Below are 144,179 nucleotides of genomic sequence, written 5' to 3'. Positions count from 1 at the left end.
CATTTACTGACTGGGGAAGCCTAAAATATTTACACCTTCTTGTGAATTAGCATTTCCTTGTTCTGTAATGGATTAAAGATATAAAAAAAAAAGTTAATTTGAACAGTATGTAGCCATACTTGTCTATTAGAATCATTTGTTTATTACTATGTAAACCCACTGCTAGGCTGATTGTTTTACTGTGTAGGTAAAAGACCCACCCACTGCATGAGTATGCTACAGTGCTAATACAGTACTGTTAGCATGTAAACATCCTGTGGATGTTAGCCCAAAAATCTATTTGTATATAATTTCCATTCCTAATATAGCTACTCACAGATTCAAAACATCTCAAGCTTAGACAGGGTTAGGTGTCGTGAAAGTGCAGCAGAATTGCTGGATAAATCTCAATAAACAACCTCAGGTTGAACAGGAACAGATATATAGCTGTGTAGTAAAGTGAATTAGTAACAAACAACTTGGCCAGCAGTGAAGGTTTATATATACCTTATGCTGAAAGTCAAAACAGGCATTGAAAATCAGATGCCAGAGTCAGAATTCAGCTAATAAGACAAACTAGGTTATGATGGCAGCAGATGGCAGGATATTGGCTATTAACTTAGAGGGCCCTTGTCCCATTAGTTCCTTCTTCCTCTATATAGTGCCTCAGGATCAGCCTTGGGACCTACTTTTTTGGAATTTTTTGGTAACTGATGCTGGATATACATATATACATACAGATTTTGCATGTGGCCCAGCCATGCAAAATTTATGTAAAGCATTATTGATCATATGGATTTTGTGTAATATTGAAATCTGGAATCCTTTACAAAGTGCAGGGCAGGGTGCCAAGTGCAAAAAATGTGTAAAAACCACTACCTTTTGCATACATGCACCCTTCTTTGTGTATTTTTTTAGTTGTTCATATGGAGAGCAGAGACCTGCGTGTTCCCCATAAATACAGTACTAATCTCCTATGGCAGGGGGAAAGGCAAGCCTGCCTTGCGCCCACCAGTGCTACACTCTGGACCTAGCACCGGATTTCCAATGCGGTGCTAGGTGTAGATAACAGATAGACACTGGATGCAAGTGCTTTTTGAATGAGCACTAAGGGGTATGTATGTAAATGTATATCTTTATTTATAAAGAGGTACTTATGTACGCAGTGCTGTACAGTAGAACAATACATTAATACAACAGGGGGTATTAAAATAATAGATAAATACAAAGGATAACAGTAAATACAAATAAATACAAGGTACAGTTGCAATAAGCTAGGAATCAAAGATACAAGAGGATGGAGGTCCCTGTCCCATAGAGCTTACAATCTAAAAGGGGTGTGCATTTTCACTCCATAGTGTTGTAGAACTTGTGTGTCAATCTGAACAGCTGCCAAAAATTCATGCCCCTTAATTACTTCTGTAAATTAAAGTTGTGCTCTATGCAGCCTTGCAACTAGATTGGAGGCTTCCCTCTTCTGGCCTTCAAAGTGGTAGACAGGAGAAGGTATTCATGTTTGATTTACTAGAGTGGAAATCTTATAGGCCAGTACTTTTTTTTATACTAAAGGGGCCTTTTATTAAACATCAGATTTTTTTCAATTTTCGATTTTTAGCACTAAAAAAATTCACAATTTTTTAAAGATTTACTATGCGACCAAACAGCTGCCGAGATCATGTTGAAGTCCCTTCTCTTTTCTGAAAGATTCTACTTTTGCCTCAAATCTTTTTGATGCTGGTTTTTGTGCGACAATTTTGAAAAATGGGAATTTTCGGCAGGGCAATTAGAAAAAGTAGCAGTAGCAAGAACTTTTCGGTTTGGATTTTTTTGTAAATGTGAGCGTTTTAGTAAATCTGTCCCTATTGAAGAAGTCAGACCTATCTTTTCAGTATTAATTCTTATTAATAGATTTGTAGCATTGCTTGAATATTTTATAATGTATCTCAGTACTGTTTCCTCAATAAATAATTCACTGTTAATAAAATACCTGAACCAGCTCTAGAATAGTAAGTTGAAAAACGTAATACGAAGGAGCTATTTTTCTACAGGGGATTTTATAACCATTTCAGTTATAGACTTACAACAAACTTTGTTAATGTACAACTCTTTCCGTGCCTTTTTTTGGTTTCATCTCCCTTCATGCATTGGTTATTATAATGCTGCATTTATGGAAATACCAGAGACAGTTTACCGTTAATGAGTAAACAGGGAAATGTATAAATTACACCAGGGATATGAAATCCATTCCTAGTTAAAAACCCTTTTTTAAAGAAAATAAAAAATGTTCATCAGAGAGCACAGACATCCACCTAGTGTGAGCTATAATTCCCAGCATATATATATAACTCCCTTATAAGAATTGTTTAAGCCCTCTCTTACTGAGAAAGAAAGAAAATGTGAATATTGTTTCCAAGAATTATATTAAATGGCAGGAAAGTCCTAATTGTTGTCCCCAAGCCCACTTTCCCTAAAGTCTTATTTGCCCATCGCTGTGTTTGTAATGAAATGTTTGGGGGTGCCCATCACTGTTAGTGTCATGCAGGGCACACAGGCCCAGATTTGTGGTGAGACCAAAAAGGCCTGGGCCAAGGGCGGCAGAAATTTAGGGACGGCATGCCACCCAGCCTCGCTGGAATTTTCTCCAGCATATGGAGCAATGGGGAGAGAATGTGCAGAAACTTTAGCGCATCCTCTCTCCACTGCTCCGTATGAGTTAAGTGGCACGCGGCCTTGGGGCACCCTATTCAGAAATCCGGCCCTGGGGGCACAGTAATTCTGTTGTTGCCATGTAACATGCAGCGTCAATTCTGTGCCCTCATTACAACCCCTCACCCTTCTGCTTACCTCCTTTCGCTCCTCCCAAAAACACTCACCCAACAACTCTTTGGATAGAAAAGCCCGCAGCCCATTTATTTGAAAACAGTATCAAATTAATTTAACAATAGCATATTAATGTCATTAAATAACATAACTTACCAAATAACATAACAATAAGCCGCTGAAGGCTGCTTTGTGGGAGCTGTATCTGCCCCCACTGTAAACCGTTCCCTGAGGTTAGAGACCCCCTCTCTAGCCAACACAGCCCCATTTACCACCTCCCCATGGCTGTAATCCCTATCCTCAGGCCTAACCTTCCGCCCGGATCACCTTTATTTTTGTGTACCCCCGCTGCGACTATGTTAATAAGGGAGGGAGGGTGGGAGCTGCTAGCATCAAAATGGTTTCTCCCTTCTGCGCTCCTCCCCTTTTCCTCCATTCATTCTTCCTCTTCCCCCACTCCTTCTGGACTACTTTTCCCATAATGCCTCAAACCTAAAACTCTTACCCCCGGGCCTATTCCTAACCTTATCATGGCCTCGTGCTCTAACTCCTGCCTCGTTCTATTACGGGGGCCCTTTATGTGAAAAGACATGCCAGTAAGACTGTTGTGGAAAATGGACAATAATTACATTAACCACAGACTTGACAGTAAGATCACAACAGCAAAAGGATAAATGACAACATTACCTCACCCACATTTGTACAAACAAAATTTTGTCCTTTCCCAGTCCTCTAATGCTACTTTTTCCGAATAGCTGAAATTCTTTAAAAAAAATTAAAGATGACCATGCATTCCACAGTGGAATACATGACCATCATAATTATTTTTCATCACCCTCTAAAGAAATCTTTTGTCAGGCAGTGGGCAGCAGGTGGGCAGCAGGACTCAGCAGGCAGTTTGCAGGGCCCTGCACAACAGCAGGCAGGGAAAATGGGATTTTTCCCAGTATACCAGGAAACCAAAAAATTACTGTGGGTGCTTATATGCTAGGCACCCTCCAATGAATCTAATCTAAAAGTTTTTTTCCCAGACAGTGCTCCTTTTAAGAAGAAATGCACCAACCTGGAGAGAAACTACAACAGCACCACCATTTTATTTACAGTACCTTTCCCATTCGTCATTGGCACGGACTCTCACATGCGCAGTGTATTAATATCCACAAATGTGCATGTGTGATTGCATATCTAAAGCAGGACACCTGGGAAAGGTAAGTAAGATGATGCTGTGGCGTTGCATTGGATTTTTTCCTGGGCTGGAGCCAATTTATTGTAAACAGAACCAGAAAAAAGAACTGCAGAGTGTCAGAGTTTCTGGCTATGGGATTTGCAATGAATGGGCTCTGACTTAAAAGAGAAAGAATTAAGAGGACATCTAAAGGACAGAGCAACTTTCAAGCTCAGTTAAATAGATCTTGAATTGAAAAGTTTTTAGAAGAGGAGTTTTCTGTGTTTTAAAATTGGTGTATTTAAAACACTGTTTAATTACTGTTTGGAGATATATTCTTTACTACAGTGATTGCTGCAGTAGTTATTTCCTAAAAAGACAATTTGTTGCTAGGTGCCAGTTTTCTAACAACTAATTTGAGAGCTTTCCAATAATTTTGTGTGGCCAGCTGTGATGCCCTATGTGTTCTGCTTGTTGCATTGTGCTCTGCTTGTTGCACTACTGCTAATACAAGCTGTGTTAAAGCACACTGCAGTGGATACAGACATACTGCAGAGGACAGCAAATGCAGAATACAGGCTGAACCTCTCTATCCCTGTGCTATCTCTAACTATTAGGTCTTGCTCCTCCATTTATACTATTCAATCCTACATTGACAATCCTATAAAATGAACAGCCTCTCTGGATTTTTTTGCTTTCTGTGGCAATAAATTTGGCTTCTGTATTTTCCCAGATCCCATCACAGAGTGGAATACACAGCCATCTTTAATCTTTTTATGGGAGTTTCAAGAGAGCAGACGGGGTAATAAGAGACAAGCAGCATTGGAGAGCAGGGAGAGAACTTGTTTATGGTATTCTGCTTGTGCAAGTGTAGGTGAGATAATGCTTTCTATCTATTGTCTGAAGGTATATTACTGGTATGGCTGGGGAAGGGCAGGAACTAGGGTTAGGCAGCAGAGATAGTTGGTATGTCCACAATCCATTTCTGCAGGCAGTGATCTTAATGGCATGCCGGGGCAATGGAATGCTCACTGTCAATTTTCTGTACTGATCATAATGGCATATCTGAATCATTAAGGCCTAAAGGAGTGCCAAAGTCTATGGGGCACATTCATGAAAACATGAGTTTGAATCCCGAATGGGATAAATTCAGATTGGATACAATAATCTCTTAAGATCGCAAATATCACAAATATGCTTACGAAAAAATCGTATTAGTCACGATAATATCATATTGGCGATCCGAAAGTCAAAAAATTTTCGTATCCGAACGATCGTAAAATGCAGGAAAACCTTTCCGACTTTGATCCTTCTGTGCATGATTTTGGAAGCCTCCCATAGGAATCAATGGCACTCTGCAGCTCCAACCTGGCCCAAGGAAAGTCACGATACCGAAGCTTGAATGAATCCGAAACGTTCATACTCGGCGCGACAATACAATTTTGTTGCACAAATTTTGTCACAAAGTACGAAAAACTCTTTGGAGGCATAATAGCCTACTTGCATTTTAGAAACAATTAAAACCTATTTCTAGTCAGCTGCAAGTAGCAGTTACATAGTAATATGGTTCCAGTGGAACTGTGACATACAGTAATAAGTTTGAGAGGCTATGCTGTCACTATAAATAATCTAATGTTCTCCTACTAACCCTGACAGTTAGGGTTAACAGTGTCATAATAACACAGACCAGTGGTCACAGTAGGCAGCAGGAATGCTGTATTTACAAGCCATGAGTAATGAGGCAGGTGGTCAGTAAAGTTGGCTCACAAATAGGCAAATCTTGTAGTCATACCAGAGGGTGGGGTAGGCTGCAGACCAATAGACAGTCTTGTAATCAGGCCTTATTGTGGGATCAGAGTTTTTATTGTATAAGATAATCAAACTTGAACTTTGAATATGCTATTTTTCATATTTCTTTGTCACAAATAAAATGTATATGCTGGGTGCATCACTGCTGTCAGTCCAGTACACTGCACTATTGTACTGAAAGCTAACAGTTGGGTTACCTTGGAAAATATAGTACAGTAGTCAACTGTCCACCTGCACAGAAATTATTACTAGATTCCAGGCTGGCAGGAATATTTTGTTCCTCTTCTATCCATCACAAATATTTTTAGATGATTACTTAGGAATATTCAGTGGGGCTTGGGTATATATTTCAGTCTGGTCCAGTGCCTAGGGCACATTGGCCGAAATACAGCCCTGCTCATCGTAATAAAGTAACATAGTAAACTAGAAAGGAATTTTGAGAACAAACTTCATGCTGGTTTGAAAGTCACTGAAGGAAATTTGATTGGCTGTTGCTGGTTCCACCCAGTTTTTCTAACCTTGAACCACAGTTTTATATTAACAACCACTGTGCAAATTTTAGGGACCCTGGTTTTAATAGTGTCTGAATGGCAGCAATTTAAATTTCCCCACTAAAAGTCAATGAGTGACATCTGATTGGCAGTTGGTGGCTCTGTCCACTTTTTCTAACATGGAATTGCAGTTACCCAGTGACTAACTAAGTTTTTGGACCCTAGGATTAATAGTTACAGAACGGCAGCAGTTTAAATTAAACCAATAAAAGTCAATAGGTGAATTGTAATTGGGGGTTGGTGGGTGTGCCTCCTTTTTCCAACCTCAAAGTCAAAGTCCCCCAATTAACAACTCTGCAAAGTTTGGGGACTCAGGCGTAAAAATTGCGGGACTGACAGCGTTTTACATTTCACTATTAAAAGCAAATAGGTGAAATGTGATTGGCTGTTGGTGGCTTCGTCCATTTTTTTCTAACTTTGAACCCTGGAATTAATACTTAAATAATGGCATCAGTTTAAAAATGTGATTGGCTGTTGGTGGCTCCACTCACTTTTTCTAACCTTGAATATGTAGCCACCCAGTGACTAAACTGAGTTTAGGAACCCTGGCATAAATAGTGTGAGAAAGGCAGCAGTATTAATATAAAGCAATGAAATTCAATTGGTGAAACCTGATTGGCCGTTGGTGGCTCTACTAAATTTTTCTAACCTTTAACCTTAGTCCCCAGTGGCCAACTGTGAAAAGTTTGGGGACACTGGTGTTAATGTGTGAGAATGGCAGCACTTCAAATTTCCACTGAGTAAATTCATGCAATAAATCTGATTGGCTGTCTGTGGCTCTACACACTTTTTTCAGACCTTGAATTGTCGTCATCCATTGACTAACTGTACAAAGTTAGGGGACCCTGGCGTAAATAATATAAGAATGGCAGTATTTTAAATTTAAACCAAAAAAAATTCAATAGATGAAATCTGATTGGCTGCTGTCCCCTAGTGACCAGTGCCTAGTTTGGGCATCCTGGTATAAATACTGTGTGAATTTCCCCATTGAAATTCAAAAGATAAAATCTGATTGGCTGTTGGTGGCTCCACCCGCTTTTTCTAACCTTAAACCGCAGTTACCTGGTGACTAACTCTGCAAAGTTTGGGGACCTTAGGATTAATATTTAAAGAATGGCAGCAGTTTAAATTTAAACCAATGAAAGTCTATAGGTGAAATCCAATTTACTGTTGTTGGCTCCGCCCCCTTTTTCAGATTTAAAACTGCAGTCCCCTAGTGAAGAGTTTGGGTACCCTGGTGTTAATATTGTGAGAATGGCAGCAGGTTGATTGGCTGTTGGTGGCTTCACACAATTTTTCAAACCTTGAACTGCAGTTACCTGGGGACCCTGGTATTATTACTGTAAGAATGGCAGCAGGTTGAATTTCCTCCACTGAAAAGTCAAAAGGTAAAATCTGTTAGGCTGTTAGTAGCTCCGCCCACTTTTGGGCATCCAACAAATATCATATTTTCTTTTAGGCTGCCCCCATGACTGTGTGATTCAGCCTCAAAGCTGTAAGATTGGCAGCAGTTTCAATTTCCCCATTAAAGTCAATGGTGAAATTTGATTGGCTGTTGTTGGCTCCTCAAACTTTAGGTCATCCAACAAATATTGCTGTTTCATTTGTGGTGATCCCATGATTATGTTATTCAAGTTTGGGGGGTGTAGCTTCAAAGCTGTAAGAGCGGCAGCAGTTTGAAAATCTTCCCTGTCAAACTCAATGGAAAAATTGGGGTGTTCAGAGCAGTGCCACAAAAAGACGGGGGCCGGATCACTTAGAAAAGCACAAGCAACCTGCTCCGTTATACGACAAAGAAGTGTGGAGAGTATGGGTGTTGTACCCCTAAAACTGTAGGAGGAGTAGTGTTTAGAAAATGAAGAATAAGAAGAAGCAAAAGAATAAGCTGAAGTCGAAGAACAGTATGTTGGGATTTTCAAACCAACAAAATGAGGTTAGAAGAAGACACACATCCATCAACTTCATTTGTACTCTGTACAAATACAGTGATTACTCTGTACAAGTACATACATTAGAGCGAAGTATAAACAGATAGGGGTGTGTCCTTTTTTCCCATAAAAATGATCAGCTTCCACCCCTTTAGATTAGCAGAACAGAGTTTCAATTTGAAGCAGTGTAGATGGTTTTTCACGGTGAGGGCAGTGAGGTTGTGAATTGCCCTTCCTAGTGATGTGGTAATGGCAGATTCTGTTAATGCCTTTAAGAAGGGCCTGGATGAGTTCTGGAACAAGCATAGTATCCAAGGCTATTGTGATACTAAAATCTACAGTTGGTATTGATGTTTGTATATATGGTTTATGTATGTGAGTATGTAGACTGTGGTCATTTTTCAACCCTATGTACTGTAATTATGTAACTATGTGACCATGCCTAACTTTTGCTACAGTCATTAAGTTTGAGAGGCTATGCTGGCACTGTAAATAATCTAACCTTCTCCAACTAACCCTGACAGTTAGGGTTAACAGTGTCATAATGACACAGACCAGTGGTCACAGTAGGCAGCAGGAATGCTGTATTTACAAGCCATGAGTAATGAGGCAGGTGGTCAGTAAAGTTGGCTCACAAATAGGCAAATCTTGTAGTCATACCAGAGGGTGGGGTAGGCTGCAGACCAATAGACAGTCTTGTGATCAGGCCTTATTGTGGGATCAGAGTTTTTATAGTATACTGTAAGACTTTCGAACTTTGAATATGCTATTTATCATATTTCTTTGTCACAAATAAAATGTATATACTGGGTGCATCACTGCTGTCAGTCCAGTACACTGCACTATTGTACTGAAAGCTAACAGCTGGGCTGCCTTGAAAAATATAGTACATGTACAGTAGTCAACTGTCCATCTGCACAGAAACTATTACTAGATTCCAGGCTGGCAGGAATATTTTGTTCCTTTTCTATCCATCACAAATATTTTTAGATGATCACTTTGGAATATTCAGTAGGGCTTGGGTATATATTTCTGTTTGTCCTACTCAAAACAAATAAAAAGAACTACTCCAACCCTCTAGGAAATAAAGCTAATGAAACGAGACGTCTTGTGTCCCAGAGTGCAATAACTCATCCTTAAATTACCTAATTCATTGCTATATTTATCCTAAACCAAAGTAGTGTGGTGACTGCTAAGCAGGAAGTAAACAAACAGCTAAGTATTTCAGAAACTGGAAATGCATTCAGTGTACAGAGAAATAGCATCAAATAGATTAATTTACAACTTATGACAATTATTTAGCTTATTAGTCAGGGCCAAATTTATATATTTGTATTTGTGGGCCCCCTAGGGCAGCAGCCCACATATAAATAAGTATCTCTGAAAAAAATCCCCATCACAACTGCCAGACATTACAGATAAATCTGGTACCAAAGCTGAAGGATGGGGGGTCCTTTTTCTCACAGTATGCTCATGCACCATACCCCACATGTCCTAGAAGCCAAAGGGGAAATCTGGTCCAGTGCCTAAGGCACATTGGCCGAAATACAGCTCTGCTCATAGTAATAAAGTAACATTGTAAATGAGGTTAGAAGACACACATCCATCAACTTCAACCTCTTTCTATAAGTGAGTGCACTCTGTACAAATACAATGATTACTCTCTATATATACATTAGAGGGGATTATAGGCAGATAGGGGATGTTCTTTTTCCCATAAAAATGATCAGTGCACCAGAGGCCACCCCTTTAGATTAGAGGAATGGAACTTTTGAAGTAGAGTAGTTGGTTTTTCACGTTAAGGCCAGTGAGGTTGTGGAATGCCCTTCCTAGGGATGTTGTAATGGCAGATTCTGTTAATGCCTTTAAAAGGGGTCTGGATGAGTTCTTGAACAAGCATTGTATCCAAGGCTATTGTGATACTAATATCTACAGTTAGCATTAATGTTGGTATATGATTTATGTATGTGAGTATATAGATAGGTCAGTATAGATTTGTGTGTGCTGGGTTTACTTGAAAGGGTTGAACTTCAACCTTATGTAACCATGTAACTATGTGGAACATCAGGGCCGCTGCTGGCTAAATGGGTGCCCTAAGCTGAAATTGACTTTTGTGCCCCCTCCCCCAAGTAAAAATAAAATAATAAAAAAAAAAACACCTACTATAGGGGCCCCACACACAGTGCCCCTAATTGCCCCCATAGTAAGTGCCCTCAACAGCCCCCATAGATTGATTGAACTATCCGGGACAGTGGGATGCGCTATAAAAACCGGTGGGACAGTGTTGGGGGGTATGTTATAATATAGAACAAAAAAAATTTTGGGAGCAGCTGGGATGGTGCCCCCCTGGGAGTTGGTGCCCTATGCAGACTGAGTACTCTGCTTATAGGGAGCGGCGGCCCTGTGGAACATGCCTAACTTTTGCTACTATGTATACACACACACACACAGGCCCATGTTTGTTTGAAGGCTACAAAGACCCAGGCCTAGGCATTAATAAAGGAGATCTTCCATACCCTTTATCAGCTTCTTTGGACTTTATTAATTTCATTAATATCACTTTTAAGCACTGGAAATCAAAACTGCACTGAATATTGCAGATGGGGCCTTACCAGTACTTTGTAAAGCGAATGAAAGACACTCTGCTGTGAATCTAAACCATTTTAAATACAGGAAGATACCTTACCAGCCTTTTGTGCTGTTACACCAAGGTTATTAGTAGCAATTTTGCCTTGCAGTGCTAAGGTCCACAGTTCAATTTCAGTCAACAATGGAAGCAGTGTTGGAGTTTGTATGTTTTTCCCGTGTCTGTGTGGGTATCCTCCAGGTACTCCATTTTTCTTCCTTTCTAAAAACACGAATGCAGGTTGATTGGCTGCTGATAAAGTTGTTCCTAGTGTTGTGTGTATGTGTATGTTATAGGGATCATAGATTGTAAGCTCCACTGGGACAGGGAATGATGTGAATGATGAATAATCTCTCTAGTGTAGTGTAAATGTGTTGATTCTATATGAATAATAGATCATATTAACAAACATGTCTTCATCTTTTTTTCATCAACTCCATTTCTGGCCTCTTCCATTGGCTTCTTGGTTACCAGTATATCCTCCCAGAACTTTTTAGTCATTCTAATTGATTTAAACTACCTCCTTAGATACTAAAATTCAGATTCCAAAAGGAAAAACCTGTTGCTTATTTCCATGTACAAACGCAATAGCTTGTATATAAACTTTTGGAATGCTTTTTTTGTCTTTAAAGGAGAAGGAAAGGCTAATAAAGAGTTAATCTCAAGCTGCAGGCATACCTTCAGTTATCTCAATAGTGCCCTTAAGTCTCCCAATACTTCACCTGTTCAGAAGATCAGAAGCCAAACAGGAAAAAAAAAACGATGAGCAGTGAAGAGAACATTCCCATAATGCATCTCTCCTTCCAGACTTGGCGACTTGTTACTGCAGGCGGCGCATGCGCACACAGCAGGAGCGTCCGGTTGCCATGTCGACGCAGCGTTGGAGAACTCTGTGACATGCAGGTGGGGGGAGCGGGTATGTAGAGATTAGGATAATAAAGAGTTTGACTGAGGAGAGGAGGAGTTGTGAGAGTGGGCCCATGGTCCAGGGTTTTCTGGTGGGCCCCTGCAGTCTCAGTCCGACACTGGCTAATTGAGTAATCTAGGAATTCCAGGAAGATATTTTGCTTTGTGAGTAAAAAACTGCCGGTTGTGCCAATTTTTTGCACTCTATAAATGCCTCTTTTAAGTCTCAGTCTATAATATTTGTTATAGATTTATATTTATGCCACCAAATGAATTTCCCAATTAAAATGTTAAAGACATGAGGGTTAATCATTGCCTGGTAACAATAATGCAGTTAATCCAGCAACTGACAATGCCCTGGTAGTTTGTGACTCATAAGGTACATTCATCTCAGTTTTTGCCAGTTATGTTATAAATAACTGATTTTTTCCAGACAGTAAATATTTACTGTGGAATCATGTGAGAATGCACTCTAATGTGTCAATTGGAAATCTTTTATCTAAACATTACTCTCTTATTTTTGGCAAATGTTTCACGAACCCACGTTCTTGTAAAACTTTTTGTTCATTCACTGTGCATAGACAACAAAGCATGTATTGAAATCCAATTCAAATGTCGCTTTATCAAGATACTCAATTACCTTTTATCTACTATTTATCTTTTATGGTGTAACAGCCTAATGTGGAATGCATTCTAACCACACTACTTATCAAATAATTAAGTTTGAATTTATCTCTCACCTCCTAAAGCTGATTACCACTTCATAAGGTTGGTCTGGGTGCCTTGCCCAAGACCTTTACTTAAAGGAGATGGAAAGGCTAAGTCACTTTGGGGTGCCAAAATGTTAGGCACGCCCAAGTGACTTTAATCGCTTAATCGTTGCGAGCGTGGTCTCCAATCCTTCTTTCTTCTTCGCAAGCTTGTGCATGTGCAGTAGATTGAAAAGCCAAACTTTAACAAAAGCATGCGCCGGCCCAGGGATTTTGACGACAGAAGGAAGAAGGAACTTTAGCTAAGTTTAAAAAAACATTTTATTTTGCACTCAGCATGCATTTGTAAACGAATTTAAAAAAAACACTCTAGAGTATGAGCCCTAAGGGCCTGGGCATACGGAGGGTTTGGTTCAGTTCTCTCAGGCTGTGTTTTTTCAGTGGAGAAGCAGATTTGCTTCCTTACGTAACTCTGTGTACCTTCACTGAAAAGTACAGCTTCCACTTGAGTACAAGTACACAGAGCGGAGTGGTAGTTGGCCTGAAGAATGCAAAAGCAGCCAATTTCTGGCTGACCTACTCTATGATTTACTAATCCACGAATTCGAATCGGAATGGGAAAAATTCGGATTGGAAATGAACATTTTGTGACTTTTTAGTATTTTTTGCGATTTTTTTCGTCGCCGTTACGACTTTATCGTAAATTGCCGCAACTTTTTCGTAGCTGTTACGACTTGCGCGAAAAGTCGCGACTTTTTCGTAGCCGTTACGATTTGCTCGTACATTGTCACGACTTTTTCGTGACAAGTCGTAGTGCTACGAAAAAGTCGCGACATTTTGCGAAACAGTCGTAATGGCTACGAAAAAGTCGCAACAATTTACGAAAAAATCGCTAAATACCGATCATTACGAAAAAAACCCTTCGGACAGTTCGTGGATTAGTAAATCAGCCCCTTAGTGTACCAGCAAAATCTGTACTTTTCAGTGCAGTTAAACAGAGCTGTATAAGGGGAAGAATCTGCTTCAGGAGAAGCAGACCAAACGCTCCATGTGCCCAGGCTCTTAGAGCTAAACTTACATACAGAAAGAACGCTCTCCAGAAAAACGTCATTGAAACAAGTCAACACATTAGGCTGTAGTCATAAGCCAGCTTTTCCACCCCAACTTACATCCTCAGATAGCAGACACAAGGGCTAACACAGGTACCACACAGGTAACACAAGGCTAACACAGCTGCAAGTGTAGTTATGCGAATGTGAACATTTGCATGTATTGACCCTATTCATTATTTCTACCAAGCACCATTGCAAATGAAGATCTTTAATATGAACTGAATTTGTGGTTGTAAATAAGCCCTACAATGGTAACATAGGTATACCTTGCATTCTTCACTGATAAGCAAGACTGAGAGAGAGGCCTTGGAAACAAAGCCCAAAATGAAATATTCAGACTCTGCCTGGGTGTCATACTGAGAGCTGTTATGTCTGATTATGCTCTTTATGTGACTGATCCCTTACATTAAAGTGCTGGTCTCTTCTAAATATGTAATCTCCATAAAGAAAGACACAGCCACTGAGTGTGTATACTGTATATTGTATTGTTATTGGCTGTTAGGGCGAAAAATTTCTTTTATTATTATTTATGTATCAGTTATCACACTATAGGCCCGATTCACTAAAGTGCGTTAAAACGTGCGCTATTTATAGCATGCGGTAAAATTTTTAGCGCGTCTAATTTTTCTCGACTTAACGCATGATTCACTGAAAGCATACTTGCGTTAATTTTACGTGCGATACTGCATGCGTTATTTTAGTAGCAAAGACTATTTTCGTGCCGTATTTGATGGTACATGTGCTAATCAACGCCCACGTATAGTCGCCGCGTATAAATAGTCGACGCATATAAATAGTAGCTGCATATAAATAGTAGCATATAAATAGTCGCCGCATATAAATAGACGTGCGAATAAACGCACGCCATGTTAGTCATACATGCCAATACTTGCGGAAAATTACTGTACTGAAAATGACCATTTCCCTGCAAACTGGAGGCTGCATCACTCTAGGGCCAACACAGACTTGAATAAATCACACTGCAAAGTCCATATTGTGTTGCCAAAAGCTCATTAACTGTACTTTTCTATAATAACCACCTGGCCCAAGTAGGTGTTAATTTTCGCATAGACTAATGCGATATTTAGCGCGTCTAAGTGTTTGTGAATCATGCGTTAGTGTTATTTCGGCACGGAAATTAATGCATGCGTTTGCGCGCAAATTAACGCATGTGATGTGAGACAACGCACACGGTAATACTGTAGTGAATTGCACGTTAATTTTCGTGTCTATTTTAACGCAAAAAAACGTGCGATAAAAATTAACGCACTTTAGTGAATCAGCCCTTATGTTGCCAAATGCATCTACACAAAATTATATTAAAAATATGTCACTGGTTGTTGTGGCCATTGTTTTAGTGTATAGTCATTTATATCAGTGCTGTCCAACTTCTGTTGTACCGAGGGCCAGAATTTTTCCGACCTACGTGGTGGAGGGCCGATAATGGAAGCCAGTTTTGACCACTCCCCTTTTTGAAACTGCACCCACTTGAAACCACATCCATGTTATCACATGACCATACCCATATTAATGGTTTTAGTACAGCAAAAACCTGCCATACTCACTCTGCCTGCCCTACCCTGCCTGTGTGCCATACTCTGCCTGCCCTACCCTGCCTGTGTGCCCTACCCTGCCTTTGTGTGTGCCATACTCTGCCTTCCCTACACTGCCTGTGTGTGCCATACTCTGCCTGCCCTACCCTGCCTGCGTGCCATACTTTCACTGTGTGTGCCATTCTTGGCTGGTTTGTGCCATACTTGGCCTGTATGTGCCATACTATGCCTGCCCTACCCTGCCTGTGTGTGCCATACTCTGCCTTCCCTACCCTGCCTGCGTGTGCCATACTTTCACTGTGTGTGCCATTCTTGGCTGGTTTGTGCCAAACTTGGCCTGTGTGTGCCATACTCTGCTTGCCCTACTCTGCCTGTGTGTGCTATACTCTGCCTTCCCTACCCTGCCTGTGTGTGCCATACTTTGCCTTCCCTACCCTGCCTGTGTGTGCCATACTTTCACTGTGTGTGCCATTCTTGGCTGGTTTGTGCCAAACTTGGCCTGTGTGTACCATACTCTGCCTGCCCTACCCTGCCTGTGTGTGCCATACTCTGCCCTTCCCTACCCTGCCTGTGTGTGCCATACTCTGCTTGCCCTATGATGCCTGTGTGTATGGCACACACAGGCAGCCTACAGTGACACAATGCTGGCACTGCTCCTACAGTCTGCACAATAACTATATATTAAAAAACTTTTTAATTGCAGTACCACCTCAGTATATGTTCTTTTTGTAGTATGCAGGGATTATTTGTGGGTTTCTACTGCTCCTGAGGTGTGAACAGGGGAACAATGGGGGTGATTACAGCCTGAGCCTGAGGTGTGAACACTGCAGGGGGTGAACAATGCAGAGATTAAAAGGTGTGAACAGTACAGGGGATTATATATTTAAACAATACAGCCTGATTACAGCCTGAATCTGAGGTGAGAACCATGCAGGGGGGGCAGTTAATCTCAGTACTGATAGCATTTAAAGCTTACACAAGAGTAAGCCATCAAAGCAGCCAGACAGGTGGGGGGCCACACAGAGGGGGGTCGCGGGCCGCATGCGGCCCGCGGGCCGCCAGTTGGACAGCACTGATTTATATAATTCTTTATAAACAGGCCCCAAAAAGAAGGACAACTGACTCCCTACTTGAGCAGGCTCAGTATGGAGGACAGGGTGCTTAAAAGCAGGATGCTTGGCTATAGCTCATTTCTAGATGACTCCAAATTATCTTTCTCTATTAGTTTTATTGATTAAATTAGGTAATTTTTGGGAATATGAAAGGGAAAACAAGCAAACCTAAGTATAACCTTGTCTGTCTTTGGCAGCAGGATGGCAATTTCATGGCCTTGAGCTATGCCAGCAAATAAATAAATTCTGGCATATTCAACATGCAGAAGCATGTCCCTTAGTGCTTATTCACATCCAGCTTTAACAGTGGTACTGAACACAGGCAGAGACACAGGCAGAGCTGTATTTATTGGGATTCCTCAGGTCAAATCACACACGGAAGTCAGGGTGCAAAGAGCAAAAAAATTGTGGATTGCTCTATATTTGCACATTGTACCCTGCTTTCACATTGTAAATTACTCATTTGGTGTGAGACATTTTTACCAAGCAGTGCTTATAGAAACCCTTGGTAAGAGGCTTTGGTGAGAAAATTTTAAAAACTTTAGAAAACAGTAAAAGAGATTGAACTTCTGGGAATCTTAATCTTCTTAATTTGATCTTTCATACATCTGCCCCTAATTCTCTAAAAGCCAAAATAAAGCTTACACTTATGTTTTTTTTTGTAACTATCATATTACAGTCCTCTACATGTACAACCATACAATAACCTTATAATTTTCAAAAAGCAAGCTAAAAACCACAGGATATGTGATTTTACACAGATGTCCATCAAAATATACTGCTTAAACTGGCCATTTTTTAAAACCGCATCCTAGTGCATGGCTTGTACTTCCTTAAATGCTCATTATAAAATATGCCAATCACAGTTATTTCTATAAGGATAAAAATATTTACTCTGGTTTTTGTGTGTACACTCAGGCTTGATTCACTGTAAGAGGCCCAGCTACTTTCAGGGGATTTTTTTTTTTAAATTGCATGCTAGCTTTTGCTTCAGTTATTTCTTTAGGGACAAAAATATTTACTCTGGTTTTCATGTGTCCACACTCAGGCTAGGTTCACTCAAGGGTTCATGAAAAAAAAAAAAATTAAATCCGCTGTGTTTTGTTTTGGTTTTTTTTTTCAAATAGTTTATCGGAAAACTCACACACTCCTACACAAAATGGAAAAAAAATGTGGTTTTATACAGTATTTTATATAGTATTGCAAATTTAGTTTAGATATCATTGGTAAGATTAATATTGCGTGGCCTGCCATCTACTCCCTGTCTACATTAACCTGCTATTATATACTGTGTTTTCTCCACCTGTGGATACAGATATGGCCTTCCTTGAACAATATAGCTAGTGGCCTAACTATTCTGCGCCAGCCCCCCTCCTACCTAAGAGTCAGTAGGGAGCGGGAATTGAAATGCAATAATAAAGGAAGAAGACCCCTTGGCTTGGACCCTGTGACCACGGGTCTACTTCCTCAGTTGTAACACCACTGTATATGGCCTTGAATCTGTCCAATTCTTATCACTGCCTAATTTTTCAACCACAATTTTTTGAAGTGACAGCCCAAAATTGTTCTTACACTTTGGGCCTAGGCTTTTCCCACTACTAATTTGTATGGTGATTGCCTTTGGTACAGCCAATGTCCTCTTTGATATTCTATATGCTGTGTCTGCAAAAACAACTTCTTTTGTGTTTCCCTTTTAAAAACTGTGGCCAACCAGGTGAATGGTCCAAATGAGCATTAAATTATGTGTGTGTGGATTGGTGTTTCTATATTAGGAACTGAGCTGTAGTTCCCCTAAATGTAGTGTCTTACTCAGTCACTACACTGAGCCATTTATTAATTTACTAATGTGCTCATATCTCCCACATTAAAAGTGTAACATGGTTCTACCTGATAACTTTCAAAAGAGAGGATTCATCAATGCGCATTCCAGTCCCCTACTTTACTGGTGATTTAGTATCTGTGTATGTCCATATGTTTTAAAAAAAAGTTTTTACAAAGCTAAGTTTACAGTGTTGCCAAACCACCATACTATATCACATCAAGGTAAACCCCATATGAAGCCTATGAAAAATCGGGGAGGAGGTCAGCATCTACTTTTGGTTAACAAACTATCTAACAAATTAGATTCCAGCATTCCATAGGGTACAGTTAAAAGCACAAAGCATGTATCAAGTGTTTACAAAGGTGCTCAGTTTCAAGATTCCATGAATCTTCCCCTAGGCCTTCACATCTGTGCCATTCCACAGTATTTGTGCCATTTTTGTGCCATCTGCACCATTCCACAAATTTTCTTAGCAGAGACACCCTTCAAACTGGCAGTAATATCAGGGTTTCCACAATGGCAGCAGACTTGCACAGGCGTTATTTTAAAGCTGATGCTGGAAATCATGACCTCCCAATGTATAAAGAAAACATGGTGAATTGTGCCCAAAATTGCACTTTGCATACTGCATTTGGGTAAGTAAATGATTGTTATGTTCTCCATTTTGAGCAAAGGACGTCTATAAGCGGAAGCAAGGAATATCATTGGCACAAAGTGCAAAAAGGCACACTTTGTACCTGTGTTTTTTATATTTCCAATTGCCGTGTCATCTAAAATAAGCACCAAAGTCCCTCCTATTCAGTAAACAGGTCATGAATATTTTCAGTTCAGAATTGTTTTTAACATTAAAGTAACATATATCAGAATCTCCCACTATAATTGCTGTTAATTGACAAAACTGTACCACGCATTGCACCTGTTACAACAGTGCTTAATGGGACCATTTGGTGTTAATTGTGTTAAATTCCACATTAAAAACATAGGTTCCTGTATAATTACACTAGCTTTTCTTATGAAGCTAAGAAGTAAATGTACTCAGTGATCCCTGTTTGCAGAAATATGCACACTTTATTGATATTTTCAGCAAGCATAAACTTGTCACCTTTGTCTTCCAGGTCAAACCAAGGTAAGCATAGTGGGGAAATGATGCTAGATTTGGTGGCCAAGGCTGAACCATCTGATCTTGGCTGAAGGACAGAAGTACCACATGTTTTGACAAGTGACCTGTAAGACCTGTAATTATAGACACCATGCAGAATATGTACTGTACTACAGCAGGAAGTCATGCAGACGTCTGCTCGGCGATGAAAACAAATCATGTATTTAGAAATACATGGACCAAATTTAAAAATAAATGTAATGTAAAAATGGCAGCCTGTTGTAATCTATAAACTACTTAGATACATTCGAAAATGTATAGAATGTACATTTCTTAATTAAAATCATTATCATCCTCATATAATGGAAGCAGTACCATTATACAAAAAGGCTGTTGTGCAGCCAACATTGTTTTAGGAAAGTTTAACCTATGACCTATGGGTCAAGATCCATAATTGGTTTCTGATAATGTTTCTGATGGCATCGATGACAGGGAAAGCTACCAGTCATCTGTAGACCAGGTACCATGCCTTCACTCCAAAATCCAAAACAATGGTCACTGGATGCATAGTTATCTTATTTATCAACTGTTATTTACTAAGCACCAAAACATTTACTCGCGACAACCTAAGGTTCTTATTTAATTTACATGCAGTAGGGTAAAGTTTATCAGAAGCCAATTAACCTGTATCTTTATAGATTGTAAGAGGAAACCTACACATACAGCGAAGATGGACTCTGATGTGTTTGAGAAACATGCCTCAGACAGCAGAACCCCTGAAGTTACCATGGGAGGGGATAGAGCAACTCCTGGTAACTTTAAGAGCCTAAATTCTGATTTTTTTTGTCTCTTCTAGTGCAGAGAGCACTAGAGACTTGGTCCCCAACCTAAGCAAGGAGGGGAGAGGGCATTGCCTAGGTCGCCTCAGGGCAGAGCTGAGGGAAGAACATTCAAACACCTTGCAAGCATAAAAACTTAGAACCCCATCACTACAAGCTTTATTCATTGGGCCACCTTTTTGCCCACCTTCCTTTGCACACCCTGCTTATATCCTGGAAAGTGAGTCTATATAAAGCTTTGCTGTCCCCATCCGTACCTAGTATAAAACCCCCCAACAGACAGTCTGGGTCCCCATCTCAAAGAATAGTGATAATAGTGAAGTAAATTTATGAAAACAATGGAATGCTGGTTTTATCTATATTCCATTACATGTATGTTTCAAGGTTCTCATCATGCCTCATGGCAGAAGCGCAATCTTGGACTGGCCCACCCGGATACCAGGAAAACTCCCGGTGGGCCCAGGTGTCTTGGTCACCCAACCATTTGCCTTGTATGCCTATACCATGGCCATTATTCAATGTTATATGAGAAGAAACAGACAAAATGGAGGAAAGGATAGATAATAGTATGTAAAAAGAAGTAATTAAGTGATAAAAGAAAGAAGTAAACATAGAAAAGGGGAGAGTGAGCCAAAGGTCTAAGTTTTTCTGTTGGGCCCTTGGCACCCCAGTACAACACTGCAGAAGCATCTTGTAGCATAAGTATTAGGGGTGCAGACCCCCAGAACTGCAGCAGGAACCAGGAAATGGGTCCCAGCAAAGCTGATGGTTTTTGAGCTGGACCATCTGGCCCCACTTGAACAAATGGTGTAGAAAGGGATCACAGTTTTTTTTGTCCTGAAGACCTAAGTTCAGGAAATTATGCTCATGCATAGATGCACACAGTGGATCCATCTGTAGCAGGATAAAATGAATTCCATATTACTTATTATTTTTATTTTTTCCACCTGATTATTTGGTATTAACTTTGGTTACACATTCAAAATATTAATTTTGAAGCTCAATTTAAAATGTACACAGTAAATCCTGTACACAGAAACATGCATATTTTTTTCCAGCCTGCTTGCCATTCCTGCATGAAAGATCTAGTTAAACATTGGCGTTTGGAAGATTAATCTTAAAAGCAATTCTACCACAGATTTTAGATAGTTTAGAAAAAGCGAGCAGGCAGGCAAGGACCATGCATAAATAATCAAGTAAAAGGGAATGAGTTAAAAGCACCATTAAAAAAAACAAAAAAAAAAAACAAGTGGCACAGAGCCATGCAAAAGAGGAGTTTTGCAGTGTAGGATCCTTATTGTAAATAGACCAAAGGAATTCTGGGAACAAATTCCTTAAGGCTCCTTAAAAAATCCCATTTACATGGGCTTATTATTATTTAGGGGGTTTATTATTTTTTAGGGGGGCCCCTGGGGGGGGATAGGGGACACGGCTGGCTGGGGAACCTGCAGGGCCCCTGGGGTGGGAGCCCTGCACCCCCCAGTTCGACCCTGATGTTGGATTATGACACCCTCTTGAAGCAGAACTAACCTATGTCCAATTTAAACAGAAGAGGTCAGATTGAAGAAAAAGGAGGGACATATATGTACATTTTAATGAACATGTCACTATCCCTAATTTCATGGCAACACCAAAAATCACCACCCACTGCTGCCTATGGCAGTTATGTAAAAATGTTAGCATGGGCTATTTTTAAAAGATTATCAGCCAAAGATGTGAACAAACTAGTTTTTAGGCAAGAACTGTGTGTAAATTCCTTTCTCTAGTTTTGACATGTTTTCCATATGCAGCAGTAGTGGCACAATTGAAGGACATTTCTACATTTTGATACTGGATTTAGTGTGGGAAAAACATGGCAGGCAAAACAACCAGCTTCTACATGGGCTATGGGTCTAATGAGTTATAACAATAATAACCTTTAGCAGTGCTACCCAATTTCTGTGGTACCGGGGGCCAGAATTTTTTCTGGCGTACATGGTGGAGGGCCAGTAATGGAAGCCAGTTTTGACCACTCCCCTCTGTTAAACTGAACCCACTTCAAACCACACCCATGTTATCATAAGAGCTTTTAAGACCATACCCACATTAATGGTGATAGAGCAGCAAACACCCAAATGGTTGCTGCTGGTTGGGATATCACCCTTCATTTATATGTGAAAGAAGTTTATTGTGTCATATTAATACATAACCTTAAATCCCTATGCCGCCTCCTCCCCTGTGGATAGCACAGCAACCCCCAGCATATAATTACGCGCCTTTTTCCAAATACTAACAAACTCCCAGCACAAACCCCTGCCAGGTTTACCTCCAGCAGTCAGCATATGGCAGGCAGAGTATGGCACACAGAGGCAGCATAGGGCTGGCAGAGTATGGCACACACAGGCAGCAGAGGGCCTATGCTGCCTGCCCTATGCTGCCTGTGTGTGCCATACTCTCCCTGTCCTACCCTGCCTATGTGTGCCATGCTCTGTCTGCCCTATCCTGCCTGCGTGTGCCATACTCTGCCTGCCCTACCCTACCCTGTCTGTGTGTGCCATACTCTCCCTGTCCTACCCTGCCTATGTGTGCCATGCTCTGTCTGCCCTATCCTGCCTGCGTGTGCCATACTCTGCCTGCCCTCCCCTCCCCGTGTGTGCCATACTTTGCCTGCCCTACCCTGCCTGTGTGTGCCATACACACAGGCAGCATAGGGCAGGCAGTACATTCAGTAACACAATGCTGGCACTGCTCCTACAGTCTAGGTTGTGAACAGGTGAACAATGCAGGGACTAAAAGGTGTGAACAATACAGGGGTTTACAGCCTGAATTTAAGGTGTGAACAACACAGGGGGCCAGATAATCTCAGTACTGATACCATTTGAATCTTACACAAAGGTAAGCAGCCAGACAGGTAGAGGCCACACAGAGAGGGCCACAGGTTGGATGCAGCCCGCGGGCCACCAGTCAGACAGCACTGACCTATAGCATTAAAACCATGACCTTTTCAGGAGAGAGTCCTGGAAAAAAAGCCAAGAAATGAGAATGTAAGGAATGGCAGCATGCCTAACCCTACCCTAAACCTACCACTGTTATGGTCCTCCAATCTCACCCCAACAGTGAGCAATTTAAAACAGCCTACTACCTTTTCAAAAGACTAATGGTTTTAGGTCATACAGCTGCTCATAAATAAATAAAAGCTGTTCTTAGCTCAGAAATTTGCATCTGCATGTTCTGCCAAGATATATTTTTAAACAGCTAACATCTAATTAAATTGTTGGCTTCCCCCTATAAACGTTCCCATAAAACTACATCCCTTATATGTACATCTACATCCTGTCACAGTGCATTTATTCATTCTGTAAACAACTTTTCCTCAAAAGTTCTTATTAAGGGTCCCTTTGCTCACTGCCTGGAAAAAAATAGATGGATGTTTGCCAGAACTGGTTTATGCAAAAGCAATAATTATCCATGTGTTCATTTTAGTAAGTGACTGAGATTCCAATACTGTGGTGGCAGCTTTATTTTTTACAAATTAACACAGGAAGCACAGTCAGCATTCACAGTGAGGATTTTCAAAATGATTTTCCGGAAGTTTGTTAACCTTTTTCATTCTTGCAAAAATCCTGTCACTCATTGTTTTGAGTTAATCCATTTATTGCACCAGATTGGTGAGACACATTTTCACAAGTAGTCGATGTAATAATGCATTACCTTTATTTTTTTAAATGACATACAACCCAATATTTGAGATATAGATATACATTATGTATGAATAGAGTCATGCACATTTAGGTCTCATTAATAATGGTAGCTGATACAAATATTGTGTACTATAGGAGATAAGTAAGAGAAGAAAAAAATTCTACAGGGGCATGTGAATGGCGGCAAATGCTGTACCCATTACAATTATGGAACACATTCATTCATTAAATAACAGTCTTTTATGTTTGTTTTGTGTGTTAAAGGGAAGAACACACTATTCCTGATTATAGAAAAAAGGATACCAACATTTTAAGAGAAATTCTATTTTAAACATCAGTTATTTTGTCTGCATTAGCAATGAGCAAACTACCCTGTTCTGCTTTGCTGAAAAATTTGTAAAATGGTGACATTTAGCCAAAACTTTTCCATATACATTGAAGTCAGTGGGCCTTTTTTGCCACATTTTTCTCACACAAAATACATTTGAGTTAATAGGCATTTTTTTCCTGCACCAAAAGCACTAGAGTTAATGGGCATTTTTCCATGATTTTTTTCTTGTGCCAAATACATGAATGTCAATGGGCTCTTTCTTGTGCCCAATGCATTGGAGTCAAATGGCAATTTTTTTCATGCCAAAACAAACCAGAAATTCTAGTTCAAATTTGTGTAAATTTTGATGCAAATTGGTAAAATTTGCACTTCCCTATATGAGCTGAAAAAATATCTGTTTTAAAGAAAAATATAGATGGTGAAATAGAATAGCAGCAACATTTACACATCATGTGCTTTATTGCAATAAAAAAATCTTATGTTAGGCTATAGCATGTATTGGAAGTTATGGCACTGCTTTGTACTTAAGGTCCCATCAGTCTGTATTTTAGCTGGCAGCAAGATAGTTTTGCTTAGGAAGTAATGACACCTTATACCTTATGTGCTGAATAACTTAAGCCCATTTGATTTTGTGTGTTCTATTAATATAGAATTTATACCCTGTTTGCCCTCAAAGTTTGCAGTTTGCTCCAAGTTGTGGGGCTAATTTACAACAGTGGTCAAGGTTAAGAACCAGACACAAAGCTGTTTGTGTTTTGCACTTTACACCCTTCCTCTCTGTATTAGTGACCAGCATCTACAGGCTTAAATCTGTACTCACAGAATGAAACTTAAACAGTTGCATCTCTCTCAGTTTGCATTGCCTGCATCCTGCAGAGCAGCATACCAGTTGAGTCCCTGAAACTCCCCTACCAGGAACACAGAGTGATTTAAAACTTAAGAAAGCAGAGCTGTACCAAGGAGCTTTGGCACCCAAAGCAAATCTCGCTACCTCTTCCCCCTCCCCACAGGCCAACCACACTACTAATCCTGTCTGGAAGAGTTCATGGTAAACACATACCAGGTGCCACAAGAAGGGTGAGGAGGGACAAGGGGCTGGTCTAATGATGAGCTGTTCAAATAGCATACAACTGTAGACACCCTAATGAACTTACACCACCAACCCTTTCCAAAAATAAACTCAGCTGCCTACTTGCACATCTGCTAATAGTTAATGAGCCTTTATTGCTATCAGAAGAAAGTAAAAACAGCCCTCCTGTCTTAAATGAAACAAGATGTAATGTTATTATATTATGTACTTAAAATAACATCACAGCTTGAGCCTCATTTTTCCTGAAGAGGATGGTTGGTTCTGGGTAGGTTATACATTTGTTTCAGTGCCCAGTGGTTCTGGGCATGTTATACATTTGTCTCAAGTGTCATCTTGGCCATTTCTCCACCTGCATTGCAATTGTACTCAACTTGTGACGTTATATGAAGCCAACATTTTTTTTAAATTCGCCCCAATTCTAGTTATGAGGCTAAATATACCCCAATAATTTAATTTCAGTAATTCCTGGGTGTAGTGAAATATTTGTTCTAAAAAAATAAATATGCTCACTATGAGTTATTACTTTTTCACAGCTGGTCCTTTGTTAACTGTTTTCCTGTTTATTATATTTTAAAAAAGTGTTTTATTCTACTGACTTTAAAACTTCACCTTGAAAACAATATAAGCCTTGATGAAGTCTTTACATACTCAGGTTTTATTATGCTGTGTCTGAATCAGTTCTGCTTTATGTTTATTCCGTTTCAGAAAGCAACTAGAACTTTGACTAGACATTTTCCATTTATCCTAAGAATGAATAATACCTTTCCAGGGTGGTACTGCTGTAGGCGGCTGTACCCAGTTAATGAAAAATCTATCATGAGTCGTGTTAAATTCCATGATGATGATGTGTCTAAATATAGATGGCATGAGTGAATTAGTAACTTGGTAACTGGAAAAGATTCATGGTTTTTGCCTTTATTGCAAAACCAATATGAAAATAATGTTGCATTTAATTAAATAACAATAGCCTTACAACTAAGCAATAAATACAATGAACTATTGTGAGTGCTGCCATGGGAGTTTTGTTAAAAAACAGGTGTGCACACACAATAGCCAGGGGCACTGAAACTTAAACACCCAGGCAACAGTTTAAGCTTTTAAGCTTTTTTTTTTTTGTCCAAGGAAAGGTACTATTGTTTTTCTTGAATACTTGAATATTTATACAGGTATGGGATCTGTTATCCGGAAACCCGTTATCCAGAAAGCTTCCAATTATGGAAAGCCCGTCTCTCATAGACTCCATTTTGATTAAATAATGATTTTTATGAAAAGAATGCCCTTGGTCCTGAACATTCTGGATAATGGTTCCTATACCTGTAGATACAGTATACCGGTGGTTTGTCCCTGAGGAAGAGTACAGTTAGTACTCGAAACGTTGGATTTTTTACAATAAATTTTTTCACTATTTACTTAGTCCTTGTGTGTGGGCTCTCTGTCCTTATATTTCCTAAATTTTTGCCAGCACCCAGGGCATTTAAACCCTAATATGATGTGCTCCACTCTTCCTTATATATATATACTGTATATATATATATATATATATAAACTTTTTCAAAACTGATTTTTCATCCTTCACCTCCTTGTAGCAGCTCAGTGGGTCAGGTTGTAAACTCTAATATTGGGTACAGGTCACTGTGATTATACTGACCTTCAAATAACTTGACTACCACAGACGTTAAATTTACTGGCCTATAACTGCCAGGCTGAGATCGAAATCCCCTTTTGAACATAGGAATTACATCAGCTTTCCTTCAATCCATAGGTATCATACCAGGTGAAAGCCAAAAACTGAACTAAGCTATCTCAGTAGTGTATATGAGTGTATATTCCATGTGGCCCTGGTGCCTTGTTCACATTCATTTTGAGTAAACCTTTAAGTACAAATCTGGGCCTGGAAACTCTGACTCCTCTATTTTATACACTGAAAAAAATAACTGATTTAGAGCATTTGCTTTTTCTCTATCCATTATAACCACATTCCTGCCATTATTTAAGTGGGCCAAATTCTCAACCTCAACATCTTCTTAATATTAATAGCAAGCTCACTGCGCTGACTGTGCCGAAGGGCACACTCAGGGAGCATGTGCAATTTCTGAATAAAATCAGTTCCGCATGAGCCTCGCTAGTCATGTGCAGGCCAGCCCAGGACCAGCGGGGTCAGGGGGTTTGGCCCGACCTCAGCAAAACATTTGTCGATCAAGGGCGGGTTTGGGTTCAGCACTTCCACCTGCTCTCCCCACCTGCGACCTTACACTGCCACCTTCCAGGTTCTGGCTCTCTGATTTAAAGGTGTGCGGGTCTATAAACAGAAGGGACAGGCTGTGTTGGGTAGGGTTCGGGCTAGGAGTAGGGTTAGGGTCCACCCGTACATCACTACTCCTTGTCCAAGGCTGGTGTGAAGGAAAAATAGGAGAATGTTTTGCTGATGTAGCCATAATGTAAAGGAGCTAGTCGTAATGAATCACTGATTGGAAAGAATGGATACAAGCTGGTGGGGCATAGTATGTGTTTTAGAAGCATTGCAAAGAGACTTTTAATATGAGAAGTTTGTACTTTACCTTTATTTTTCAAGTACAAGTCTCCTTGCACCTGTTGGACTGTGCTTTGCGGCAATGAAAATATATGTTTTCTTACTATATCATTTTACATTAGGCCATTTCCAGTCTTCATGCTTTCTCCTTTTTTTCTAGTTTTTTTTTCTATAAGAGGACAAATTAAGCTTCCTGTGTTATCATAGCATATGTCTGAATCTAGCCAAGGCATGTATAAGATCTTTACCTAGAAATTCTAACAAGCAGCAGTTGAGAACCCTGCTCTGGTGGCAGATTCAGTGCTTTGCTCACAGTATCTGCTTATCAGAAGTTCTAGGCATCAGGCTCAGCCTTCCAGATGGGAGTGAGTAAAATTATTTTAGGCTCCATCCACCTTTCCCTAATCACCTTTCCCTAATCTGCAGCTGCCAACATTTTATATTTATGAAGAGTTCACAGGGGGTCACGCTGAGTGTTAATTATTTGATTATTGAAACTTAGCAGGAGCTGCTGCATTTCCCACCCTAGGCTTATACTCGAGTCAATAAGTTTTTCCAGTTTTCTTAGGTAAAATTAGGTACCTCGGCTTATATTCGGATCGGCTTATCCTCGAGTATATATGGTATATCACATTATTTGTGGTTTCTGTTGGGCTCCTGGCACTGATCATTTCAGTTCGTAGCATGCATATAAATTAACTGCCTATTAGCCATGCAGCATGCTGATTCAATATGTAGCTGGTATTTAAAGGGTCAGGTGGCAAACCTATTTCCAAATGGTATAAGAATGAACAGTAATATGCAGTTGAATGTTCCTTCCTGATTCCAAACCTGTTATATACAGTTAAGTGCTGTATAGATATTTTATAATAGTAATCTTTGGTTGTTATTCATAGGTTACAAATGTTTGTGTGCGCATAACATTATTGGAAGAGGGGTTGTAGTGGCATCAGCAAAGTGACACATTTGTTCTGTCTTTCTATAAAAAAAACTGCAGTGTTTATACTTGTAATACAATTTATAGATACAGCTTACATCATTCAACAGGCCACTAAACCTTTTATTTTTTTGTCTAAAATAAATATTCACAGGTGAATATTCAATTCATTTGCTTTTTTCATCTAGGTTTTATAAAAATGTTATAGAACTCTGTCATGTTATAATTCCTCTGCATAATTTCATGTTATATGTAATTCTGTTGTGTTGTAATTCCTCTGCAATACAGCATAACCTGATTACTGAAAGTATTACTTGTCATGGCATACTGTATATTTCAAGCAACACTGATTGCATGTACAGTAGCTTGTCATAGAATTGTGCCTGCAAAATTAGGTATATATTAATATTTAGTAGAATCATTTGCTCTTGATATTGCTATGAGTAAGGTTAACATACTAAATGATTCGCTTATGTTAACATGCCTCCTTTATTGGGAGTCTAATTTGTGAATGTTACTATTAACCTGGATTGCTCTTCCAAATCCATAAACATTGCATAAACACTGAATGACTGCCTTCTTCACAATAATGTAATCTTGACAGACAGAGCAATAAAATTACTGTTACGACATCCTGCATATTTCTAAACAGAACAAGTAGAAATGAACAGAGTAATTGTGCAGAAAATCATCAGTAATTCTGTAATGCTAGTCTAGAGCTTTCCTTCTGTTGACAGACATACCACAAAACCAAAGGGAAGTGTGGGAGAATGTGGTCAGTTCAGGTGGCCACTGAAACCTCATGATGTCACTCCCTGGTCTCATGCTGATTGGGCGGAGATTTCTGGGGATACAGTTTAAATTCTCCAAGACCTGAGCCATGAGCAGAATACGAAAAGCTTCCAGTGAAACAGCAATCTGCTCTGGAAATCTGGGATCAGGCTTACACTGATTTTTTAACTCTGCATTAACCATGGTAAGATCCTTTCACTGAGAGAGTTTATGGTTTTTATTTACCAATCTGAAAGTACATATTTGTGTTTGTGGTGCTAAGTATACTTCATTTTATTTCAGGTATTTACTCAAAAAATGAAGACAGTGTTGCTCTTTGTTTGTCTTTTTGGCCTTGCCTTTGCATACACAGTAAGTCTCTTTTATATACTGCATGTTAAAATGTTTCAGGGACACACAATAAATGCTGTAGCGAAAATATAAGCATTAGACAATGCATGGGTCATCCAAATCTATATGTACGCAAATAATACTTATAAAAATGCTACATTTTTAATGTCTAATACATAATTTCCATTAAGAAACTCTATTTAGAGAACATTGATATCTGTATTGATTTCAGCTGGGGTATATAAAATGGTGCACCCACTAAATTAAATGAAGTTATAGAGATTATTTTTAACGATATTTTGCCAATTTAAAATAACATTTGTATATGTTGAAATCTTGCTTCATACAAAGCTAGTTATAGTATTTATGTGTGCAAAATATTCAAAAATGATTAAAAAACATGGTGTAGAGATTATGGACACCTCAATCAATAGTAGGCACTGGTCATCTCTGAGTTCTACAAATGTATTTGTGATTATATAGTTGACAACCACAACCTTAAAAGTAATTTAGAAACTTTTTACATAATTTATAATTTCAAGTAAGTGGTGTATTATCTCATACAATACAGGGGTGGTAGATGTGAAAAATGTGAACAATATCAGTAATATGGCAATGTGTGTAATCTTTAAGTAATACATTTTATATAGAACATAGAGTTGTAAAATTACTTCATACATCAAAGATGTTTACTAGCTGTAGTTATACTACACCTCTACACTCCCACAGAAACCTTCATCAAATAATGCTGCAAAATGTGGTTGATGAGTTCAGCTATAGCTAGAGTGCTATGGACTATATATAAATAGGGAAAAATATACATGAATTGCAATTGACTGCTAGTAACTAGTTCAGAAACATCTGGCACAGGCTTAGTAACCCTGTTATATACTCTTATTCATTAAATAAATTATGTAAATTATGTTTTATCATATGTAAGAATTATCATAGCTATATCACTCTGCTGTTATAATCGTAACATGTACAATTATCAGTTAGTTGATAATTACACTATTATTATAAAGTATACATTAAAGAATATGAGCTACAGTATTACATTGTGGTTAGAGATACAGATGCCAAAATGATTTCATTAGTGTTAAAAAAATGTATACTTCTGTTATCTGGACTTTGCTGTTATCTGAATACCAGACTGTAGAAATATTCTGCATTAGAAATTGTAAGCCATGACAAAAGACAGCTTTACAGCATCTTAGATTAATAAAATAGTTTTCCAGATTGTGATTAGGTTAGAGAGCAAGGGGTTACCTTACAAACAAATTTACACAAATAGACAAATAGGCCTTTTGTCTTTTGCAGCTCACAGGCATTTTGTGACGCATACACACTGGATATAGATATTTTTCTTTATTTTAATTTACTTTGTAATGCCCCAAATACATTTCAGGTAAGTTATAAACATTATGCCCAGTGTGTACACCTCTGAATACTTCTGTGAATAGAAAAAGTTTGCTGTGAATGTGGCTTTACAGACTCAGTGACTGCAACCCTACATATGCTGACTTGCAACAGAATCCCAGGTTTGGTTACACAAAATAGCTGGAATTAACTGTCAAATTTATATCATATGACATTTTATCCCAGGATAGCAATATAACTACATCTATAAGAACAAATTCCCAGTGATAACAGTATTCCTTTATGACCAATAAAACCAGGCATTACCTACATCAGCAAATGCTATTAAAAAGAGACCCAGCTGGAGCTGTTAAATCTAGACAATAATAGAACTAACTACAACAGCAAAAGTTAACCTCCTGGTGATCTGCTCATATAGCTGATTGCTAAATGACAAATTTTAGCCTTTGTTGTCCAAACTGGTCACAAATCCTGTTGTCTAAATAGACTAAATGAACAGATTTTGCAAACTGTATCCAGCATTATGCTTTACTATTTATTTCACAATGATTTAAGAAAGGCTATTGGTCTATGTTGCAGACTCAAGGAGTCTATCAGTTGAATCCTGAAGAATTAACAATTATATATGGCCATCTACTGTTCATATAAATATATACATATTTATGTTTTATATTTGTGTTTTTAGAATTCGTCATCCTCATCAAGTGAAAGCAGTGAGAGCAGTAAGTCTGACTCTTCTGATTCATCTTCTGAAGAGAGTCATACTACAGGACCTGCTGTGACAGCAACTGCTAAACGACTTACCTTTCCCAGAGGAGACAATTTTAGAGCAAGACGGGACCTTGTTTTGAATCTGCTCAAGCGTGATTTGAAAGGAAAAAAGGTAAAATTTAAACCATGTCAGGCTGTCTAGTGAGAGACAGATATGAGTCTGCATTGTATTAAAAGTCCTTCTGGTTGCAGCAAATTTGCTTGCTTGAGGTTTTCTTTTTTCAGCTTCATAAAAATTAGTACAGTACTAACATTTGTCTGCCATTTCTGGGCGATGCTGTGTTCAGTATTTATTTGTTTTCATACATCAATTAGTATAACAAGTGTGTAATAAGCCCTGGGGCTCTTTTACTGCAGCACTACCAAAAAAAAATTGTCTGGCTGCCAGAACTAGCATATATCTATGCATGTATAAGTTAACCAGATGAAAGAGTTTTCCAGACAACTGATTTTTTTTAACATATTAATGGCAAAACAATGCAATTTTGGTTAGAAACAACAATCATTTTCACTCTTCCTTGGTTATAATCTTCAAACACTTAGTAAATTTAATGGGATATGACCAATATGAAAGCCAAAAACAACTTTCTCAAGGTCACAGAGAAACTTCACCACAGAACAGTTCACCTAAGGGAAACAACCAGCTCTCAGTTTACGTGTATATGTTTTTTAATATTATATTTCTGAAAGGGTGAAAACAGAGCACCTAAAGCTCCTGTTCAAGTGAACAGAGAGCAGTGGGATCACAGCTCTATGAACTTCTATTTTTACTGTGATAAACACGCAGAAAACACATTGCTATATAACACCAATGGGCATATTAATTAAAAAGCAAAACAAAGCTCCCAACAGTCCACCAGAGTAATATATTTTGCTTCTATCTATTAATTTCTGAATTTCACTCTGGTGGACTTTGGTACCATTCTGATAAATATGTTTGACAGTAAAGATTATAGAAGTTAGATATGTTTAAAGCTTTACTTAATTTTAAATTTAAATTATGGGTAAGCAATCATTGCAGAGCTTTATGTTTTTGCCCTACCTTTGCCATGCAGCAATTTGGCATAGAGCCTTAACAATGGAAATGCACAAAAAATGGAGCAGTTAAAAAAGTAATATGTTGCTTTTAACCTGCCCAATGTCAGGAACTTGTTAGTATATCTTTTACTAAATAAAAACTACTAATTTATGTATATAAAAAATATTCAAGCCCCTTCCACTTGGCTTGTAAAAATGTTTTTTTTCGGCAGTTCCAAACCTTTAATACAATTACCCAGCCTTCCTATAAAAAGAAAACAAAAATGAATGTTTCATCTTTGCAATAGAAGTGTGAGTTCCTTTTTAGCACTCAGTAGGAAAAGATATTTTAGGAAGCAAAACAGGTAATTTTGTTGTCAGTTGGCAATGCCCCTACCAATGTAACAAATTGGCTCTGACTTAAATGTATTAATGCTGATATACGTTAATGTTATATTCTGTGCAGTTATCAATGGCTTTATGTCTGGCTCTTATGTTAAGTTAGAATAAATGGATGAGAATACCAAATAACATGTAGCATAGTAGATATATTTTACATTTTCTATTGAGATAATGTCTCCTATAATGACTCCAAAGTTAATGCTATGGTCTATTGAGATAATGTCTCCTATAATGACTCCAAAGTTAATGCTATGATTAGTCACTAGACCAAAAAGAGTGGACTCTGTAGCTCCATTTGCTACAAAATTCCCATTATATTTTACCTTGATCATCAATACTTATATTAAAGGTAGATGGGTATTCTAACATAACAATGAGGTAGCTCAGTCTTGTGAATGAGATTCACAAGTGTGGAATCCTAACAGTAGTGATCATTCAAACAATCAAAATTGAATGAAAAGAGTGTATGAAACAAACATGGTTTAACCATCATTCATTTATTTTGCAACTACACAGAGAGGATCTAGCAGTGAATCTGATGACAGCACAACACATTCAGAGGATCGCAGCTCAACCACAAAGAGCACCAGTACCCACTCCCATTCCTCAGAAAGTTCTGAAGAACACACAAATCCCACTCTGCAGAAAGTTGTTTTTACACCTGAGCCTAACACATCTGAGGAAAGCTCTGAAGAGAGAACAACCAAGATTCCTGTTGTTTAGTATGAAAAATTGGCATATCTCAGCACATTTATTGTTTTGTTAACTTGTTTAGTCTTCTGCTCTTATATGTGTATGAATGTATACGTGTTCTGTATTAATGACATTTCCACTATTATTGCCACAGTACTCTAGCTGCAGGTCTGCAGGTCTGTAGGAACACATATCACATAGGAGCATGTCTATGTCTAACCCTTTTGTGCTGCTATTAAACCTGCAATTCAAGAGGATTCTTGATTTTCTGAATTATATGGCAAACCCCCAAGTCCATAGAAATTATGATTAGTTACCTACCTTTATTATATTAATCAGGTTAAAATGTTTTTTCCAGTATAAGTAATAAAATAGATTTGATTGCATTACATTTAAAGCAATGACACCAGTTACATATTTTACCTACTTGCTTATCCTTATCGAATCAAAACACTACACCTTGAGACCAGATCACAAGCTTTCAAATAGCTTGTACCTTGTGGCTATTTAAGTCAATATTTCTGTATCCTCTGTGAAGGATTTAGCCTAACACTGAACCCAATGGGAACCCTAATTTGCATATTGAAATTTGAAGTGACTGCACCATTTTAAAAAAAAGTCACGTAAAACTAGTGTTTGGGTCGGGTTTTGCATGCAACTCAGCCAAAGCTGAATTATACAAAAAGTGCTGGGAATCTGTCAAACAGAATGCTGGATCTGGTGTATACCTAATTTAAAGGTCCATGCTTTTAAATATGTACAGGTTTCTGGTCTCTGATCAAAAGTGTCTCCAGAAATCGTAATTACATACCAAAGGTGTGATACTTTTGTGGTTATTGTAAAATGCAAAGACATTCTATGATGGGGTTCATATTTTTGAGGTCCTGCCTGTTCCAGAACTATCCATTCTGAGTTGTAGGTCTACAAGAGCTTGAGATTATGCTATCTCCTCTTTTTTCTTTTATGTATTGTACCATTATTCAGAAGATGTGTTTTTCAAGGGTGTATGTGTGGAATAAATATAAAATAATTTAATTCCTGCTGCTAAAAGTTAGTTATCAATACACTGAAAGCCTGCTACTTTAACAACATAGACACGTATACAAACTTTGATGTGTAGATGTGGAGACAAGCAAGTGTTTTTCTTCTGCATGCATTAATACTTGATTCTAACTTGTAAGTAACTGTATACATGAACAAATCTAAAGTTATTTCATTATCTTTTATGACATTTTCCAAATAAGATTCTTTCTGGAACATGTTACTGTTTTCACTTTGAAGTCTAATAAAAACCTAACTATATCAATATATAGTTCTTCTTTGTCTGATGATCTAAATAGTATTTTCTTAAAACAGAAACAATAAAATTATAATAAACTATTGTAACACCATTTAGCAGATGGCCTACTCTTTGGTAACTATTGCTTTTCTTGTACTTACCCAACTTGGCCTCTTCCAGTTGCAAATCCCTGTAACTCCCAGTAGAGCATAAGACTCTCTCTCTCAGGTGGTCTCTGTACTAGCATAGGAAGGGTTAACCACACTGGACCTTACATCACTTTTCAGATTATTATTAGTATTAAATGACATCATAGATACTTCAGACAATGTTATTATCATGTTACACGGGCATAGTGTTCAGGACAGCCCAGTGATTTTACACATAGGTAAACTAGTTCTCAGCACTTGTGGATGCTCACAGGGGTGCCTTACTCAAGGAATTTCCTATTCCTGAGCCTAACCATTTGAACTCCTATTCTAGCAGGTGACACAGTGGGCTGACAGTACACAGAAAGAATTGCTATTTTGGTAAGGTTGCCAAATGAGTTGATTTTTCCCTGATATGATCATTCGGCCCTTGGGCCAAACACTGGATTACATTGCTGGGATAAAGGCCTCTTGGGAAAGGGACCACATCAACGCACCGATGCGCTCCTCGTCCCAACAGGATTTTTAAACGTGCCCAATCAACATTTGGCCAATATTCAGCAAGGCAGGCCCATCTGAGGGCCCAATACACAGGTCAATAAGCTGCTGACAGACCATTGGCAGCTTTTATCAGCCTGGGTATGACCACCTTAGCCCTTCTGGTCTTTTTGTTGGAGTCTCTGACTGCTTTTCTAACCAGGGGCGCTGCTGCCATGAGGCAAGTTGAGAAAAAAAGCCACTCCTGGTAACTTAAAGAGATGAAATTCCGATTTTTAAAGTGCACCCCCTCTGACGTGAAACAGGCAAGCGCGGGGGGAGCAAGGGAGGCAGCATTAACTTGGCCACCTCAGGAGGGACTGCTTCTAACTACCCTAGTTCTATTTCTCACTCCGAGAGTGAGCTACTACAAATCTTTCCTAACACTGTCTAATTCTACTTAGCCTACATCCATTTCAGGCCCTGCAAGCATCAACCAACATCTTCAGCAAGAGTGGCACATGATGATCCCTTTGAAGAGTAGGAAAATCTGACACCCCTGGGCAACTATAGAATTGCCAAGGAAACACTTTGACCTGGATAAGGAAACAGCTCTCACTCCCAATTTAGTGTAAACCAGTTCTAGTTACATAAATCCTAGACTTAAGGTGGACTCTCATAAAGCAACATCAAGTACCAGAACCCATTAAAAAAAACTTTTTTTTAATTAGCATGACAGTCACAAATTTTTTAGCAGCCTATATACATTACTCTCAAGTTGTCTCTTCCCTTCTTCACTCATCATCACATGCTTTCCTCTTAATTGTTTCTTCTTCTACATTATCACTCTTCTCTTTTCATTCCTATCACATTTTGTAATTCTTTGGTTAGAACAACATATTGTTTAGCACCATCCCTTATATTAAATGTGGGACTCTAGGTTGAGACACCTTTTCTGGAAAAAAAATACCAGCCTTCTTATTTTTATGTATTTTCCATATTAGCATTTTTTACGGCCAGGTGGCAACTCTGGGTCTGAGTTTACCTGCCTTTGTTGAATGTGTCACCTCTCTCAAATTTTTCATGGGTTACTAGGTTTCACTAACTCCCAGTCACCTACTTTCTATTGTTTGCATGCCATATAACACCTATAAACCCTCCTAAATCTACATGAGGTAGCACTGGGTATAGCTGGCAATGTGATATGAGGTGGGCAGGCAGTGCCGGATTTCTTATCTGGGTGCCCCGAGGCTGCCCCCATTCCACACACTCCCCCCCTCTCTGCACATGCGCATTCGCGAACAACCCCTCCGATCATATGCACATTTAAACTCACATACAGAGCAGTGGGGAGAGGCCTCCATTGCTCCGTATGGGAGTAAAATTACGGTGCGCCAGGGCGCCATGCCGTTCATAAATTTGTGCCACCCTAGGCACGGGCCTTTGTGGCCTCGCCACAAATTCAGGCCTGTGGGTAGGAACATAACAGGCATGGCCAAAAGGCATCTAAAATGTTTTGGGGGATTGATGTCTATGAACAGAGCACTCAACCCCCCTCCCCCATTTTCCTAGGAGTTAACTTATTTGGTGGCTCTTGCCTGGTCTCCAGTCCCCCAGGAGGGTTCTCACAATTCTTTTGAAGTCTCCCAAAGTCCTGCAGTGAATTCCATGTGCACATGAGCAGTAAGTGCTCAGTGACATCATTTGATGCATTTGCACATGGGTACCTAGGTCTTTAGGTTTAGCTTTGTATGAAGTGGAGAAAAATACTTGTCAACCCCCCTGGATTTCCAATTACTTGGTTTTGGACCACCTCTCTGACTCCATCACTCTGGCATTCACCTGATTTTTTTATATGATAGATGTCTGTATGCACAATGTGAATTTAATTATGTGGAAGGGCCAGTGCACAGGTACAGTGAGCATTTAGCAATAAAAAGGCCCTGTGGGTGTATGTAGTGACATACAAAACAACACACTGCGGATTCTCTGCAGTTGTAATTGGACATCTCTGTGTTGGTGATCTACACCATGCAATAACATCAATGAACAGGTTTATCAAAGGATGGACAATTCACCACAATGATTGCCAAAATACACAGCTCTCCTTGCTAGTATAGGACTTTTGATTTCTGGCTAACTTTGTGGTAAATTGTTCAATTTTTGATAAATTTGTAATACAAAGCAAATAAGTGGCATTTTTAACCTCACCCCGCTTGACAACTTCAAGTTCTGAGGCCAAAGCTATAAAATATTGTGTAACAAATACATGCCCAACACTTTTTTTGATCTTTTTGTTGCCTTGGGACCTACTACACAATGAAAGCAAAAGAGCTATACCTATACAATGCAAAATAATCTCTGCATTGCTGCCATACAAAAGCCTCATATCTACAAAAAATAAATAAATAAAATGCCATTGGCAGGTAACAAATTGGTTTATCTGTTCTTAAAAGTATCGTGAGAGTCAAATATTGAAATATGTCCTACGCACACTGGCGTAGGTTTTACTATTTTTTTTTTTTTACACGGTATTTTAAGTCAGTTAAGAGACATTTCTTTCAGGAACGCGTTGCCAAGGTAATGACTACCCTGCTGGCCGCTACGGGAGGTAGCCATTGCCAATTTCCACGCCTGAACTATTCGCCCAAAATATTTCCTGAAAGACAGGCAAGATCACGTGGCAGTTGCCTAGCGACGAGCTGTAAGCAAAACTATTGTAGTTCCATTGTCAATATGGAGCGTGTTTTACAATGGCTTATCGTTTTCCAAGGGAAAGGGGGGGGGGGGGAATGTAACCTGTACATAATAAGAGTCGAAATATACTGATCCGTGGAATTCAAGTGAACATTTTGGTGGCGGTGTTTTAAAATCTCGGGAACTTTGTGTCAATTGTTTAAATCTACTTATATATATATAATTACAAAGAAGCTTGGTTAGTTTTCCGCTTTAGTTCAGCTGCTCCTATTGTTCATTGCCTAATACATAGTTAAATTAATTAAAAACGTATCGATCTGTGACTGTGGGAATGATGTATTAGTTTATTACAAGGGAGGGGTGGCTTCTACACGGTGGAACCTTTCCCTGGCCCTCTAGGATAACGGGCCTCTATGGGAGGAAGGGGCGGGATTAATGGGAAGGGAGAAAGCGACCCTTGGAAAAAAGTAAAGTTTTCAGTAAAATGGCTGCTGGCGCAGCAGAAACTCTCTGTTTGTATTCACCGAGGCCCGTTCGCCCCGTTTCCCAGTCATGATTCCCAGCAGAATAAAACCTCAAGTCCAGGCGGAGCAGGAGGCAGAGGAGAGGAGAAGGAGAAAGAAGAGGGAGCAGGAGAAGAAAGCAGCCCCGGGGGCTCCGTCCCTGCAGCCTCAGGACATGGTGGAGTTGGAAACTATCACTAGGCAGGAGCCACCGGCACCTCCAGGCGGAGCGACTCCCTCCCCACTCTCCTCCTGTTCTAGGCAGGCCTGGAGTAGGGACAACCCTGGCTTTGATGCGGAGGAAGACGGAATGGAGGAGGAGGAAGATGGCGAGGAGGGCATGGTGGTGGAGATGGACGTAGAGTGGCATCCATCTGCAGGGCCTGGCAGAAGATCCTCATCCTTGGTGTCCTCCAGCAGCGGGGGGAGCACCGGCTTAGGGGGTTATCATCATCACGGTCAGAGGGGTCGAAAGAGGAGGGGGGACCCTGGCATGGGAGCTGGCCGCAATGGGCACAGCACAGAGCAGCCCCAGGAATTAGAGGGGGCAGGAAAGTTACTGCACAGAGTGAGAGGTGAGATATTGCTGCTGTGCCCATGTTTCCATTGTGCACTTGAAAATTTAGGAGGATATTAAAGGGGACGTGTGTGAAAAACAACATTGTGCAAATAAATTGTTCTCTTCAATATATAGAAGTAATGTAAAAAGTGGTATTTCCTGCTGATTTATTTATATCCCACTAGTCCTGTCCATTTGTTCCACTTTCTGCTGCCTCCTTTCCCAGGCTGTGCAGGGGCAGTAGCACTTTGCACTGTAGGATAGGAACCAATCAGCAGCTAGGCTGACCTGATAGGGAACTAAAGCTTGTCTTTGCTTGGGGGACTGCAGGGCTATGATTGGCTATCCCCCTCCTACTGTGCTTCTGGCAGGGGCCCTTAGGACACACCAACCTCTCATTTGAAACAGGACCAGGACCCTAGAGGATCTATAGGGAGCTCCAATAAAGGTGTCATTTTAACAGATAGTATTAATTTTTAGACCAGAGTGAAACCAGCACCATATAATATTCATAATTGCCAACAAGATTAGAGGTTTTTTAATTTATCCAATATATCTTCTTTAAGGGCAGTGGGACACGGGGAGATTAGTCGCCTGCGATAAACCTTCACTTGCGTGGGCGACTAACCTCCTGGACATGCCATCCCACCGCCAAGATTGTAAATCGCTAGTGGGATGGCATATGCATCGTTTTGGTCTCCCGAAATTGCCTCACAAGGAAACTTCAGGCGACGCATATGCCATCCTACCGGTGATTTACATTCTTGCTGGTGGGATGGCATATAGGGGAGATTAGTCGCCCGGGGTAGAGAAGATTTATCATGGGCAACTAATCTTCCCATGTGCCACTGCCCTAAAGGTGGCCATACAAGGGCCAATTCTAGCTGGCAGAATCGGTCCCTTACACCGATTTGGCAACTTAACGGCTGTGTATGGGCACTAGTGACGGGCCTGCCCAACCGACATCTGACCTGAAAGCGGCCAGATCTCTATCGGTCAGGTTTGAAAATTAGTCGGATCGGGGACCACGTCGGGTTGTTGATGCGCTCCCCAAACAGACAGCCTATACCCGTCATTCTAATTCGATCGTTTGGCCCAGGGCCAAACGACTGAATTAGCCCAATATCGCTCACCCATAGGTGGGGATATCGGGAGAAGATCCGCTCTCTTGGCGACCTCGCCAAGCTATCAGATCTTAGCATGTATGGCCACCTTAACTCACAACCTTTATGACCTTTGTGACGGGAATATCATAGTAGTGATCAAGTTGATATCACTACCCTTAAAACACTAACTCATGTTGGCAGTCCTGTAGGTTAAGACGTAGTGTACCTAAATGCATCAGCTAATTTCATTATATTCTGTCCGGTTGTACTCATAGGCATTCAAAGTTGTGTTTTATTCCATTCACTTTACATAATTTTTTTGCACTTGATGTTGGTTCAAAAAAAAAAGAGGGCTGTGTGTGGGACTGACAAAAACACACTTAAGTGCATTTAAAAAGGGCATACAGCACAGTATATGCATTTTTATGTTTAGCATACCTTTATAAATGCATAGAAAATGGTATAAGAACCCTAACGGCATGGTATGTATCCATATGTTCCATGCTTATAGGTGTCGGGGTCAGACTGGTCCGCAGGTAAGCCGGGAAGAATCCCAGTGGGCCCCCCTCCCACTAATCCCACCTGCTAGTCCCATCGGCTACCTGCTGCTGCACCACTAAAAGTATGTGGTCAGCAATACAAGCTAAGGGTAAGGAAGATTGTGCAGTATTTCAGGAACTGCAGGATTTGTGGCAGGGAAAGGGACCCTAGAGGTTGGGTTTCTGGTGGGCCCAAGGTTGGGTCTGTCTTTGAATGAGGGTCGGTGCTGTGGTAATCCCACTAAAACTGAAAAAATTAAAGTGACACCTTAAAAAATGCATTTTTAATGTTCCATATATTAAATGGAACATTAAAATATGTGCACATGGTACTTTATTATAATTAAGGGTACTGTTTCATAGTATTTATTTTTTGGTGCAAAAATAAGTAAAAAAAAGTAAGAATAAAATTGTAGCCACACAGAGCAATAGTTTTTTGACTGCCAGGGTCAGTGACCCCCATCTGAAAGTTAGAGAAGAAGGCAAATAATTAAAAAAATATAGAAAATAAATAATGAAAACCATTTGAAAAGTTACTTAGAATTCCCATTTTATGACTATTTACTGAAAGTTAATTTAAAGGAGAAGGAAAGGCTAAATCACTTGGGGGTGCCAAAATGTTAGGCACCCCCAAGTGACTTTAATCGCTTACCTTTTACCCTGGGCTGGTGCCCCTGTTAGGAGAAAACAGCACCAGCCCGGGGCACCTGCAGTGAGCGCTTCCTTCTTCCTTGTTCTTTCTGTCGGCAAAATCCCTGGTTCGGCTTTTTACTCTACTGTGCATGCGCAAGCACGCGAAGCAGGAAGAAGAGACACTCGCAGCTACCTAATAGCAGTTTTCTCCTAACAGGGCACCAGCCCGGGGTAAAAGGTAAGCGATTAAAGTCACTTGGGGGTGCCTAAAATTTTGGCACCCCCAAGTGACTTAGCCTTTCCTTCTCCTTTAAAGGCGAGCCACACCTTTTAGGGCTTTAACCATGATGGATATACTAATCCAGAATTTGGTTTAGGATTTAGCTAAACTCCCAGAATTTGTTTGCATGACTTATATTTGATTAAATCCTTAGTGTTAAACTGGACCAAATTCAACCCATACATTCATATCACAATGTTAACTTGAGCTCTAAATATGATAAATGTTTGGTAACTGATAATGCAAAATTTTCATTTTGATATGATTTGAATGTGAAAGTAAGGATTTGGTTTGGGCTTGCCTAAATTTAATAGCTTATACGGTTGATTTCAGTACTAAAGCCTGTGTGTCTAGCTACTTTTTAGCAGCTTTTTGTGAATAAGAAAATCACAACATTGCAATGAATGTGTTTATTGAAGTAAACATATTTAGCAAAATTAAGTTAAAGTAGACTTTGGATTTATATATTTCATTTCTTTGCAGGACTTTGGGGTACACGATACACAGAGGAACGAATAACTACTAGAGAGAAATATTTGAAAATCGTTTTCCGAGAATTAATTACCTACATTGTGTTTCTTGTCATTGTTTGTGTTTGTAAGTATACCTTTTCCTATGTTACTGAACACATTTCATAAATAACAGTAACATTAAAATTATTAAGTTACAAATCCAGTCCATCTCCCAACAATATTTGTACCCTGCAAAATGGTAATTTTTTTTAGTGCTTTATGAAATAGAAATAGGATCATAAAAGTCCTCTTCCTGCTGTTTCAAAAAAAAAAAAAAAAAAAAATAGGGCAGATGAACTTTGCCAGGCCCTACAGGTGCGCTCCGCATTACTTACTCAAACCAAAAGTACAGATATTGTTGGAGGGGAGGTAGAATGGATTTTTAACTTAATAATTTTAAGTGGTATTGTTCCTTTAAGTGTCTTATCTAAGAGTGATGTCCTATGGGGAGATTAGTCAGCCTACTTTGGGCAACTAATCTCCCTGAAATGCCTTTTTAATGGCAATAAAGTGAAGCATATCACTTGGGTTTTTCGAAGCAGGAAACTTCATACAACTTTGGGAAAAAATGAAGCCCCGCCTACGCCTTTTCACCAGTGATTTAGTGTATTGCCAGTGGAAAGGCATTTAAGGGAAATTAGTTGCCCGCAGTAGCAGAGATTTAACCACGAACTAAGCTCCCCATGGGACATCAGCTGAATTGTTGCTACCAGACTGAATTAGCAAACATTGCCCGAACGCATCAGGACTACAATCGTCTTTACTGTTGTGTTTGAGAAAACTAAACCAGACTATACACAGATCTTCTTAATTTCTTCGGTCACCAGATGTGCAAAATCACTGTCCCACTGGGCCACGAAAGTAGGGGACCAAAGCCATTGCTTTGATTTTAAACTTGCCTCAGCTGTAACTGTAGGAACCTTGTCTTTCCCACATAGAAAGTATTTGCCCCCCCCTCCCCCCGAGTGAAATTGTGAGTTTTTATGGTGTGCTGTGCTTTAAATTTACTGTAACTATATGGTTAATATCACAGATGCAAATTTATGCCACATGCTGCCTATACCGCCATATTTTCTGCCAAAATCGCATTTTCAGGCCAAGATTTTGATTCCTAGTGTTCTATTAAATGAGAACTAAACTCTCAGCTCCCCTCCAATGGATGTCCATTGGTCCAGGAAGACATTTTACAACATTTTCCAGAATAAAATATTCCTAAATTAAGGCAACATTCTGGTTATTTTTTTTTTTTTAATTTAATTTTTATGTTTTTTTGCCTTTTTGAATTTTGAGATGATCCTCAAATCCAGCAGTAATATAGGGACTTAAGACAATGGTAAATCCAGCAGTAAATAAAAAGAATTTAATCCATGATTTTGAAATGTAATGAATGTATACAGAAAACACTCAATTTTATCTCCTTTGCAGTAACTTACAGTATGGTGACCTCCAACATGTTCTACTATACAAAGGGCATGTCTCAGCTCTTCCTTGATGGTCCAGTTTCAAAAGATGAAAGGACCAACTTCAAAACTTTGTTAACAATGGATGATTTCTGGAAGGTGAAGTTTTTTTCTATGTGTTTGTGTTAATGCCTGAAATGTTTGAAAATTATACCATATTAATATGCGTGTATTGTTCTCACTGTATTAAATAAAAGTTTAGATCAGGTTTGCAGTTGCAGTATAACCTATCTTAGAACCCTTGCAAACATCTATGTATATGGCCTCTACTTTGCAACAGTGCACGACTGGCTAATTTTTAGAGACTATGGAATGGTACATTCTCATGAACCAGATTGAAAGCTCAGCAAGTTTGAAACACCCTAGGTATATGTTTTGTCCTTTTCCAAAGTTCCCTAGAGAGTAGTTTTCCATTACTGTTGAGTGGTGTAATCTGATTAGTTAGGTGAGAGGCATGTGGTTCTTGGGGTAACCCAATGGCAGATAGGAGCTCTGCACTTTTGTGTTTTAGCACAACTTTCTTCTGTGTAGATCTACAATACTGTACAAGACTGATTGGTCTGCTGGGAGGTGTGGGACTTTGGGTGCAAACTGATGGCAAATTGATTTTCAATTAGCCTCATATGCTTTTTAGAAACAATAACTTTTTGGAGGGGTGAATTATTTTTGTTGAGTATTAGTCACCTGCGTATGTATACAAAAGTCTTCATCTGTAAGAAGCAACGTAGCAGTTACTTGGCATATGTTCTTTGTATTCTTGTTTGAGAAGTTAAAAGGATACTGCCATGGGAAAACAGGTTTTTTTTTTCAAAACACATCAGTTATTAGAGCTTCTCCAGCAAAATCCTGCAACAGATTTTTATATATTTAAATTTAAAATCTCACTTGGGGCTAGATAAGATATTCATTTCCCAAAAGTACACCACAAAAATCATGACAGACTCCCTTTTAAAGGAAAACTATACCCCAAGAAAGAATACTTAAACAACAGATAGTTATATTATATTAAGTGACCTTTTAAAGAATCTCACCAAATTGTAATATATATATATCAGTAAATATTGCCCTTTTATATCCTTTCCCTGGATCCACCATTTAGTGATGGGCTGTGTGCTCCCTCAAGGATCACATGACCAGAAATAATGCAGCTCTAACTGTAACAGGAAGTAGTGTGGAAGCAAAAGACAAAACTCTGTCCATTCATTGGCTGATTCTTAAAATGGCAATTTTCTATTTAGGAGTACCCAATAGCACACACTACTAAAAAATATATTTTTATGAAAATATTTTATTTACAAATGATCTTGTTTATGCAATATATTTTTATAGAGACCTACATTGTTTGGGGGTGTAGTTTTCCTTTAAAGGAACAGTAACCTAATTTTTTTAAGTAAAAAAATCTATTATACCCTGCTCCAATAATTGCCCTATCCTGCACCGAGTCTATTATTTTGAATGCTTCATTAAAAAATACCTTGTAAAACTCCGGTCTTTTCAAATACGGCTATACAGCGATATTCCCTCTGCACAATCCACCATGCGACGTTCCACATCTCCTCCTAACCCGACTCCAAAACTAGAAGTCAATTGTTCCCCTGTACAGAAGAATTTTTAGCCTGCCTTTTAACAGTTCTCTGTCTTTGCCTAAAATCCTAAGCTTAGGTTGTGAGAGAGGGGCGTGTGGGCAGTGTTAGTTCTTCTGTGTGATTTAAGCACGCACTTCACAGATTGCAGCTATTATAGAAATTACACCGAAGAACTAACTCTAAAGTAACAACACTGTCCACATGGCCCCTCTCCCCCAGCCTAAGTTGAAAGAATTTAGACGAAGATGGAGAACATTAAAAGGCAGGCTAAAACATCTTCGTATAGCAGCAACAATTGTCTTCCGTTTTTTGTCAGTAAGCAGAAGGCTAGGAGGAGATGTGGAGCGTCGCATGGTGGATTGTGTAGAGGGAATATTGCCGTTTTGAAAAGACCTGAAGCAGAGTTTTAGAAGGTATTTTTTAATAAAGCATTAAAAATAATAAACTGTGCACAGGATAGGGCAATTATTGGAGCAGGGTAGAATAGATTGTTTACTTAAAAAAATTGTTACTGTTCCTTTAAGCAGACTTTTCCTGGTGAACTAAAATTACTGGAATAAATACTGTAAGTCCATGAAGTCCAGAGCAGTTTTGTTTTTATTTATTTTTTTATTTAGAAAATGTCCCTCTAATTTTATTTTAAATATCAGATTTTTAGGTAAATGGAAACACATAAATATTATTAACTATTTAATTTTTTTAAAACCTTTTTGCTCACTCTGGTTATTTTTGGCTTGCACTACAGTTCACAGAAGGCCCATTGATGGATGGTTTGTACTGGGACATGTGGTACAATAACCGGACAATGGCAGAAAATCATAGTTTCATATATTATGAGAACCTACTGTTAGGGGTGCCGCGCCTTCGCCAACTCAGAGTTAAGAATGGATCATGTTCTGTGCCTGAGGATCTGAAGGATGAGATCAAAGATTGCTATGACAGCTATTCCGTAAGAAACGAAGATACAACACCTTTTGGACTCCGCAATGGAACAGCGTATGTACCATGACGAAAACTGTTTTTTTTATTGTAAAAGAAAATGTAGTTCTAAGCATCTTTCCAGTGTACATTATGTACAGCTGTTCAATGCAATTTGGTGTGTTGCACCTACATGCAGCGGTTCTATGTGCCTCAGCAAGTATATCCTTTGTTGGAAAGAATAGGCTCTGTTAAGTCTGTTTCTTTGTGGTGGAACTCAAAAAAAAAAAAAAAACACTGTAGGGGTTTGCATGACAAAATGCTTGTTTGTAAAAGGCTATTGGCGCCAGGGCCGGAACTAGGGGTAGGCAGAAGAGGCAGCTGCCTAGGGCACAATGATTGGGGGGCGCCAGGCAGGTACCTCTCCTGCCTACCCCTAGTGCTACTTTGTCATTGCCTCCGCCGCTTGTCATTAGCGGTGGAGGCAATGACCGATCTAATCGCACCGCCCCCTCCCCCCCTGCACCTCCTCCTGTGCTTTGGCGTGCATGCGGGGGGCGGAGTTGGCTGGGGCACCCGGTCGGCTTGGCCCGCCCCTGCTTGGCGCACAGGCTATTGGTGCACAGGTAGTTTTCTCTGCTGGCGAGTATAATTCCTTTAGACTGCTAGACTCTTTTGTTGTCCGTGAAAAGGGCACATTGATAGCAGAAGAAAATTGCAGAAGAAAAAGAGAGAAAGAATTGGAGTGGAGGTTTTGTACTAAACATACCCAGATGTTTTAGCGTTGCATATTTACATTTTAGGTCACTTGTTTCCATTGCTGTGGTAATCTACTATTAATCCTGTTATAGCCTTAGAATTCTGTACTGATTAAAATAGTAATAATGGCTTACAGATAAAATATTTGACCATTGTGATAAGAAAGCTTTCTTTCTGAAAATACCTATAATGTGTGCTTTTTATGCAGATGAAACGTTCTGTTTAATAAAAATGTCTCTTCCCGCATTGCACATGGAACCTTCTCTGTTGCACAGTGTCTGTATTGATTTTCCTGTAAATTTGATGAATGTAATTTTGATCAGTCTTCCTGCATTATGTGCACAATAAATTAAGCCACTAAAATGTTTATGTATGCTGTTTTATGTTTTTTATAGATGGACATACACTAAGGAAAAGGATCTGAATGGAAGTAGTCAGTGGGGTGTCATCTCTGTGTACAGTGGGGCTGGTTATTACATAGACCTGTCAAGGAACCGAGAAGAGAGTGCTGCCCAGATTGCAATGCTGAAAAATAACCTGTGGTTGGACAGAGGCACCAGAGCAGTGTTTATTGACTTCTCTGTGTACAACGCAAATCTAAATCTTTTTTGTGTTGTGAGGTACATATTATATTCCTGAGATTATATATTTAAGGATATTAGAAATAGCAATGGTGCTTACAAAATTCTTCTTTATTTGACACTGTATTTCTAGGTGCTAGTATCATTCTATGTATTTTTCTATTTGCATGAGATTTGGTTAAGGGATACTATGTTGTGCAGTGTAAGGAGTTTTCCTTTGCCTTAAATAAAAAAAATTGGCTAGATTTTAAATGCCAGTCTTTTTCGAGTATCTATAAGTCCCCAAGAATATAACAGAATTTGATTCTGTGAAACGTGTACCAAATGTAACATAAGTCCAAGTAATTGGAGTTGTATACAAAGCAAGAAATCAACAGTATCAGAATTCTGATTTGTATAGATGCGTTTGCATTCCACCTAAATCTTCATATCCCTGCTAGGTGATAGCAGTAAATACTAGTTGCAGGGCCCCCAATCCCATTTTTTATTCTGCAAAACTTGTTTGTGAAATTGTTTATTATTATTAATAATTGTATATTATTTAATATAAAACTCTGAATACCTTGTCGTTATATTAATAAATTATGATTATGATGAGTTAGCGAGAGTAGAGTTTTGGAGTAGACAGCATTGCAACAAAACCAGTTGACATGAAGCTGATTGTTCACCTGCTGTTTCTCAGGTTATTGGTTGAATTCCCAGCAACTGGAGGTCTAATCACATCCTGGCAGTTTCAGACTGTGAAGTTGATCCATTATATTTCCTCATTCGAATTCTTTTTGGCAGCTTGTGAAATCATCTTCTGCATTTTTATCCTGTATTACATAATAGAGGAATTCCTTGAAATACATGTTCATCACCTACATTATTTCCGAAGTCTGTGGAACTGGCTGGATATTGTCATTATTGGGGTAAGATGTAATCATTTTACGTTGGACACACATTTCTGATGCAGATACATTTTATTCTAATATACAGGTTGAGGGCATATTCTTTGCCATCAGTAGCTAATTAACCTAAAAATTAACTATATGGTATATCCCCAAAAAAGTCATTTGCGGAAGCCAGTTTTCCTTCATTATGAATAGTCTCACTGTTCTATCATATATATATTTGTATATAAAGGACATTTGTACCATCACAAGTCTTAATAACTGAGCTTATTACAGGGGAATGAATGTGATAGTCTGAGTTTATTGTATTTGGACAGACTATAAGAAAATTTCTGCACTGTCATGAAAATCTTCTGTTTCTGCAAGCCCGTTCTGTTGTGCTCTTATTGGATCTTTCTTCTTGTGGATTCTCCAATCAGAGCACAGCTTTCTTGACAGACAGTAAAATTGACCAATCAAAGCACAGATGCAGTCAGGGCTCGGGAGATATTACAGACTGAAGGCAGTGCAGAAATGAAGACTGAAAAGAAGAATCTGCAGACTGTAAACTTTACCTGAGAACCAACTCTCAACTTTTGCTGCAGATTTCATCCCACTCCCACTATACAGTACTAAGGTACTATACAGTTCTAAAGGCTGAATCACTAGCTGACATTAAATTGTTTTTTGCCTGACCTGACAATAATGTGCTGGTTTTGTAAACACAGACTGCATCTCACTGTATATAATGTGCCTGGGGTGTCAGTACCCATTGCCTTTCTTGCTATAAAACGTAAACACATCTAAAGGGGTGGTTCACTTTTAAGTTAACTTTTAGTATGTTATAAAATGGCCTATTCCTAGCAACTTTGCAATTGGTCTTTCTAATTAATTTTGAATAATTTGCCTTTCTCTTCTGCCTATTCCAGATTTCAAATGGGGGCCAAAAATTATTGTTTTATTATCATTTTTTATTAATTATTTTTCCATGTAGGCCCCTTAACTATTCATATTCCCATCACTTGTTTAAACCACTACCTGGTTGCTAGGGTAAATAAGACCCTAGCAACCAGATAGCTGCTAAATTACCAAATGGAGAGCTGCTGAACAAAAAGCTAAACTAAAAAACCATTAAAAATAAAAGAGGACCAATTGTAAATTGTCTCAGAATATCAGTCTACATTATATTAAAAGTGAATTTAAAGGTGAACTACCCCTTTAAGCTAACTGATCCCAAACACAAATGTTTGCAGATCCCCTCACAGAAGTGCATGTATGAATACCTTTACATCCTAAGCATTTTAGGGTAAAAAAAAAAAGCACCCCCACCCGCACTTTTGTACAAAATCCTTGGAAGTCAGTGGGAATGGCAAGAGGTAGTTGGGAGGTTAATTTTTTACACCAGCAGCGAATCCACTAAGTCTCACATTAGCTTTAGGTCAGTCTATATATGGCCCATCTTTAGCCTCCCCAAACAAAAAAGTCACCCTCCACCTATGCGTTATCCAGAAGGCAATTTCCCATAGACTCTGTTTTAATCAAATTATTCTACTTGTTAAGTATTATTTCCTTTTTCTCTATAATAATAAAACAGTACCTCCTACTTGATCCCAAGTAAGATATACAATTAATCCTTATTGGAGGCAAAACCATCCTGTTGGGTTTAATTAGCATTGAAATAATTTTTAGTTGACTTCAGGTATGGAAATCCAAATTATGGAAAGAGCACTTATCTGGAATACACCAGGTCCATAGCATTCTGGATAACAGGTCCCATACCTGTACCAAGCTGTGGAATATGTTGACTGCTTATAAATTACCTATAGTAATTGAAAGAAAACCACCTGCATTAATTAGAAGTATATAAAAATAAATTAAATTGTCTTTTTAAGGATGAAAAATTCTCTTACTGTTTCACTGTAACTAACAACAAACTGTTATTTCTGTTACACTTTGTTAAACTTTCAGGGCATTGGTTCAGCCTTCATATTTGGTTGTTAGGAGTATAGCAGTTTAGCCACTGTGTTGCTATATTCCATTCTTAAAGTTTGGCAAAAGCAAGTTTCCCATAAATGGTTTGCCCATTTTTTATTCTTTGACTAAAGCGTTAAATTGGCCCACATTGAATATTCTCTATTTTAAACAACATTTTTTCTTTTTATAATCTCATTTTATTTTAGCTCTCCTTACCAGCTATTGGAATCCATCTGTACAAGATGTCTTCAGTGGAAGGCCCATTGAACAAGCAATTGTCTGACCTGAATGTTTTCCCAAACCTTGAGTCTCTGGCATACTGGCAGATACAATTTAACAGTGTTGCTGCAGTTATTGTGTTCTTTGCTTGGGTTAAGGTAACTTGCTCGTAAAGTAAGATATTTAAAATATTTCAACCACAGAACCAGCTGTGTGCCATAGTTTTACAACACTACATTAGAAACATTTCTAATAAGTTTATACATTTTAAAAGGCCAGTACAAGCTTATATATGCTTTTACTACATATTTTTTTAAAAAACTGTTTTTGCACATCAATATTTTTTACTGAATGATAACTGAGTGTTTGCTAAATATTAGTGATTTTTACCGAATGGTAATGAAACAAGACAGACAAGACTAACAAAGTCATAGATTTTCTTAAAAAACAAAGCAATCTACATTCACTGGAAGGTGGTGATTTGATCAAAAAGATGCTACAACCGGTGGGGGCAGCCTCCAGTGAACTAGAATTTTCTTATCCTTTAATTAAAACCATAATTACAAAAAGTATGTTGAGCATATGAACACTACTCATTAAACTATTTAACAAAGGGATATATTACCTTTTTAATCTTTCATGTGCAGTAATAACTTCTATCACAAAGGTGTTCACCACAAAGCTGGTGGCTCTTTTTTTATGTCATAATGCAGGAAAAGGAAAATTGGGGAAAAATGTATCATTGGAAATCTGGAAAGTATTGCACAAAATAATATTGTTTGTGCCTTTTCTGTATCTCATTTAGTAAGAGGATAAAGAATTAAATTCTGTGAATAACAAACTTTCTTTCTAAAGTCAAAATAATTCTGACTCTAAATAACCTCCAGAAACCATTTTCATTCACCTATTACATGTATAATTTTTAAAAATGGCCTTATGCTTTGTATTTTCCTCTACAGCTCTTCAAATTTGCCAACTTCAATAGAACAATGACTCAGTTATCTACAACCATGTCTCGCTGTGCCAAGGATATTCTTGGCTTTGCAATTATGTTTTTCATTATATTTTTGGCATATGCCCAATTTGCATACCTTGTGTTTGGCACCCAGATTGATGACTTCAGTACGTTCCAGCACTGTATGTAAGTAGTCCACCCTTGCTCTTGATATTGTTGCCATTTAATCATGTAATCATTATTAGCCTTGTTTGTCCTCATAATTAAGAGTGTATGGATGTTCTGCAATAGCGAATCTAGTGGGGACAAGCCCACTTTTGTGAAGGCTATGAACTCTGTCTTAAAATATTGTCAATAATGAATTTTTAATGTTTTTCATATTCACCTTATACCTTCTAATTACTTAAAGACATTTCCTCTATAAGCTCTATAAGATTTAAAAATTTGGCAGTCTCCGTGGGCGAGTCCAGGTACATTAAGAATTATTCCCCCTATAAACAGCTAAATTTGTTCTGTTACTTAAAATCACCCAAAAAAGCAGAATATGTATTTGTGCCTTGTGAGCACAAAAAGAGCTATTATCTAAAATGGGGCCATATTCAGGTTTTTTTTTTTAATCATGAAATTTCCAATAAAATCTATTGAGAAATCTGAAAACTGAATTTGGAAAAACATTTTGGTCCACAAACTGAATCTTGGCCAATATCTAAATTTCTTAAAAAAAGAAAAAAAAATCTTGCTATAGCACATGATATTTTCCTAATGGAAAATTCTACTGATAAATTATTTTGGCATTTTGAAAAAAAATTTGGGTTGTTTCTTGCAAAGTAAATGTGGCCATACACTACAGGGGAGGCCCTTCCTTGGTGCCCATACACGGGCAACTACCGAATCTGTCTAAAGGACTGATTATTGGCAGCTGAAATCAGACTGAATGGCGACCTTAAGGGGCACATTTACTAATCCACGAATCCGAATGAGAAAAATTCGGATTGGAAAACGAACATTTTGCGACTTTTTCGTATTTTTCGCGATTTTTTCATCACCGTTGCGACTTTTTCGTAACCATTACGACTTGCGCGAATTGTCGCAACTTTTTCGTAGCCGTTACGATTTGCTCGTATATTATCGCGACTTTTTCGTATTGAGCGCTCGTAAACGGCAGGTAAACCTTTCAGACTTTGCATGATTTTGGAAGCCTCCCGTAGGACTCAATGGCACTCTGCAGCTCCAACCTGGGAAATGAAGCTTGAATGAATCCGAAACTTTCATACTCGGCACGACGGCTAAGAAAAAGTCGCGAAAATTTGCGAAAATCGTAATGGCTACGAAAAAATCGCAAAATACCGATCATTACGAAAAAAACGCATTCGGATGCCTTCAGAGCGTTCGTGGATTAGTTAATGTGCCCCTAAGAGTACTTAGATGAGTGTTAAAACTGTGCCAAGATTCTGCCATTTTGGCCCCAAAGATAAATGATATTACTAACTGGAATTGCTGGTTTAATCAATGTATCATTTCTTTACTTTGTGTTTTAATAAGAGAGATCAATTCCGTTAAATTCTTGCTTTTTTCCATTTTAGCTTCACCCAATTCCGTATTATTTTGGGAGATTTTGACTTCACAGAGGTTGAGGAAGCGAACCGTATTTTGGGGCCTATTTACTTTACCACTTTTGTGTTTTTTATGTTCTTCATTCTTTTGGTATGTGAATTGCACAATATTTGTTTAATCCTTTTTTACATTTGTAAAATTTTAATACTGATTTATCTCTCTTGAATTCCACTTTGTACTTTTAGTTTAAACAAAAATAATATTATGTTTCTTAGGAGAGTACACTGAATCCATGGTTGAGTTTGGGTTTAAAGTATTCAAACTGAAACCAAAGCCTCATGTTAGTGATTTTACAGCTCTAGAAAACTGGGTGACTTTTTAGTTTAAAGTGATGTCATTGTACAATTATTATCAAATTTGATTATGCAACTTGAGTTTCATTTCCATTTTGGTGTTTGGGCACTTACATGTTGCATTTGTTTGTATATAGATGTACTAGTGAAACAGAGAGCTTGAAATGCTCTAAGTCACTTGATCATTTTACTGTCTTTAAAATGATATCGTTATGTAAACAACAGAATGTTACAAGAAAATAAATAAGCTGAAAACAGAACTCCCCACTAATTTTTTTTTGTATCTGCTTTTAAAGTAGATTCACTTGTATTTTGTTTGATATGTGGCATCAGCTACTGAATGTGCAGACAATCATTCAAAATGAAAAGTATTTCAAGGGAGCAGACCTTCACAGGTCTGCACTGGGATTCAAAATAGGCCCTGGTATCTCAAGTACACAGAGCCCAAAATATTCCATTTTTATGGAATATACCCACTAGGTTTCAAAACACAGAACAGTTGCAGATCCCAACTACAATTCAATTTTGCCTTTACCAGACAATGTCTACTAACACTTTAAATGCTTAAAATCTCAACAGAACATGTTTTTGGCCATCATCAATGACACTTATTCGGAGGTCAAGACAGATATGGCTCAGCAAAAAAGCGAGATGGAGCTAATCGACCTTATTAAAAAGGTAAGGCATTTTCATTTCTTGGTATGTTTTGTTATGGTTTTTGTATGGTTTTGAAAAAAAACCCACTGTTTTAGTTTTTAAGCTGGTGAACTAGTGATGTGCGGGGTTGACCTGCGACCCATAGGTTTACCCTTAAATTAGGGGGGTTGGGGGTAAATTTGGGTGACCATTGCGGGTTTAGGTTGAGTGTGGGTCAGACTGGAGAAGTACACTTTTCCTCTGCTTCTGACATTTCTCTTTCTTTTAACCTAAGATGAGCACAGGGGTAGAATAAAGAGCAAAAACAATGCGGTAACAGGTTGGGAGCGGGTAATATGTTTAATATGTATATTATATTTAATATTTTCCAGGGTTGCAGTAAAGCCATGGTCAAACTTAAACTGAAAAAAACCACTGTAGATGATATTTCAGAGAGTATTCGACAAGGTGGTGGGAAGTTGAACTTTGATGAGTTACGGCAAGACCTGAAAGGGTAAGTGTGTACTTTATTTTTTTTTTTTTTTTATCAGGAATGGTATGTTTGTTGTAGTTTACCTGAAATCTAAATAACTGCTGTTTTGTATGCTATTGTAAGGTCTCCATTTGTATCTGCTTAACAGTGCCACCGTGAATATGACTTATGTCACATTGATGTAACTGCCAATATTGAAAAATCAAGTTAAATTGTATTTTATTACAAAAATTATCTAATATTGCCATTTATTTTATGGTACATTTGAGGTGAACACTCACATTTTCTCCTTGCTGAACTGGTGGGAAATATGTATATGTGTTTGTATGTGTATATATATATATATATATATATATATATATATATATATATGTGTGTATAAATGGTGTTTAATTCAACATTTCAGCTTAGACTCAAGCTGTCTTCAGGACGCGAAATGTTGAATTAAACACTATTTTTTTTTTATTTTTAGACACACGGGATCCAGTATTTGGAAACCCGTTATCCAGAAAGTTCCAAATTACAGAAAGGTCATATCCCATAGACTCCATTTTAAAGGACATGTTTTTTTCAAAACACATCAGTTAATAGAGCTTCTCCAGCAGAATCCTGCATTGAAATCCATTTTTCAAAAACAGATTTTTTTTTTTTTTTTTTTTTAATATTCTTTTAAATTTTACATGGGGCTAGCCATATTCTTCATTTTGCTAGAGCTAAGAGAAGCGGATATACACACTATGTACTCTTGCCCTAAATTCCCTGTGGCACTGTAGCTTGCACACCCCATAACATTAGAGATCCACCATGGTGTGTGCTTCTTTTCATAGGACTTGTTGACTCCTCTCCAAACAATAGCATTTATGGTTGTTTATAAAGGTTTTTCTAGGGGCTGTTTTGTAGTGTTGGTGCAGCAGTGACTCTACCATGCTGCCCATTTTTGTTAAAGTTTGCCTTACTGTGCATGCTGAAACAGCCACAAGCACTTTGTTTCACAAAGCCTCTATTTTAGTAGAAGAAGTTTGTGGGTTTTTCTTTGAACCTCAACAAATTTTAATGGCAATTGTGTCTGAAATCTTCCTTGGTTGTGACTTGGTATTAACAGAACCCCTAATCTTCTGCTTCTCGATCTTGGTTAATATGTAACATTGAACCTCTATCTCAAAATATGATTGTAACTTTTAGGTATTCTTAATGTAAACAAAACTTGTGAAACAGCAAAAAAGAATTTCAAGTTCAAATAAGATGATTGTATCAGATTCTGATGTTAAACGTGCTTTAATTTCTTCAGGAAAGGACATACAGATGCAGAAATTGAGGCCATATTTGCCAAATATGACCAAGATGGGGACCAGGAACTCACAGAAAATGAACATCAGCAAATGAGGGATGATCTGGAGAAAGAGAGGGTGAGTACAAGAATTTTGACTTTATTTGTCTTCAGGCAAAATCTTGGTTGGCATTTCCTTTACTGTTTCATCACTAAACTTTGGTAAATGTGGTTTGGATATTTGTGCAACATAAACATTTTCTTCCTTTCTTTAATTTTGACTCACTCCCCACCTGCATATATGAAGCACCCCACCCTTTATTTCCTTATGCAAATCAACCTAATGGTAAATGCCCTAAATTTAGCACTACAAACTGCATTTACCTCTTTCTAATATGTCCTTAATTCCCATTTAGATTTTAAATTAAAAGCTGAAGGGATCTCCCCTACTAATTATCATTGCTCTTATTATTTCTTCACCTTTATGCTTGTTAAGCATTACTTACATTGTTGGTAATGTATAAATAAGGATATACACTGTACTTCCACATATACATTGATGAGACATAATTCTCTACTCCCACACACTCCTTTGCACAGAATTTTTGGAACCCACTGAGTTCTACATTATCTATTTGCACACTCCTTACAGTTTTCTGTACTTGCATAATAACACCTTGGTCTGGATAGCTGAAAGTAATTGCTAAACATTTAAAACCAGGCAGATTGGTTCATTGAGGAGACATTTATCACTGTAACGTTGATTTTACATTTTCTCTCCTTTGCAGTAGAAAATAAAGTAATTGGAAATCATTGCAGCAATTATAGGATGATCAGTAATTATAAACTTGTAAAAATAGTCCAAAATTTGAAACAGTGTCAAGATAAAATAAAGATTATCAACAAAAACTATTGGATTATCTGTCTTTCAGACCTCTTTTAGTACAAAACCAAATTATAGATACATAAGTATTGTTAGAGTTTAAATAGTAGTCAGAAGAGCTTATAGGCACAGCTTAACTGACACAAAATACATTTTTATATATATATATATTTATATATATATATATATATATATATATATATATATATATATATATATATATATATATATATATACACACACACACACACACACGAGCATAAAAATTCTTTATCCCCAGTGGGAGGAGCAGTTGCCTTAATACTAAACTTAAAGCAAACAGTTCTTTAAGATGGCTTTATTTTTAAAATATAATTTTGTACAAAATATGTGACATAACAGAATAACACCTAGAGGGAACATGTGGGATTGTCACTATGCATGCAGACAAAGCCAGAAAATGCATTTAATTTTATGTGGTTTTGGGGAAACTAGTTGGGGATCAATGTAGATTCTAGAATGATCATACTAAAAGTTAATTTAAATGTGAACCGCCCCTTTAACAAATAAGTTAAATTTGGGTAGGCTTTCAATGGCCACCAGTCAGTAGCTGCTCTTTTGCTTCCCACAAGGAGGATCTGGAGATGGACCGGGGATCTCTACCTCGCCCCATGAGTGGTCGCAGCTTTCCCAGAAGTTTGGATGACTCCGAAGAGGATGATGATGAGGATAGTGGACATAGTTCCCGCCGAAGAGGAAGTAGTTCAAGTGGGGTCTCCTATGAGGAATTCCAAGTGTAAGTGCAGGAGAGCCAGTACCTTGATGTGGCTATTCTCTGACTTAAATTCAAATTGAACCCTTTTTCTATTTGTTTTTAATTCCATTTATTTGCATAAACAAAAGTATGATGGCATAGTTTAGATGCATGTATAGATTTATAGTAATTTATGCAAGTTTTCTCCTCCTGACACTAATTGGGCCTGCTGCAATGCCAATCTTTGTTTCCCCTATACTGAATTGATGTGATTTTTTATCTACCTAGTCAGATGTATTGCATTGGTCCAATATGAACTGAATAGTTAATAGTTTAATAGTGTTTGAGTACTTAAGTGAAAATTGTTGTGAGGAGTATGGGATCTAGCAAAACATGCATGGGTAGTAGCTTTCTAGAAAACTGATTTGAAATTTGCAGTGATTACAAACAGATTTGATTTATCCTTTGTTCTGTGCTTGCTATGCAGCCTTGTGAGAAGGGTGGATCGTATGGAACATTCCATTGGAAGTATTGTCTCCAAAATAGATGCTGTGATTGTCAAGCTAGAAGCCATGGAAAGGGCCAAGCTAAAGCGCAGAGAAGTGTTGGGAAGACTTCTCGATGGAGTTACAGAGGTTGGTAGTTGCTTGTCACGTTTAGTTGTCTCTGTAAAAAAAAACGTTTACCCATTTTTAATTCTATGGAAATTGTACTTTCTAAAATATATAAGGTTGTAATTCCAAGGTTCAAATTGAACCAGAAATATTAATGGGACAGAGAAAAATCCCCTAAATGTAATTGTTACCTATTTGTTTTTCTATAGAACAAAGTTTTTGAAGACTTTTGTGAATTAATCGTGTTTTATGTAGCAACACATGTTAACTCTCATTTCCCATCACTTAGGATGAGAGGCTGGGCCGTGACAATGAACTTCACCGGGAACAAATGGAGAGACTCGTAAGAGAAGAACTGGAGAGATGGGAATCTGATGACACAGTCTCCCAAATGAGCCACCGCTTAGGCACCCCTAGTGGGAACAATGGTCAGGCTCGCTCTAGAGGTTCGCGACCTCCATCTTCTCAGTCTACGGAAGGAATTGAAGGAGGAATTGTGACTGGCAGTACTGGAAACAGCCAGATATAAGTTCATAAGTATGAACCATGAATAATATATGAGTGATCATAGGGATATAGAAGGGCCCTCACAAACACGCTTTGAGTGTGCAGGCTAAATCCATCAAACCACATATTGCACATACATTTATAGGCTTTTTTTTTTGTGAAAAAGGCATTTCTTTCATTCTATGCTATGAGGATGCAGCATTTTAGGAAATCAGTACTAGAACTTGTGTGGAATCAGGCAGAATAAAATTAAATAAATCATTTAAATGCCCTTAGGTTTTCCTCAAACCTTCATCACAAATGCATGGCAGACACACGCAGAAACACCCATGTGTGAGGGCACTTTGCTTGCCAAAATAAAAACATGGTAAAAACCCAGTGGTAACAGAACTGACACATTCTCCAGGCCCCAAGCATTCTAGATATTGGATCTCAGACCTGTTTTACATCCAAATATTATTGTAATCTAATTTTGTCAGTCAGTTACTTGCTCACTGGACCTGTACCAGTTGCTACTGAAATATTATATTTCTAAAGGTGGCCATACATGTTACAATTACGTTCTTTCCTATGGCCATTGGTCACCGGAAAGATCGTTCCTACCCTCCACTGACTTTCAGGGCCGAATTGTCAGATATGGAGGTAGAAATAGGAATTCTGCACCTATCTGATGTTTAGTCTTAAGGTGGTCACACGTGGCGATCTGACGATGTTGCACGAAACACCGTCAGATCCGCCACACACCGTTCAGGGCTGAAACAGCAGATAAGGAGGCAGAAACAATAGGATTTCTACCTCCTTCTGCAGATTCAGCCCTGACGGCAGATTTTGGTCAGGCACCTTCTATGGCGCCCGATCAAAATTTTCTAACCTGGCCGATCGGCGAGTCCACCGATTTCAGCAGCTTCCTGTGATATCGGTCGACTCGCCGACATGCCATACACGCACTGAATATCGTACAAAACGAGGTTTCGTACGATATTATCGGTGCGTGTATGGCCAGCTTTAAATACAGCTTTTGCTCAGGAGCCTTCTACGGCACCCAATCAAAATCTTTTGTCCTGCCCGATTGACCATACAACCAGTATCCAAAGCTTTTGCGATATTGGCCGTCTCGTCAATCCACCATACACGCACCCAAATATCATATGAAACATTTTCATCTACAACGTCTAATTTCTTCTAATTTCAATTTCTGTTTGACACAGATCTTAGCTGCTTAATATGCCACAATTGTTTATGCATCATCCCCTGGAACTAGTCTAATGCAAATAATAAGACAAGCATATACAGTTATTTCCCAAGATTCTTTAACGGGTTTTCTGGCTCAGGTTTGCACTTTTTAGTCTTGCCCACTATTCTATTATTTTTAAGCTAACACAATAGATTTTATGTAATTCTAGAAAAGCACTGATTTGCTTTAGAAATAGTGATACATTACTGGAATCTTACCTTTCTTTATTAAATGTCTACTAAAATTACTGTAGAAAGACACAGCCCCCTTTTTCCAAATACGATATGCCAGCCAAAGAAGTTAGATTTATAAACTTTGTTACGGAGGCTGCAGTTCGAGTTTCTCTTGTAATTGGCTTTGATAGAGTATTGGAATATTCAAAATTCAAAAGTTATTTGGCTATAAGTGTGGCCGTATGCGTGGCCAACAAAGCTCTTTTACTATTATTCCCCAGTGAAAGTCCATAACAATGGAGGCTGTAGCTCTGTGCTTAAACATAACTATTAAAAAATAAATAAATTAAAAAGCATTTATTATTCAGTAATATTATGATTTCCTCAGAGCTTTATTTATTATTGTTAGTGCCTTTTACAGGGTGCTGCTCATTACATCCTTTTCACTATTTGTGTCACTGTGACTGAAGGGTTTAATGAAACCTTACACACTTGTATCATTATCTATGCTGTATGGCAGTATGTTGGCTTTAAAACCTGTTTGATTACAGATGAAATTAGCTTGTATATGTATATATATTTGTAACGTGTCGTTACTGTTATTTTTTTAAACAAACTTCATTTTGAAGTGCTTAAAGTTGCATGGATATCCGTGTAAAGCCTAAAAGTGTGCTTTTACTGAAGTACATTTATATATCCATCTTTATTTTATTACATATTTGTAATTTACATTCCTATATTATTCTTAGGCTTTATATAAACAACTTTTTAGTCTTTTGTAGTACTAGAAGTTTGTATTGTAACAGCTTGCACTTTATTATAATAAAATCTTGTACCTTTCCAACAATAAACTGTGTTTTTTTAATTCACCATTTATAGTTATTAACCCTCTCAGATTCCAATATATTACCTAAAGAATTATATACAAAGGCCAGTAAGTTGGTAGTCGGCTCGCATATTCCCTTTATTCTTTGTCCTACAAAATTGCTCACAAGACATATAGATGTATAAACCCAATATCTTTAACTTCTTTAGTAAGCATTTGTTTTACTCTTTACCACACATATAAAGAGCATGGTGGATGGGGAGTGTAGGAAGGAAATTTACTAATTTAAGCGTCAAGAAACTGCTAAAATATTATCAAGAAATGTTGGACTTTCTATTTATAAAGGTTTTTTTATTATTATTATACTTGAAAAAGTATCTAGCAAACATGTCTAATAATCCTCTCCAGCATTAGTACTACCATTGCATGGCTGTTAAGCAGGGGAGGGCAGCAATACCAGTTTCATTTGTGAGGGCATGGGGCTATAAAGACCCACCAATCAGCTCTCTGCCCTGTGCCACCAGGACCTTAAAGCTGCCATGAATCAACATATCAAATTAATTTTAAAAAAAAGTACAATTATGTTAAATTAGTACAAACGCTTGTTTTTTTTTTTCCATTACATTATATTTTTACATCAAACACCCACTATTTCATTCATTTTCTTAAATCATACTGAAGAAATATTAAGCCAAATTCATTGTAAGAAGCAATATAAAGCCAACTACCTATTGAGACCTTTATGGGCCACACAGGCTAATTCATGTATCCAAAAAGTCACACATTTGAGGGATTTCCTTGCTTTGCTTCTCCCCCCTGGAATGTACTGGTATATTGTCTGTTGGCATGAATGTAAACATGGCAGGGTAATGTTTAGCTTTGGCCCAGTGTCACACAAAGTATAAATATACTCTTTTTTTTTTTTGTAGCCGAGACTAAAGGTGGCTACACAAGTGGCAATTTTAGATCTTTCGTGCGACCATCGGTCGCACGAAAGATCATACGATCCGCCACTAACCCTTCAGGGCTGAAACGGCAGATAAGGAGGTAGAAAGAATTGGATTTCTACCTCCTTCTGCCGATTCAGCCCCAAAGACAGATTTTGCTCAGGCGCCTTCTATGGCGCCCGATCAAAATCTTTAAACCGGCCCGATCGGCGAGTCGACCGATATCGGCCTCCTGCGATATCTGTCGACTCACCGACTTGCCATACATGCATCGAATATCGTACGAAATTAGGTTTTATTCTGTACTGTTCTGTACTGGGTCCACTTTTGTTTAACTTGTTCATAAATGACTTAGGGGAGGGTATTATAAGTAATGTATCCGTGTTTGCAGATGACACAAAACTCTGCAGCACAGTCAATTCTATCCTAAATGTGGCATCCTTGCAGCAGGATCTTGACCAACTGGCAATCTGGGCAGCTAAGTGGCAGATGAGATTTAATGTGGATAAATATAAGGTCATGCACCTGGGATGTAAAAATATGCAAGCCACTTATACCCTAAATGGGACTGCACTAGATAAATCCATAATGGAGAAGGACCTTGGAGTCCTTGTAGATAATAAACTTGGCTGTAGCAAGCAATGCCAGGCAGCAGCTGCAAGGGCAAACAAGGTTTTTAGCTGTATTAAAAGGGGTATAGATTCACAGGAGGAGGGGGTTATTCTTCCCCTTTACAGAGCGCTGGTAAGGCCCCATCTAGAATATGCTGTTCAGTTCTGGTCTCCAGTGCTCAAACGGGACATTATTGAGTTAGAGAGGGTCCAGAGAAGGGCAACTAAGCTGGTAAAGGGTATGGAAAGTCTCAGTTATGAAGAAAGACTGGCCAAGTTGGGTCTGTTTACACTGGAGAAGAGGTGCTTAAGAGGTGACATGATAACTATGTATAAATATATAAGGGGATCATATAATAACCTCTCTAATGCTTTATTTACCAGTAGGTCCTTCCAACGGGCACGAGGGCACCCATTCCGTTTAGAAGAAGGGAGGTTCCGTTTAAATATTCGGAAAGGATTTTTTACAGTGAGAGCTGTGAAGTTGTGGAATTCCCTCCCCGAATCAGTCGTGCTGGCTGATACATTATATAACTTTAAGAAGGGGCTGGATGGATTCTTAGCAAGTGAAGGAATACAGGGTTATGGGAGATTTATATCACGGTATTTTTCAAAATTATATCGGTATCACGGTATTTGACGGTATATAAATAAAAAATAAATATTGGTGGCAGCCAAAACACTCCTATTGGATTTATTTAATGTTTAAAATTTTTCAGTAGACTGAATCCAAATTATGGAAAGATCGCTTGTCCAGAATACGCTAGGTCCTGTACTTTGTAAAATATGTGGTTTTCGGAGATCTTACAACACACTATTTGTAGGCAGGGGCAGCTGAAAAAATTTGTATTCTAGGGTCACCGTGCCACATACTTCTATATATAAATCTATGCATAATGGGCATCAAACTGTTCAGCTGACCCCTGGCCTTCATATTTCGGATGTTTTATCTTGGTATCTAATATGTGGAAGATAAGATGCTGCAAAAACTTCATCATTTTCAAAACTTTTGAGGAAAAAACCCCCCAACATTTTTGATACATCAGTATCAACTTACTTACATACATACACAAAGAAATATTAGGTGTTGGATAGTGATGAGCAATGTATGGATTTGCTGGGAATTCCCATTTTGCCATCAGCAAATATTTCTGCAACACCGCCACAACATTTTATAAAAAAAAAAAAAAAAAAACACTGACTTCAATGCATTTCACAAATTTTGAAGTTTTGCAAATTTTTGTGCGCTGCCATTCTTCCTCCTGTCCCCAGATTTCACTTTGAAAATCTGGTCACCTTACCTTGAGGGCAAAATGGCCTTTGCTTCCTGTTAATAAATGCACTTCACTTTGTCATTCAGATACTGGACTATTCATTTTTCATTTACTGTTATTGCAATGTTCTACAAGGCATTGTTTCACTTACACCTGCCAGCCAAAGGGTTGTTTTGACAAAACACAGTGTTGTAAAATCACCCCCTAATTCAAATTTTTGCCATGATTCAATTTTTTTTTTTTTGCACTCATGAAATATTCAATATTTATTACCTGCATACAATATTAAAAGCTTGAACAGAAAATGTTGGCATCTAAACGCTTGCAAGTTTATGTAGAAGTCAATGGGAGCTGCCAAAATGTAGGTGATGTTTTCAATTTGAGTTTTTCATGTTTTTCACTTTTTTGAGAATTTGCAGACTATGAGAATATGCATTCAATGCATTAAAGTTTTTTTGTTCCATGGATTTGAGTTTTTTACATGTAAATACTGTAGTTTTTTTTTTTAGAAATAAGCAAACATTTGAGTTTGGTAAAAAATATCAGTTTATCTGAATTGAAAAACTCTAAAATTCTCAAATTTGAATTCTTATAAATAAGCCGTGAGAAGGCTGTGTTTAACAAATATTGAACACTAAAGTTTTTATTTCCATAATTCATATTCATGAGTTTTAGTACAAAACAGTTTGAATCACAGAGAAAAAAATCCCACATTTTTTGTATTGTCACACAAATGAAAACATCATAAAACCCTGAAAACCTTTTAAACCACAAAGCAAATAAAGTTTTTAAAATGAACACCTGTCATTGACTTTTACATGACCTTGACAGCTTTTAGACTATGTATTTTTACTTTCTGATTTGTCGCAGTTTTGATACATAATAGATGGCAAAAAAGGGGTTTTTTCCTACTAAAAAGTTGTATTTTTACATGAAAAAAATGCAAATTGTGAAAAATAAAATGAACATGTGAACAAGTGAATGCCCCCTTAGGGGCAGATTTATCAAAACACGAGTTCGAATCCTGAATGGGAAAAATTCGGATTGGAAACAAAAGTTTCTGAAGATCGCAAATATCACGAAAATGCTTACGAAAACATCGTATTAGTCACGATAATATCGTATTAGTGATCCGTAAGTCACGAAATTTTCGTACTGAACGATTGTAAACAGCGGCAAAACCGATCCGATTTTTTTCATGCTAAAAATACGAAAAAGGTACGAAAAAGTCGCGGAAAATACGATTGGACCAATCGAATGAATGCACGGAACATTCGTGGATAAGTAAATGTGCTCCTTAGTGTGTGGTTCTGTCAACATTTAAAAAAAATAAACTTATTGTATAAATAGAGAGACTTATTTAGAACATAGTAAAAACAAAAAAAATTTATGCAATCCACTACACAAGGTTATGCAACATTTGCTAACTTAAGGCATGTTTTGCAATTAGGTCAAACATTTAACCAAAAAAAGCTAGGAACATCATTCAGGGTTCAAATAACAAAGTGTATTTTATTTTTCTTTTAAATCAACACTGCAGTACAACCTTATTTTGACGAACAGATGTTGTAACCAGTTATTTAAAGATTTTACAAAATAATCTTGTGCACTGCTCTGAACAGATTTTAGCAGATGCTTTGCAGTTTAGCATTAGTAAATAGAAGGTGTTGATCTGATTTGAGTTAAGGCAATAATCACATACAAAAACATTTTTTGCAAAACAAATAAGACAAACAGTGTTAATATAAGATAACATATTATTTGTATTTGTAACTCTGGACACAAGATATTTACATTACTGAGAAGGAATAGTTCTGGAAGTAAATGGAGCTACTTGTCCAATGTTAGAAGGGATCCATGATGCACTGCACCTTCTTGGCTCCTCAGAGGCTGCAGCATATTTATATGAACGCACAACAGGAAACAATAGATAAGCATCCAAAAGTTCTTGCCCTGTCTGTATTATGTGCATGGACACAGCTTTGCAACTCTTCTCACGGACTGCTGAGCATTAATGGCAAGGGCGCGCGGTGCATATATATGCTTCTCTTAGCCCTGTGTTTTTCAGTCAGGCTGGGAGTGCGGGCACACCGAGCGGAGGGGATTGGAAGTTGGCCTGAAAAACACTGCAGATCCCCTCCACTGTTACTGTTTTTAGTGCAGGCACATGGTGCAGAGGAGGCAAGCGGAACCGTGCTTCTCTCATCCTGACTGAAAAACACAGGGCTGAGAGTATATATGTTCCATGTGCCTATGCCTGTGCCCTTGCCAAATTTTAAACACAAAAATGTTATAGTAGTAAAAGTAACATTAAAAACAATGTTAGCATAGAAAATAAACCTAAGACACATACCCTAGAGAGCAGGGCTGTAACGGCAATAATTTAACCTCTCCTTTGGGGGATTAATTAGGTTTAGTGCATCAAGCACTATGGCTAAAAAGGCCATATATTCTTGATTCTACAAGTAATATAAATATAGAAAACAGAAAATAGTCCTTGACTTTGGAAAATCAGAGCTTATGTTAACTTCTTCATAAAATACAGTTTTAGGTAAGCAATGGTTAGAAATATTGCAATCATGCAAGCCAAAGCCAAATGATTCTGCCATAAGCCCCATGTGCTGAAATCGATTCCTTGCACTGTTAAATACTCTTCTCCGGTGCACCTGAAAGAGAGCAAACCAAAAATAACTATATAGAAATGTAATAAATCTATTGTTCCAAGGCAGTTACTACCTGACACCATGAACAAGCCAAAAAGAAGAAAAAATATGTTATAAATAGATAAGGGATACAAAGTTTGGGATTTTTAAAACCTTTATGCAGCTCAGTGGGAATACATTTCAAAAAGAAGTGGAAAGACACATGGGCTTATTACCAACATCTTGCATAAGCACTAGCTCTTTTCTGACTGACGGTACTCTGCGCTATTGTGCCAACTGCTTAAAAGGGCATTCAGCCAGTGGCATAACAAGACGGTGCCAGGCCCCCTCCACAAAAAAACCTTCAGAGGGGACTGGCTCACAGCCACTCTTATCCCTGACACCCACTCCCCACAAGAGGTAAGAGAGCAGCTACGGAGGGAGGGTGGTTTTCTTTACTTTTTTCTCTTATTAAGTATAAGCTGACCTCTCCCCCCGGGCCCCCTGTCCCCTAGGCACTGCAAGGTCTGCTTACTCTTATCGTTATGCCATTGTCTCTTGTGCAAGGATCAGAGTGCATTGCTCAGAGGTAAGACAGAACCCTGTACAGGCCTTAAAGTACAGGGCTCTGGAGAACCTTGTGCACTGTAGTGTCCTTTTCTGTGTGTCATAAATGAAAGGGCTTGAGAAGGGGCCCCAAGATCACACTCCTCCTACATGCAGTATTGGCAAGCACAAGCTGCCATGCATACAGAAATAGTTCCCAACTCTTTGCATTCAAATTTGAAAAGAGCAAGAAGTTGCTTCTATAAGCAACAAATGCAATTCATGGCAGGTGCATTTTAAGAAAAAAAAAAAAAAAAAACCCTTGGAGTGATGGGTCTGGTTTTCTTTCACTTTGAAAAAAACAATCTCATGTATCAAAATCTCATCTACTTTCTATAAGTACTCCTTCTTTATTTTTCTTTTCCAATTTACATAGTCTACGACAATAATTTGATTTATAGCTTACAAACATTTAAAAATGTCTCCCTTGAAAATTCTTCTCTGTCCCATAAACTTTCAGAATGATCACTACAGAGTTTGGGAAGTTTGCCAATTATGCCAAAAAACCATGTGCCAACAAAATGGTGTTGCATTCACCAATGTTAAGGCCAAAGAGGACCCTCTAGCAAACCCACCTGAGCCTGAAACAATGTCCGGTATCATACCTTCAAGTCTGCACAATGAATCCATTTTCGGAAATCTCTGTGTAGGTCAATGATTAAATCACAATTTTCCTACAGCACGGCGATACAACGAATAAACCTTTTTTCTACCAACCTTACAAATCTATATTAACATCTCTAACTGGCTTGACCATAGCAACAATAACACAACTGGCAAACTGATCCTTGCACTTAAAATTACTTACGTGCCAAAAGGGCTAGATCCTGTGCAATTGGGATTGCCTTGGATGGTAGTGTTCAGGCCATTACAGAAGTTGAGGTTAGTGAATTCATTTATCTGGAGAGCCTACAAAAAAGATAATTGCTTTAGTGGGAAACTAGTAAAATAAATTTATATATATATATATAGAGTATGTTGCAAGAAGACAGGCACTCACGTATAAGTAGGTCCAAGGGAGCTTGGGTGCAGTCCCAAAATAATAGATGGAATAGCTGTAGAGAGAGTCCGCACTCACAGGTCTTACAGAAAATGTAGAGGTGTTTATTCAAATCAACATCTAACGTTTCGGCTGCATCCACAGCCTTTCTCAAAGACGTCTTTGAGAAAGGCTGTGGATGCAGCCGAAACGTTAGATGTTGATTTGAATAAACACCTCTACGTTTTCTGTAAGTGTGGACTCTCTCTACAGCTATATATATATATATTATATATTATATATTAGTACCCTCCATAATTTTTGATTTGCCCCTCTTGCTACTTTGTGTAAAATTTTTAATCAAACAATTCAGATGTGATTAAACAGTGTACATTCCAGACTTTAATTTAAAGCTATTTGCATACATTTCAGTTTTACCATGTAGACATTACAACACTTTTTTACATCCCCCTCATTTCAGGGCAACATTGTGCTTTGAATTGGCAAAATGTAAGTTTTTTGTCGGTTTATAGATATTATGATGGTGTGGTGGGGTAACCTAACTGAACTCCAGAATATGGTTGATGCTTTAAATGCCTTGAATCACTCTGTAAAGTTTACATTCCAGGCACATAGGAGTCATAACGAGAAAGCAAATCGGACATTTTCTACAAAGGTTAGTGTATTAAAGTAAAAGGGGTGGTTCAGGTGCCCCAGCCCCGGGACCCTAAGCTCAAGGGAGCGGATATACTGTATAGAAAGTGAAAAAAGCAGGTACTGGGCTCAGTGCCCAGCACCTCCTTTTTCATTTTCACATAGGAGTCATATTCAGTTTCTAGAAGTAAAAATATCCAGACAGGGTGACCGTTTTGGTTATTGTTTGTTTAGGAAGCCTACGGACAAAACTGTTATCCAGTGTCTGTGAAAAAATCTCTCCCAATTTTACAATTCTGCCATGTATTGAGGAATAACACTAGTAAAGATGTATGTGAGTTACAGTTGAACCAGATGTGGGATAGATTTATTGGGGGTGTCTGGCATCCATTATTCAACATAGGATTCACAGTGCACACAAACAAGCCAAGGCACACATACAGTACATGCCAGGCTACATCAGCCAATTAATGGACAGAGTTCTGTCTTTTGCTTCCAAACTTCTTCCTGTTACAGTTAGAGCTGCATTATTTCTGATCATGTGATCTCTGAGGGAGCTCACAGCCCATCACCAGATGGCGGATCAAGGGAAAGGATGTAAAAGGGCAATATTTACTGGTATATATATTCCAGTTTGACGAAATTCTTTAATGGGTCACTTAACATAATATAAACTATCTGTTAGTTAAGTATTCATTCTGGGGGTATAGTTTTCCTTTAATAGTGAAAAACCAGGCTGTTTTCAGTGCCTTAGTTGTGCCTTGTGAAGGTATAGCCTGAATTAACACTGTTCTTTACAGTGTTTCTTGAGTAAGCGGTTATTTTGTACTAATGATTGTAACAGTTTTGTATCTGCTGAATGGTTTGTAATGCCATAGTTTTTATCTGCTTTGAAATGAGAGAGGTTTTTTATTAATAACGTTTATTTCAGATTTTGCATTATAGATTTTGTATAATGAGAATGTTTTTTATTTTTTGAAGGGGTGGGCACTGTGTGTGTCACTTCCAGGAGAGGGTGCACACTCTATGGAGAGTGTTTTATCCATTTATATGATGTCAACCTATTTTAACTGAATAATAAAAGATACTTTTTAATTTAAGTCCGGTGTGCATTGGGCCTTTATGGTACACTAGCAACACCTTATGGTGAGATTTGATATCACTTATTTATGTGGTTTTATAAGCTGTTTTAGTGTAATTTTTATTTGTGAACTATTTATTGTCACAAGATTATCACTGGATGCAATTAATTGTATATTATATATTTATGGGCAAAGGAATTGTTTATTTACTATATAAGATTATATGGATAACACAATTGTACACACACACAAAGATAATGATTGGGTGATTGGGTGATTGTGCAATTGCTTCATGATTTGGATTGGGCACTCACTATTTTGTTTTGTATTGTTGATGCTATAAGCACTATCCTAATGAGGACGGGAACATCAGATTTTTGTGCGATGTGCTCACAATAAAGACATTGTCATTTTAATCAGGGTGTGCCGGTCTGAAAATACATTTTCTATGCAATTAATTTGACTGAGCACCCCGCTACATGAACTTTTTGGCATTTGGGTAAAAGTTTTATGAACATTCATGCAGAAGCACTAGGGATATTAGGGTCTCATAAGGGCAGTTTGAGAACTATAAAATAATGTTGAAGCTTTGCATTAACATATGAACAAGAATATCTATACAAGCCTGGATTGAATCTGTAGATTCTGACAAATGCCAGAGGGGCTGCTGTAAGATGCCACAGACAGTCACTATTTATTTGTCTGGTAGGGGGCTATGTGGGCGTACTTGACATGCCAGGGCCTACTTTAAATCCCAGTTGGAGCCTGTATACATTTGTAAGTATGTGAATGTGCTACTTACTGTAAGGCCATATCGAGGAATACTGAAGTACTTGAGCCAGGAAATCCAATCCATTACAGATGTCAAGTTAACCAGCAAACCAGAAAATATCTAGAAAGTACAAATTATGAAATCAGTTATGGTTTTGGCAACAGCCTGTAGTAGCTAAGTGTAAATTGTAATACTAGTATGTCTGCCATTTTGTTAGCTTTATCCTCCACTATATCTTGTCACTACAGTAGACCTCTTTATTATAAGAGGAATATAAACTTAAAATCATGAATTATCAATCTGATTCAAAGTGAAGATACCTAAACCTGGCCATGAAGGCTAAAATTTCTGTTATTTTGTAGTTGTTCCCAACATATAAAAGGGAAAATAAACTGTAGCGTACTAGAAGTGCAAATATATATTGAACTGAAAATTTACCAATAAAAATAGCATTTATCCAATTAACAGTATGTATGTATGATACAACATCTAAAGACTAACTCACAATCATAAAGACGAAGCAAATAGTCATTAGGAGGTTTGCCACAGCAACAACATCCTGGCCAGCAGCTACAGCCAATGCCATAGATGCAGCAGTGTATGCAATCATCATCAAGGTGAACATCATGGTAAAAAAGGCTCCTGCGGTAGCTTTGAATCCTGAAGAATGGACAAACAAAATAAGACTTTACAATACAAGCACATGAAACTGGCATTTCTAATTGGTCATTGCTTTCTAATACCTTTAAACCCTGTTTTTCAGACATGAAAAACTAGTAGTAGTATTACATTGTATAGTTGCTGTAATGAGACCTTCTATACAACTGACTTCATTACAATTTATAACAATGACATTTGCTGACTGCTTATTTTGGTAAGAAATATTGCCAGGTGAGACCCCCATAAAATCACACACACTATCACTATATAACACTAGCAAACCCCCACCCACACACACACAGTGTTAGGGTCTGTGGCTTCTATAAGCCACTGCCATTATGCATCTGGGAGGTGTCAAATTCAAAAACATCAGTTTATAATTAAATTTCAGCAAGCAATAAACATACCAATCATAAAATAAATAACAGAAGTAAATATGATGCTGGGCAGTGTCCTCATAGGAAGAAGATCTGTAAACAACTTGGCAAAAAAGTATGCAGACAACCTGTAGTACCCACTGATGTATTCATGTCTGAAACACAAAAAACATTTATATTTATATACGTTATTTGGCACTGTGCTACTGACAAGTTTTGTATGCTAAGAGCACTGTAAGGCCATGGTGGTTAGCATTTACTGTGGTGACCTGCACATTTTAAGTCTTGGCCATCAATCTATTTTTTCAATTACTGTCCTAAGCATCTGGGGATAGGCAACATTTCAAGTCTTGGCCATCAATCTATTTTTCCAATTACTGTCCTAAGCATCTGGGGATAGGCAACTGTAGCCTTCACATTCCACTTACAGAAAATATATTAACGAATTCCCCACCCATATTTTGATGATTTATTTGTGCCAGTAATACATGCCGGAAGTATTGGCTTTTATAACACAGGATTCAATGGTAAACTGCTAATGCAAAAAGAGCAGCTGAAGTATAGCATCACTGGAAAATCAGCTATGCTCCGACGCCACCATTACTACTACTACATTGGTTTCTAAGATATGCAACGTGCATTCAGATGAAGTACAAGTATCGGACCCCTCATCCGGAAACCCATTATCGAGAAAGTTCTGAATTACGGAAAGGCCATCTGCCATAGGCTCTATTTTAATCAAATAATTAACATTTTAAAAAATGGTTTTCTATTTCTCTCTAATATTAAAACAGTACCTTTTACTTGATCCCAACTAAGATATAATTATTCCTTTTTGGAGCCAAAACAATCCTATTGGGTTTAATTACTGTTTAAATAATTTTATTAGCAGGCTTTAGGTTGAGGATCTGAATTACGGAAAGACTCCTTATCCGGAAAACCCCAGGTCCCAAGCATTTTGGAAAATGGATCCCATACCTGTACTGTTCAGCCATTCAGCATGTGGATTTCACATGCTTCCGCTTTAGGCTGAAATGGCAACCCTAGAAAAATCTGTCATAGTTGAAATGAAGGGACCACAGTTTGAAGCAATGACCAAGAAAGAAAATATATAACAATAAAGTAATTGGTTTTTATGCATTTCCCAGTAGTGCATATAAAATGACTGACATCAATGGGAAGCACAGCAAGTTGCTCTGCACCCCAGTATCTCAAAATATACATACTGGCATGTAGAGAGATAATCAAAGGTGCAGAATTACTCACAGTGCTTCCCATTGCTGTTGCTTGAATAGCATGTTTTAAGTGGCTGCTAAAAATGCCAGAATCAGTCCCATTTTAACTTCTAGATACTTGTTTTGACAACAGTAATATATGTAACTTAATTTCAAGCAATGTTTGTTCTACTCACATAAATATCTTCTTCTCCACAATGAAGAGCTCAATAGCTGAAACGCTGCTGAAACACTGATTAGTTGTTACAAAAAATAGGGATCCAACTCTGTGGAAATAACAAAAAATAGTAAGAACAATGTTTCTACTGTACCTTTAAATGAAATCTGATATGGAAAATACTTTAGTTACCTTTGCTATACACTTACATTCTACATAGTGGCAATCTATGATTTTTCATTAACTGTACCGTTCTTTTGGAAAAATACTCTTCCAATAAAAGATACTTAAGAGAATATTATTTTTAGAATGGCAATACAGTTTCCCGGATGGAATTTTGGCCATATCGCTATATAACTACCAAAGGTTTGGCTAAATTAATTACAAGGCTGGTTACAATATAGTGGAAAGTAGGGGCCCTTGTGCCATAAGGCAAAAAAAAAAAAAAACTCCTGGTAACTTTTCAACTTTCAACCACAATCTTTCTCTTCTAGTGCAGTAACACAACTGTGCTCTAGAAATGCAACCCCTCCATGCCCCTGTAGGAGAGCAAAAAAATAAAAAGGTGGATGAAAGAGGGTAGCATTGCTAGGAAACCTCAGGGCAGCATGGGGGCCAGTATCATCTCTGGGAAAAAGCACCTAGTCAGGTAAACTTACCTGTTCTGAATTCCACTAACATCTTCTTTCACTCCAAAGAAAATTGCTCCCACAATTAGTGCTAACACAAGAGTAACCATTACCTGAAAGGAAAAACACAAATATATTTATATATATATATATATATATATATATATATATATATATATATATATATACTGTATATATATATATATATATGTAGCAAACTATTATTTTACCTTAATGCACACCATTTATCACTGCCTTAAAGAAGAAGGAAAGGTAAAAACTAAGTAAGCTTTATCATAGGTCTATGTAAATACAGCCATAAGCACTCACAGAAAGAAACAGAGAGTCCTCTATCAAAAGAAACACAGGATTTCTTGCCTCTTTTTTTTGTAAACCTGTTGTTCAGGTTTATGGTGTCTCTAATTCTCCTGGCCAGAGTCTGCGCAGTTCTCTCCTCTTTCCCCTCTCCTGCTCCCCCCATTCTTAGGAATGTGTGATCTGAGCTTATTACGGCTAGACTGCAAACAGGAAGCTATTTAAAATGGCAGTTGCTATCTTAAGCAAACGGGGAAAGCTTCTAGGGCTCTTTACTCACGTATGGCAATGCTTTCTGCAGAATAAATATACTGTTCTAGGTGTCACTAATGTGGCAAATCTATTGGCAGTAAAAAGCCAAAATGACTTTCCTTCTTCTATAATGTGCACTTTAAATATTCAATGTATTAAGTGAATTAAAAAACAAATGTTAAGGTAACAAAGTTTAGCATGCCTGAATTAAATCCAGACATAAAATGACCTGCCTGGTATATCATGGCATCATTCACATGAGAAAATTTGAAACTGGAAAAGTAGGTTTCCAAATTCTTTGAAAAATATTTTAAACACGTTAGCAAGATTTTTCTCATAATAAAGGACATTGTGCAAATTTGATCAAGTGGAAATGCTACAAAGGCACACCACTAACAAGCAGATTAGAGATTATCTCAAATAAATTAACCTTTAGGCCTACCCTATTAGACATAAGAATGGTAAAATATTTTAAAATGATTGGTATAGGGCAAATCACCAAAATATGAGCTGGAATTATGCATCAGTGACTAATTCCTTAACACTCTGAATAAGTGGCACCATATTACTAAATCCTGCCAAAAAGATCAAGAGGCAGAACTTATACAGCCATTAAACTAGCTTGGGTGGAAAACAAGGATCATATCAAAACTAATTAAAGTCAGACATGCAGAATCGGTTTAATGAACTGTGTACCATGCATACAAGGGTTTGGAAATGCAGTGATTGAAAGATGTCAGAAACATGAAAGGTGGAGAGGCGCACTTACTAACACTAAAGTTAGAACAATTAGCAGTGGTACTCTGCGGTACATAGCTGCGGGATCTAATCCTAATCATAAGGTCAAGCTTGTCAGCAATGTATATAATATCAAGAGCTATTGGTTTAGCTCTGTTGTCAAAGGTCAAAGCATGCCTTGAAATTGTATTATCTATGGATTTGCAGTAAATTACACAATTGAATAGGCTTCTAAGCAGGGCAGGTGATCAAGCTGAAAACTGGATCATTAGCAGGACTTTAGACATTATCTATCATATTGGTAAAAGGGTTATTCTCATAAACGAATTCTTATTTTATTTGAAATATTTTGTTCAGCTGAATTCTCTTAACATTCCTTTTCTGTCTCAGGTTATTAAGTACTATCTTACTAGTCAGAAAACCATTGTAAGTATTTTGGACAAATTCATCAAAATAGTCTACAATCCTCTTCAATGTCAATAAATACAAGAAGAACAAACACTCTACTGAATGCAGACACATACATGTAGATTGGCTTAAATGGCATTCTGAATAAAGAATCTAATTACTTTACCACATATATATATATTATATATTTCACAAAAAGATACAGCATAAAAGAGGAATAAAAGTCAATTAGAGCTTACCTGAGCAATAGAGGCTTGAGGATTACGCCAGAGGTTTTTAAAGGATCGTTTGCACACCCATTTAAGCTGATGTAAAAAGGAAGTATTGTATGTGATTTGTCTTGCGAAAAAATTACTCTTTATTTTCTTCCCCAAGGACATTTTCTCCAGCTCTGCTTTAGTTTCCAGATAGTAGGAAGTGGTGCAGAACTGTTCTGACAGATTCTCCACAACAGTCTTGGAGCCATTATCATTCACCTCCTTTTGCTCGTTTTCTAAAGCAGTTTAGCAAGTTAGTAAAAATTAATCATGCCTGCAACCAGTTGTACTTACTGTATACTTCTAAAGTTTTATATTCATATTTTCATTTTATATAATCAATTTAAATCCTTAAAGGAGTCAAGACACAATCGTCAATGCTTGCAGTTTAGTGTTCGATAAGGAAGGCACAATAAAGTCTGGGTACAGACAAGCAAATTTTGGGCAAAATAAAATAGAGGTGCGAAAGAAAATTAATAATCTTCTGCCCTCAGCATAACTAAAAGGATATTTTAACATTCTATGTGAAGTACAAGTAAGGTGCAAAATTTTATTTATGCTTGTCAGGTTGTGTCCTTGTATGCCAAATGTGACCTCCATCTTCACATTGAAAGAGAAAAAAGGCCAAGTTCCCTGCACTGGAATAAAACAAAACCTATCCATACCTAGCTCAACATCCTCCAATTTGTTTAGAGCCACAGCTGTTGAGTCTCCATTGATAATATCCAGAAAGAAATCAGCAGGGTTGTTATGGGATTCACACTCATATCCTACAAAAGATATAAACAATGACTAGTAATTCTATTTCAATTAATTTTTTATTTTTTTTGATAAAGCAAATCATATAGAAAATTTCACATAATAAAAGGCTAAAGTTTATGTTTAAAATCCTTTTAAGTGTGACCCCTGCAGAAATGGAAAGATAAGAGTGCCAAACGCGCTGGTCACAACGACCTGCTGTTGGCAGAAATTTACAATGGGCACCAGCTGTATCCCATTGCATTAAAGGACAATACTAAAAGTATTGTTTGAACAATGTAGGTCATATAGCATGCTCCTCAGGAATCTGCCGGTCGCTTATTCACGTAAGAGTGTGGGAGAAGCATGAGGAGAGCAGTCCATTGAATCCTTTCTTTGATCCTGCCTTGATGTGCTATGTGTGAAAGTGACAGCTCACCAAACAGATAAGCCTTATGTGCTGAACTTTAAACATATAGCAAAGCATCAGCATTTTTGCAATCATTAAAAAGGGCAAATCATAAGCAAGGCACTTTTACTATGCAGTTTGTCAGGGCAAATAATAAATGCTGTGAGGCAAACAGCTCTGAAATAATGTATGCCCTATCTCTAGAAACCACTGTCTGCCTTTTAAGCTGTTCTGATAAAGGGTCAGTTCCTCAGAAGCTTCTATTCTGCCTATTCTTTTAGTCTGAGTATTTTTTAACTAAAAGAGGAAATTTGATCTGAGTTTTATTTTTGTTTGTGCTATTAAGTATAAGTTTACTGCACAAGTCTAAAGTTTAGCATTTCAATAGAAGCAATGATCTAGGACTTCAAACTTGTCACAGAAGGTCCCCATTTTGGAAAGTGGCACTTGCTTAGTGGGCTCTGGGCAGCTGCTGAAAAGCCAAGCTTAGGGGTCGTCACAAATTAATGAGGTTGGCCTGTAATATAAGATGATGTTTCAGGGCTGATTATTATATTCTGATGCTAATTGCACTTGTTTCTGAGCTGCCATAAAGTAATTATCTGTATTAATGAATATTCAGCCTAATATTGTGACACTTATATATACAATATATGTGTGTCAGTCCCTATGATCAGTAACTGACAGCAGCACAGAGCATGTGCAGTGAATCAGCAGAAAAGAAGATGGGGAGCTACTGGGGCATCTCTGGAGGCACTGATCTTCCCTGCTAAAGGACTGTGGTTGCCTTGGGCTGGTACAAAACCCCAAAACATAATGTACAACAACATTTCTACCCTTTAAAGAACTGTTAACATTGCAATATATTTTACAGTCTGTCTGCCTTACTAAAACTATTATTATATAATTTATTAATACTTTTGTTGGTTATACAATTAAAATCTTACCCAGGCCTGTAAAGTAATCGAGGGCATCTCTTGAAGGTCCATGAAATAAAAGTCTTCCTCCTGCCAGCAAAGTTAGGCTGTCAAAAAGCCTAAATATGGAATATCGAGGCTGGTGTATAGAGAAGATGATTGTTTTGCCTTGTCTTGACATTCTATTAAAAAAACAAACCATAAATAACTACTCACTACACTTAATTTCCGATGTCTCTGTACTTAGCCTTTCAGGGCACAGATCTCACATGTTCCACTTGAGTAAACCATACTATATCTAGCATACAGATACATACACTTCAGACTTTTGTTTCATGTAAAAACACCCAAATAACAAATTATTAGCAGTGCTAATATTGTGGTGAATCTAAATAAGCTACAAAACAGAATATAAAAAACCACTAATAAAAACAAAACCAGAGAGAAACAAAAAGGTGGAGTGGTAGTAATTCTGTCAAATTTTTAAAAGCATTTGTTTTTCTAAGTTGATGAATGCATTTAATTTTTGCACTCTGCAGTATCAGATAATAAGTGCTCGGGTCTCACTACAAAAATGCTAACATCAACCAAACATATCACTGCAGTTAATATATTATCTATAAAATTAAAGATTTATACATAAAACAGAAAAACATCATATTATTCTTGGCTGACATTACAGTTCTCTATTGGCAGAATGGTTACCTTTTGAGCAGCAGCAGAACTGCATTAGCAGTGCTAGCATCCAATCCAGTTGTTGGTTCATCCAAAAATAAAATGCCAGGATCAGTAATTAACTCCATTCCAATGTTTGTTCTTTTCCTCTCACCTCCTGAAACCCCACGGATGAACTGGGTGCCAACCTAAAGTAGTAAAAGGTATTCCATTAATGCCTTCCTGTGAATCTGGTAGTAGGTGAACACTGAGGAACTTTTCCCCATTTCTTTAAAAGTCAGTGGAGTGCTGACTTCTGGCATTCTGTCACACATGAAGAAAATCAGGGCAAAACAGTGCTGCGTGCCACAGGCCTAAATCTAAGTACATAAGAAAATGGGCATCAGAGTAAATCAATAAGCTAAGTGGACAATTAAAGTTTGATAATATTATGCAGGAAGGGAATGTCTTAACAGTATACATCACTAACCCTAGAATTACAGAACAGAATAGTAGAAGTCTAAACTATATTCTGTATTACCTTAGAATCTGCTACTTTGGTTAATCCAAGCTCCTTGATAACCTGATTGATGCGTTCATCCTTTTCTTTTTGTTTTACGGACCTTGGTAACCTGAGTGCTGCAGAGAACTGTAGATTCTCTCTTATCGACAATGTTCCCATAACAACATCATCCTATAAAGGAGCAGAACATTTCATCAGCTAAATTATCAGTGTGTAATCAGTGTGTAAAGTTCTAATCTGCAATATCTAATCTGCAATAGGTTAGTGAGACATAGGATTAAACTATGTGGACAAAACTTGTTTTTTTAAGGTAGCTATCTAATTCAACTAATGTATTGTAAGCTAACTGTTGCTACTTACACAGTACAGGTATGGGATCTGTTATCCAGAATGCTCGGGATCTGGGGTTTTCCAGATAAGAATCGCCATATCTTAAGTCTACTAAAAATCATTAATTACATTAAGGGGTAATTTATCAATGTTCGAATTTGATTTTTTTTCACGATTGAAGTTTTATTTGCGCTAAAACGTTCAAAATTCTAATTATGGTTCAAAAATTCAAATGTCTAATATTTATTAAGTGCAAAAAACCCAAAATTTGAACGTAAAACTTTAAACAAAAGGAATGCTGGGAATGAATTCCAAACAAGCTCCAAAAAAATCCCATTTACATGGGTTTATCCTATAGGCTGAAGCTCACCCACTTGATTTTTAACGCAGAAGCCAAGATAATAGCTGATCATATTCCTAACTACAGACCAGTTTAGCCTTTCTTGAGGCTCATCAGTGTAGTGTAGGCAGGGTCGCCATCAGAAATCACGGGGCCCCTCACAACAAAATTTTCTGGGCCCCCCCTCCTCCCACGCCCTGCCCCCCAATGGCCCCTCCCATCAATACAAAGGACACACAGACATTGATAGCCAAGTCCCCCTAAAACATTGGTAGCCAGGGCCCCCTAAAACATTGGTAACCGGGGCCCCCCTAAAACATTGGTAACCAGGGCCCCACTAAAACATTGGTAACCAGGGCCCCCCTAAAACATTGGTAGCCAGGGCCCCCCTAAAACATTGGTAGCCAGGGCCCCCCTAAAACATTGGTAGCCAGGGCCCCCCTAAAACATTGGTTGCCAGGGCCCCCCTAAAACATTGGTTGCCAGGGCCCCCCTAAAACATTGGTGGCCAGGGCCCCCCTAAAACATTGGTGGCCAGGGCCCCCCTAAAACATTGGTAGCCAGGGCCCCCCTAAAACATTGGTAGCCAGGGCCCCCCAGCATCCTCCAGTTACCCCCCTCCCCGGTCCTCCAGCTCCCCCCCACAGCATCCTCAAGCTCCCCCCCAGAGTCCTTCCCAGCATCCTACAGCTCCCACCCCCCAGCTCCCACCAGAATCCTCCAGCTCCCCCCCAGAGTCCTTCCCAGCATCCTCCAGCTTCCACCCCCCCCAAGCATCCTCCGGCTTCCCCCCAGCTCCCACCAGAATCCTCCAGCTCCCCCCCAGAGTCCTTCCCAGCTTCGCCCATCCCAGCTACTTCCTCCGGCTACCCAGCAGCATGCTCCAGCTCCCCCGCCAGCGACTTCTTCCGTCTGCGTCCTCTTGATCTGTGCCGGCTCACCGCTGCATCTGAACATTTTATAAGGTTGCGCCTCGTTCGTGCGTGCGTACGCACGGGGCGCAAGCAATCAAATTTCCCGCTGACCACCAATGACAGGGCCCGGAGTTCTTTAGAGGGGGCCCAAGCTAAAAAAAAAAAAAAACTGTATCACGGCCGGGCCCCCTTTAAAGCGACTGTATCATCGTCCGGGCCCGGGACAACTGTCTCCCCTGTGCCCCCCTGATGGCGGCCCTGAGTATAGGGTTTTCTGATCAGCTTAGGTAGAGTCACCGTGTGGTGTGGTTTGTTAATGTGAAACTTTGGCATCTAAAAGCTTGCGAGTTTATAAAGAAGTCAATGGGAGTTGTCATAGGCAACCATATTTTCAATGTGAGATTTTCGATTTTTTAAACTTGCAAATTTGAGGTATTTTTTGTTCAAACAAGTTTTTAACATTAATTAAGAAGAAGGCATTCAAATTTTTGCGAGTTTATTTGAATTAGAATAAATAAGCCCATAAATAAGGCCAATGGGATTGTTTCTGCTCCAATAAGGATTAATTATATTTTAAGTACAAGATACTGTTTTATTATTACAGAGAAAAAGGAAATATTTTTAATGGAGTTAATAGGAGATACCTTTCCCATAATTTGGAACTTTCTGGATAATGTGTTTCTGGATAACTGATCTCATACCTGTACAAAAAAACCACTATTAAAATAGACAATATGGACATATCAGACCCATGCTATGGATCCTAGGGCCCACTTACAGAATGCAAGCATGAACTCTGGGTCCCTCATTACCAATTGCACATATGGTGCTTTCAGATGCCGTCACACTCTTCCACTTAAATAAGCGTAATGCTATTCAGGAGCTGTACCACTCGTAGGCACACCGGACAATGCCTTCTCTCTTTTAAAGGGGTGGTTAGGCACCCCCAAGTGACTTAGATCGCTTACCTTGTACCCTGGGCTGGTGCCCCTGTTAGGAGAAAAAAGCACCAGCCCGGGGTACCTGTAGGAAGCGCTTCCTCCTTCCTCTTTCTTCTCCCGGCGAAATCCGTCGGCCGGCGCATGCGCAGTAGAGTAAAAAGCCGACTTTGTTTTTTAAGTTCAGCTTTTTACTCTACTGCGCATGCGCGCGCAAGCGAATAGGAAGTAGGAAGCGCTCACTGCTACCCCGGGCTGGTGCTGTTCTCTCCGTACAGGGGCACCAGCCCGGGGTAAAAGGTAAGCGATCTAAGTCACTTGGGGGTGCCTAATATTTTGGCACCCCCAAGTGACTTAGCCTTTCCTTCTACTTTAAGTTAACTTTTAGTATGTTATAGAATGTCCTATTCCTAGCAACTTTACAATAGGTCTTCATTATTTATTGTTTTTGAATTATTTGCCTTCCTCTTGTCATCTTTCCAGCTTTCAAATGGGGGTCACTGACCCTGGCAGTCAAAAAATGATTGCTCTTAAGCTTACAATTTTATTATTGTTACTTTTTATTCCTTATCTTTATATTCATATCCTGTCCTATTCATATTCCTGTCTCTCATTCAAACCACTGCTTGGTTGCTAAAGTATACAAGACCCTAGCAACCAGACAGCTGACATTCGAAGCTGGAGAGCTGCTGAAGAGAAAGCTGAATAACTGAAAAACTACAAAAAATAAAAAATGAAAACCAATTACAAATTGTCTTAGAATATCAATGCCTATGCCATAATAAAAGTTAATTTGAAGGTGAACAACCCTTTTAACACTGACCAGGCGTGTTACAATTCCTTGTAACTGCTAGAAGTGATTTAGTGAATTTTGTGTTTTTACACTAAATCCACCCACAATGGACAGATTTTTAAATAACTTAATACAAGGCCCTCACAGTGGTGCTCCTCTTGGGACTGCTCTATCCCTGTTTGTACCAAATTGAGTCCCTACACTGGCAGGTGACACCCAGGGTACTAACCCTTCTGTTCTCCTTGCTGTAGCCTCTGAGTGCTCTGCTAACTACCCTTCGGCTGACTCTCAAACCTAGGGGCAGAGTTATCAAAATATGAGATACAGAAAAATGTACCCACTTTCTATTCCTACCTATGGGACTTTTACAAGTTTACCTATTGATAAATATGCTTTTAAAAACTCCACAGAAATTAATAGAAATTGGGTGAATTTTCTTATGATCAGCTCTAATTTTACGTTTTGGTAAAGCTGCCCCTAGAGTCTCTACAGTCCCCCAAATGTCTCACCTGAACAACATAACCAGAGAGGCACTTAAAGTTAGATGGTTGGGGTTCCCCATCTACTAACACCTGTCCACTGAGACCGTTGGGATCCTTTCTGGCAGCAAGCACATCCAGCAATCTGGTCAAATGAACAAAAAAGTGTCATTATGCTCTGGTCATACATCAAAGATAAGAGTTCTTAAAAAATTTTCATCTTTCATTACTTACGATGATTTGCCACTGCCAGTTGGCCCTAGTATCGCATTGAGTCCGGGCCTCATAATTCCACTAAAAAGCAATTAAGAAAATATTGATCAGACTTTTAGAGTAAAAACAAAAAAATATATTTATTCCTTAAAAGGATGGCATATATTGATATGTAATGGTTCTTCTGCCATTAATAGTAATTGGTTGCAATTTGAAAAGCACAGCATAACAAGAATGTGTCACATATGACATAAGTATATTTTTATAGAGATACACTAAAACACACTCAGAATTTAAATATGTAACATTCTGAAATATCAAGCCACAAAAACCTAACACAGAGAGCACTTACAGATTAAAGTTAAAGTTTTACATTACTACATTTTAAAATTTACACATCATAAAGAATGCATATGCAAGGAATTTAAACTTTTCTTTAATAAGGAAAAAAAAGTCTACCACACAGCACTTGTTATTTGTATTTTTTGGCATCATCCTACATAATCCTGTTGCTTTAAGTGACAATAAAAACATGGCTTAAAGGCTTGGAGGTTTTGGTACCCATATATCTAACAGGTTCATGGATTTACTTCCAGAAGTCAAGAGATGAGCACATGGACTCTGCACTGTAAGACTGAGATCCAGCCAGGGATTCTTGTCTCCTTTGGATTGAAAGCTATTTGTTTACCCTCTAGAGCTTTAAACCATATAGGGACCACCATACAGCACAGGGAGACAATTCATCCACCTCTTTTAGCCCACTATAGTGAATGAGATGAAGCAGCTGTCCACCTATTGCTAGGGTAGTAATCCCTGTAGCATATTTAGGCCCTATAGTGAGTACCTAGCATGTACACTCAAGTCAAGATTGCAGATTAAAGGACATGTTAACCCCACACACACAAATGTAATCAGTGAACAGCCTCTTTGAAATCTTTCAATACCTGCCACACTGATTGTCCAGAGGTTAATAGTAAGGCTGCAACATCTCCTTAATCACTTAGATTTCCTTCTCCTCCTTTAACCCACTCGGTCCCTCCCTCAGGAATTTGCTTTGGCTGTTGGCTTGTGGGCATGCTCAGTTGTTCTAAACTCAGATTACTAAACACACACCCCCAGTCTAACAGCCAGTGAAGAGATGGCATTGCTGGTTCCCATAGAAACTCAGCTCTAGCTGTCTGCTTCAATTTTTTTCTCCTGAGCTCAGCTTTACCATTACAGTGCTCAAACAAAGCAGAACTTTGCCTGTGTGAGCCGGTATTCTTGATGAAATGTATGCTGAATAAGGGTCTGTGTGTGTGTGTGTGTGTATGCTGTTTGCAGATTTAAATGTATCGGATTATGTATCAGAGGAAAAATGGCCACCGGGTAAAAGCTGCTATTTGCTTTAGAAAAATGTGATGGTGCCGGCAAACGGAAGGGATATATGCAGTACAAATAATGCCATTTTGGTGGGGGAGATGTGCCCAACTGATATACAGTGTAGGCAAATGTAGGCTTTACGTGTCCTTTAAAGGAAGCCTTCTCTACCACATTTCAATCTTAATTTGGATTAAAGATGCTTTTTTTGTTCTCAGTAAATTGCTATAAAGATAAATGCATTGCGATTACTTATGTTACTTGTAGATAATATATTTTAGTGCATATGTATTGTGTGTTTTATTGTCTATTGAAATGGGTATAGTAATAACTGCTACTGCAGTGCTGCCACTTTCTGTTTAGCAGCCCTTGGAGCTACTTCAAATATCCAATGGCACAAATCTCCCACTTAGTGGAGGCTTGGGATCAACTGTTACTACTCCAGTGTGGCTCTAGAAACAAGTGCCAATGAAGGGTTACATTTGCATGGCTTTCAGTTCCAACCTCATAAAACAGTAAGAGAATAGCTATATTTAATTCTAAGGTCATGGCACTAAGCGATGATCAGATACCTCTTGCCTAGTGAGTGTTATAGTTAATCATTACACACTTGGTCTGCAGATGTCAACACATATGTTCTGAGTATCATCTTTGTGTCTTTGTACTCACTGCCTATAAACTTTAACCCACAGGTAGAGCCACACTGACTGGGTCATATAAAAGCTTAAATAAAATGCCCTGGTCATTCCTTTGAGTCACTCTCAGACACTAACATTTTAGGAGATCTAAATTCCTTAAAACAAATTTGGCTAGAAATGCTGTATTTTATATGCTGAACTCACTGCACCTGCCTAAAGATTCTGTATTTCTATAACAGTAATGATATAGCCTTCATAGTAGTTACAAGAGCTCACAATACTGGATTGTGTTAGAAGTGTCACTCCCATTTACATGCTCAGTGTGCTGTGGGCTACTTTTGAATATATAAGCTTGGGGGTTGTTGAAAATCATCAAGCAGAAAATGAGGTTCGCCCGTGATAAAAGCTGATACTATGGGGTAAGTAATTCAATTCGGAAGCTAACTACATTGTTTTTAGAGCTGCTATGTAGTGAGAATCTGAATTATTAATCAGTCTTTTATTGCGACATTTATATTCTATATAAAATGTTTATTGTGAGTTGGTCCCCAAGGTTAGGTAACGGACAGCAGCCCAGCTATGAAATCAGCAAAAAAAAAAAAAAAAAAGATGGGGGCTACTAAGGACATCTTCTGAGGAATAGATCTTTACTGCTAAAGGGCTGTGTTTGCCTTGGTCTGATACAGAACCCCAAAACCTAAATATGCAACATTTCTACCCTACGTCTTTGTTAAACTTTTCCTTTTTTTGGTCCTTTTTTTTTTCCAAAGAAACCTTTAGTGATTGTGGCTATTTTATGTTAACATTACAGACAGTAGAAACCAAGAGGTGGGAGCCTTTTTAATAGTCTTTTATTAACCTTCCACTGATTTGCAGGCATGATTTAGCCTCATTTCAATCAGCCTCACTCAGTTGCTTAGAGAAACCCATTGTTGTTGAGGGACAGAGATTAAGGTAATTCAGGACCAGAGACCTTGCACAACAGTTTTTATCACTGGACAAGTGGAAAGATGTCACGTAACCTAAGCATCGTTGAAAATCTGTGGGTAGATGGCCCTACTGTTCGCTATTGTTATTTACAAAATAATCAACTGAATGTGTTATCTGGCAAGGGGTGCCCATACTTTTGCTTTCATCTGTATTGTGCAGTATATTGTCTATTAAACTGGTTAAAATAAACACTGCTCTTGCAGTCCCCAGCAAGTTCCATGCCTATCAGTTCCTAGTTTGTAGCATTGGATGGAGTTAAATTATACATGGCCCTGGAAACAAGTGCCAAGAAAAAGAGTTATACAAGCATTACTTGACATCCCCGCCCTATTATACAACAGTAAGAGAATAGCTATTTGTCATTTTGAGGTCATGACATTAAGTTATAATCAGACACCTCTCACATAGTGAGTATTATAATTAATAACTAACCACTTGGTCTGAAGATGTTTGCATATATGTTTTGAGAATCATCTCTATGACTTTGTACTGGCTGTAAACTTTCACCGGAAGGGTTAAGTAAGATAAGGCCTAAATGTATCCCTAGGGATTCAGTGTCAGAACATTCCTGTCCAAATTCTGTTAAATCACTCTCCTCTCTCCACTCGCTCTTAAATCAATCTCCTCAGACATCAGAATTAAGAGGGTCATGCAAAAGTGGACTTGTCTGTTATCCAGTCAATCATCTGGTCAGATATAGTCTAATTTCATAATTTACATGGATGATAAACATCATCAATGCATATTTAGTCAGATGACAGTCAAGCAAATCTTAGCAGATGAAAGGTAGCTGTGAACTCTCTGACTTCCACATTTGCGGATACCATGTTGACATACATTTCATTTTCAGTCAGGGCAAACACTGCAATTTAGTTCATATCTAGAGTCCGCTTAGCGACTCTAGATGTAAAATGACATGATTCCTTTAAAATATGTTTCTTACATTTTAGTATAATTGTAGAAGGAAATTTCGCTGCATTTAAAGTATTTTTGATCCAACAGCATTGGACTCATTTTTGGATCTGGCTCCATACAGTATTTTAAGAAACCTGTAATCTATACTTGATAACTACCTTAGAAATTGCAGTCAACTACCTGGATTTAGCAAAGATGATACAAGGCCTGCTCACTAGGCAACATGCTCAGATGCAGTTTAACAAAACCAGAAGGACCACAAGGTAAACCTCCCCACTATACAACATTCTGCAAAAGTAACAATAAAGCACAATAACCAGTAATGAACATTATATTGTTAACTTTAAATTTAAAACTTTGTCTTCAAAAATGACTGACATCTGTAATTGTCTGTGATGCTAACTAAACCCCACTACAGGAATAATTTTACTCAGTGTTCCCTGTCAGGGTATGTACTCAACAAGCAATGACAATATTCATAGACACCAATGCAAATTACCTATTATCAGAAAGACCTTTACTACAAACCCAAAATTTTAGTTGACAAAACAGTATTTTTTTTAAGGAAGGAATGTTTAAAAAAATATAATTAATTTCGCAGAATAGGCTCTTATATTCCATAATTAACAATTATAGAAGATTACTCCTTTTAACATCTAAAAAAAAGCATTTAAAAATGTACCTTTACTAAAACTGCTGTGCTAAATAACACCTCATATGACTTTATTTCAACATATAGGCGGAAACCAAAAATAAATATGGAGAAGTCAAGTCAGTGAAATTTGCAATAACATGACACAGTAAATCTCAGCATGACACAGCTATTAAATACCACTAAGCACTGGATTGTGCAGTTGCAGGGTAGATGAGGACTACCAACTGTACCAATTTTTAATATACATTCAAAAACCAAAAAAAAGAAATACTAATTTCAGCAAATAATGTAGTCTGCAAGATATAATTTTCCCAATCAGCAATTACAGTAATATATTTGTATAGGTTTATGAAATGTCTACTTTTCCACATAGGAAGACCACTAGTTATAGATAGTCAAATACAGCAATTAGCTGTAATAATGAGTCTGCTTCCAAACTTAACTGGTATGCAAGTGGGTTATTGACAGATTTAAGTATTTTAGAAATACAATTTACTTTTCATTCATTCTATCAACTCTTGCTCATCATTCCATATTGCATATATAAAGCACTTTTGTATTTGTGTGTAGTTTTATAGTATTTGTTTGTATTTTATAAATAGCAGTATACACGTGCATTTTTTGTTTTTCTTATAGTCTGAGTCTTGGCATGAATAAAAAAGGGAGGAGTGCATCCTTCCAGTTCAGCATGGGTTTCCTTAACCGGAAAGACCAGCTGTTACTTTGCTGCTGGGTGTATTAATTTCAAAGAACATCATCATAAATATAAAGAGATCTTAATGCATCTTAAAGAATTGGTGGTACTTTAAATATTCAATGTATGAATACAGGGTTTTAGCTTTGTGACAAAATTATGTTTTGGTTTTTTTTTTGTGCTGAAAAAAAAAGCAGTATACAGATAGTCAGGTCTTATGCATAATTATAGATTATTGATTTGGGGATTGTTACAAGTATGGCTCTGAGGGCTGCTAAACACTGGAATTGGTTTTTCATACACTTGATGCACCAGATAGAAATGGTGCACTGGCACCACTGGCAGGTTACACCATGCCAAATAATACAGCAATCACCTCTATAGATGTTTGTGTTTGTAGAACAAAATATGCCATGAATGTATTTCATATTGTTCCTAATAGATATACCAAACAGAACTTTGACATTATAACTCACAGCATTCCCTGACACCTGTAATCAATATTTATGCTTAAAGGGTAATTGTTATGTACTAAAACCAGATCCAAGGGTTGTCTGAATAGTGTTTATTATGGCTCATTTACAAGCTGAGCGACCCTTCTGGTGTTGTGTACAAACACAATCCTTTATAACCAAATGAAAGTAACAAGCAAACAGTATGGTTTTTATGTAGGTTTATGAAAGGTCTACTCTACCAAATAGGACTACATACATTAGACCACTGGTTTCCTCTATCAAATACATTAATGGGGTGTCTAGGTTGTTCAGTGACAGATATAATTCACAAATACATGTATGTATATCGACAGATACTATTTACTTTTGATTTGACTTATCAGTTCTTGCATATATAAAGCACTATATGTTCTTAACTTTATAAACAGCAGTATACACATGTGCATACATAATACATTTACTCCATCACATTGTCTAGTCTGGGTACTTTTATCTTTCTTACAGACTTAACCTAAGCAAGGAATGAAAGGGAGGAGTGCATCCTTCCAGTTCAGCATGGAATTCCTTAACTGGAAAGACCAGCTGTTCCTTTGCATCCATTTCAAAGAACACCTTTATAAAGATAAAGAGATTTTAATCCATGTATTGGAATGTCTTTCTAGTGAATATTACACAGAACTATGAATGTATTAGCATTACATGAACCCTACTCATCTACAAAAATGTAATAAAATATTCAGACCCACATGCTGACTTTAACGATACATGCATAGGAAGCACAGACACAAATAAATCCTCTACTACTGGATAAAAACAAACAGGGAAAGCAAACAGTTTAAAGGTGGCCAAACACTAGCAAATAATTGTAGGTACTAATCAGCCTTCAGGCCAACTGGATGAATACCAGTATGGCAACCTTTCTATTGTTCTGTTCGTTTAGTTGAAACAGCAAAAAATGTACAGGAGCTAGGGCTCCTCTTTATTTCCTCATCTGCGATGTACAACAGCTTGTTTCACGGCTATCCACAGTAACTCATCATAATAATAAAGAGAAAAAATATGCAAACTCACTTGACATCATTCAGTATTACTCTCTCCGTAACTTTTCTGCAGCAGATTAATCCACTTTTCACCTTTACTTTGTAGTTGATGTTATAAAAGCTTAAGACAGCTCCTGAAAGTGTTTTTTTACGACCTTTTTTCTTAACTTCACCATTCACTGTAGGATCCAATATCTGGACAACGGTCTGGGGCAGCTCGTGTGTCATATTGATAGTGTCCTGAAGAAAGAGCAGAGTGATCTTAGAAGGAACAGTCCACTTCTATAGTTACTCAACTGAGCAAAAATGCAATAAAAAAAACACAGCTTTGTTTTAAAGCAATCACTTAGTGACATTCCCTTAATGTAGCAAAGATTGCAGTAAAGTATTGTAAAGCGTGCACACAATCACTTTGGGATAATTTAGGCCCACAGACTGATCCAAAACTGAAAGAGGCCAAAATCAGGTCTGTAATCACAACACTATAGAATATTTACTATATTTTGTGCTAAAAGCTAATGACTAAACTTAAAAGATACTACACTGCTGTCAACAATAAATAATTCTTCAAGTATTTCAAGAGCCAATCATGGTGCAGAAATTTTTGTCTAAACTCTGCTAGTATATACCAAGTTGAAGTCAATCCATCGTTTGCTATCTTTCTAAATGAACCACTTGATTTGTACCATTATGAAATTAGACATCATCCAGCGCAAATAAAAGAAGATTTTATATAAACATTATCACAAATTTTCTTTTAGACGGAGAAACTCTTTAAAGTATTTTGTGGATTACTGTTTCACCAACTGATAAATGTTTTTACTGGGCAGATACAAATGTATAGTCTACCTTGCTTCCCTGATTTAAAGGAGAAGGAAAGGTACAATCACTTGGGGGGGGTTGCCAAATGTTAGGCTTTTTTGTTAAAGTTTGGCTGTGCAAGTGGGAGGAAGACAGGAGAAAGAAGAGGATCGCTCAGTCGCAGGTACCCCGGTGCGGTTTTCTGCTAACGAGAGCATTGGCCTGGGGTATCAGGTAAGTGATTACAATCACTGGGGGTGCCTATATTTTTTCCACCCCCAGAGGCTGTACCTCTTCTGATGATAAAAACACCTGATTTTTTTTCCCAGTTTCCCATGTGTTTTTTTGTTTTTTTAAAGCTTTTGGGCTCGTGGTTTTTGCTACGTATAAGCATAAGTATACAGAACAGTTTTAAAAAATTATTTACAGTAGGTTGCAAAAAAAAAAAAAAAGTTTGTCAAGTTCAACACTTCCCCTCTCACACTAAGAAGATGCTCTGCCAGTAGAGAAATGTTTAGCAAGTTAGCATTTTTCACCCAAATCTGCATTGTCACGGTCTGATTTTACTATGCACATGGAAGGCCAAACAGGACTGATCCACTCATTTGGCCGTGAACCAAAGTATGTGAATAGGAAGTATAAGAGGTGTTCTGCATGTAGCAAGATGAGCAAATCTATCCCATTTCATTTCACAAAAATATCTGCGAATTTTTTTTTATTATTTATACAATACATTGGTGTCTATATATGTTTGTTTTTTTTGCAGCAGCAGCAGCAGCAAACCAGAAGAAAATTTTCACTCATCACTTCTGTGATTAAAGTAATTACGGCATGTCTGTCCAAACCTCAGATGAGGTGCCCACACAAGCAATATTTATACTGAAAGATAGAAAACATGCAAAGGGCTGCCCAGATTGTTGCACAAATGGTCACCTTAAATCAGCTATTCTATGACTGAGACACACATGCTTAAACCTAAAACTTAAACGGAGTAGCACCACGACGCAGAATTTAATTTAGCCACCTTTAACTACTATGTTTGTTTTTAGAAAAAATACTGAAAATCTACAGTTGCCACAAACCAAGTATTTCAAAGTCTAGCTAGTACAGGTATCGGACTTCTTATCCGGAAACCCATTATCCAGAAAGTTCCGAATTACGGAAAGGACATCTCCCATAGACTCCATTTTAATCAAATAATTCACATTTTTAAAAATGAAGTACCTTGTACTTGATCCCAACTAAGATATAATTAATCCTTATTGGAGGCAAAATAATCCTATTGGGTTTAATTACTGTTTAAATAATTTTTTTAGCAGATTTAAGATAGGAGATCCGAATTACGGAAAGACCCCTTATCCAGAAATCCCCAGGTCCCGAGCATTCTGGATAACGGGTCCCATACCTGTACTGTAAATCACTAGTTAAGGCAAATATTACAATGTAGATTTGTAATTGGCCAACATTCTGCTGCTAATCTGCACAATATGCAATCCTCCCTATTATCCCTGCCATGCCAAACACAGGACACCAAATTATTAGTAAAAGTGGCAACCCTATCCATATTCCAGTGGGAGACATATTAATTAAATGTAAAAATATTTGAATTAAAATGTGTTTATTTTTTCAAATGTAGGCTAATACAGGTTAGAGAGAAAAATAAGACTATTAGATATTGAAGAAGTACAAGTATCTCAGTAGGAAAGGAATTTAAGCCTGACAGGAGCAAAGGTGGATGTACCCTGACTTGGTTAGATTGTTCCACCCTGGTGTATCTACAGTGTTGAGAAAGTGAGCTGAAATATGTTAAGCAGTCACATAATCAACAAATCAATGTTGTAAAACAAGACTTTGTTCGTGAGAAGTAACTACAAAAATGCACTTCCTGAATCCTTCACGTGATCTATTACACAAGTTAATTTTCTGACTGTTTTGCCCATATTTTAAAGATGCCTTAAAAAAACTTTGTAAAAGTGAAAAATTGTTGGCATATTAACAAAGCTCTACACAATTCCACTATTTTATTTACACTTTGGTAGACAATTAAAATAATCATAAATTGTCTTTAGAAGGGATGTTTTTTTTCTTTCGCTATTCAATTTTAGGTGAACCATGTTGTAAGACCAGGTTTAGGCTAGATCTGACTACAATGTAGCTTTTCAAAGTCACATAAAGCAATTCATGCAGGCAATTGTACAGATGCCTATCATCCTCTCAGACAGGTAAATTTTTGCTGGCGAATATTTGCTTTTGTGAAATACTGTGGCCCATGTGAGACTAACCACAATAGTATTATGCTGTTAAACGAATGATCACTTAAAAACATTCTGTATGAATGTTACTTAAATGTACAATATTAAAAAAGTGGGTCCCTTTACCAATGGCTCTCATGAGAAAAGTAATGGGTCTGTCAGCAGGACAACAATAACCCACAGAAAAAGCTGAATTGTAGTTGGTCAATAATGAACAAAAATGATATGCTATTAATGTGTAATGTTGGTATATTCCTAAGCAGACAGACACAATGCTCCTAATGCTATGCATTTGTTCCCAATATGCTGCACTACTTATTCTTTTAGAATACACCAAGATTAAAAGTTTTAAGTTATCTCTCTTGAAGCTGCTTAGTCGTGGCATACAATGTATACCTACAATTCTCAGAATCTCTTAGACTACAGTTTCTCTGCCTGTGTATTAGCGTAGGCCAAGAAACCGCCCCTCCACTCCGTTTTGCTCTATGGTATCTCTGCATCCAAAGATACTGCGTCAGCCTGGGTGCAGGCACACAGAGTCTGCACACAGGCGGAGTATCCATGTTGCAGTGTAAAACTGTTATGGCAACACTGTATTATGACTGGCAGCTTAATTGCAGCCTGACAGGTACCTTAATTACATTAAAGCAAGTGTTATAAATAGAAAGAGCCATATTTACTATATGAAAAATGTTACATATTACATAAGGATATATAGTAACTTCTGTTGAAAAAAAGACACGTCCATCGAGTTCAACCATTATATATGGCCATGTCAGTGTTACACTAGTGAAAATATCTTAACTACATAAACCTCTTTTCTCTAAAATGTATTTCACACTACTCATCTAATTCTGCCCCTAAAATGACACTATGAACAAGTTAGTTAGTTATTATATTATCAGCAATTTGCTGATTAAATGTTTAAATACTTTTGCAAATTGTATGCAGTGTGTTTATACAAGGTTTTTTTGCACATTTAAGACACAGATCTAAGCACACCTAAACACATCAGCTCATTGATTTCTTTATATTCTACCTATTTGTACTTACAGTATCTGCATTCAGAATTGCGCTTGCCTATTGCAATCAAGTTTAACTGTGTTCTTTTAAATGCATCCATTCCTACTGCATTTTTTGCTGTTAATGTGCGATTATAATTCATCAGAATAGGGAGAAGAATTTTGAACTCACAAAAGTGGACTTAGATGCATTGATAAAACCTCATAAACGTAATTTTTGCAGTTTATCAATAATCTTCCCTGTTCTAATATGGAGGAAAGAATTGGTATTTGACAATCATCCATAAACGTTCATATCAAAACATGTTCAAGTTAATTATTGACCTTAAGGTAAGTGGCACACATGGCATTTGACCACCACTGCCCACAGCTTAGCCAGGACATTGAAGAACATTAGGAATGGTGACAAGCAGAGAGAGGCATTTTCACAAAATGAAATGGGCAGACAAAATACTACATATGCCATTAAGGAAAAATAATAATAAAATTACTGAATTAATCAACCCCTCCTTAAACAATAATCTCATTTTGTAGCAATACAATAGGGTAATGGTATGATGCCATCGCCTTATTTGTCCCCAATGACACAAGATGCAAGCGACTAATTCATAATAGTCTTATTCATATTAATCTTGTTCTTAAATCCACACAGATATCCCTAAAGAAGAAAGGCATGGGCAGCGTCATACATATAGAGAGAGAGCCAGTCCCTTACACTGTTACACAACACTGCAGATAGGAGTAGAGAGAGAATGTTGTGTAACGCCAGCGGCTGCTCATCCCTGTAGGCTGCCTGACTTACCTTGTAGTTCTTGGGCAGACAGTACCGTCGCCAGTAACCTTAGGGTGAAGCTCGATTCGGTCTGGTGGTTATATATTATCTGTAGCACCGGTACTGACTGAAACACCTCCCCTCCCTGTCACTGCATTGATACTATAGTCCATCTGCAGCCTGCCAGATAGATAAGGGCTCACACACGTGTAGGGGCGAGGTTTAGCCTGCATGACATCGGGTAGTCATTACTTAAACCCGCCCTATTCCAAATTAGAGAAGCCGAGGGCTGGCCCAGGGTGGGGTTCCTGTATGGTGGTTGGAGAGTAAGGGGATGAGCTATAGTCCTGTGCTATGATACGGTACTTAGCATTCCTTTGCATAGCGACAACCCATTGTTAATGTTACTTATATAAGTAATTAGCGGTATACGTGGATTATAATAAAGGTTTTGGGGAGCCAATTAAGTTCGTAGCAGCAGAAAAGTGTACAATTTCTGATTCTCGACTGGATCTTTCTCATACAAACGAGGTTTTAAAATTTCCCTCGGTCCCTAACTCATTCGCAGACCTACCCCCTTATTCTGCACTTTAGGTGCAATGTTTACAATGGCTTTATTGCTGCAAATTGTGTCCATGGAGTCACGCTGTTCAAGGCTACAGATATTCGGTTGCCCGTTTACTGCATGTTCAGTAGGAGAAGGAACTTCACTGAGAAGGGCTACCACCAGACAGAATGAGAAGATGGTAGCAGAGTACGAATCAATATATTATTAATATCGCGTTAATATTTAATATTTCACACAGCAGGCAAACCCTCCAATTCTATTCTCTGTACACTTCATGTGCTAACTCCCTGCCCAGGTGAGAGAGCTGCTCCTCTGGCAGATCTATCAAGTTTATGCCAAATCAGACTGATCTGGTAATTTGGCCCTTGGCCAGTGCTCTTGTTAGCGCAAAAACGCACCAGCCTGTGGTACTTTTGTGCCAGCACCACTTTCTTCAAAATCCTGGGGCTGACACATGAGCAGTAGAGGAAAAAAGCTGGCTTTTTTGTTAGGCTTATGCCACATGTGGCGGATTCTCGGCTCTGGGTGCAGACACAGAAGAGTGCTGATTCAAGCCTATAATCTCTTGCACTGTGTTGCATTACTCCTTTTACTGTTACTCAAATATTCTACTCCCAGCACTTCCCCAACTCCCTACTTTCACAAAACTGTTACTCCCTTACTGCCCCCTGGATGTAGGACCAGCATCCCCAATCCAATAAGAACCTTTATTTTGATGAAAAACACTTGCCACCATCTGTCTAGCACACAACCCCCCTCATAGTTTTGTTTTCTTTAAAAAGCAATACAAATTTGATTTGGCCAAACATTTAGACAAATATTAATACTGTAAGTGAAAATAAGTAAGCAAAATGTACAACACAAGAACCCATCATTATTAAAAAAAAAAATAGTTTGGATATTTTGAAATAAATTTATACTTCATTCATATCAGTCTGCTCAGCAAAGTCCCTATTACATGCAATTAGTGCCAGGGCCAAGTTGCTACCTCCAGTCGTGCTCTCAATTCCCCCTGTGCAGCCACTGCCACTTGATCGCTTACCATTGCCTCCAGTCTTCATTAGCTTACTGTCCCCTCCAATATCGGAATATATGTAACATATAGGATAATGCAAAATCATATCCTAATATTGTGCACTGGTGTTGGATGACCATACAAAATGCTGACACCTTATGCAATCTATTGTTTTAAAATGCACTTGAGTTAAGGTATCTATCTTTAATTTGCACAACATTTGGCACTCCATGTGTTGTTATTTAATGACGCCCAGTGTATTTGATTTTGGTGATTAAAAACTTGGTGCAAGTTGCAGAGATCAGTAATGTGTGCTACAAGGCAGCTCTTGGTCGAAAAATAAGCCCACATATTTTGCAGGCCTAAAACTCACAACATCTCTCCTTTAAATCAGGTAGTGCGGGGCTGCTAAGAATTGTAGTTTTGCAACATCTAGGGGTACATTTACTAATCCACGAACGTCCGAAAAGCGTCCGAATGTGTTTTTTTCGTAATGATCGGTATTTTGCGATTTTTTCGTAAATTGTTGCAAATTTTTCGTAGCTGTTACGACTTGCGCGAATTCTGGCAAATTTTTCGTAGCCTTCGCTCCAAGTACGAAAGTTTCGGATTCATTCAAGCTTCAGTATCGTGACTTTTCTTGGGCCAGGTTGGAGCTGCAGAGTGCCATTGAGTCCTATGGGAGGTTTCCAAAATCATGCAAAGTCTGAAAGTTTTGCCCGCCATTGCGCTCCATACAAAAAAGTTGCGACAATATACGAGCAAATCGTAACGGCTACGAAAAAGTCGCGACAATTTGCGCAAGTCATAACGGCTACGAAAAAGTCACGACAATTTACGAAAAAGTTGTAACAGCGACGAAAAAAATTGCAAAAAATACGAAAAAGTCGCTGTCATGAGATCAAGCAGGCCAAGGTATCACAAAAATCTTCCCCCTGTGACAGAAACAGATGTATAACAGGCCTCTGGTCACTAGGGTCTGGAACCAGCCATGTGTAAAGGCCTCACATCCTAATTTCATCTTTCTATTATGTTCCCACAAGGAGTTATGGACATTGGTATCATTGGACCAGTCCCATACACTCAGTCCATACACAGGAGGCCATAAAACTCACACTGTGTCCTGCTAATGGTGACACCCCTTGCATTCCTGAGGGAGGGGGGAGTGTCCAGTTACCTGATCCCCTGCAAACTGGGATAAATAGTCAGCTCTTCTGACTATACTTAAATATTCTGAGGAGGACCAATTTCTATTGGAAGTTTATCCTGTGGTTTACCCTTGCCTCCAGGACTAGAAGGACTTTGCTTGGTATAGTATAGGACTTCTATATTTTTCCCTTTTATTTTAAAACTGTTTGTACTTGTTTTATCGTATGTCCTTTTTTGTAACATCTTGTTTTAAACTTGCACTGTTATACTTTTTATAATATTAAATATAAAATTTAATAAGTTTGTCCTTGATGCTCTAAAACGTACCTAACCTCCGAGTGTGTAACTGTGTTGTGTGCCTTAGCCCTCTGTATGCTGTGTGCTGATTAACCCTGTGACTGCTGGTAAGGAGAGTGGGTGTGTTGGTTCTTTACATTAACCCTTTCTTTACCAGTGTGCTTGGCATCTCTCATCGCCAGTGTAAGAAGTATGAGAGTGGTGGCAGCAAGTTGTGTATGAGTGTGTGAGCGTTGGTTGGTCTTTGGGGTGCTGTGACGCTAGTCTGACCTGGGTGTCAGGTGTGTGAGACTGAGCAGGGGACCCTCTAGACAGCCACGCCAACAGTCACGTGCGTCTGAAGTGCCGTAATCGTGACAGTCGCAAAATGTTTGTTTCCAATCTGAATTTTTCCCATTCGGATTCGTGGATTAGTAAATCAGCCCCCTAGGGTGCCAAAGGATGACTATGTTGTAGTGTAAAACTGTCATGATGACGTTAAAACTTAAAATATCTGAAAAATACAGACCAATATTTACAAAGAAGATTATGCAGGGACATACCTGTGTGGAAATGCTGGCATGGGACCTGGGGCTTTCTGGATAAGAGGTTTTTTTTCCCTACTGTCAGCTTTTTACTGTGCATGCGCAAAGATCAAAGAAGGAATGCTCACCCACATACACCCTGCCCAGTGCAGTTTTCTCCTAACAGAAGCATCGGCAGTAATGTAGAAATTTCTTCTCCTTTAAGTAAACTTCACATTTTGTTTCTAACATTTTTCATCCTATTTATTTGCATTTAAAATGTGATAGGAATGTTCCAAACCTAGTATTTGGTTCAAGATCTGGCGGAACACCTAAATGCATGTAACTTTAATGTTTGGACTTCTAAATCCTAGTGCTGAACTTTAAGGTCTTAAGGTCCCCATACACGGGCCGATTCTAGTTGCCAATATCAGTCCCTTAGACCGATTCAGCAGCTTATCTGCCCGTGTATGGGGACTACTGACGGGCCTGCCCGACCGATATCTGGCCTGAAATCAGCCAAATATCGATCAGGCAGGTTAGAAAATCTAGTCGGATAGGGGAATGCATCGGCTCGTTGATGCGGTCCCCAAACCGACTGCCCCATTGCCGCCAATATAATTAGATCGTTTGGCCCCAGGGCTAAACGATCAAATTAGCCTACACGCTTCCCGATATCGCCCACCCATATCTTAACTTGTATGGGCACCTTTACTGTATCAGTCAGAATTGTTGTTAACGCAACAGCTTCAAGTTAATTATTGACATAAAGCTCTTCTGCTTATTCAACCTGTGAACTGCACTTAGGAGACAAAGAAAAATTGCAAAACAAGACCAATGCTTTAATATAGCAGCTGTATATGTGGGTATTAATGCTGCTAAAGATGGTCATACACTGTAAGATCTGCTCATTTAGCGAGGTCGCCAAGCGAGTGGATCTTCTACCGTTATGCCCACCTATGTGTGAGTGATATCGGGCTAATTCGATCATTTGGCCCCAGGACCAAACAATAGAATTAAAAAGGCGGGCATAGGCGTCATCTGTTCAGTGACCCCATCAACGAGCCAATGTGGTCCCCAATCTGATAAAAAAAATCTAACCTGCCCGATCATTATCTGGCCAATTTCAGGCCAGATGTCGGCCGGGGAGGCCCATACCGATATCGGCAGCTCAAATCTGCCCATGTATGGCCACCTTAATTCTTTGGAGCAAATTGAATGTATATCCCCATTTGGATAATGACACAGAAAGATGCAACAGACTAATTTATTACCTATTCTCATTCATAGCATAAATCAATTAAGGTTACTTAGAGTGTTCCAGTTACAGATATCCATTAAAAGGACAGCCATGAGCAGTGCCAAACCCACATAGTGAATTGAACAATAGAGCACATTCACAATGCTGCAGCCCCACACAGTATGCAATGGGCTCAGGCACGTGACATCACCAAGTCCACCTTGATGTACACTGTATGGCAGGAGTCCACAATTTTTTTTACTGATGAGCCACATTCCATTGTGAAAAGATTTGGAGAGACCACAGGCATACAAAATGTTCCTGGAGATGCCCAATAAGGGCTGTGATTGGTTATTTGGTAGCCTCTCTGTGGAATGGCAGCATATGGAATGTTTTGCTTGGCCCTGGTTTTTATGCAACCAAAACTCCCCTCAAAGCCAGGAATTCAAAAATAAGCACCTGCCTTGAGGCTACTAGGAGCAACACCCATGGTTGGGGATCACTGCTGTATGCCCTAAGCTAATATTCATTCATTTGCATAGTTTCATGCCATTCCCTGAAAGGTTATGTTACTTACAATATGTAAAGAAGTTGCCTACCTATGAATAAGTACCTTGTTACAGCTGATGATCTGTTTGTAACCTTTCCTCCTGTGACATAGCCACTTCACTGAAGGCAATGTTATATATATGTGTGTATGTATAACTTTATTTATATATTTTTATATATAGCTTTCCTTTGATTGTCTTCCTACCATACATTGTTAAAAAATACATTTCTAATTATAGAAGGAAACCAATGTGAATATAATTATTGCTTTCATAATTACAACATTGTAAGCAGTTTGGGTGCTAATGATAATAGGATTGTGTGCAATTGCAAAAATCTATATTAAATTATTTTATTTTAGCACAAGTGCTATAAAGCTTAAAGATAAGGTAAGCGGAAAAACACTCTAGTGTATTATGTATTGATCTGAATTAATTCATAAATGACATTAAGTGAGTAAAAAATGCAGTACGTACTAATTATATGGCAAATTAATGTGCATAAAGTTTTAGTTCAAATCTCAGTTTCAAATATACCATGCAGGAAAGTTGACAACTTCTTCACACATTCAGCATGTGTACACACCCACAGAAAGTTATAGTACAGAAGGAGGGAGCGACCAGTTAGATGATCTAAAAAATTCGGCCTCATTTGATACCAATTATAGTGTACTTGCTTTTAGAAATAAAAACAATGCTCATTTTACACATAGATCATATAGATCAAATTCCCTTCATGAAATGGGAACAGATTGAAATATTGGCTTAATAACTTGTTGTCATCACCTCACTATTACCTCTCTTATAGCTGGCAGGTAGCTGTTCAACCTAAAACATTAACATATATGTATATACATGTATAGAGAGAGAGAGAGAGAGTACAATGTTTGAGGCACAATAACCAATAGCAACCAATAAGATGTTTGCTCTCAAATGGGTGACAAGATAATGCTATCTGTTTATTGGCTGCAATAGGCAACTATACCTGTAATAACCTTTGCACATTTTTATTACATATCTGCTATAGTTTGGCAGCAATTGAAGGACAATAATTAAGATTAATCATCTGCATATCTAATATAACCAAGAACAAATCAGTCTTTTGCCAGACACACCAAAGTTGCAATGATATTACTGGATACCACACAGCTCTGCCCCCTTACCTGTGCCAACATGGACCTGGCAGTCAGTGAGAGAGAATGCAGTTGCAGGAAAAGACTAATTTGTGCATGCTTACTGTTGCCATACAATGGTGATGGCAGTTGGTCTGAACATCTGTAAATATTTTGTGGGCAGTATTTTATCTGCATAGAGCTGATGGATATGTGGATCATTCACCAGCTATTACAGTAGGTACATCAGAAAGGCATAAAATGAAAAAAAAGTCTGCTTTAAAAATCAGCCATAGTGAATTAAACATGGTATGTGACTAGTACAGTCATTCAGCATATGTTGTGTATGGGTGTCATGGAGTAAGGAACAATAAAGACCATACAGAATATACCTGAAAAACAGGAAACCTAACTGGACTAATTTAAACACAAATATTTTTGCTTTTCTAATACAGTTATTTACTGAATGGCAGTCGTGTATCCTGTCTGAAAACATTCCCTGTGTAATGCAAGATGGTGAAAACGTTTGCTCAAGAAAATAACTGTAACTTTGAGGCTATAAAACCCATAAAGATTTTCCCATGAAACACACATTTTTTTGCCACCACATTATTAAAGCATTTGCAAAACGACAAAAATGTGCGTAATGCATTAAAGTCAATGGGTGTTTTTTTCATACTGACTTTTTTCATACCACTTTTTTTTTGTACACTTTTTTTACTGTGCAACTTTTTTTTCTGTCATTGGAGTCTATAGGCATTTTTTGCCACAAAACCTGGCAAAAAATTTCACTACATATGCACAGAGGCTATTTCTGATGGAATTAAGGAGCCTCAACATATTCAGCCTAATTCAGCTATAGTATAAAGCACTAAAATTCAGGTAAAACTGACTGTGCATTGTTGCCATTCACAAATGTGCTTGTGCCCCTAAGTGCCTGTTCTGATTAATTATGTGCAAGTGCAAATACAGATGCAAGGAAATTCTGGAATTACTCGCTAGTGGGGTTTCACTAGAGAGTTCCATCAATAGGAACAAATAATGCAGCTTCTAATTCACTGTGCAGGTAGTGCACATATCCTAATATAGGAGCCTCTGCAACTTGTTAGTTGTTTACCAAATGAGCTCTAATATGAATCTAAATTGATGTATTGCACACAAGTTATTATGATTATTATTATTGTAAGGATTGCAACTTAGCATGTGTCCAGGCAGCTTTCTTTGGGGGAACCCTGCCGTGTTTAAATTCTCTCTGTCGGTCTGCAGCAGAAAGTTCCATCACCCCAAAATGGCCTTGGTGAAGGTCAGCTGGTTTAACCAGGGGCCTGGGGTTATTGCAGATAGAATTCAGTGGATTTAGTGGGTTTTTCAGAAAGCTGAAAATAATTTAACTTTTTTTAATCATGTTCTTTCTCTGTAATAATAACACAGTACCTTGTACTTGATCCTAACTGAACTGCATAAATACATATTGGTGGCAACACAATGCTGTTGAGTTTAATGCTTAAATATTTTTAATGGACTTAAAGTATCAAGATTACAAAAAACCACCAACTACAAAATGCAGTTGTGGCACAAGTTTGTGACATCAGCTGCGTGAAAATTCTCCTTCATTTACAGTACTTGCATCAAAAGCCCCTCTTTATACATCCTCATAGTTGTGCTCGGTGGCGTTTAGTCATTCCTGCCCCCCCTTGTGACTTGAATGCAGTGTGTCTATTGATGCAGGGAAACCCTGGAGCTACCATTGGCGTTAGCTCAGGAACACTGGAATGAGTTTCCAAGAGATATTTGTCAATAGACACATATTTTTTATACAGTTGTCAGAATTGGATGATATGGCGACATTTCATGATTTTCTGATAGAATAAGTGATTAAGTAAATTACTCATGTATAGCTTTATTACCCAAAAGACATTTATGTAATTTGCAAACGGTGCATTGCAATTTTTTTCAGACTAGATAAGAGGTGTGCCACGAGAAAGGGTTGTGTAAGTCATTATTCAACATAGTGAAAGCAGTGAGGCAAAGTTCATCCTGTTTGCATGTAAAACTGTGTACCTGTCTGTTTAATGTAAGCAAACATGTCTGTTTTGTTCGTGGCTTGCCACTTACTGCAAGGTATAACAAGGCACAGCACAACATATGGATACTAGGATGTAAATAGATCTACATATGCCAAATTGTAGTAAACAATATGTTGTGAATACACTATAGTAATTCTACACTATTACAGATGCTGAAATGATTAATCATATATATCCATTTGTTATTCCAAGCGCCAACACTGCTATCCAAATTAACCAGAGGACATCATTAATACTACACCATACCATACTCTAGTGCAGCGTTTTTCAACCACTGTTCCGCGGCACACTAGTGTGCCGCGAGATGTTGCCTGGTGTGCCGTAGGCAGGGCACCAATGTACTAGGGGGGCACTGCTCTTGGCACCAATGTACTAGGGGGGCACTGCTGCTGGGCACCAATGTACTAGGGGGGCACTGCTCTTGGCACCAATGTACTAGGGGGCACTGCTGCTGGGCACCAATGTACTAGGGGGGCACTGCTGCTGGGCACCAATGTACTAGGGGGGCACTGCTGCTGGGCACAGAGTTAAATTTTTTAACATTTTCTAATGGTGGTGTGCCTCGTGATTTTTTTCATGAAACAAGTGTGCCTTTGCCCAAAAAAGGTTGAAAAACACTGCTCTAGTGCAGTGCTGTCCAACGTCTGTGGTACCGAGGGCTGAAATTTTTCTAGCAGAATAATGTCGACAATTTGCGGCTTTATTTATAATGAGCGCCAAGCGCAACCATGTGATATCTCACGCTCTATACACGCTATAATATCTCATAAAATAATAGCTCTCATGAAAAGTAACGGGGCACATAATGTCTCTTATGAAAGGGTGTGGGACCCATAGGGGCTGATTTACTAAGACACGATTTCGAATCCGAATTGGAAAAATTCCGATTGGAAACGAACATTTTGCGACTTTTTCTTATTTTTTGCGATTTTTTCGGCGTCTTTACGATTTTTGCGTAAAAACGCGAGTTTTTCGGCGTCTTTACGAAAGTTGCGCGAAGTCGCGATTTTTTCGTAGCGTTAACACTTGCGCGCAGAGTCGCGCCTTTTTCGTAGCGTTAAAACTTAAAAGGCGCGACGTTTCGCGCAAGTTTTAACGCTATGAAAAAATCGCGACTTTGCGCAACTTTCGTAATGGCTACGAAAAACTCGCGTTTTTACGCAAAAAACGTAAAGACGCCGAAAACTCGCGTTTTTACGCAAAAAACGCAAAGACGCCGAAAAAATTGCAAAATTACCGATCATTACGAAAAAAACGAAATCGGACGCATTCGGCCCGTTCGTGGGTTAGTAAATGTGCCCCATAGTGTCTTTCATGAAAGGTAACGGGCACATAGTGTCTTTCATGAAAGGTAACGGGGCACATAGTGTCTCTCGTGAAAGGTAAGGGGCACATAGTGTCTTTCATGAAAGGTAACGGGGCACATAGTGCCTCTCATGAAAGGTTGCGGGGCACATAGTGTCTCTCATGAAAGGTAACGGGGCACATAGTGTCTCTCGTGAAAGGTAAGGGGCACATAGTGTCTTTCATGAAAGGTAACGGGGCACATAGTGCCTCTCATGAAAGGTTGCGGGGCACATAGTGTCTCTCATGAAAGGTAACGGGGCACATAGTGCCTCTCATGAAAGGTTGCGGGGCACATAGTGTCTCTCATGAAAGGTAACGGGGCACATAGTGTCTCTCGTGAAAGGTAAGGGGCACATAGTGTCTTTCATGAAAGGTAACGGGGCACATTGTGTCTCTCATGAAAGGTTGCAGGGCACATAGTGTCTCTACGTGCGTAACATCGTGCGAAATATATTGCCATTAATATATTGGCATTAGCCTAAGTTAGTTTTATAGAGAGAGAGTCAATGGATACTGACATCCCAAGCACATTATATACAGTGAGATGCAGTCTGTATTTACAAAACCAGCACATTATATACAGAGAGACGCAGTCTGTATTTACAAAACCAGCACATTATATACATTGAAAAGCAGTGAAGGCAGATTGAAGGCAGATATTCAGGCCCTGGCACTCTAACACTGGCACTGATACACAACATTGGCCCCACTGTAACTAGAAGTGATCAAAACAATGACAACAGTAAAAAAAAAATAGTAAGTGCAAAAAACAACAACAACAAATATATAAAAGCACAATAAGCTTTTTCAGGGGGAAAGAGTTAGGTTACCCTCCATCTGTTAGGGTAGGGTTAGGCATATTATAAATGTCAGGTAGCAAAAAACAATTTAATTTCAGCTAGTGACTCAGCCTTTAGAACATATACAGTATAGTACATGTGGGATGAAAACTGCAGCAAAAGTTCAAAAATGGTTCTTAAGTAAAGTTTACAACTGCAGATTCTTCTTTTCAGTATTCATTACTGCACTGCCTTCAGTTTGTAATATCTCCCCAAGCCCTGTCTTTATCTGTGCTGTAATTGGTCAGTTTTACTGTCTGTCAAGAAAGCTGTGTTCTGATTGGAGAATCCACAAGAAAAGATCCAATCACAGCACAGCTGATTACAGCAGAACCGGAGCTTGAAGGAACAGGAGAGTGCAGAAACAGAGCAAAGTTTTTTTTTTTTGTTTTTTTTAAGGTACCAAAGCAAGTTTGGGAGGCTTAGCCTTATTGAAAATCTGCCTATGTTTGCTTGACAAACATAAAAGAAAAGAATTAGGGATTTTCTTACAGTGACAGGTCCCCTTTAAGTAAAAATGTTAATAAAGTTGGGACTTCATGAAAAGCATGCTATGTGCAGTTTTTTCTGTGTCCAAAAGAAAGGGATGAGATTGGGATTTTATAACATTCTGGTTATACCATCTCTTAAACAGAATGCTAACAACTCTGATGCATAATTTCCAGGTTAAGCAACCTTTTTGGTTTAAAATATATGAGCTTAAACATACCAGTTTTTTTGTGAATAATAATAGCAAAAAGAATGAACAAAAAAAAGTGTGTCAAAAATAAGATTTACCAAGATCTTATTTGTATAGTAAGGAATTAGGGAAAGGGTTCACTGTCTAAAGATGCCATAGGCAAATGTATTTTACTTTTAAAACATTCCTTATTAATACACAAGATAGAATTGTATAAAGAGAGAATTTCTGGTGTGACAAGAGATTTTGTATATATGACCCTCTGTACTGATACTTCCAGCCAATCCATATGATCAATCCATATTATCAAAACATTTCTTAACAATGCCTGTTGAAGGTACAGAGGTAGAAAGCCTTTCTGGTAGTATTACAGCAGTTCCTGAACCTGCATTCTATGCCCTCCACACCACCATGACTATTACTCCTCTACATTCAATTTCAATTTTCAAAACTGAAGGCAATGTGAAGTATATCTTTTGACTCTTTTCTCCCTTGTCATGTAAATTGATGCGTTACTCCAACTGGACTACTGAATATTAATACACCAGTTAAGATAATATATACTCACAAAAAATATTAAACTGTATATTTACAGCTACCAGGAGTCTGATAGCTGCCCATTGGAAGAATTCCTTTCCCCCTTCCAAGACTTGGTAAATAAAACTGAACAAGTAAGGAGGATGGAGTACCTAACAGCCCTATCTCATGATACACCATTAACGGTGGAGGACTGATTCACGTGGAAGGCTTATTGTGCCGAATTATAGGGTCAAGACCATTAGAAACAATAAGGAAACCCTCAGCGTGGGCATCTCTCTGGCAGGGCCTCAAAGTCTTGTGGAAAGGGGTAAAACAAACAAATAAAATAAAAAGTTAAAAAAGGGGAATTAAGCATATATCACTCTCAAGAGGGAATACCATGAAATAAATTATCAGTCTTGTACCACATACTGTTATAAACTTTTTCAAATGATACAATTTTATTCGTTTACTTTTGCTATAGAAAGCATAATTTTGTACTTTATTAAACATGTTTATATATGCTTGATTTTCTGTGAACATTATACTTATGTTTTAAATCTGTGCAAAATTAATAAAAACATAGTTGGAAAAAAATAATACATACTAATACAAAAATGAATTTAATTAATTGTAAGCTCATATAAGGGACCTCATTCCAACTGTGTATTGAAACTACTAGCATATAATATTCTCACTATTTATGTCTATGCCTTGTAAAGGACTGCCTACATTTGTTGGGCTATCCAAATAAATACAATACAATATAAAAATAAATATAATTTATTTGAATGGAGCAGGAGCAAAAAAGCATATCTATATAGCATGAGTGCTAAAAGATATTTGTGTTTTACAAGCCTTGAGTAATTAACCCCTTGTGATTGGTTAAAATGAATTGGGTAAAGTGTGAGACAAAACATAATAAATGAGATAGATAGATATAGATTTAACCCATTGATGTCATATAGCTATAAGTGTGAATACTTAAGTGCACTAATATTGCTCCTACAGTCATGGACCTCATTCCAATTTCTGTACTAAAACTCCTAGGGGCACGTTTACAAAAGCGCGAACGCTCCGAGCGTATTTTCAACTTTTTCGTACGGCGCACAACTTTTTCGGACGTTTGCACGAAAAAAATCGGAAATGTTTTACCGCTGTTTACAATTGTTCGGTACGAAAATTTTGTGACTTTCGGATCGCCAATATAATATTATTGTGACTAATACGTTTTTTTTCGTAAGCATTTTTGTGATATTTGCGATCTTCCGAAATTTTCGTTTCCAATACGATTTTTTCCCATTCGTGATTCGGATTTGTGGATTAGTAAATGTGCCCCTTAGTGTTCAATTAACATTGCTTTATATATATTTACTTTACCCCTATTTGTTTTAATTCCCTGCAAAGCACTGTGTGCACTATCCATGCTGTATACATTAATCATTACACTATAGGCTAGTAAAACAGGAATCAAGATTAAAAGTCCATCCCAGCCAAACTATTAGGGTTGCCATGTTTGTCGATGGCTAAACCTGAACAAAGGGGGCATGGTAGATGGCACTGGAGGTGGGGCAGTGATGTTGGGGGTTGGCAGGATGACATCAGAGGTGGGCACAATGATGTCAGTGGAGTTATGACACCAAGGTAGGGTTATAGCTTGCTATTGGTTAGATTTCTGTCCAGTTTTCTCAGTGCTTTAAACCAGAGAGATAGTTTTGAATCAGACAGCCCTTTAAAAAACTGGGATGCCCAGTTCAAAACCACATCTCTATCTATATTCTGCCTGAAAAGTAAGCCCAATCCTTTAATTAAAGGCATGGGATCAATTATACAGATTTCAGTTATGTAGAAAGCTCTGAAATACAGCAATGCTAATTTAAAAAAAATACTGATTGACTAATTTGCTTTTTTTTCTGTAATAATAAGAATTGAACTGCACTTGATAATTACTAAGCCATGTTGATATGATTATCTTAATATTTAAGTGTTTTCCATTTATTGGGTAGATTATTGGGTTTCCCAAGGGTGAAAACATACTCCTTTAATAGACAGGGCAAGTTCTATACTTAGTACTAAATAACATGTTAAGATTTATGCATGCCTTCTAATTACTAACTGCATTACCATGTCCAGTCATAAACGCACCCCTTTCTATATATTTTCCCCCAACCAAGAGTTGTCAAGTCTAGGGATGGAGCATATTCCTTGTTTTAATTAATGCTAACAAACACCCAAAGCTAGTAATTAGTTAATATGTATTCAGGGGTGTATTTAAGTCCAGTGCTGCCCTAGGCACCAGACCTAAATATGCTCCTACATCGAGCACATAACATCACACACAGCTACGTCTTGCGCAGCATATTCGTGTTGTCACATGCACATCGCCACCAGCTCAGCAGCCACCAAAGGTCTCTGCAAAAGCTGTCAGATGGAGTAAGGGTGTTATTCAATGTAAAGGTGAGAATGAAAAATGTAATTATGAGCAACTTTGCATGACAGTGAATATAATAACTAAAATTAATTTATTACAACAGACAACGCCTTACAGACTTTTGATAAAAAAAGACAAATATTTAATGTCATTGCAAAACATACTGGACGATAAACATCACAAAGGCTGTGAAAAACACTAGGCTGAACTACCTATCTCTTTAAGGGTAATGGTACTAGCTGCATTAGCAAGCATTTTGAAGCCCATGCTCCCAACCTATATTAGGTTAAACCAACTTTTTTATATATATAAAGGAACTTGTTGGCTACCAGTTACAATTTTAAACAATTTATAAATACAGAGACAAGCTCACCAATAGAAGCCTTTAACTAGAAATGTTTACTCCGTTGTTCACACAACTCATAAAACCTTTAAAAAATCTTTAAAACTCACCGCTCCTTATCGGTGGTCCGGGTGCAATGCCCCAGACCCATGTACCATGTGGCACGCACTTAATCGGACACCAGGGCAGCGGTGAAGGTTAAACAGCTTTATTCATAAATACATCCTATGCAATTTCCAGCTTGGTGAACTTGTGGCAAAGCTCTAGCAAAACTGCTTCTCCATAGCGGTTCATGGTAATCGACTACCCTGACTCTGCCAGTGCAATCGTGGGGCAGGCAGTTATCGACTAGAACCATTCACGGTAACAAATTAATTATTAGGTTCCAGGGCTCAGATATAGTTGCTATCTATTCACCCCCTTTATTTAACGCCCCTTCTACTTTTTGTCCAGAGCAATGTGTGCATTTTGCCACCCCAAGCTGCAGAATTCAACACTTTATATTTTATACAACTTTATATTTTATTCTCAGTTTTCCCAAAACCAAATTGTTATCTAATGTTAGTATTCATTATCTTTCCATGGGAAAGCATCTGACCTTTTAGGTGAAGTATTGGAATTTACTGTTAAGAAAAACCTTGTGCAAGTGAAGCTCAGTTTGCTATAAAAATATTTTGACACCATAAAAATGTCATTACCGGTGGTTCATTCACTCAAAGTCAGTAAGTACAGGTGTTCAGCACAGTCTTGCTAACACATTAACTAACTAAAACTTGATATGAGCAGTTTACATTTTTAAATATACCTATAGTTTAAATGTACCTATATGAAAGTAACTGAAGTATAACACAGCAAGCAGGAGGTATACAGGTAATATTTCCTTGTTCTTGTCCTAAGCCCTGTCTTCAAAACTGATAACAGGTTCTTTACCTATTAGGTTTCTGATTTACAGAGCAACTTTCCCATGGTCATCTAGCAATATGCCATGCCAAGCAAAATGTGATTATTAATCCATTATGTATTGTATCATGCTGTTAGACCCTCTAGCAGATGTTGTTTTACAATAAAAGCTGAAAAGGTTTGCTGGTACAGGTATGGGATCCCTTATTGCCTACCCATTATCGAGAAGGCTCCACATTATGGGAAGGCCATTTGCCATAGAAAATAATATGGCCTTCTGTTATAACAGTTTATTATATGATTAATAAAGTACCCCCTATGGTAAAAAAATATAAGAATATTAGAAGTCACCTAGGAGTTCCATAACCATATAATGATCCCCCCTTCTCTGAGTTCTAAAGGGCAAGAAAGCAGAAGAGGTTGGCATTAGTGAGCAACAAATATTAATGTTATATAATATGAATGGAGACATATCCTATAAAAATTAAGAATGGACCAGTGAATTATACTCTAGATAAAGAAGGATTGTGCTTAAAAAAATTGTGTTTTGGACTGATTTATTGAGAAATTCCACCAAAACCCCATTAGCCCCGCCCATCTGTTCCACTTCCTGCTGGCTGAATTCTCTGGGCATACAGGAGAGCTGGCTCTCAGTACACTGCACTGTAGGATAGGAACCAATCAGCAGCTAGGCTGACCTGATAGGGAACTGAAGCCTGTCTTTGCATGTGTGAGTGCAGGGCTGTGATTGGCTCTCTCCCTCCTGCTGTGCTTCTGGCAGGGACCGTTAGGACACGCCCACTCTTCATTTCAAACACAAAACTCAAAGGTGAATAACCCCTTTAATGGGCAGCAATAGGGAACAAACTTAAAATTGTCCCATGGGCCAACTAGAAGCTGCTGCAAAGAGCACTATAATCGTCATAGTCTATTTTGAGCTGTATTTAAACAATCCATTGTATTTTTACATAACATGAATGTTTGCATTGGCAGTGGCTTGATCTTGGGTGAAAGGAAGCGAACATGGCTGGAGACTTCCATCTTCTGTGTTCTCTACAGCTTGTCCTTGCTTATCAAGAAATTTTTTAAACATGCATCCTGTTCCTAGTACATATTAACATTAACAAAGGGATTTGATTTCAAAGATATTTTCTTTTCAAAATAAACACAATTCAGAATTCTAAATAAACAAAAAAATCAAAATTTAAGTCTGAAGGTTTTAGCAAATGGTACTTTCATACCAGAAAGCACAATCAGTTTGCACACATATTCCCAGTGGTGTATGCCTGTTTTTTTAACATTGCACCTTGCCCCTAAGTAATATATGTGCCCTACTGTCTTTAGTTTGTGGTGCCAATTTATATAGACATACAGGTGGGATCTGTAGTGTGAATGATATTTGTTGAGATGTCATTCTGGTCATTTAAAATATCAAACCACTCTTTCTATCTATCCATTTTGTGTCTCTTGTCCCTTGTCCCTCAACTTAGAGACCTTAGTGGGGGGTGCAGTGTTATTTGCTGGTGGTGGCAATTAGATAAGCACTCCTATTGAATATAATCACTTATCTTAGACCCCACTGCTCCTCCTCCCTGAATAGTTTACTAGCCCGGTGTACAAATTCTTTTAGCTCTGCACCACTGTCTTTTCCAATGTTACAGTGGTACCTTGCATTGTACTGTTGACTGTGCACATGGGCAGTAGATTTGAATTCTACTTTGCCAGACCCAATCTATTGTAAAGTGGATCCAATCTCTTTTCCAGCAATGTGGATAATTTTTTTCAAATGTATAAGAATTATCCATCAAAAAAAAAAAGAATTCAGCTTCAGTTCAAATTCAGTTCAGGTGAAATATGCTGATAATACAGGTGAAATATACTGATAATATATAGTTTTAGTAATAAGCTTACCAATGTGTCTGTGGTACTGCATGGTTGATATTTTACTGCTGGGTCATACATTATTCAGGGTATGCTGTAAGCGTCTCCTTACTGTAGTCTTCTTTTTATTCTTGCTAATAAGAGAAAATTGCAATGATTATTAAACATTCTATTGTAAGAAGGTAACTATTAATGAGAATATCATATTAAAGGTTAGCTGTGCATAGTTATATAATGTATATAATGTATAATTTGGGCTGAAAAAAGACCATCATGTTGAACCCTTCATTTTTCAGGGTAGGCAGCCTCCATATTTTCTCTTCATCCATGTATACCCCACACCAGGTCACGTTTTACTTGGTCCAAACATTGCTGAATAATTTGGCTGGTGCGAAGAGAAGAACTAGTTTTTTAAGTAAGGGGGGGGGTGCCTAACAAAATGGCACACTTTTCCCCCTGTGATTGCAGTTTTCCTTGCCCATTAAACACTTTTCCAAACACCTTTAATATTAAAATAAGAATAATTACAATATTAAACAACTGGATGAAATAAAGCACGTTTCCAACCCTAACTGAAAATTACATACTTTTACTGTTATGAAATATTAAATAAATCAAAGCATGCATATCTCACAGACACAGGAAACATGGTAAGAAAGCTATTGTCTGACATGAACTGTACAGGAAAAACTAAACAATTGTACTCAGCAGGTATGCTCACATAAAGTATAATGTTTAAGGATTTTTTTACTAAGGCAAAATACACATTGCAATGCAAAGAAAATATGGCATTAGATATATTGTGCAACATGTAGCATGACAATACAAAGGAATGGTTGCTTCTTACATAAAATAATCTTATAAATCTTTTATACAATTAACTTTTAGTCCAATGACCATGGTAATCTATTATTTTGTGCCACAGATATTCTCTATTATTATTATTATTGTGACAAACAACAAAGGTCATGTTGTTGTAGGTTTTATAATCATGAATTTAAATATTAGAAGCCAATCAATGTTCACTGCACTTTGTGACCTCTGACGGTGGCTGGCTGGCAGTCGGTGGCTTGGTTTGACTGGTATAGTTGAACTCTAATTCTATTAACTTCTATGCCTTTTCCTTCATAAATGTGCCCAAAGGTTTTCTGAAATATCTTTCCAGATCTCAGAATTAGTCCAAAGAATAAGACTCATTTCTATGGATGTTTGTACAATCAAATATGAAACGGGATTTTCTTCTATTTAATTATACAACATGCAGTATAGCAGTGCAGAGGGAATGGAAACATTCTTATTTTGTTAGATTAGGTTTACATTGTATGGTAAATGTTTTATAGAATCAATCACCAGTTTCCTCTGTTATTAGGACAAAAGTCAACTGCTTTACAGCTGAAGGTGTGGCAGAATGCATGTAACAGGTCTGCTGAACTTTTCAGGGACTTTTCTGCAATGAATAACTTTGACTCATATTTCTAAACAAGTAGAGTCCATGATTATATCAATTTATTCCTGCAATGAGACAGTGACCCAAAGTACAAAATGGCACTGTGAATCTCAGCTAATAATGGCATAGTGACCTCAAAATTTAGAGGGAAATGGGAGCACACAGATAGATCGCAGCACTATATCAAGGGACCACAAGTCTCAAATGCAGTTTGCATTAACAGCTGTAGTGCTACCTCCATCCATTGTGATCAGTTATTGCTACATCTTGTCCACTGTGAGACTACTCATCATCACAAAAATAACAGCTACACATGTTCTTGTATTTAGCATCAGAGCTGATGGGCTCAAGCCAATGAAAGGATGCTGGAACTCACTAGAGGTCATTTACGAAAGCAAGTGCAGTTGTGCTCACTGCCTATCTCTGCTTTCTGTCAAGAATTAAGCGAGAGTGTACGTACTGGGGCAGTGGAACTGGTTCCCACAGTGACCTTAGTCAATCGCAGCAGCGCAGTTGGACCTAAAGGCACTGAATGCCTGATATTACACCAACAGAGCAAAGCAAGAACAGGTGCTTCAATTTTGATAAATCAGCTAAACTCCCCCTGGCAACTGTAATGTAACAGATTGCACCCGAAATTGCACTTTGCACTCTGTGCGGCAGTAAGAAAATGATCCCTTCTGTCTGAGGGTGCAGGTTGGTGGTGTTGATTAACCAAGTGAGGGCTGTATGTTAACTATTCCTGGTGTAGTTAGTTAAAAGAAAAATGTAACATTTCATACAAGCTAATAATGTATAATTTTGCTGAATTGAATTTGTTTGCAGAAGGTGTTTCATTTATTATAAAAGTGATTAACATACTATAGTTTATAACAGCACGGTAAATAATGGAAATAAACTATTTTCATTTATTTTGTCATCAAATGTCATGTAAGGTTACTTATTCGCATTTCTTACATAACTGATGGTTTTAGAAAATGTATACACTTGTAATATCTTTTTTAACCTGTTTCTTTATATGCAAAAGATTAAATCTAATGAGTAGTTCTCAGTTTCAGTAATTCACAAAGTTGTGTTTGCCTTGGAATCACCCATATCAAATAACCCTACTTACTATGTGGTTTGCTGCTATAAAAAGACTCAAGATTACCTCGAAATCAGTTCAACAAAAATGCATGACTCAGTGTTCATTGAGCTGATGTTCTAATATTTCCGGTTCTGGCATCTAATAGCATACATGCCTTAATGAAGTCAGATTAATTGACCTTTCTGCGGACTTCATGAAACCAAACATAAATGTATCTTTAACATTCTGAATCATTTTCAATTTTTTGTGCTTTCCACCACATGGAATGCAGGAGTCAGGCATGCACAATTTTTTCCGTGTTCAGTATTCACATAGTTAAGTTGGGTTGAGAAAAGACTGATTTCCATGAAGTTCAACCCTTCCAATTAAACCCAGCACACACAACCTATACTTACCTATCTATACACTCACATACATAATCTATATATACCAGCATCAATACTAACTTTAGATTTTAGCATCACAATAGCCTTGGATATTATGCTTGTTCAATAAATCATTCAAGCTCAATTAATGCCTACATTCCTATGCATTTGAAGGCACATTTTAAAAATGTACATACAAAAATCCACACTAGGAACATCTCTGATTTTTAAATGTTCTGGGATTCTGAACATTTTGGCAGCCTCACTGTCAGGTGAAAACAGCATTGTTCCAGTCACTGTATAATAGTAACTTAGGAAATGCGTTTCCTAAATCACACAATTCCTCAGAAATGCACATATTATTATAAGGAGAGGTGTATGGTAAAAGAGAGCATTTTAGCTGAAACTGTTTTCTTCCTAATTGTAGTGATGGTCAAAATTCCCCATGTGACATTAGCTTTAGTTTACATGGTATGCAGAGTGGGAGAGCCCAGTGGTGTGGCGTGCCTAATGTTTTTGACATCATTCACTACACTATTTACGTAAGAATAACTTTGCAAATATGGCATGTGTAATTGTGATAGGGCAAACAGTTGGTAAAATAACCTGTTTGCTCACGCTTTACCAAATCTGATCCATTGCACAGGTTTACTGCACATCTTAATGCATCAGATGCAAATTCAGAAGGCCCAAATCTTTTGGAATTATCGGGAAAAAAACTTGCATCCAAAAGTGCACTTTCCACACTGCAATTGCGGTTGTGTAACTGACCCTTATAGTATTACAGTACAGTGGAAATTGTTACATAAAATTATCTTTACATTGTATAATATGTTTTTAATAGATCAGATTCTGTTAATTATTTTGTGCAACCAGTTTTCTGTACTATTGTGCCAAAAGTCACCTGTCTAGGTGTGGAAGAATGCAAGTACTAGAAGTTCTATTCAACATTTCGTGCACTTTTATGAACTCCTACCTGCAATCAGTAGCTTGACTGGTATTTCTAGTTCATGAACTTCTATGAACTCATGCAGGGATAGGTTTCCCATAGATAATCTGTTGTTCTTCCTACTGCAGTTGGCCTCTGACCTACAACTGATTGTGTTCCCCTGTCTAAAGTGGCACAGGGACCCCCAGCCCATACTGGTTTAGTAACCCCACAGTGCATTTAGCCTTTTACTGGTTTAGTGACCAATATCTTATTCAATAGGAGTGACGTAAAAAAAATATACCAGTGCAGTTTCCCTGATGAGCATACTAGTATGGTGGTGATCTAATTTCAAATAATGGTGTAGATCTGACCAGGTGAACCAGGTGAATAGCTGGTTAGATCACGAGCTGGTTCTCAAGGTAAAGGTATATAGTTTATCAAGTTTTAATTGTGAGCTAAAAAGCTTTCTGTTTCTACTTTATTAGGAGGTGGACAAACAGAGCAGCAACGAGAAGACAGCAGCAGATTGCAAGATATGATCAATGGAGCTGATTCTTTAGACGACCTTGGGATACTCTTCATTTATTTACCCAAATGAAACGCCTGTTGCGTGCAGAGAGGAACAAAAGAAAAATGTCAGTTATCTGTGTAACAAGTGCAATGCAGGCTGTTAAAAAATATGGTTACAAAACATACACGTGTATGCATGAATAGGCATGCCCTAAATGTCAGTTCTTTAGTGACTGAACTGAGAGAAGTGTTACATGATACACCTGCTTTCTCTTTCGGAAGTTTGGGATCAAAAATCCAAGTTGGAAGTCACTTTGTCAGCTTTAATGTAGTGTTCAGAATGGGCATTGCAGTAGGGTTTCTTAGCCTGTTATTCAAGTGATTACAGGTATAAGCAAGTTATCCAGAATGCTCGGGACCAAGGGTATTCCGGATATTTCCGTAATTTGGATCTCCATATCTCTAAATCTACCCAATAGGATTGTTTTGCATCCAGTAAGGATTAATTATATCTTAGTTGGGATCAATTACAAAGCACTATTTTATTACTACAGAGAAAAAGGAAATCATTTTTAAAATTCTGAATTAATTGATTAAAATGTAGTCTATGGGACACAGGCTTTCCGTAATTCAGAGCTTTCTGAATAACGGGTTACCGGATAAGGGATCCCATACCTGTACTTTAAGGGGCTGATTTACACATTCATGAATTTTAATTTTCAAGAAAACTTTTTCTGATGATTTATTAAATGCAAAAAAACTGTAAAATCTGGTCTCTGAACACTGGTGAGTTCATGCAGAAGTCAGTAGAAGTTGTCTTAGGCAAAATTTATGCCATTTTTTGAGAGTTAGACTCACTGAAAATTATTAGTAGAATGAAAATTCACCCTATTAGAGTTTTTTTTAGATTCAAGTCTATTAATGAATACACAGTTTTTCAAATTAAAAGACTGGAAAATTGAGAAAAACACATTTTTGATAAATGGGCATTCAAGACACAAAAACTGGTTTGTAATATATTTTTTAAATTTTACTGTTGTCGTTTGTAGGAACAGCCACTGTGTTAAAGGTTCTCCTGGAGACCCACCTTATCTGCCAGCAACATAGACACTAATCTGAGATTATAATTTCAAGGTAACTGATTTTTTTTTATATCTGGATAAAAAGGCATATATGTATCAAAGGGTAGTGAAAACGTTCTTTGCAAAACTGGTGTAGTGAAAAGATGGATTACACTAAAAGGAGAAGGAAAGTCTAAGTCACTTGAGGGTGCCAAAATGTTAGGCAACCCCAAGTGACTTAAATCGCTTACCTTCTACCCCGGGCTGGTGCCCCTGTACGGAGAGAACAGCACCAGCCCGGGGTAGCAGCGATCGCTTCCTTCTTCCTGGTCGCGTGCGCATGCCCAGTAGAGTGAAAAGCCGAACTTTGAACAGAGAAGTCGGCTTTTCACTCTACTGCGCATGCGCCTGTCTCAGACATTTGCCAGCAGCATGAATAGGGAAGAAGGAAGTGCTCGCTCCAGGTACCCCGGGCTGGTGCTGTTTTCTACTAACAGGGGCACCAGCCCAGGGTACAAGGTAAGCGATTAAAGTCACTTGGGGGTGCCTAACATTTTGGCACCCCCAAGTGACTTAGACTTTCCTTGTCCTTTAAGCTGGCCAAACACATTCCGATTTTCTTCTTCCAGCAAACATTTGGATATCAATCCTACATTTAAATGCAACGATCTAAAACTAACATTCAGATTGAAAATGTAGGATAAAGTACTAAAAATTACATATTGGAGGATGTTCTGAAATAATTAGCAGACACCAATCATACGAAAGTGACGTCCTGAAAATGGCATTTTAGGTTAGAAGAAAACAATTATATGCATTATTTGCCAATTTAACTTCAATCAGCCATTGACTGGGACTACAGTTTTCTATCAAGCACTGATCGGCACCTAGTTAAACAAAATCATAGTAAAGCTTTACAGATACAACACTGGGGTAGATTTATCAAAGTGTGTAATGAGAGCTCTCCATAGAATGCGCAAGCTGGATTTTTTTACTAACCTATCCAATAACAACCCGACACTTTGATGAAGTGGAGAAAGGCCTCAGCTTTTTATTAAGTATTTCATATGCAGATCAACCTACAACCTAGAGAGCTTGTTATCCTTCACAAGCCGCCAATCTTAGTGAATTCAATTACAGTGCATATAATTTAATATTTTGCATCACTTTTTTATCTGCTGCAACACAAATATATATTTTTCACATTTTTTTTTTTTTGGAATGCCTTGAGCCAGTTCCTTTGAAGAAAGGTAAGTATTCTGACCCTGATACCCCTCTCCTGTGTGCCACCTGACCTACCTAAGGCTGATGTCAGACGTGGCGTATTCCTGGCAAGCCGAAAAACGCTTGCCAAAAATACGCCCCGCTACTGTAAATGCATCCTACCTGTGCCTGCACCCAAATTAATGAGATATGTAGCCGAAATACGTATAAAAATGCGAGAAAATGCAAAGTCTCGCACAAGTAGGACGCATTTAGAGTAGTGGGGCGTACTCTTGGCAATCGTTTTTCAGCTTGCCGAGAATACGCCACGTCTGAAATCAGCCTAACTCCCAACAACCTATCCCCTAATAGCCTACTTTTTCCCCACACCTGAAGAATAATTGCCTAGAAGCCTAATATTAATCCAAAACACCTGTGTGTGCTGCTAGTTAACCCTTGTGCTGCTGTGAACCATTAAAAAGACCCTTATACCAGCTGCTGTTCCATGTACACCTAGGGCCAAATAAGTCCCTAATTGTCATAGTAAATTTCACCCATTCTCTATTAATTTATTTGGAATTTTTAGAGGTGTAGTCATCGACGGGTGAAAGTTAAAGTTCACCATTTGCTAAATACACTTCTAAAAAACCCCCATAGGAATGAAATGAGAGTGAGAGAGAATTTTACACATTGATAAATCTGCCCCTATGAATCAGGTGAACAACCAAAGTACAGATGCAATCAGCTGAGGGTAAGCCAGCATAGTTGGTTTTATTCACCTGAAGATGCACTGGCACTTAGTGATATATGTATATACACATCTATTTCATGAAAAGAAGAGTATATATCCATTCAAATTACAGTTACTAAAACAGCTCCAGCCCAACAGTGTTTTTTGTGAAAGAAAATGCAAAGCTAAGCAACTTTCCAGTGTAAAAATGTAAATCTTTCTAATAGTTTAAAGCTATTTGTAAATATAAGTATTAAAAACATTATTAATCTAACAATTATATTCTGTGCACTTCTTGGTCTTGCTCTTGAAACAATGCAGCAGTAACAGACCTCAAGAAAAACTCAGTTATGTCAATAGTCAAAACCAGAGAACAGAAAGGGACAAATACCACTTCAGTTGCAATAACATTTACAAATGTATTTATTTATAATAACTTAATTTGGGTCAAGCAAATACATTTTTAAAAAACACAACTAATAAAGGAACAAAAACTCACAGTCACAGTGCCTGCCCAGATTAAGATTTACAGCTAATGTACATATGTTCTTTCCTCACCACTACTTACATAAATGACTTTTCTGTAGTATGAAGTAGCAGCTTTATATACCTATATAAGGTTGCTACCTGTCCCATTTTCACATTGAACAACCTGGCTTTCGGAAGGGCTGTCTTGGTAAAAACTGTCTGTCCAGATTTTCAAATTAGGAAATCCAGAAAGGACTTTAAAGTGAATGGTGCGAGAATCAGCGAATCGCTGTTCACTATGTCATAACCCTGGCCCCTAATGTCACATACCTACCCCCAATATTACCCATGCAAATGTGAATGCTAATTTTGATACCAAATTAAATCATCTTTGAACAAAACATGCAAGTGACTGATAATCACTCCACCCAGCAATAATCATTCAGTAATACTGAAATACCTAAAGGTACACACACATTGGCATGGAAACACAAATGTATACATTTTTGCAACAATATCCACTCCGTCCAGCTCCACACAAGCCAACAACAGGCCTGTTAATGGAGATACAGGGGGTGTGCACATAAGAGCAGATCTGCTCTCCTCAGTGCTTCTTTATTCTGCTGTTGCCCCAGTCCAACACATGTGAGCAGAGTAAAAAAAAAAGCCAGTTTTTTGCTTTTCACTCTAGTGCTGATGCACACCCGCTGAGAACAATGAACAGGCAATGAAGTTCGCAATGTGGTGCTTGTAAAGAAGTACTCTGGGCTGGTGCAGGTTTCGCCTAACAGGAGTACCTGCTTGGGGTACCTTATAAGCAATTGTAATCACACCCAGTGGTTATAATTTTCATTCTCCTTTAAAACACAATATTTTAGATGGTCTAGGAATTAAGTAACATTCTGGATAGACGAAGATATCTAACCTATTCAGAGAAGAGCCTACATTGGGGTCTCATTACAGATAACTTCCATTAATGACTGGGCATTTTTACTAGGAAGCCTATGGTTGCGCTTTGTAAAGTTTCCCATAAATAAAGAGTGCATATAACAAAGAATGAATAAAACTGCCACCATTTACAAATGCAGGGCAAGAATTATGCTGAGGCAGCTGCCTAAGGCACAAGAGGAGCGTGGGCACATGCACAAACAAATGCTGATATGGAGGCTGAACTTACTTCACAAGTAAGCATCCTGCTTGTGATGGGGTGTGAGAGCAGGAAAGGTGATCGGTGTTGGACTGGGCTGTCTAGGGTCCACCAGAGAACATCGCCCCAGGGGCACATTGAACACATATACACACCTGCTGCTGCGGGCACCACCACCCCGCCAACTACTTTTTTCACCCCCTATACAAAGATGAGCTGGATTGTTTATAGGGGGCAGCAGTGTGCAAGCCATTGGCTACATGCATTTTTTATGCAGAAGATAAGATGAAAGTTGTACTGGTCTTCAGCTAATAAGAGTTGGATTGTTATTGGTTTGGAATGTCAGTCTTTTTGATTATAATAATTAATAACCAGATCTCAAATAACAGGCAAGTTGTTTTGACACGTTATTGAAGGGGACAAGTGGGAGTCTTGCCTTCACTTTGAAGGCATCTCTCTGTCTTTCTTTTCATGCCTAATACTTGTAGAGATGATACCAGGTTGGGGATTGTATATACTAACTTTGGAGAAGCTTGGGAAGCTTTATGTTCCCTTGTAAAAAAATTTCTATAAATGTCAGTTGCAAAATGACTTCATTGGCTAAACAGATAGGGTGCTCAGTGAAGTAGCTACCAGCAGGCTGTCACTGAGCTGCCAAAATCTCTCTTTACATCATACATGTCAAACACAAGGCCCGAGGGCCAAATCCGGCCCACCTGGCTGTTTAATGTGGCCCTTGGTGAGTGTGTCTGACCATCCAGTCTGATCAGTTTCCATTTTACTCACATAGTAACTAAGACTAAGGGGTATATTTATCATGCTGTGTAAAAAGTGGAGTGAAGCATTACCAGTAATGTAGCAGTAGCAAAGCATCTATTGGCTGCTATGAGCAACATCACCGTTAATGTCTTACTCCACTTTTTACACATTGTGATAAATATACCCCTTAGTATCTTACTAAGTATATTAATAACAAATTTGGCCCGCGACTTAGCATGTGTTTTAGATTTCGGCCCCCTTATGTGACTGAGTTTGACACCCCTGCTCTACATGATGCTTTCATGTGATACACAGGCTGCATCAGCTGCAGGGATAATTGCTTTTCTGGACAGGGGCCCTGCTTCCAATAAAAAGTGGAAGAGGCTGATTAACTCTGCAAACACATGTTTAACAGCACATTCTAAAATCTGTATTTTTTCCTTTGATGTAATATGTATATGTGTATATATATATATATATATATATATATAATATATCCTCATATGCCTATTCGGGTCTGAAGGAACTGCCTGAAATCTGTCCAAGTATGGCCAATCATGGGCACATTTTCCATGTAAAGTGCACACTCTGATGGCTATTATTCTATTGACACAAATTTGTATTTTTTTTTCTACTATGGGTCACCTCCTATAGTTGATTTTAAGCAAGATAATATTTTTTTAATGAGTTCTCTTTTCTCTGTAATAATAAAACAGTACCTTGTACTTGATAGTAACTAAGCTTTAGAAATATACATTGGCGGCAAAACAATAATTGTAAGTTTATTTTATGTTTACATATTTTTCAGTAGATATAAAGTATGGTAATCAGAATTACAGATAAAACATTATCCAATAAACCCCAGGTCCCAAGCATTCCAGATAACAGATCCCATATCTCTTCTACAAGCAGAAAACAATGAGATGACTGATGCAGGTCTGGTAGGGATAATTCTCACCAGAGAATCTTTTTGCATCCAGGTTGCAAATTTTGAAAAGGTAAAGAGCACAAATTTAAGATCAAGTCAGCTTTTTCCCCTTTTGCTGTTGGTAATATATAGGGTATGATGGGTGTAGCAGTAATACTATGGAAGTTTTATACCTCCTCAGGCTTAGTTTCCTAATGCCTTGCATCATTTTGAACAATGCTATTCAGGAATTTATAATTTAGTAGATCCCAGGGTCCCACCTTTTAAACATAGCAAATACAAATGATGTATGTTTGTGGGTCCTAATCTAACCTAATCTTAAAGAGTGTTGTTTTATAGTCTCATATTCCAAAAATTATGTTATTATCAGTATTGGGGCTGATTTATCACTCACTTATCATCTATATTTTTTCAAACCAGTCAGAGCGATCATTTACAATTTAGTAAAAAAAAAATATATGAAGATATGTTAATAAATGTATATTTCTGGGGAGTTAAATGTATCTGTACCTTAACCACAGCAGAAACACACACCTTGCTTTTTATCTCTATATGCGTGGTAGTAACAGGATCAAATATTGGCCTTTAGCTCCCTCATGCAGACAGCAGAAGTATTGCACAAGGATTGGAGCTGATTTATCACTCAATTTTTATCTATACTTTTTTTTTAAATGAGTCAGAGCGATCATTTACAATTTAGTAAAAAAATATATAAAGATATAGGTTAATAAATTTAAATTACTGGGAAGTTAAATATATCTGCACTTAACCACAGCAGAAACACACACCTTGCTTTTTATCTCTATATGCGTGGTTGTAACAGGATCAAATATTGGCCTTTAGCTCCCTCGTGCAGACAGGAGAAGTATTGCACAAGGATAAACTGGAGCAGTTCTGCATGCAATGAAAACTATATTAGTGAGAGATTCAGGGGTGACTGCATCAGGCGGCGGAAGCGCCATTGCCCACCTTACTGTTTATACTCGTGCAGAGTGCCCAGGCACCTGAAGTAACATGATTGTCAGTGACTGTGTGCCCACTTAGTAATTAATGGAGTCTCCCTGGGCACTGCTAGAGGCAAATTTATTAACAATGGAGATAAACATAACCAGGGATGTTGCCCATAGCAACTAATCAGCAATTAGACTTCCTACCTACCTTACAAGTTAGAAAACAAAAGCAAAGATTTAATTGGATGCTATAAGCAATATGACTGGTGATGTTTGTCTACAATGTTAATACATTTTTATCCATTTATCCATTCAGGACTGTCACAGGCGTATTCATAGCCTGCTTATAACATCACTGAGTAAGAAGCTTTATTGTTGTTGTAGTAGCAATTTAACTCCACCTGTGCATGTGTGTTTTTATAAATATATACAGTATATTTGAAAAACATGAAAAATATTTGAAAAAATAAAGTATATTTTTCAATAATAATTGGCCAGTGCATAGTAACAGCATTTTTATCATAAGGCAGGTGTGAATGTCAGAGCTATAGTTTTGAATAGTGGCATACTTATATAAGGTACTGTATATGGGGGTACATTAGGAAACTGGTACATTTGAAGTGGTTTAGACAAATAATTTGGTTATTTTAACTTTACTTTACACAGTAGTTTCACCTAAAGTTGTGGTTTTTATAAAGCGTCTTTGTAAATATTATGCTATTCAGAGGTTGACAGCTCTGCATGTGCCTAGGGACAATGGTGGTAGGGCGCTAGGCATGTGCCTCTTCTGGTCTGCCTGTCATTTTGTGGCAGGCAGACCAGAGTATGAGGGATAAATGGGGAAAACTGAGGAGGGGTGGGATGTCAAATGGGCTCCCACCTTGGGCACAAACAGTTTGGGCCAGCACTGACTGACATACGGCATATTTAACATGAGGAAAGCAAATTCATTTAGTTTGCAACTGATTTGCATATGTAAATAGATGAGAGAGGTATAGCATGTTATACTTGAAATTTCAATAATCGATTTGCATATGTAAAAAAAAACATGAGAAGGTATAGCATAGTATGGTAGAAGCAGTTAAAACTTCCAGACGCAAATTCGATTTTAGATTTTGGACACAGGGTGTAATCTGCACAAATCAAATGAAGCTTCTCTTGTTGCCACACAAACAAAACCCTGCAACAGCATCCATGATTCTGTATCTGTTTCTATTTTTTTTTAAAAAAATCAGCAGAACCTCACCTCAGGCCTAAATAAGAAATGTTAGTTTTGGCTGAATCTGCAGCCATTTTTATGTAACTTTGTGGCGCTGAACTAATTATTTTAGCTCATATTAAACTGAACTTTTTTGAGCCCCAGTTTTGGGACAATTGTGCTCAAATTAGGAGTCGGTCAAATAAAGCATTTAGGGTTTTTTTCTCAAGGATTTTGTTTGGTTTACTGGATATTATACACTGATCTGAATCTTTTTTTCCCATCTTTCATCTGTAATGTTATGAGAAAAACTGCAAGACTAAAGGATTGGTTTAATCTGAAAACATTTAATGGAAATCACATCCTGAGCCTGAAAATTGGCATCAGACAGCCCACTTAAGAGCGTATTTATTATGCTGTGTAAAACTAATTCGCTGAAAAAACGGAGTAAAAAGCTGTGTAAAATAAATGGAAAAGATCGACATCTGAACACCGGATATTACGCTGTTATTTTCCATAAGTTCCGGTGGAAGAAAAAACGCGTAAAACAATTACGCCGATTTTACGCTGTTTTTACACCATTTTTACGCCATTTTTACACAGCGAAGCCTGGCGAATGGGAATTTTCTCTCCGTTTTTTACACAGCATAATAAATATGCCCCTTAGTGTAAAAGGATTCTCCACTGACACATCAAGCTCCCTGCTAGATTTGTTGCCTAGCCCATCAAACATAATTTTTATATCACCATACCTAAACTGTACATATTCACCTGTTGGTTGACTGATGATGCACTGGTAAGACTATTAAATAATCTTCGTTTATCATTAGTTAACTATGGGATGCCTACATTGTAGCACTAAGTTGCTGCAAACAAGAGATTTGTAAGACAGGTTTGCGTCCTCTTTAATACATCAACTCCAACTCTGTCATTTTAATAGCAGAATATGATCATGACATGTTCCATCCCTTGTGCCTCTGTTTGATTGCCTATTAATAATGGCACAGTACAAGGTTCACTCACGACAGAGCTGCCTGACATGTAATGGGGCAGATATTTTGCAGATGGCATATTTTGCATATCACATATTCATTCAATGCTTAGATTGTAAGCTCTAATGAGAAGGGCCTTCAGTCTCCTATCACGGTAAGGAATTGTACATATCTTAGTTGGGATCAAGTAACAGGTAGTGTTTTGTTATTACTGCGAAAAAAGAAAATAATTTTTACAGTGGCATAACTATATTAACAGCAGACACAGCGGTTGCGAGGAGGGCCTGGGCCACAGAGTCTGCCTTACCTTGGGGGGAAAGTAAGGCAAGAGGGACAGGGGGGACTGGCGTGACCAGTTTTACAAATTTGAATTATTTGATTAAAATGGCAATCATTGCTAAACACGGCCATAAGCGATGGAAGCTGATCTGATTGTGGCTTCCAAGGCACATACTTCTGGTTAGCAATCTGTGCCAGAGAGCCAGATAGCAGAGGTGACACATCCAGATACACGGTTACAGTTTGGCAGCACTGCAGTTGTAGTGTGGGCAAGTGGTCCTGAGGAAGGGAACTGACACTTACAGGAGGAGTGTGGGTATGGTTTTCCCTTAAAACTGCTCAGTGCTGCTCTGTACTAATCTTACCATACTGCCACAAGAAAAAGAAAATGGGGAAAAGAATACAGCTAAACTGTTTGGTCAGATGCACATAAGGTTATTTTCCTCTTACCTGCTCTGAGCCTGGGTACTGACTGGAGCCGTAGGAGCGTGCGATGCTAACCACAAAGTGTGTAGAAATAGTCTCTATTGCACCTGGTTGTCCTAACAACCTATTTCTGCTGCCTTAGAAATCCCTGGTGATCTCATTTAATTTTCAACCAATCACAACCTGTCAGACTTTCACTGATGTGCATAATTTTATCTTTTAATGTGTATTTGTGTAGATACACAAAGCGTGAAAGAAACTGCCATGTTAATCTTGTATTTGGTGACATGTGGTACATGTACAGTACCCTCTATACCCCTACAGCTTTTTTGCCTTATTTCCATATACCTTTTATTCACTGACAGAAATTCTTTGCTAAGTAATTTATTGTGTATTGTTTCTTTCCTTTCTAAAACAGCCATCTAACCCACAGTGCTGCTTTTTTTTTCGGTCCCCAATGACCAAAATGTCGACCTGTTTTCTTTTAAATGATGCTGATTAAAAGTTACGTTTTTTGTTAGTAAAAATACCTAGTTGCATCCGTATTTTGATTTTGTATACTATTGTATGTAAGCTGTGTATCCACACTCTAAACCAGTTTAACATGGGTGCTGAAGTCAAAATATGTAAATACCTATAAACAGGACCAGCACACCATTTCACAGCAATTGTTCTATTTATTCATTCACCATGCGTGCCAACGTTTCGGTCCCTCCTGGGACCTTTATCAAGGACCTTGACCTTGAGAAATGTGCCAGGAGAGACCGAAACGTTGGAACGCACGGAGAATGAAAAAATAGAAGAATTGCTGTGAAATGGTGTGCTGGTCCTGTTTATAGGTATATATATATATATATATATATATATATATATATATAGGTATAAATATATATATATATATATATATATATATATACAGCTTTTTTGCCTTATTTCCATATAACTTTTATATAATATATATTCTACAAACAGATGCTATTGCTTCTTAGTAGTAACTCATTCCACAATGAAGCTGCATCTCATTAAAACTAGTCTTTCATTTAAATGTACTTTAATGTGTATATATATACCAATAAGCTTTACAATTTAGCTCTTTTTATAAATTAACTCCCAGTAACCCTACCAGTGGAGGATTGCTGGGGGTTCTATAAAAGCAGGAGCTAAGAGCTGTAGCTGGTACTTCTAGATCCACAGAAGACAGAATAAATGGAATTACATTGTATTCAGCCTAAGTATACCCAGCAGTTGCACCAAAGTACACATTCAGTACACATACAGCCAGAGGGCCCCCAAATCAGCATAAATACATTGATCCTACCACCAGACTAGTGTTTAACTACAGCAACCAAAACTCTTCTTGGCAGGAGAGGGAGCCTTTTTGGAATAACCTAAAAAATATAGTGAATGATATCCCCAGTAATTATAATCACTTAACTGATACCCCGGGCCAGTGCTCCTAATAGCAAAAACCCACGCCAGCCCAGGGTACCTGTGACTGAGCAATGCTCTTCCTTCTTCTGCCTTCACAGGGCTTGTGCATGCACAGTAGAGTAAAAAGCTGAACCGTTTTTTTTATTCTGCTGCGCATGCGCTGGCCCTGGGATAAAAGATTGCTCGGTTGCATTTGGCACCCCCAGTGATTGTAAGTTTCTCCTTTAAGCTTTAGTTATTTTTTAATGACATTAACTAATAGCTAATTAGTGCTTCCCTCAGAATTTATAGAATTTTATAATTTATAACATACTACTAAATGTAGGGTCCGTACCCACAAGAATGGATACCAATACAAAACTGAACCAAAATAAACACATATTTTATTTTATATAGTATTAGTCCCCATTCTCTGAGGTACAAACCCAAAATGAAGAGATCAGTAAAAAAGTTTCCAGGCAAACATAAACAACTGCACTACTTGGCAAACATATTAAAAGCATTCATAGCTACCCAACCTAATTTCTGTATCTATAATTGCAGTTTCCATGTTATGCAGTCTATGTTTCCTTGCCCAACCATGCATGTTTAATACGTATTTTTTTTTTGTAATTTGGTGTTTGTCTCATGTACGGACACACAGGGCAGAGGGATGTGCAGAGCCTAAACAGAATTCCTACTTAGTTGTACACTGGTGCTCACCCTGTTTCTGAAACTAACATAGAACAGGGGAAAGCAGCTTTTCAGGACTACACCTTTTATCTAAGGTGGCAACATAATGATAAGTGTTGTAGTTTCACATTAACTAGAATGTAGCTGGTATTTTTAGCTATTACAGCTGTTACAGCTATTGCTGAACAACATGTCTCACTGTGTATAGTGTATTGCTTTCCAGCTATTTCTGAACTGCATTTTTCATAATCCCTTGCCTCTTTTATTATTTTTCCCTCCTCATTTTAACTTAAAAGGTAGTACAGAATACATTACAGAAAATAGAAATCATGACTACAGATATGACAACCCAATGACTTATTGGAAAACATTGAAAAACATAATTTTGCCTTCTGCTGGAAAAAAAATAGAAAAAACTGAAAGCAGAACTGAGTAACTGAACAAAACAACTGCATAGCATAAGCAGCCTAGATTGTTAGTTGCAGTGAGAGCACGTGAAAATATAATTATAAACATACTGGCAGCTTCAGCATTACACAAAAAGAAGAGCAAGGATGTTTGCAACTTCCATGTAACTCTAAATTTTGTCTTTATGGATATGTCAGCATATACACAGCAACACATTTCAGAAAGAGAGAAGTGCTGGCAGTGGAGAAACAAATATAAGAACAAAAGCATGTTACCTATATGCAGTCAGCCATGTTGCTAGAGGAATTATACAATACAGCTCCGGAACCTAAATGCAGCCAGCAGACAGGATGCAGCAAGTTTCTCTATTTTAACCCCTAAGTATACCACAGTCGAGCTTTACTGGGAAGTAAGTCTCCTGTTACAACACAGGGGGATAACAAAAACCTATTCTTTGCATGACTAAATGAGCAGAACACATGAAACACAATTATTTAATATGCCAGAGAAGGCAGAGCTGCATAGCTATATGTTTATTCTTTATTTTGTTTTAAATATAGTTGTGATTGCAGCACAGAATGAGACCCAAAGCCAACAGTGCAGTTAACTTCTGGTAGAAGGCTTGCAAGCATAATCATATAAACAATAAATTGCACAATCCAATTAGGTATTAAAGGATAATTCAGCGCAACGTACTGTGAGGCAGCAATTAAGATGGATTTATGGGACAAAAATGTTACATTTGCATCCAAGACTGCACATTTTGCTAGAAAGTAATCCTTTACATATACTGTACTTCATCTATCTCCAAACATCTAGACAGCATTATATCTGCCTTTCTAATACCTGTTCTAATAATATCAACAAGCAAAAGCTGCATAATAATTTCCCTATGTTAAGATAACCAGTAAGATGAGTGCCTACATGTTCTGCGGTTCTAAACAACAGATGCATCAGATTACATATAAATACTGACTGATACAAAAAGTATAGAGGTCCTTGCTTTTTAGAACTTACAATTATGTTTTTTGCTCACAATGAATCCTGTACAGTTTTGAGTAAATAATAAATTATACGCTTAAAAAGGTCCATCTTATCTTAAATAAAATAGAGCCAAATGTCATTTTTGTTATTGTTTGTCTTGGCATAGTAAAAAATATGCAGTTACTCCCATTGGATCCTATCACAATCACTTATCATTTATATTGTGTTTGTCTGGTATTATACCTGCTGCAAAATTCATTTTCAAAAACAATAAATGTTAAGCAAATCAAACTTTGATATATTAAATAAGCAATCTGGCTTTGGAAACAGGAAGGTTATGATGCCAGCTTCCACTGATGAGGGAGACGAAATGTTTAATAAACCAGGTTTAACAGTTTGGCAAAGGCCTGGTTTTTAAGTGCAGATATTGTGCCATTTACAGGTGGCTCTTTTGCAGACAAAACACTGAAGCAGAATAATTAATTTAGAAAAGAGTCTGCAAGGCACCATGGCTGCTTCGAATAATGAATTATAAATGATACTTAACTGTGCTGGTGATAGTGATAAGGAGGATTAAAGCATATAAATGTTCCATTTCACGCTAGCTGCTGTTAAGTAACCTACCTTCTCACTGACGTGGAGACAAGTATGCCCCTTTGCATGTAATAAGGACAAGGAACCTTATAACCAGGAAAGGATCTAAAGTGCTGAGACCTTAAAGAACGAAAGCATTCAGGAGCTTAGCCCTGTTAGCGCTTGCATAAACACTAAGAAAACTGCCTATGTCACGGTTGGAATTATACAGGATGTTGCAGGAAAGGCTGATTCTGTTTTTCTGGCTTCTTTTTAAACAATAATGATGCATTTTATCTGAGAAAACTCTCTCAGCATACAGAGTGAGAAGAAATGGAAACATTTGAAAAAGATTTGGTTTGCATTTTAAAATGAAGCATTTGAAAGTTGTTTAGTTATTAATCCATAGGCTGCTATGCTACATAGCACAGAGCAGCTTTTTTTTCAGAGAGAAGTACATTCCTTAAATTCTTAGCCAGTGTAATTATAGGATGCATTTGCTTATATTTCAAAAGTACAGCTATGTATGTACGTTGTAGTTCCATAGCCTGCGGCCTTGTGTTTTTATATTGTCACAGAACTCGTAGGTTACTTCTAATATCCTTGTAAATTATAGTAGGGAGAACATAATGGTCCCTATGCTCAGGCACTGATAGCAGTCCAGAGCAGAAAAAAATTAGAAAAATACTACAGGTATGGGATCAGTTATCCGGAAACCCATTATCCAGAAAGTTCCAAATTACAGAAAGGCCATCTCCCATAGACTCCATTATAAGCAAAACAATGATTTCCTTTTTCTCTGTAATAATAAAACAGTACCTTGCACTTGGTCACAACTATTATATAATTAATCCTTATTGGAGGCAAAACATGCCTATTGGGTTTATTTGGAGATCCAAATTACGGAAACCTTCCTTATCTGGAAAACCCCAGGTCCCGAGCATTCTGTATAACAGGTCCCATACCTATACTAGGGGGCTGATTTACTTACCCACGAACGGGTCGAATGGAGTCCGATTGCGTTTTTTTCGTAATGATCGGTACTTTGCGATTTTTTCGTATGTTTTGCGATTTTTTCGGATTCTTTACGAATTTTTCGGATCCAATACGATTTTTGCGTAAAAACGCGAGTTTTCCTATCCATTACGAAAGTTGCGTAAAAAGTTGCGCATTTTGCGTAGCGTTAAAACTTACGCAAAAAGTTGCGCATTTTTCGCGTAAGTTTTAACGCTACGCAAAATGCGCAACTTTTTACGCAACTTTCGTAATGGATACGAAAAACTCGCGTTTTTACGCAAAAATCGTATTGGTAACGAAAAATTCGTACAGAATCCGAAAAAATCGCAAAACATACGAAAAAGTCGCAAAATGTTCGTTTTCAAGTCGGAACTTTTCCAATTCGGGTCGGATTCGTGGGTTAGTAAATCAGCCCCTAGGTGTCATTTACTACCTGCAGGGCAGGGTGAAAAGTGCAAACAATTGGCTTAATCCACTGTGTTTTTTGCACTTTGTGCCCTGCCCTGAAGGTATAAAATTTGCTGAAATGGATCTCAGAGATAGGTATATCACTACCTGCCTATTTACATAAGCATCACCCCCTAACATTATTCAGACAAGCAGGTTAGTGGGGCCAGCAGCACAGGTCCCTGTGGAGCTCTGTATTTGTCTGGTTAGGACAAGACTACTAGATGTTGTTCTTTTTTAACCCCTAATGCTCTTGCACAAAGACCCTCAAATCAGAATAAATGCATAAATAAAGTACCCATCCTCTAGCTCTTTTTGAGCTACAAGTTCTAGCAATGTTGCCAGTATAATGTGGAATATTTTCAGGGGTTCTGATACAGCAGGAGCTATGGTCTGCAAACAGGCCTGGATTTGTGGCGAGGCCACAAAGGCCCAGGCCTAGGGCCCAGGCGTTTAAATAACTGTGCATGCGTGTGTGCGTGCATGCACATGTGGCGGGGGTGGGGTTTCGTGAATGCACATGCGCGGGGGGGGGGGCGACAAATGGGGACAGCCTTGGGGCACCCGGATGAGAAATCCGCCGCTGTCAGCAAGTAGCTCTTTCAGATCTGCAGAATAAATGTTGTTATATTACATGCAGGCTAGCTGTACACATTTTACAGCCACAGGCCCCCAAATTAGCATTTACATTGTGTAGTATGACTGAAACTTTGAAGAGGTTGTTCACCTTAAAATTAGAGTAGTAGAGAGTGATATTTTGATACAATTTGCATGTCTTCATTTATTATTCATGGTTTTTCATCTATTTAGCTTTTTTTGTTCACCCACTCTCCAGTTTGGAATTGCAGCATATGGTTGCTAGGGGTCTAAATACCCCTAGCAACCAGGCTGTAGTTTGAATGACAGACTGGAATATGAACAAGCGAGGCACCAAAGAGAAAGATAAGGAACAAAAAGTAACAATAACAATACAATTCTAGCTTCACAAATCAATCATGTTTTGGCTGCTGGGGTCAGTGACCCTGATTTGAAACCTGGAAAGTGAATAACTTAAAGTTAACTTTAAGGTGTACTCCCACTTTGATGAACAATAACATTTGGGAAATGGTGGGAAAGACGGTAAATGTTATTGTTTGCTCCATAGCACAATATATAATAAACCATTTAACTGAGAAAATCAATATATTTGTGGCAAAAAACCTCCTTCAGGCTGGTCTTAAAAACATTTAGGGCTCTGGCACACGGGGAGATTAGTCGCCCGCTCGCTAGGCTTTTTCGGCGATTTCAGGAAATCGCGCCGCCGCGTGTGCCATCCCGCCGGCGACTTACATGTTCGCCGGTGGGATGGGGCTCATGGCAACTCGGGGAGATTAGTCGCCCACGAACAGGGAGTTTTGTCGCGGGCGACTAATCTCCCCGTGTGCCAGAGCCCCTAACAGTGTAATAACTGCTTAATAATAAAAAGCTCATTGCAAAAAAAAAATAAAGAACAAATTTGCCCCAGACATGACTGTATGATAAATGAAGAAATGGACAATAAGCTTAACCACCCCAGACATGCCAGAATGGACACTGCAGTTCTTCTCTGGGCTGGGAAAGATTTTTTGTAAATAAAACCATGCAACAAGAGCTGCAGAATTGTGAAATGGAAATTTTTTTTCTTTTTATGCAAATGTTTTTTCCCTTTATGACTGTCACCCAATAAAATTTGGCGTAAATATTCACCAGCCTTGCACTGAATTATTCTGTGGGGCTAAAAAAACTATTTACTAAATACAAAATCTGCCTAAAAATCTGGTGCTTTGGAGAAAGTTTATTTATTAGCATGAAAAACACAAGTTAATTTAGCAAGAGGCACCGCACTGATTCTCCAGAACCCAACCCACTATTATTCAGCAGTTATAAATGCCATTATCGGCTCGGGGAAGGAGCTTTTGGCAGGGTGAGTGATGGATTCCCATAGGGATAGAAACACTAAACCGGGGTCTCTCTGTTGTCAGGGGAGTTATTGCCAAATCAGAAAATTAACAAAAAAGATTTAATAAAGAGTAAAAATGAACTGTAATACATTAATTGGTTTGATCCTTCAACCCAAGGATTATGTCATTGTGACTCTCTGTATGTGTCCTTACAAGGGGCACTTTCATATTTACTCTTATTTCATTGCCATAAAACAGGCCCGGATTTGTGGTGAGGCCACAAAGGCCAGGCCCAGGGCAGCACAAATTTAGGTGCAGCATGCTGCCCAAGCCGCACTGGAATTTTGTTCACCTATGGAGCACTGGAGCACATATGGAGCACTGGAGACCTCTCCCCACTGCTCCGTATGTAAGTTTAAATGAGCATGTGCGGGGGGGGCACAAATTGGGTGGCGTTGTGATGCTCAGATGACAAATCCAGCGCTGGCCACAAAGATCCTCAAGAACAAGTCTTGAAGAAATTCCAGCAAAATCCTAGCGTCCAATGTGCTGAGGATCGCCACTGAAAACCTGTTCCTGCCAAGTTTATGCAGTATTTCAAACTAAGTCTGAGTCAATATTGATGTGAAATTCACCTCTTAATCTTATCAGTCATACGTGAGACACCTCCATCTTGTTCTATGTAAATAATAGGCACCTAATTTGTGACTTCTAATCCTCACACTCCATATTTACCTATGGAAAAGTAGTGCAAAAATGGGAACACTTTTTTACACTTTGGAGACTGCCTTTTTCATTCCCTGAACTTCCTCAGGTCTCTACACTTTATTTTAGAGCAGATACCTATCCTAATGCTATAGTGAGCAGAGGGGCATTTAATGGCAGTTTTGTCACGTATATATGTGTAAAACATCCTACATTGTTTTATAAGTTTTGTGCCATCACTTCCCATGTTTCTATTTATTTTCATTTACCTTATAACGAGTCACATGCCTTCCTCGTGACAGAGTTTGTCAGTGGGGGCACCCTGGAGCATCAGCTGAAGATACATGGCTGCCTTGAGATGACCGGAATAGTGTAAGTGAAACATTATAGAAATAGTACTAGCTCTAACATGTATAGCATGCTGTATAACAACTAAACCTAACAGCATTTATCTGTCCCAGAATGGTAAAAGAGACATAAAATAAAGGATAAAACTGGGATACAGAGTAAATATTGTTATAAAGTGAAATAGTTAATGATGCCAGCAAATGCATGTACTTTGTGTGTTACTGTAATAAGAGCAAGAACATTTGTATTGTTTCTTTTAATCTACAGCAACTGAAAAGCCCCTTTTCATGGCGGCACTGAGTAGATTTGAGAGACGAGTGAATGGGCAGAAACAAGGGGTGAAGCCTTGACGTGGTATTACTGCTCACATGTATAAGCATATATTACATCTATTAACATAAGGATATATCAAAGATTCTAAACATCCATGAAATATATTATATAAAATTGCTTTCAAACAAGTTTGTGTGATTATTGGAATAGCCTGGAAGTCTCCATGTGAGCCATTTAAAATTATCATTGTAAGAAATTAATGATGCCCATGAAAAGATCTCTTTTTAGTAGACTTATGTAGGATTTCTTTTTTTTAAAAAAAAACTACTGTCTGGTTATTGACATTTTCTGTAGTCAATTTTAAGATAGGAAAAGCTTTCCCACCCAGGGGCTGGCTGAAAGAAGGGTCAATGGCCAATGGTCTCAGCTTTGCCATAGGCTCATTAGACTTCACTCATGATGACACCTTTTAATAGAATCTACTAATGTCTTAACTATGGGGTGCATACTCAACAGGAGAGCTCTGATATAGATTTTCAGACTATGCTTAATGTACTACTTTTCTAATGCAATGTCTAAATCACGTTATATCTCAGCGTACTGGAGAGGCCTTAAGCATAAACCTGATTAGGAATTTACGTGCCTGATTTTTAGGGTAACTTCTGTTAACTAGGTAACTGTTTTGTTGTTTGTTACAATGCCCCGTTGAAGATAGGTGCTACTAAAGATAGGTGCAACTGGAACAGCAGGTCTGTAAATTTTGGGAAACATTATAGGTCCATGCTTGTCCTTTTGCCACAATGTACTGCTGAGTAGTTCTGCAATACTATTGCATGGCATAGTCTTGGTTAGAGAGACAGATCTGTGGTTTGGGGGTGGGACACACCCAATGCTGACTGCTTGTAAGGGGAATATAACTATACTGAAGGGCTTTGTGATGTCGCAAGGAAGCCTGTAACTTAGCAGCCATAGAATAATTAAGTCTTTGGCAAGACAGAACTGCAAGCTAGTTACACTTTTAGAGCAATAAGTAAACAGACAATACTTGTATTTAACTCTAAAAAAAATACTTAACTCTGGAGCGCCCTCCTCTGTCAAGACTTCTCAGATGAGGTCTTATGGGGTAAAGTAAAATAAATAATAAAAATAAAAAAAAAAAAATAGCGTAATACAGTAATGAGATATTAATAATCACCCCTCTAAAACGTGTTTATATCTAAAACAAATCTAGTGAACACCACTACTAAATTTACTTCACTTTTCTGTGAAAACACATAAATACAATCCACCGCGAAATGTTTAAAGTTCGTCTCTCTTCCGTGACTTCTTTTTATCCTTAGCCAATTGTGCATATACTTACAGACCAACACTGTGGTCTTGGAGCTTGTAACAAATTCCCTCGTGGTTGAACTATAACTCCCAGCTTCTCTTTTTCCACTTTCTCCTGCTGCTGGACAAATATACAACGGACATGTGTAAAATCCTAAAACATATTAAAAGTTTAAACTCACAAACGCCATAAAAATTGTAAACAGCGTCGGATCCTTGCTTGCTTATCAGTCTCTTTATGCGATCTGCAGTACTCGCTTTGATCCTGGCTTGCAAATCTCTCCGTTCGCGTTCTCCCTTTGGCGTCTCTCTCCACCGCTGACGCTGTTTACAAAAGGACTCCCGATGGGCGCAATTTTTGTGGCGTTTGTGAGTTTAAACTTTTAATATGTTTTAGAATAAAGTTTTAGGATTTTACACATGTCCGTTGTATATTTGTCCAGCAGCAGGAGAAAGTGGAAAAAGAGAAGCTGGGAGTTATAGTTCAACCACGAGGGAATTTGTTACAAGCTCCAAGACCACAGTGTTGGTCTGTAAGTATATGCACAATTGGCTAAGGATAAAAAGAAGTCACGGAAGAGTGTGAAATACGGAAATTCACTTATTTAAATAGACACGAACTTTAAACATTTCGCGGTGGATTGTATTTATGTGTTTTCACAGAAAAGTGAAGTAAATTTAGTAGTGGTGTTCACTAGATTTGTTTTAGATATAAACGCGTTTTAGAGGGGTGATTATTAATATCTCATTACTGTATTACGCTATTTTTTTTTTTTATTATTATTTATTTTACTTTACCCTATAAGACCTCATCTGAGAAGTCTGGACAGAGGAAGGCGCTCCAGAGTTAAGTATTTTTTTTGTTTAAACCGAAGCACAAGGTATCTGGAGTGGGTTATACATTTCATTCACACTGAAAAATTGTTTTGTATTTAACTCTGAAGGGCATACAAAAGAAAAAAAGGTACAGGCACTTAAAGGAGAAGGAAAGGCTAAGTCACTTGGGGTGCCCAAGTGACTTAAATCGCTTACCTTGTACCCCGAGCTGGTGCCCGTTAGGAGAAAACAGCACCAGCCCGGGGTACCTGTAGGTACCAGGGGTTCCTTCTTCCATGTTTCTTCTGCGGCGTATTCCCTGGGCCGGCGTATGAGCATTAGAGTGAAAAGCTGACTTTGTTGTTAAAGTTCAGCTTTTCACTCTACTGCGCATGTGCAGCGTGCCAATGCGGAAGAAGGAAGCACTCGCTGCTACCCCGGGCTGGTGCTGTTCTCTCTTAACAGGGGCACCAGCCCGGGGTACAAAGTAAGCGATTAAAGTCACTTGGGGGTGCTTTGCACCCCCTAGTGACTTAGGCTTTCCTTCTCCTTTAAAAAGTTTGCTATATAAAAATTACCAATTAAGCTCTTGGTGCTTGCAATTAATTCCACCTTAGTCAGTGTTGAATGTCATGCAGATTACCACATTCTCTGCTGCACTTCATGCATCTAAATGGGTAAGGCTCTTTACTCGCTCTTCCACTGTGTTCCACTGACTTCTGGAAGATATGAGGGTCACCGCAGCCCATCAAACCTTTTGTGAGCACAGACCTCTCAGGTGCATCTCAGGGCTCAGTGCTGCCCTACGGTGACCAAGTCAATGCCCTCCCCACACTGAGCTTTTTCAATAGTGGTGATTGCATTGGGAGGCTGCATAGCACTCTCTAAACTAGAAGCGGCTGAGACCTCTACATCTGGTTAACCCACCAATTTTGGCCATCCTACTGTAAAACAGATTGTGTCTAAAAAGTAGTTGTCTGCCTTTTGTTATATCACTTAATAGAGTAATTCACCTTAAAATCAACCTCTAGTATGATGTAGAGCTTGATATTTTGAGAAAATTTGCAGTTGGTCTTCTCTTTCTGTTTTTTGTGGTTTTTGAATTATTTAGCTCTATTCTAAATGAACCACCCCTTCTTAATTAATGAACTTTTTCTTACAATACTATGTATTTTATCAGTTTTATAATAAGGCAGTTCTTGACCAAGAACAGACCTTTCCATATACCTGTATATTAAAACAAAATTAAGAAAAAATTATTTTATTCCTAAATTTATTGTTATCAATTGTTTCTCAGAATGTACAAGGTAACATATCTAATAAGATAAAATCACGTATATCACAACCTATTGTAACTGAACGCAACAAATTAAACTGGAAGAATTGACTAATGGATTAATGGTACCAATTAAATAGTGGTTATTCCAAGGTAGGCAAGAAATAAAGTCCACTAGACTGGAAAACATATTTTTACTGGACATTAATAACAAGTTGTGTTGTACAGTACATGGAAGAATACACCTTAAGTAACTGGTTCTTCAACAGTGCGCCACCCTGTATAGACTATAGAGTAAAAGAAGGGGTCATTGCATGTGTCGTAAGGGGCTCTTTAGAATAAAAATTGCACTGAGTCTTTAAAACACATTGCATAATAGATCTTACATAACCAATTCTTCAAAGGGCACCTACAACTACAAAACTGTTTCCCCCACCAAAAGTGTAGGCTAATAGAGCCCGCACTCTGGTAGTGAGAAACAATATTTTTCTTCCCTAAATGCGCCTGTGCCAGCACTAAGCCAACTGCACTGGGTGCAGGCAGTGTGGATGGCTACACTGCTGTTTGGCTTAGGAAAGGTTAGTGGGGTGTGACTGGAAAGCTGTCAGTAACATCAAACTGTCTGCCCCTTGTTTTGCCTTTTCTCTTCCTTCATCTGCCACCTGAGATGAATAATTTTATTCTGATGTCTTTCCTGTCCTCTGCTTAATTGAAATTCTCTTTCTGACTCGTTAGCCTCCCCCACGGTGGCTATCCAAGCTGGAAATAAAAAAGTCCTATATGAGCAGGGTCGGACTGGGCCGCCGGGACACCGGGAAAAATCCCGGTGGGCCTCGGCGGCCCAGACCTGACCCTTGACGGTGCTCCCCCTCCTGAACGCTCCTCCCCTGACGCGTCAAATTTATGCGCTCTGGGGAGGACGTTGGGTGGGGGCCCTGCGAGGGGGGTTAGGGGGGGGGTGGTTAGAGGACGTGCCCGGCTGAGTGCACCTGCAGGGCCCCTGTATATGAGAGTTTCCACAGAAGGCTGGCTGGCTATTATATCACGTAAGTTTTTTGGTTTAGAAATGTGTATATTGACAGATATATTGGCAGATAGTTTAGAAGCAGGAAGGGTAAACAGCAAAAGAGGTGAAAATCAGGGGGAAGTTCCAGAATATACGGGAAGTAAAAAATTCACACGGAGTAAACACAGAGGCCATGCCATGCCCCCACCCCACTTACTGCACAATACAATTCCCACACACATACAAACACACCAGCAAAGTTACACTAAGGGGCCCATTTGCTAAAGGTTTTGAATCCCAGTACAGGCCTGGTAGTGTGACCCACTAACTGTACAAAGACCCCCAGAAAACCACATATTTTTGGAAACCAAATATTTTCTGGGAAAAAAAAAATCTGAGTGCTGGCATCCTTCAATTAGCTCTCACTTTCAGAGCAATTCTTTGAACTAAATTATTTCCCCAAGTAATATCATCAGCAATGTGTATCAATTGACTTATTATTGTCAGTATTAAGAAACAGATTTTTCCTGCGATAGTTGCTTTCAGCTGCCATAGACAGCACAATTCCACTAACTATGACACGGACAACCAGCAATAATTATGGTGGGCAATTTGATAGCTGGTCTCATAAATTATTAGCTGCCCTTGAAAATGAGGATTCGTGGGGAAACGTAAATGTGGCTACTGAAAAAGTCAAAACAGCACTCAAGCTGCCCATTTGTAGGCGAGCTCCTTGTGCCGGGACAGCAGAAGGTTAAGTGACTTGTCCAAGGCCACAAGGAAGTGTCCAGGAGATAATCTAACCCAAGTCACAGTGGAAGAATTCCCACTTGTAGGAGGTTCTTTCTGTTCTTTTGTCTGTTACATCTGAGCGGTTGGTGTGTCCTAACTGAGTTAATGAAACATGCAGGGTTAAAGCCTGCCGCTTGCACCAAGACTTATGTAACTAGAGAGCAGAAAACAGGGTTGCACTGGGGCCTGCACCCCCCAATGATGGCCCCCGCCTCCTTCACACCACCCCCCCCAAAGGGCCCCCAACACCCATCCGACCCCCTCCCCCAGTGCACCTAAATCAAACTTACCTGCAGCACGTTGGAAGAGGGAGACCAGCGTGGATCGCGTCTGGACTGCCAGGGCCCACCAGGTTTTTTTCCGGCACCCCGGTCCGAAGCTGCCGGAAAATGTGCTGTACTATGTGTAACACAATATTATGCAAAATATCTATTTGAAAAATGTTTGACCAGTCACTTGAGTGACTAATCTAAAACCATTTAGTAAATATTCACCATCTACCTGTGTATGAGTTTATTAGTGCAATAATCTCTCAACGCCCTGCGATTCCTGAGGTTAAAAAGAGAACATGGTTGGACACATTGGGCACCTACCACTGTAGTGAAGCACGATGTGTAACCTGTGAATGTATACAGGTATCTCAGAGCGTGATCAGTAGTAGTACAGGAAGGACTTCCAGGGTTAGGCAATTGATAAACTGTAATTCACGTTTTGTGGTTTATGTATTAACATGTCTTAAGTGTGAAGTGCAGTATGTGGGCTGTACCACAAGAAAATTAAAATGTAGAATGCGAGAGCATATCAATCAGATTGTTTCCGAGAGTACAAATACAGTGGTATCTAGGCATTTAAGGAATGCAATAGTGGAGATATGGCATGTTTAAAAATACAGGGCGTTGAGAGATTATTTCCATCTAACAGGGGAGGTGATATAACATCCAGGCTCCTTCATAGGGAAGCATATTGGATATTTCATTAAGACACTCGGCAGCCAAAGGGTTTGAATTTAAAATTTGATGTAATGTGCTGTGTTTGACCAATAGGTGGTGCTGTTAAGCTCGGTTTGGCTACATTCCCAAAAGTTTTTTATGGATAATGTTAATCGTATACATTTTGCAACATTGTATTTATTTATTATATTTGCATACATTTTGTTTAAAAAGTAGCAATAGATGCATTCCCGTTTGAAATTGTTGTATCTCACTTCATATTTGTAAAACCAATGTTTTTAGGAGATCATGAAAACATTTATAAGGGGTTAATAATTAGCATATGCATTGATTGGAATTTTGATGTCATTTCCCCTTTTGTATTTTAAATAGCTGTTTGTGTTCATTTGAAATTTGTGCCTATGACTACGTATCTTTTGTATACGAAACGTGTCAGGACCTTTTTGTTTTAAAGATCTCTACAATAAAGACAAGTTTTAGTGGACCAAGGAGTGCGTGCCATTTCTCTTCAAACTGATGTTCACTTAATACCTCAAGCTACGGGTTCAGGGCGCTGCACCTGGACCACCACTTGTCTTTGGTGAGTGTATTTCCCAATAACATTGCCAGGACTGTTTTAAAGCCGTGTGTTGGAGGTGGAGGGTACAGGGTTTATACACGCGGACCACATAATTTACGGGGTGAGCTTGTTATCACTTCATTTGCATTTAGCTTTGAAAGGTAGCCTGGGGATTATATACACTGAGGCTACTTAGTATTATTTTCAGGATTGACTCTTTTATTATTACAGAGAAAAAGGAAGTCATTTTTAAAAATTAGAATTATTTCCTTAAAATGGAGTCTATAGGAGATGGCCTTCCAGAACTTTCTGGATAACGGGTTTCCGAATAAGGGATACCATACCTGTACCTGCTTCAAGGGCAATGTCAGATGTATCGCCTTGTCACCCACAGGAGATTGCCTCTCTTGCAGTCAACAAAGCATCTAAAAATACCTTTTAGTCCACATGAATGGGGATCAGCACTTTAAATGTGTCAGTTTGATTTAATTGTGGGAAAATGTAGAATATTTTCCCACCTGATCTTGCCGTAAGGTGGGTACTGTGTCTTAAAGCATTTTTAATATAATAGGTAATACTTTAAAATAAAGTAAATAAGTAATGAACAATGTGACGGGTTTATCTTAAACAATGGCGGAATTGATTTAATTTCTCTCTGATGAGATTAGGGACTGATACCCAAAGGCTCCAACACGTCTGCCCTGGCCTGATTGGAAACAATAGGCAGATAATCCAGTTACCCTGGTACCTATACGTCTCCCCACCCCTGCATAGAAACAATAGGGGTTTGCTGGGAGGATGGGCCCACAGGGACATAAAAAGAGCCCCAAAGAGAGCTTCAGAGAGAGAGAGAGGAAAGGATTCCTGCACTTTGGATCAACCGCTTCAGTGATTCTTCGGCCATTATTTTCTTCAGACTGTGGATTTACTTCTGTGGGACTTTGGAATTGCCTCTTTGCTATTTTACAATTTGTCGCTGTGTGATGTCATTGGACTTTACAAAAATAAAGTGCTGGAATGCTACACGGTTTCTCTCCAGTGTTTGAGCATACGCTTGTTAGGTCATTTTCATGACAAACAAGTTAGGCATAGTTTATTCCATACAAATTCACATATCCCTATATACAATTTTATATACAGGAAGAATCATACAATCTTCAACATCTGATCAAAACTCAATTCCCAGTGAAAAAATAGTATACAGTAGTTAGTGAATTGCCTTGTCTGTAAGGTTGCCCTGATCATATGAAAACTTGGGGACATGTTGATAAAACCCAACTGGAAGGGCCCCACTGATTGCATGTAGTTTAGATACCAATTATAGAAATTTTTACAAACCACTATATCCCAAATATCACTATCTATAAAGGTGGCTAAAAGGTCCTGCATCAATGTGTGAAATCACACCAAATCAAACCCACGCACATTCCATACAGTGACCCAATACCACCAGTAATTACTCTTAGTGGTAAGAAATGGGTCAAACTTACCCCGCATGCAATCAATTCCCCACTGCCTAGTACCTATCTTTATTGAATAAAAGTTATATTTTAATGAGGAACTTTGTCTTGGATATCCAAGAAATGGAGGTCCATCCTTATGGTCATACCTTTTCTTTTGTAAAGTTATAGGTTAGATACAATTCGTGCAGCCCAGCAACACACTTTGAATGAAGATATTGTCTTAAATGTAAAAGAAAGTCAAGCCAATGACTTGGGGTTGCCAAAAGTAAGGTGCCCCTCAGTGATTGTATTCACTTACCTGTTACCCTGGACAGTTGCTCCTGTTAGCAGAAAATTGCCCCAAAGTTCTTCGTAGTGGGCACCATGGAGCAATCCTGTCCTTCTTCCCCTATTCTTGAAAATCCTGGGGTTAATGCATCTGCAGCAGAGGAAAAAGCTTTTTTCTTAAATTTAGGCTTTTCGCTCTAGTTTTGGTCTCCAGTTCTCTGCTCAATAAGACTTCTTTGCTTAATGCTCCTCCT

General features: G+C 38.3%; 3 protein-coding genes and 1 long non-coding RNA gene across 8 annotated transcripts; 3 read left to right on the top strand and 1 right to left on the bottom strand.

Annotated features, from left to right (window-relative positions):
- Window positions 1–29,464: 29,464 nt before the first annotated feature.
- LOC100271753 (secretory calcium-binding phosphoprotein acidic 2) lies at window positions 29,465–35,292 on the top strand. 2 transcript variants are annotated; one of them, XM_018091501.2, is made up of 4 exons: window positions 29,465–29,575; window positions 29,674–29,742; window positions 31,787–31,984; window positions 33,808–35,292. In XM_018091501.2, exons 1-4 carry the CDS (start codon window positions 29,573–29,575, stop codon window positions 34,012–34,014), a joined length of 477 nt encoding a protein of 158 aa, XP_017946990.1. In that variant the 5' UTR covers window positions 29,465–29,572; the 3' UTR covers window positions 34,015–35,292.
- Window positions 35,293–38,976: 3,684 nt separating this feature from the next.
- Window positions 38,977–61,340, top strand: pkd2 (polycystin 2, transient receptor potential cation channel). 2 transcript variants are annotated; one of them, XM_004911081.4, is made up of 15 exons: window positions 38,977–39,664; window positions 42,690–42,803; window positions 44,144–44,277; window positions 46,510–46,760; window positions 47,837–48,061; window positions 48,705–48,933; window positions 51,075–51,245; window positions 52,047–52,228; window positions 53,626–53,746; window positions 54,529–54,627; window positions 54,978–55,099; window positions 56,367–56,484; window positions 57,843–58,003; window positions 58,449–58,596; window positions 58,865–61,340. In XM_004911081.4, exons 1-15 carry the CDS (start codon window positions 39,139–39,141, stop codon window positions 59,102–59,104), a joined length of 2,841 nt encoding a protein of 946 aa, XP_004911138.1. In that variant the 5' UTR covers window positions 38,977–39,138; the 3' UTR covers window positions 59,105–61,340. The 2 variants fall into 2 exon arrangements, with proteins under 2 accessions (XP_004911138.1, XP_002938673.2); XM_002938627.5 differs by having other exon boundaries at window positions 39,139–39,664; window positions 57,840–58,003.
- Window positions 61,341–65,632: 4,292 nt separating this feature from the next.
- Window positions 65,633–130,923, bottom strand: abcg2 (ATP binding cassette subfamily G member 2 (Junior blood group)). 3 transcript variants are annotated; one of them, XM_031901400.1, is made up of 17 exons: window positions 130,810–130,923; window positions 112,240–112,343; window positions 89,936–90,144; window positions 83,180–83,239; window positions 82,976–83,090; window positions 79,170–79,322; window positions 78,680–78,837; window positions 78,005–78,156; window positions 76,576–76,680; window positions 75,893–76,146; window positions 73,971–74,053; window positions 73,331–73,420; window positions 71,950–72,074; window positions 71,388–71,542; window positions 70,913–71,002; window positions 68,204–68,304; window positions 65,633–66,813 (listed from the first exon to the last, which is right to left on the bottom strand). In XM_031901400.1, exons 2-17 carry the CDS (start codon window positions 112,288–112,290, stop codon window positions 66,666–66,668), a joined length of 2,049 nt encoding a protein of 682 aa, XP_031757260.1. In that variant the 5' UTR covers window positions 112,291–112,343; window positions 130,810–130,923; the 3' UTR covers window positions 65,633–66,665.
- LOC116411451 lies at window positions 97,601–136,554 on the top strand. The gene is made up of 5 exons (XR_004223083.1): window positions 97,601–97,643; window positions 116,525–116,674; window positions 117,599–117,683; window positions 135,149–135,218; window positions 135,462–136,554. It is a non-coding gene; the product is annotated as an uncharacterized LOC116411451 (long non-coding RNA).
- Window positions 136,555–144,179: the final 7,625 nt, after the last annotated feature.

The sequence above is a fragment of the Xenopus tropicalis genome, chromosome 1 (assembly GCF_000004195.4).
Source record: "Xenopus tropicalis strain Nigerian chromosome 1, UCB_Xtro_10.0, whole genome shotgun sequence".
Classification (NCBI taxonomy): Eukaryota; Metazoa; Chordata; class Amphibia; order Anura; family Pipidae; genus Xenopus; species Xenopus tropicalis.
Note: the sequence above shows the minus strand (reverse complement) of the source record. Positions and strands in the feature narration are given on the sequence as shown.

What these genes read in the sequence shown, in the direction of transcription:
- abcg2 (XM_031901400.1), bottom strand. Translation starts at nt 112,290, where the DNA reads ATGTATGACCCAGCAGTAAAATATCAACCATGCAGTACCACAGACACA. An exon ending in CGATTACTTTACAGGCCTGG is followed by an intron (nt 76,681 to 78,004) that starts GTAAGATTTTAA and finishes TATCTTTTGTAG; the next exon opens with GATATGAGTGTGAATCCCAT. An exon ending in GTTAGTGGAATTCAGAACAG is followed by an intron (nt 73,421 to 73,970) that starts GTAAGTTTACCT and finishes TTATTTCCACAG; the next exon opens with AGTTGGATCCCTATTTTTTG.
- pkd2 (XM_002938627.5), top strand. Translation starts at nt 39,139, where the DNA reads ATGATTCCCAGCAGAATAAAACCTCAAGTCCAGGCGGAGCAGGAGGCA. An exon ending in AGTACGTTCCAGCACTGTAT is followed by an intron (nt 52,229 to 53,625) that starts GTAAGTAGTCCA and finishes TTTCCATTTTAG; the next exon opens with CTTCACCCAATTCCGTATTA. An exon ending in ATGATCTGGAGAAAGAGAGG is followed by an intron (nt 56,485 to 57,839) that starts GTGAGTACAAGA and finishes GCTTCCCACAAG; the next exon opens with GAGGATCTGGAGATGGACCG.
- LOC100271753 (XM_018091501.2), top strand. An exon ending in GCCTTGCCTTTGCATACACA is followed by an intron (nt 29,743 to 31,786) that starts GTAAGTCTCTTT and finishes TTGTGTTTTTAG; the next exon opens with AATTCGTCATCCTCATCAAG. An exon ending in GTGATTTGAAAGGAAAAAAG is followed by an intron (nt 31,985 to 33,807) that starts GTAAAATTTAAA and finishes GCAACTACACAG; the next exon opens with AGAGGATCTAGCAGTGAATC.